General features: G+C 57.3%; 2 protein-coding genes across 2 annotated transcripts; one reads left to right on the top strand and one right to left on the bottom strand.

Annotated features, from left to right (window-relative positions):
* The first annotated feature begins 14,969 nt into the window (after positions 1-14,969).
* On the top strand, positions 14,970-81,612 carry SARDH (sarcosine dehydrogenase). Its single transcript, XM_058524426.1, is given in 21 exon segments — positions 14,970-15,330; positions 16,501-16,679; positions 18,158-18,337; positions 19,082-19,205; positions 19,404-19,504; positions 28,158-28,262; positions 29,476-29,605; positions 34,056-34,142; positions 34,398-34,488; positions 38,025-38,166; positions 40,991-41,074; positions 43,640-43,753; positions 49,469-49,607; positions 51,178-51,291; positions 54,942-55,089; positions 59,225-59,318; positions 74,247-74,372; positions 74,374-74,410; positions 74,891-75,059; positions 77,603-77,738; positions 80,321-81,612. Coding segments are annotated over 21 exon segments (2,772 nt in total). The 5' UTR covers positions 14,970-14,984; the 3' UTR covers positions 80,447-81,612.
* A 6,954-nt stretch (positions 81,613-88,566) lies between these two features.
* Positions 88,567-109,624, bottom strand: DBH (dopamine beta-hydroxylase). The gene is made up of 12 exons (XM_058524796.1): positions 109,307-109,624; positions 106,734-106,880; positions 104,878-105,135; positions 103,744-103,920; positions 102,996-103,098; positions 98,624-98,790; positions 95,187-95,330; positions 94,721-94,759; positions 94,119-94,178; positions 90,290-90,417; positions 89,648-89,807; positions 88,567-88,698 (listed from the first exon to the last, which is right to left on the bottom strand). Exons 1-12 carry the CDS (start codon positions 109,622-109,624, stop codon positions 88,567-88,569), a joined length of 1,833 nt encoding a protein of 610 aa, XP_058380779.1.
* Between the last annotated feature and the right edge of the window lie 18,805 nt (positions 109,625-128,429).

The raw sequence follows: 128,429 nt of genomic DNA, 5'->3' as shown, positions 1-128,429 counted from the left end.
GTCCAGACAGAAAGGGTGGGAAGCCCCAGACCTGTGTGTGGACGGGGGTGGAGGCCCGGCAGGGAGGAGGGCCTGCTGAGGTTACCCCGGGACACTGGGCAGCAGATCGGAGCCGAGTGCTCCCGGTCCCTGAGGGCTGGCTGCCTGCGGGTCGCGCAGGGGACACCGAGGCATCACAGCCCTTAGTTCTGACAACTTCGGATGCCCCTCGGGCAGGCCGATGTGGAGGTCGCCGTGTGCTCCCTGGATGAAGGATGGAAACAACCCACTTTCTGTAGGTGGAAACTGAGGCGTAGACATGGCACATGACTTCTCCAAGGTCACACCTGAGCCTTGTCCAGCTTGGCCTGACCCCAAAGCCTCAGCAGGCTGCAGCCCGTCTTGGGTCACTCCTGGGTCTCCCACACTGCCCCCCACAGACTGGACCTTGACCTGGGCCTCTTCCCCATTCTGACTGCCAGGAGGGAGACCCAATGGGCCAGGTGAAAACGCCCCTCTTTCAGGAGCTTCCAGCCCTGGGCTCGCTCCTCAGGCTGAACTTCCAGGTCTTCCTGACGTCCAGGCTGGACTCCGTTTGCCTGCAAAGGTGGTCTCCCCTACACTGTGGGCACCACAACCCAGTCCGGGGAAGGGACCCCTTCACAAAGGCCAACACAGCCCTCCTCACTCAACCCTCCCTGCTCCACCCCGGCCTGTGCCCGTCCAAAAGCCAAACCACACACGTGTCCCTCAGCCCCCAGAGAGGGTTGTAAGCGCAGGTGGAGGGCCGCCCTGGACAGCTGCCCAGCATCTCTGCACTGGCCCCAGGCTCCCCGTCCCTCTGCCTCCTCCGGGGTCACTTCTCTTCTGTGGCCTGGGTGGACGGTTGCCTGGACGACACTTGGTGTGAGCTGGTGGCCAGTGGGGATGGACGGCAGGTGTGGGGAAGCTCCTCCCTCGTCCCCTTCAGCGCATTCTAGGCCATTCCCTCACAGCCTGCATTGGCTTGCTTGTGCTGCCGTAACATCATACCATACACCGGGCGGCTTAAACTACGGAAATCTATTTTCCCACGGTTCTGGAGGCCAGAAGTGCAAGATGCAGGTGTCTCCCAAGGCCTCTCCTGGCTTGCAGACGGCCGCCTTCTTGCCGCGTCCTCACGTGGGTTTCCTCTGTGCACGCATCCCTGGTGTCCCTCTTTTCAGGAAGACACCAGTCCTATTGGATTGGGGCCCCCTGTGACCTCATCTAACCTCGCTCATCTCTGTAAAGGCCGTCTCCAAATACAGTCACATTCTGGAGATGAGGATGTGGACATCTGTGAGGGGCCATTGTTCTGCCTACAGCAGTAGGTTAGATACTCTGACCAGTCCTCCTGATAAAAATAACAAAGGCAATGAAAAAATATTTCTAATTTCGTCAATGAGCTGGTAATCAAGAAGAAACCCATAGATTCCAGAAGCTCAGTGAAGGCGGGAGTCTAGAGAGAGAGGCTGGCTCTCTCCTTAGGGGCATTTGCCCAACTGAGTGAGCTGGAGCGCCAGTCTGTACAGCCTGGCTGGCCATGGGGGATGAAGACAAGGCCCAGGCATCCCCGCCACCCCGCCAGAGTCTCACATCTAATAGGCAAGCCCCTCTTTAAGACTGGGACCCCAAAGGATCTCACCCTAAATGTCAGGATGACTAGAAACACACCCCATCTCCGGCCACCATAACCACCATGGAAGGTTCTTTTACTGGTACCTCGACAATGGGTGGAAATTAAATGAAAACCTTCCCTGAGAATGCGTGTTGTGGACTGCATTGTGCCCCTTCCAAAAGATAGGCTGAAGTCCTGACCCCCAGTACCTGTGAATGTGACTTCATTTGGAAATAAGGTCTTTGCAGATGTGGTCACCTTAAGATGTGGTCATTAGGGTAGGCCCTAATCCAATATGACTGGTGTCCTTATAAAAAGGGGAAATTTGACACAGAGACAGACAGAGAGAGAGAATGCCATGTGAAGAGGGAGGCAGAGACCAAGGTGATGAGTCCACAAGCCAAGGACACCAAAGATGGCCAGCAGACCCCTAGAAGGTGGGGGAGAGTTGTGAACAGATTCTCCTCACAGCCCTTAGAAGGACCCAACCCTGCCGACACCTTGATCTTAGACTTCTGGCCTCCAGAGCTGTGAGAGAATAAATTCCTGTGGTTCGTGGTACTTTGTTACAGCGGCCCTGGGGAACTACTACCACGTGTAACTCTAATTTGGCACTTAAGAAGGTTGCAGACGGAATTTACACTTCCTGTGGGTCTGAAAGACTGGGAGCTGAGAATTTAAAGTAAGATCCCGGGTTGTTGATACTCCTGGGTGCCCAGAAAAAGGAGATGCAAATCATCTCTGGGAGAATCCTCGTTCAATTTCAGCCTCAAATACTCCCCTGAGGGAGAGTTCCAAGAAATACACACTCACTGTCCAAAAGCACAGATCACACAGGCAACAAAATGCTTCTGCACAGAGGCGACAAAAACCACGGGCTGCAGAATCAGATCCACAAAAATAGTACAAAATAAGTACACTTAAAGATAGACTGAAAGGGATTAGGAATGTGTGTAATGAGAAAGAAACTATGAAGAATAACCAAGCCAGTTAGACAAAGCATCAAACAGAACTTTTGGAACTGCAAGATGTGAGTTGGAATGCCAGACAGCTGGGCTCAGGCTGGACGCCACAGCCTCACAGGGTGTGGGTCAAGGAGGAAGCACAGTAGGAGATGTTTGCAAGGCCAGCATGGAGGCCAGAGCTGCTGCAGGACACTCAGTGTGTTTGCATTCCAGAGAATGACACAGTCACCCACACCCCATGACTCCACTTTCTCATAGTGTGAGCATGGGGAAACAGCCTTGTCAGGGGGAGGAGCACAAGATTACTTGGGCTCCAGTTCCTTATGGGAGTTGTCTGGGAATGCCTACCGCCCTGCCCTTGGAGGTCTCGTGGTGTAGGGGAAGCTGTAGCCCCTTCTGCTGAACAGAGTGGAGTTACCGGTCCCATGGAAAGCTGCATTTTGGTGCAATCTCTCTGTCTGAGAGAAAGGAGAAGCCCCTTGGTGTTTCATTGTCCATGCAACCCACAGTGGGCTCTCTGGGCCATTTTCAAACAGTCCTTTTCACCAAAGAAATGTAAATCACAATGGGTGGGTTTAATGTCATATTAGACACCGTCAGAGAAAGAATTAGCGAACTGGGAAATAGTTCTGATAATATCACTGACAATGCAGAGATTAAATGAAGATGGAGAGGGAACAAGAAGGTCCAAAATACATCTAATCCAGGCAAATTCCTGAAGGAGAGGAAATAGCGAAAGGAGGAGAGGCAGTATTTGAAGGGATACTGGCTGGCCATCTTCCAGAGCTGGTAAAAGTCACCAGTGCAGAGATTCAAGAACCCAAAGAATCCAAAGAAGGGTAAATAAAAGGGAACACAAGTCCGGAACCATCACAGTGAGGCTGCAGGACAAAACTGAAGACAGAAAGGTCTTAGAAACAGAAGAGAGAACAGAAAGGTTAGGTCTAATAAAATGGCAACTGTACAGTGACCTTACAGCAGCAGTGATGGGATCCAGAAGACAGTGGAATAACATCTTCTAAGTGTCAACCTAGAATTCCACCCCCCAAATGTATATTTCAAAAACAAGGACAATATAAAGGCATTTTAAGGCAAAAACAAAAATAAACAAAATGGAAAGTTTAACTTCACAAACCTTCGCTGAAGGATTTTCTATAGGAAGTTCTAAAGGTGCTTCAGACCAAGGGAAAATGGTACACGTGTGGATGTATCAAAACAAACACTGACAGTAAAAAATAATAGTAGGATACTATCTGATTGAAAACAAGATGGGATTCATATACATGACAGCAATATCCTAAATGTCGGGGAAGGAGTGATCTGCATTGAAGTGTTCCTGGGCCCACACACTTAGTTGTTTGGAGGGAAGGGAAAGATATAACTTTGATAACTGTATTAGCTTTCTATGCTGGTAACAAGTCACCATTAAAACAACACACATTTATTACCTCACAGTTTCTATAGGTCAGAGCACAGCTTAGCCGGCTCCTCTGCTCAGGGTCTCCCAAGGCTGCAGTCAAGGTGTCAGTGGGCTGTGTTCTCATCTGGAGACTTAATGAGGGAAGGGTCCACTCCCACACTCATTTAGGGTGTTGGCAGGATTTATTTCCTTGCAGTTGTTTGAGTGAGGGCCCTGGCTTCTTGAGAGCAAGGGCTGCTCTCAGCTCCCTTCCACCCACAGTTCCTTGGACATGGTCCTCACACAGTGTGGCAGCTCACTTCTTCATGGCCCATGGGAGAATCTCTCTCTTCAGTCCACTGGGATGAAGTCTTATATAACAAAACGTGATCCAGGGAGAGATGTCCATCACCTTTGTCATAGGTCTTGCCTGCCCTCCAGAGGAGGGGCTATACATGGCTCCATCCCCCATGGTAACTTAAGTATCCCTATTAAAATTCCTAGGGTAACATTAAAAGATTAGAAAAAGAATATATAACTAATAAACTAGTAGAAGAAAAAAGTGGAATGAGAATATGGAAGAAGGAAAGAAAAGAAAAAAGAAATAGAAAGGATAGGACAAATGGAGAATACAAAATAATATGGTATAAATAAATATAACTATATCAGTAATTTCGATAAATGTAAATAGACTGAATATGGCAATCAAAAGAAATAAATTTAAAAAAATAAAGCAATTAAAAGACGGGATTTTTAAAATCAAACTCTTTGTATATGTGTGTTTTACAAAAGATACCTCTAAAATATAAGGTATAAAAAAGTTGAAAGTGAAAGGATGGAAAATGATATTCCAAAAGAAAACTGATGAGGCTGTATTAATTTCACACCAAATGGTTTTTGAAGCAAAAAAAAAAAAAAAAAAAATCAAAGCATCACCAGTTAAAAAGACTTACTACATAATAATAAAGTTTTTATTTATTAGAAAGCTGTCACAGTTTTAAACTTGTATGCTCTTTATAACATAAACTCAAAATACATAAAGCAAAATTGATGGAAGTATAAGAACTAGACAGACCCACCATCGCAGGTGAGAGGTTTTAACACAACTCTCTGTCTTATAATCAAAGGGTCAAGCAGACCAAAAAAATAAATAAAAAAATAAAGATAGAGAGTAGAGTAACATAAGTAGCAACTGTGTATGCAGAACACTGTGACCTCTTGCGGGAATACACATCCTCTGCATGGAAATTTACCTCATGCTGGGCCACAAAGCCGGTCTCAATGAATTTCAAATCATTTAAATCATATAGACTAAGTTCTCTCATCACAATGAGTTAAGTTAGAAATAAATAATAAAAAATACACAAGAAACTTCCGTATGTTTGTACGTTAAGAAACATAGTTCTAGATAATTAATAATCAAAAAATAAATTATAATAGAATTGTAAAATATTTCAAATTTATTTTGAAATTGTAAATAATAAAAATGCTCTGGGGGTGGCCCCATGGCCTACTGGTGAAGTTTGGTGTGCTGCGCTTTGGTGGCCTGGGTTCTCGGGTTTGGACCCCAGGCTCAGACCTACACCACTCATCAGCCGTGCTGTGGTGGTGACCCACACACGACATAGAGGAAGACTGGCAACAGATGTTAGCTCAGGGCTAATCTTCCTCAACAGAGAAAGAAAAAAAATGCTTCATAACAAAACCTGTAGAATACTGCTAAAACTGAACTTGAGCCAAAATTGGCGACCTGGAGAGCTTGCATTACAAAAGCAAAGGACTGGAGGTGGGCTTTCCTTTCAGACTAGTCCTCCTTTCCCACGGGAACAAAACACTGATTCCTTGAACAAAAGTTTTATGTCTCTATTAAGCGTTTTCAAATTATCTACTTAAAATGTAAAGTTTCCAAGTAGAAATTAAAACTGTATTAAATGTGCACAAATTACAGGGTTTTTAAATTGCAGCTCCCATTCAGACGGCTCTGTCCTGCTGTGGCTCCTTCCCACTGCGGGGGGTGGCGGTGGGGAGCTCATTGACCCCAGTCTCCCTCTCACGATAAGACTTTACGTTTGTGGGTTAAACTTAGACTTTGTTCTTTAGTCCCAGGTTGATGTATTTATTTTCCTTAATGGTTTAGTTTTGATCCTTTACTTTCCCTAGAGAAAGAAAGCCCGCACGTGCTCATGTGGGCCCGCATGTGATCTGTGTGGCAGCTTGCTTCATCTGGATTCCCTCTGGAAGATTATTACACATCCTGACACCTACGTGCTGTCAGGGCCATAATGCAGATGGATGTGCCAAGACCCCCGACCCTAGTTCTTGGAGGTCCACAAGAATGCCTGACGGGCAGCCTGTAAGGCAAGAGATGGTTATTTCTCACTCACCTAACAGTCTGGGGAGTGACCCAGGGCCAGGATTGGGCTCACAGTGTCAGGGACCTAGGTCTTCCTGGGTTTTGGGTCTCCTGTGTGTGGCTTCCCAAGTTCGCCTCATGGTCCAAGATGGGGCTTCAGCTCCAGCCCCTGAATCCACATTCCAGCCAACAGGAAGGCGAAGGCAGGGAAGGGGCATGACCCCTCTCTTTAAGGATACCTTCTGGAAGTTTCAGTCACCACCTCCATTGACCATAACTTGGTTATATGGCCACACCTGGCCGCAAAGGAGGCTGGGAAACGTAGTCTTTATTCTGGGTCGATTACCATAGCAGATGGAGGAAAGGATGCGGTGGGGGTGGGGAGGTGAATGGCACCCACTGCCACACAGACCAGATGGATTCAAGGGGTCTGCCGGCAAAGAGAGGTGGCCAGTCCCCCTCAAGGTGTGTCTCGGTGAGGGATAACCTCGATTCACGTGAGGAATGCGTGGAACAGTGAGCTTTCTAGAACTTCACGTCCCAGCCTGCTTCTAACCTGAAGAGCACTCTGCTTGGATAATCCCCAGTTCATTCACAGGAGCAGGCTGCCCCTTCATCTGATTAGATCCCAGCTCACACGGGGGAACGTCCACGCTAGGGGAGGGAGCAGCTTTCTACTGCAACTCCCCAAGGACGTTTGGTTATTTTATTTCTTAGAAGGAACAACCTCTCGCTGACACCACTTGTAAACCTGAGTCTTACCCACACACGCGCCTGCGTGCGTTTCCCTTCCCTCTTTAGCGGGTTCAGCACGTTCAGCAGGATGGAGACGGGCAGCCCGGCCGGTGAAAGGCTCTGGTTTGCTGAGCCCTGCTCTGCTCTGCAGCTCTGCTGAGAAGCTGTCATCGCCAGCTGTGAAAGATCACAGCTCCGTGTCACACTCTTCACCAGGAATGTGCTGGACACGACTGAGACGCCATGTCACAGGGATATTGATAGCAGAGCGATGGAAAAAGATATGCCAGGGAAACTGTCAGAGAAAGCGCCTAGAAGCTTATCCAGACCAGACAGGACACATGGGAGGTGGAAAGCACTGTCACATGTGGAGACAGTGGCGCACTCCGACCAGCTGGCGCCAGCTCACAAGAGCCGACTGTGTGTGTCTCTTCCCACCTCCGTGCTCTGTGACGTCCCTCACGCTAGGGCTTGAAATTGGCCCTGGTGGGAGTATTTACACCACAGAAATGGGCCAACACTCCGAACAAAGTATCCTCCCCACCTCTCAAGCTCCCCACTGGATAAAGAGGTTCGTTATTTCATGATAAAAAGGGACAAGTAAACAATAAGCTATAACAATCCCAGAGCTTAATCCACTTCACAGCACAGCCTCAAATATATATAAAATAAAAACAGACAGAATTATGGGGAGAAATGGACACATTCCCAGTCTAGAGGGGGCGTCCCACACTCCTCTCTCAGAGACCAAGACGGAGCCGACAGCAGTCTCTAAGGAAGCTCCCTGCTGGGGAGTGTTCCGTGTGGTCTGTGGAACAGCGGGAGAGCCAGGCTGAGCCCAGACTGTCAGTGCCCGTGGACGTCCACCTCCCTGCAAGTCCCCTCTGGGATCAGGCTCTGTTCCCCCAGGGTGTAGTGCTCATATGTGGCCACCAGGGGGCGATGTGTCCTGCAGAGGCCCAGGCTCCTGGGGGCCGACTGCCTGGGGGTGACCAGCCCGGCACCCACCATGGGCTGCTGCCCTCACCTAAGCATTCAGAGCCCGGGCCACAGACAGCCCTGCATAGTAGTAACCTGCGTTCACTGCAAGCCCCACAGCCCCCTGGCTGCCCAGTCACACTAGGGGTCTGGTCGGGGGGCAGCTCCTGCCCCTGGAGCCGAAGAGAGGGCAGCCCTGGGGGTCCCTGTCAGGGGTCAGAAAAGCAACCTCCCAGAGGCCAGCTGGGAATGTGAAGGGCAAAGTGGCGGGGTGAGGACTGTGACCAGCTGGACGCAACTGGCCCCTCTCAGTGCGTCTGGCAGGGGTGTGGGCCCAGAGGGCCAGCGTGCCCCGGCTTTTCAAGAGAAGCTTGGGAATCTGGGTTTTTAAGGAAACCTGTAGAGCACAGCCTGGATCACGTGGGGTGTCTCTCCCCCACCCCCACCCCAGGCGGCCGGCGTGGGACCTGGAGGGTTTGGCTGACTGGGCCAGGGTCTGGCTGGTACTTGTGGGGTCTTAGCCCCAGGCCCAGCCCCAGCCACCAGCTTTTCTCCGTGCTTCCTCCCGACACCGTCAATGAGGAGAGGGGACCTGCGCCTGAGTGCCTCCACGAGAGGAAGTTCTTCCGAAGCCCCGTCTGTCTCCCGGCTGGACGGTGGCGGAGACTGCAGCTGTGGGCGAGGTGCCCAGGATGGCCACACACGGCACCGGGCCGGCCCCGCATGGGCTCAGCCACGGGGAGCAGCCAGTTCCATCCCCCACGTTTGTTTCACTTACAAATAATGTTGGGAACACCACGGAGTGAGGCGGGAGCTCCCGGACCTGGGTTTCTGCATTCTGGGCCTGAGGGGCCTGGCACGAAGCTGCCCACACGCGCTGTGTGTGTGCCGGGGTGGAGGGCACTTCAGCTCCCTAATCCTGGGAACGGCTTGCCGGGGTGCCACAGCCCCCAGCCCTGTCCGCCTGCGCTTGCAGTGTGGGGTCAGGGGAGGGCGTGCCTACCCGCCTCTCGGGAAGAACCACCACTTACCCAAGAATAAAACACTCTGTCTTCATGAAAGCATGGGGGTAGTTGATGTATTTTAGGGCTTTTTTTATGGGTCTTATTGGAAAAATAAAATCTTGGCAGTGTAAATCCTGCCTTCAAAAGTTATTCTGGAAACTTTCCTGGTCCGTGAATTGCTCAGGCCTGGCACCCCTTGGCTGTGTCCTGCCTCAGTTTTCTCATCTCTACAATGGACAGCAGTGTTTCTCTCTCCTCTGAGATGACTTACATGAGTGCTCAGCACACTGCCTGCCCCCCGCCCCATCCTGTAGGTGCTCCAGGCCCCGCTGAGAGGCGACTGGGGCCAGGTCCTGGGGGTGGCTGGGCCCACCTTCCTCTGGGTCAGGTGTTGGCAGGTGTTGTGTGTTACTTAGTGTCCCTCTTCCACAGGGCCACAAGCAGAGCTCCATGGAGGGGCCTCGTCCCCCAGCCCCGTCACCCTGTTCCACCCTGGACTTCTGCCCAGTCGCAGGGCCCCCTGCCAAAGCCTCCCTCTGTCCTGGAAGCCTGGCCAGCAGGTGGGGGCGGAGGGCTGGCCGGGGCCTGTGGAGAGGGCCAGCCCAGGCAAGAAGGAGTCATCTCAGTGCTGGCCCGGGTGCATCCAGGCCATGCAGGCTGGGGACAAGTCTGGCAGTGGAGGCCTGGAGGCAGGGGGAGGGTTGCAGGCCTGGGGGCAGCCCCTCGCCCCCGTGAGTCGACTGTGACTTCCATTTGCACCGCGGTTTTCTTCAAAGTGTGCTAAAGGTAGACAGTAATGATACATAGGGAGATTTACAAACGTCCCTGGAACTGACACAGCAGGGGGTGTCATCCCCGCTTCCCAGATGGGGACACCGAGGCTGGGCAGAGGAGACGAGCCCAAGACGGTACAGCAGGTCGGCAGCAGGACCCTGTCTCAGCATCCCGGGCTGTGCCGTCTGGCCCACGGGGGAGACAGGGTGGCCCGTCCACCTCTCCTGGACCCCAGACGCTGACCCTCTGCCAGGCCCGGTCCTCCAGCCACCACCCCTTGTCCAAAGTCCAGCGTGACGGCATTGCCTGCTTGGTTTTAGTGCAGGCTCAGGAGGGGTCTGGGCTGCAGTGACGCTGTGCCCCTCGCCCGGGCACTCCACGTCTAGGGCTCTCAGGAGGACGTGGCCATGCTCCTTCCTTGCCGTCTCTGACCCGTCCTTCACCCTGCCAAGCGAGTGCAGCCCTGCCTCGGGCTGCAGGGCCAGGCCCACCATCCACTGAGTGACCAGGCGGGTGTCCTCTCTGCCCTAGACTCCCACACTGCTCCAGGGAAACCTTGTACTGGAGGGGCCAGCCTTCCTCCAGGGGACCCCGGGGAGGGAGTGATGGTCTCTGTCCCCTGGTGGGAACTGAGAATGGAGGCAGCACATGGCAGGCCAGTGCCCAGGCCACCTCCTCTGAGAAGCCCTCCTGGATTCCTGCTGGAAGGAAGGCCAGCTTGCTCAGGAGCGCCCCATCACAGCCAGCCTCGTGGCTACCTCGCCCCTCCCTTCTTCCTGGACCCTGAGCCCCTCGAGGGCAGGGACTGGGTCTTAGTTGTCTCTGGGTCTCCCAGCAGTGCTTTGCATACAGTAGGTGCTCAGTCAATGTAGAGGACAGACAAACTGGCAGCAAGACAGTCGGACAGCCTCAGAGCGACAAGAACACAATTGTTTGATCAGTATTAATCACGTCAGTATTGCTGCTATGATTCCTCCATTTCAGCAGCATTGCTGTACTCTTGGCTAATTTATTTATTTATTTATTTTGTGAGGAAGATCAGCCCTGAGCTAACATCCACGCCAATCCTCCTCCTTTTTTTCCTCTTTTTCTTCCCAAAGCCCCAGTAGATAGTTGTATGTCATAGCTCCACATCCTTCTAGTTGCTGTATGTGGGACGCCGCCTCAGTGTGGCTGGACAAGTGGTGTCAGTGCGCAACCAGGATCCGAACCCGGGCCGCCAGTAGGGGAGCGCGCGTATGCAACCACTAAGCCACGGGGCCGGCCCTTCTTGGCTAATTTAAACGCACTTCCTTTGATCCCGCGGGACGAGGTCCTGTTCTATGTGAGCACCTATCCCGATTCTTTTTGCATCCAGAGGTATATGCACTTCTTTCCGGGTCTCCTCTGGACGTCTCCTCTGGGCCTCTTCTTCTGCCTGGCTGTGGACAAAATGCCCTAGACCCAGGGTCACACTCAGCCTTCCGGTCTGGCCCCCGCACTGGCTTGCTGTGTGGCCCAAGGCAAGCTGGCTCCCCTCTCTGGGCCCGGTGCCCCCAACAGTCAAATCGAGGCAGGCATCCCTGCCCCGGGGAGCTGGATGGGGGCAGTGGGAAAGCCAGGAGGCTCAGGGGCGTCACGCCAGGTGACAGAGGGATCCGGGAGTTCTGGAGGGCAGGACGCAGACGGCTCGGGACCACGGACCCTGGGGGCCAACCCAGACGTTCTGACCTGCCTCCTAAGGGAGTGAGCACCCCTCCCCGGGGGTAAGCAAGCTGAGGCTGCTCAGGCAGGTCCGTGCTGAGGCCCTGGATCACCTCACCGGGCAGCCGCAGAAGGCGGCGGGTCCTGGCACAACGCTGCTGCTTAGCCAGCACTTTCTGCCCGCCGGCCTGTGCCAAGCTGCTTTGGGCATGTGGAGCGCCCACGGGCATGGGCAGGCAGCCTATAACCTCTGTTTAGAGATAATGAAGGGAGGTCATTGCCCTGTCACCCAGGGTTAACGGGCTTCAGGGCTCACAGCCCGCTCTGCTGCCCTCAGAGCTGCCCGCTGGGCTACTGCCCGGGCCTGGCGCCCAGAGGCGGGCAGCGGTGGGCGGTGCACCCTGCCCGGGTGGTGGGCGGCGACTGGGGCTGGCCCAGCGGCCAGGGGCGGGGGCAGGGGCGGCCCAGGTTCCGGCTCAGCCACTGCTGGGGAAGGAAGGAGGTGACGGCAGGGCCGCAGCCAGGGGCCCAGGCGCTGGCAGGCCTGTAGGGCCGAGAGGTGCTGCGGCCGCTGGAGGTACACCCCTGGGGAGCGGCAGGGCCCGGGCCCTCCCCTGGGGGCGGGGTTGGGACTGGCCGGAGCTGCAGCGACGGTTGGGCTGGGTGGGTGGGACCGAGGGTCCCTGTGTGGGTGGCGGGGGCCTGGGCACCCTCTCTGCCGTCCTCACCTGGTGAAGGCTCTGCCCAGAGCTTTCCTGGATCAACCCCCCTTCACCCTACAGCCTGTGGGGGGGCTCCTCTGGGCTCCCCGCTTTACAGCTCAGTGTCTGTTGCTGCTCCAGCCCCCACTTCTCTGTCGGACCCCAAGTCCTGGGCTGTCCTGCGCCCTCACCCCTGGCCACGAACGGGCCCCCTGCTGATTTGGGGGTGGGACAGGGCGGGAGGGGGCAGGAGAGCAGGTTAATGGTGAAGCAGCTGCTTCTGGCGGGCGGGCGGGAGGGGGCACGTGGCAGCGTCCCGGGCCAGCGGCGTTGGCGTTGGCGCAGCAGGAGGAGGAAGGAGGCCGGGCCAGAGGCGGAGCAGGTGTGCTGGGCAGCACAGCACGGGGCAAGGGGCAGATGCCCGGCCTTGACCGTGTCCGGCAACCACGTGATGCTGACTTTCCACCAGTAGGACGCCACTCTTGGGGGCTCCAGGAAGATTAAGGAACTTCAAGGACGGAAGGTAAGTACAGACACGAGCTGGGGGTGCACCTCCCCGTGCCCAGGGCCAGCTCTGTGGGCAGAAGGCAGATGGGCTGTCAGCCCGCGGGGCAACGGGCGACGGAGGGGACTGAGACGCCCTGCCCCTACCTCCAGCCCCCCACTCCCGAAGCCTCTGAAGTCACGGCTCCCTGCTCCCTCTCTGCACCCACTCCCTAGGAGGGGCGCCGTGGTGGGCCGGGCAGCCCTGACCAGCCTGAGAGCGGGGCCCCTCACGCCACCCCCCGCAGGTATGGCAGTGGGTCCCCTGCCACCTCCTCTCCCCAAACCAGGCCCTGGGACGTCTGCGGACCAACCCGGGTGGGCAGGAGGGGCAGGAGACCTGCAGGCTGCGGCTACGCACAGGCCTGGCCTTGAGCCCTAGCTCAGCCACGTAGTGGCCCTGTGGCCTTGGTCTCCTTAGCTGGGCTCTGCAGGCCTCAATCTCCTCCCTGTGAAGTGGGGACCGCAGTCACCCTGACTTCCATGCATTTCAAGATTGTGGAATGGGTGTGTGTGCCACGAGCTGGGTGTGTGGTGCACACTTGGACATGGAGGCTGACTTTCCTAATTAATTAGTTAATTGATTATCAATCATGACTCTTAGTGTAGATGGCACTGCCCACCTCAGGTCACAGCCAGAGCCCTCTCACTCCCTGCTGATCCCAGGAGGGGGCCCAGGAGGGTCCCCTGAAGCGTCCTTTCCTTCCCATGTTCCTCCCACCCCCAGGGAGATGCCTCTCTGGCACCTTCTCTCTTAAAAGGCTGGCTCCCTGTCACGTTCTGATTATAATTATGATTTTCTGGTGGGGAGGTCTGGGAGGGCTTCCTGAAGGAGGAGGGATGAGAGGTGAGCCCTGAAGGCCACTGGGAGGAGGCTAAGGAGGAGGAGGCAGAAGGAAGGGAGGTGGTTCTCCAGCCTCTAAGCCCCTACCCTGGATCCTGAGACGGCCGAGGGAGGGCGAGGCCTGGACCACATGGCACCGCTGTTCTCACCTGGTGCCTTGGGGCCAACGAGGCAGAAACAACTTCTGTCTGGGGTCCAGACAGGAGTTCCCCAGGGAGGGTTGGTGTCCCTGTCTCAGGGCTGCCTGCCAGCCGTCCTATGGCACCTGCTCTGCCTGCACACCACCTGCCCCTCCTCCCCCCCACCGTCTGTGTCCAGTGACTCCATCCCCTCACCACAGCCACCGCCCCCGTGCTGCCTGGGGGCTGCCGCCTCCCTCCGTCTCCCCTTCCCCCGGGTCCCATCACCACCCAGACCTGCAGGACACGGGGGCCCCCACCCTCTGGAAGTGTCTTGAGCCCTGATGGGGCTCTCAAGGCCGCAGGACAGGCCCCTCCCTGTTCCAGCCTCCCCTCATCCTCTCAGGTCGTCTCTCTGGGTCCCGTGTTCCCGTGAGACCCAAGCTCCTTCCTGTCCTCGGTTCTCAGGTCTCTCCCAGGGGCTCTCCCCCTCTCCCGCACTGGGTAACCCCGCTTTCCCCCGTCTCATTTCAGCCCCACCTCCCCTTGTGGCCCGACACCCCCCATAGAGCTCCTGTGCTCTGTCACAGCCCCGTTCTCTGTCCGTGTTGGTTCACACACTGGCCCCCGTACACGGAGGGCAGGGAGAGACGGAAGAAAGAGGCAGAGCCCTCCAGATGGGTCCGTGCAGGTGTAATAAGCAAGGGAACTTACACAACATGGCTTGTCTTGGGCGCTGCAAGACGAGTAGATCTCCACACTCGCCCGCCAGAACCTTAAAGTTTATACAGAGACCTTACCTGGGTTCAGCCACGTCCATCGTCCAGATGGTCTCAACAACACTTTACTCTCTTGAGCCTGCGTCCTTGGAACAGCTCCCACTGTGGGAACGGTGGGCAGAGCGTACATTCCATGGATGGGGACGGGGTGAGGAGCCTCTGATTGCCGGGCTCCAACTCCTGGATCAGCTGGTGGTCTCGTCCTCCCGATGACCCCCTCCAACAGCCCGCTCCCTGGGCTGGCCCGACCTCCTGCCTCCCACATGGTCTCCCCGGGCCCAGCCAGAGCCTGACGTGTGCGAGGCCCTCAGTGAGCATGCGCTGGACGAATGCATGGGCACACATGTGCCGTGGGGAGACGGCAGGAGGTGGGCCTGGAGGGTAACAGCGTGGGGGGCAGTCTCTTGGGGTCTAACGTGGCACAGCCCCCATGTACCTGCTCTGCACCCCAGGCAGCCCTGACTCTCTCCCCAGCTCCCTGCCGTGCTGATGCCTGGAGTCCGCATGGCCTCGCTGAGCCAAGCCCTGCGTGTAGTGGCCACACACGCTCGCCGGAGCCCAGCCCAGGGCCTGGGGCCACGCCCCCTGACCAGCGGGGCTGGCCCCACGGCTGAGAAGAGCGTGCCGTACCAGCGGACCCTGAAAGAGGCACAGGGCCCCTCGGCGGAGGCCCAAGGCCCCACCCGGCCTCTGCCCAGCACAGCCAACGTGGTGGTCATCGGTGGGGGCAGCTTGGGCTGCCAGACCCTGTACCACCTGGCCAAGCTGGGTGTGAGCGGGGCGGTGCTGCTGGAGAGGGCGCGACTGACCTCCGGGACCACCTGGCACACAGCAGGTAGGGGTGGGGTGCAGGTGGGGGCCAGGAGGGGCTGGACTCTGCAAGGGGTCAGTTCTGGGTGGACAACCACAGACCTGTTAGAGGCAGCTGAGCTGGAGGAGGAAGGACATGGAGAAAAGATGTGGGGTCAGTCTGAAGGTGGACAGATTGGGGGCCCCTGCTTGCCCCCCGAGTCTCTGAGGAGCTGTGGTGGGGAGGAGGCAGCAGATGCCGCCGGTGGGACCCCGGAGGGCAAAGCTGAGCCCAGAGCTGGGAGTCCAGGCAGCCGTCTGTCAAAGAGCAGAAGCCCCTTCCGGGGACAGAGCCACCAGGGATGAGGGCGGCCCCGGGCGTAGAGGGTGGACAGGGAAGGGGCCAGCTGGGGTGATGCCGAGGGCATCCTGTGTCTTCCATGGGCACCAGATGTGTCCACGATTCTCATCCTCCTAACTAACCAGTGGGCATGTATTAAGCACCTACTGTGTACAAGTCTCCAGGGCAGCCAACCTTCTGCCTTAACCCTGGGATACGTTGGTCAGTTTCTGTGGGGTAAGCACTCCCACTGGCCAATATCCCGGTGCCAGCAAAAGGTTGCTGAGTGTGGAGCAGGGAAGGGGTCCAGGCATCACATGTGTTGAGAGCTGACACAGCCGGCCCCGCACACCACTGCCTCCGCCTTCCCACGGCCCGTCGCAGCTGGGCCCGCACGGCCTTGCCCTCAACGTCACTCCAGCCTGACCCCTGGCCTCCTGCTCCGCAGATCTGTGCTGAGGGAGCGGCTATGTTGGTGAAGAGCCTGCATTTGGGCTTGTCAGTCCTGGGTCGGGGTCCCGGCCCTGTCACGACCTGCTCTGGGATCTTGGTCACGGAACCATTTGGTGCCACCTTAATTTCACTGTAAAACAATCATGCCCACCTCCTAGGGCTGCTCTGTCACCTTGAGACAGGCTCAGTCCAGGGCTTGGTGCACAGTAGGTGCTCAATAAATGGGAGCCTTTGATATGGTCACTCCCTGAGCTGCCCAAGGGCCTGGAAGCCCTTCCTAAAACTCAGCTTTGACCCTGTCATGTCCTGCTCATCAACCTCCCGGGGTCCCCACGGCCTGCAGAGAAAGACCCGGACCCACTGCCTGATATTCGGCGGCCCCGGCCTGCTGGGGACTGATAACGTCCCGCCCCTCCCCGCCAGGCCTGCTGTGGCAGCTGCGGCCCAGCGACGTGGAGCTGGAGCTTCTGGCCCACACGAGGCGCGTGGTGAGCCGTGACCTGGAGGAGGAGACCGGGCTGCACACGGGCTGGATCCAGAATGGGGGCCTGTTCATCGCGTCCAACCGGCAGCGTCTGGACGAGTACAAGAGGCTCATGTCGGTGGGTGTCCCCTGCCAGGGCAGGGGGGCTCAGGTTGTGGCTGTGCCCCTTGCCAGCGTGGGGGCTCATGTCAGTGGGTGCGCTCCCTGCTGGTGGGGGTAGAGCAGCATGGTGCACGGAAGGAGCCCCGACAGATCTGGGTTCAGACCCTGGGGCTGCCCTTGCCGTCTCAGCCACCTGGGACAGGTGACTTTGCCCCTCTGAGCCTCGGCATTCTCACCTTTAAAATGGGACTGTATTGCCGAGCCCAGTGTGCAAGCCTCGGAGGCAGGAGAGTCCCACTAACCGGGAGTTACTATCATCATCACGGGTGCTGCTCACGGGACAGTGGGTAAGTAGTGAAATTCACTAACCAGGAGGCAATGACCACCGTTCTCCTGACCCCACCGACAGGGCTTAGGGAACAGAGTTGTGGGGGCGAGGCAGAAAGCCTTACGCTGTGGAAGGCCCTGTACCGGGGAGGGGGTGTTGGTTCCTAATCCAGGGCAGCCAGGCCTGGACCCCAAATTCCAGGGCGTGGGTGAGACAGGCCCCTCCAGCAATTCATCTCTTATTGAGCACCGACTGAATACTCACTCAGGGCTCACGGAGCAGAGCCGGCTGTGTGGCTAGCACCGGCTCATTGTCGCTGAGTCCCCTGGGGGCCCAGGCCGGAAGCAGGGGCAGCCGGCTTCAGTAGAATGCCCTGGGTCTCTGGGGTTAGGAGATGGCCCCATTCCGCCTCGTCCTCTCCCTGCCCCCTTCTTCCTCCTCCCCCTTGGCTCACTCACCAGCTGGGTAAAGGCTCCATACGAAGCCTCCGGCCCCAACCTTTAGCTCAAGTTCCCCTGGGGCGTAAAGTCTCTGCCACTTTCCATTCACAGTTTGCAGACTGAGAATCTGATTGGCTCAGCTCATCTCCAGTTGGGCGGAGCCTGTCCTGAGGCGCATGCCTGGGGACGCTTGATTGGCTGCCCTTGGGCCTATCAAATGTGATGGGGGTGTGGTCTGGCACAGGAGCCTGGGACCTGGACCTGGCTGGTCTCTAGGGAGCTGGTCTGACCTCGGAACCTGATCCTCAAGCCCAAGATATTAGACCTGTGGGGGTTATTTTTATTTATTTTATATAGTAAGGCCTTGTGTGCCACAGACTGGTCCAAGCTCTTTAGGGGTATCAGGGCATAAGGTAATAGGTCATAAGCCATTATTACCCCCCTTCACGCAGGGTCCGTAAGCAGCTTACCCCAGGTCACGTGGCTAGTGTCAGAGATGGATCAGGAAGGTGAGGGCCCCAGAGCCTGCTTCTGCCCCTTGCATCGAGCTCCTTATCCTTATGAGAAGCCTGCTCAAGGGACACAGGCTTCTGGGGCGTGGTGGCCAGCTAAGGCTTCCTGAGGAGGCAGAGTCGAAGCTGACCCTTGGAGGCCCAGTTGGGGAGGACAGTGGCCGGAGGAGGTCTGACCCCCGAGGACTCAGTTACTTTCTTCTGGGTCCCCTAGTTAGGCAAGGCCTACGGCGTGGAGTCCCATGTGCTGAGCCCGGCGGAGACCAAGGCACTGTACCCGCTGATGAATGTGGACGACCTCTATGGGACCCTGTACGTGCCGCAGGATGGGACCATGGATCCCGCCGGCACCTGCACCACCCTCACCAGGGCCGCCACTGCCCGGGGAGCACAGGTACCGCTGGCCGCCGGCCCTGGGTCCCCTGCTGCCAGCCCACCCCTCTTGCCTAAGAGCCCCAAGAGCAGAAGGTGAGAGGACAGGCGCCCTTCTCTCTGCTGTGTGACCTTGGGCCGGGCAGGACTCTCTGAGCCTGCTGACAGGCTCCTGCAAAGGAGGCTGGGCCTCGGCTCCATCCACGGATGTCGGCTCTCCTTCCTTCCCTGAGATTCGGGCCTGCTGGACTAGCGCATCCTCCCAGAATCTCTTCTTGTCATTTTTGTCTTCTTTTGTCTCAAATACACTCATAGCTGTAGAAAAAATTAAGAAAGACAAATAAGCAAAAAAGAAGAAATGAAAATCACCAGGAAGTAGGCAGTGATGACATTTTAGTTTTACTCCAAATATTTCTCGATGAAGGTGTGTATGGGGACAAAACAGAGGGGAACTGTACTGTGTGACCTCTTTACCAAGGAGCTGACCGTAAAGATCTGTTAGTCACACGAGGCTTGCTTTGGTTTTTTTAAGTCACTTTGTGAAAAAGAGCCATTGTATCTGGGGACGGGTGGACAGGTTGTCCAAGTCGTGGAAGCTGCGGATTTAGTGTCCGGCGCTGTGGTCACCCCATTTCCCGGATGTGTCACGTGAAGGCTGCCCTAGCAGAAGCAGAGGTCCCAGGCCCCGCCCGGACCGGGGTGTGAGAGGGTGGGTGTCAGCGCCCTCAGAGCCCGCCCAGCTCTGTTCAGCTCCTCTCGCTCCCAGGTCATCGAGAACTGCCCGGTGACCGGCATCCGTGTGCGGACAGACGACTTTGGGGTGCGGCGGGTGGCAGCTGTGGAGACGGAGCACGGCTCCATCCAGACGCCCTGTGTGGTCAACTGTGCAGGTGAGAGTGGTGTTTCTCCTGGCTCCTGAGTGGCCACGCTGGCTGCTCCGTAAACCTGGCCTTTCTCTGGGGTGGGGGCCCGGGTGTGACCTGGGGGAGTCGCTGCCAGGGTGGACAGGCAGAGGCGCCCTGTGCCCACCTGGCTGGCAGCCCCCACTGGGTGCCCACAGAGCTGAGCTGTCCATGCTCTGCCTGCAGGAGTATGGGCGGACGCTGTGGGCCGGATGGCAGGAGTCAAGGTCCCGCTGGTGGCCATGCACCATGCCTACGTCGTCACCGAGCGCATCGAGGGGATCCAGGTAAGCGGACGGCCCCAGATGCTGTGTCAGGCTGTGGGAGCCTGGCTGTGGGTGGCACAGGGACCTGGCTCTTACAGGTGGCATGACCCTCGTGGGCTCCCTCACCACCCTGAGCCTCAGTCACCTCATCTGTGAAATGGGCATCACACACTGGGTGTCTCAGGGGGTGTGAGGATTAAACGAGGTGGTGAGGTGTAACCCTGACGCCCTCGGCCTTCAGGGCACAGCTTCTCACTGACGCCCAGACCGCAGTCCAAGCCTGTCCTGTGTGGCGCAGCCAGTCCTGCTTTTTGCCGTGTTCTGTGCCCCAGGCATTTCAGGGAACCCCCGAATGTTTGCATGTTCCCCAGTATGCCCTGGGTGCCAGTCTCGGAGGACACTGATTCTGGCCCTGAGAACCTCCTGGGAGTCTTGGAAACGCCTCTGCCAAGGGAGGTGGGGGGCCGGGCTGCACCTGCCGGCGCCCGGGCTGTGCACCTCCTGCCCTCGCTCCTCTCCTCCCCTTATCTCCTCTCTCCTGCGGTGGCGGCTGGTAGCTCCTTGCCACCTTGTCATGGAGCACTCCTTTCTCCCTCCCTTCCTTCATCCCTCCCTCCGTCCATCATTCAACCATCCCTTCCTCACCCCTCCATCTATCCATCCTTTCCTTTTCCCATTTACCCTTTTTCCCTCCACCATCTGCCCCTTCCTCGATCTCTCCCCCGCCGTCTGTTCATCCCTCCATCTCTCCATCATACCCTCTACCATTTCATCTCTCCCTTCACCCGTTCCTCCATCCTCCATCCGTTTATTAATCCATCTATCCACCACCCCACCTAACCCTCCCTCCCCTACCTCTCTCTCCATCAAACATTGACTGGGTAAGCTCTGTGTCCAGGTCCTATTCTGGAAACTGGGCCTATAACAGAGAAAACGACCTGGTTCTTGTCTGGATGAGCTGGGGGAGGGTACTGACAAGTGAATATGCTTATTTATTCCAGAACAGGCTGACAAGGGCTCTGCAAGGCGAGCACAGGGGCTATAGGGACTCCTTGCCCATGGACCAGGGGAGGCTCCTGGTGGAGGCCATGTCGGAGGATCTTCTGAAGGATCAGAGGAGTGGCAGGGAAGGGGTGACGTGGAGAAGGGGGGTGCACAGAGCCGGCAGCTGGGGACCTGCGAGCAGTTGAGAGGAGGTCAGAGGGGTGGAGGGGGGAGAGTGAGACCAGACTGCCCTTGTCTAGGGTCAGGCCCCAGCAAAGAGGGTCCTGGGAGCCTCGTCCTTAATTGGCTTCCCTGTGGTCACTGGGGACGTGTGAGGCTGGCCTCTAGGTGGACCGCAGTGGTGGAGGGGGCGGGAAGCTGGGGCAGAGGCCGGGATCCCCACCCGCTCCTGCCCCTCCCCCTTAACACAGGGCGTTCCCCATTCGTGGATGAGTTTAATGTGACCCAGCACACGCCTCCTGAGGGCTGCCATGTGCCCGTGCTGGGTGGGGTGCTGGGGAATGGAGAGAAATCACACTGCTGTTGGCGGGAGGAGTCGTGGCCCTGGTTCTGTGGGGAGAGCCCCCGCGTGGCCACCAGGGGTCGCCCTAAGGCCGCAGTGGGCTCAGCAGGGCTGGGAAAGCTGGGGACAGGCTTGGGGGCAGGGCAGGGGCTGCATCTTGGGGGTGGCTGCGGGGAGGCTGACTCCAGGGCGCCCACAGATTCTCCATGCTCTGATTCCCCCTAAGGCCTGACTGAGGCGTCTTTCAGGGAAGAAGCAGCGCAGGGTCGGCCAGGGCCCCCCTCCGTGAGTGCACGGTCAGAGCCAGGCTGGGGTCGTCCACGTTATTCACAAACACGCCCCCACCCAGGCGCCCGCTGTGCCTTTGGGAGCTCGAGGCTGCTCTGGTGCCCCAGGAAAGGGCCAGCAGCCCCAGAGCTCTGAGACCCTTTGTAGGAGAAGAGAGGAGATCTGGGGCTGGGGGCAAAGTTCCACATGCTCCCCTGCACCCCCTTGGCCGTGTGCCGGGAGTCGGGGCACTGGCCCTTCCTGAGGCTGCACCTGCGCAGTCTGAGTCTGGGAGAGGAGCGGGCCTCTGACCCTGACCTGACCCCTTGGTGGGTCAGAGAGCAAGCTCCTTCATGCCACGGCAGGTCTCGTGGTCAGGGGCTCTGGAGCGTGCACTGGGAGGCCCCTGACGCCTGGGCCCATTCTGGGGGCACATGCTCCTGCCCGCCCCGTCCACGTCTGCTCAGGAAGGTCCCTGGGTTTGGCAGCCTTGCCCTACAGGACACCATCTGCCCAGACCTGGGCCTCACAGCGTCAGGGGCCTGTGTAGCCAGCTGAACCAAGAGCTCTTCATCCTCCTGACCGTGGGCAGAGGGCTGTGCTGCCCCAGGGGCCCCCATTTCTGAGGAGCTGTCCCAGTCCAGGGTCCTAGCTGAGCGCTGCCCCCAGCTCCTCTGTGACCTCTGGGCCCGGCTCTGTGTCCTTCAGAAGCAGTGAGCCTGAGTGCTCTCTGATGCTCTGGCATTCCCACCACCCCCTGCTGACTTTTACAGAAGCTGCTCTGCCAGGTCACAGAGCACTGAGTAAGAGCCCAGCCTTGGGATCTGCATCCTGACTCCTCCATTACCCAGCCCAGGCCAGTCAGGGTGCCACTCTGAGCCTCAGTTTCCTTTTCTGCTGGGTAATAATTGTACCTACACATAGGGCTGTGCTGAGGGAGGCACCAAGTGATGGAGCTAAAGGGCTGAGCATGGTGCTGGTTAGGTGGTGGATGTGGTGAGGATGTCCCTGATCAAGGGGCATGGGGTGGTCCAGCCAGCTGGTGCTTTGGAGGAAGAGACCAGGGAAGGCTGGAGCCACAGGAAGCCTTCCTGGAGTAAGTGGCCAACAGGATTTGGAGTGAGGGGAGGGCAGGAGAAGCTGATGGAAGGGAATGGGCTGAGGTTGGGAGGCAGGGGCATCAGTGGGACTGGGGTCATACCTGCAGCGTGGGCCGCTGCATGGAGAGGGCAGGCAGGGTCCCCCGTGGATGCCTTGGGGCTGAGCTGAGCCCGTGCTGGGCACTCCGAGGCAGCCGGGGCCCTCCAAGGGCAGGGAGATGGGGACCCTGATCCTGCTGGAACAAGGGTCAGGGCTTCCCCGGCCACCAGGTGTCCCCACCGCCCCGCTCTATGGAGCTCCGGGGTCGGTTTGTTTTGTTTTTAGAGCAGCAGCGACGATGGAGGTAATGACGGCACTGTTATTACTTCTGAAGGGCTCAGTTACTGAGAACTGACAGCAGCCCCTCAGCGCACACGTTCTCATTCCAGTTCTGCGGAGGAGCAGGACAACCAGGGGACGGGAGGAGGAGGGAGGGGCGTCTGCCGGAGCGTCCCTTTTGGTCTCTGCATGTCCTCAAAGATGGGGCCAAGGGGTCGCATCCGATGTATCTGTCTCCAGGATAGACGTGACGGGTAAAGAAGAGAGGGTTGAGAGAGGCAGTTCCTCCAGGGCTGGGGAACCACAGAGGAGGTGAGCCCTCCCCACTCCGGCTTGCTTTCCAAAATGATTTTGTTTTGTTTATTTGTTTATTGGTTAAATCAGTAGTCAGCGTTTGCAATATAATGACTATGTAAATATTGTTCACTCCTGAGCAAATAGTGTCTAACTTTTTGTGTTTCCTGGAGTTATTAATAGTTTTTTTCCAGTTGCTCAGTTTTCTATGTAACTGTCACTAATCTACCTACCTATCCATCACCTATCACCTGTCTACTTATCTATCTATCTATCTGTCTATCTATCTATCTATCTATCTATCTATCTATCTGTCTATCATCTATCTAATATTATCTTCATCCCCAAAACCCCATACCCATTATCAGTCACTCTCCACTTCCCACCCCACCCCCAGCCTCAGACAATCACAAATCTGGATTTTTCTATTCTGAACACTTAATAAAATGGAAATAAAAAGACAAGAGGCCATTGTGGCCTCTTGTGTCTGGCTTCTTTCACTCAACATGATGTTTTCAAAGTTCATCTATGTGGTACGTGTATCAGAATTTCATTCCTTTTTATGGCTGAATGATATTCTATTGTATACCACATTTTTTTTAATTCATTCATCTGTTGGTGAACATTTGAGCGTTCCCACTTTTTGGCTATAATACCACAGTGAACGTTCATGTACAAGTTTTTGCATGGGCACGTTTTCGCTTCTCTTGGATAGATACCATAGAGTGGAATTGCTGGGTCACATGGTAAATCTGTGTTTAACTTTCTGAGGAACTGTCAGGCCGTTTTCCAAAGCAGCCGCGTCGTTTGCCTTCCCACCAGCAGTGTGTGAGCGTTCTGACTTCTCCACATGCTCATCAGCACTCGTTATTGTCTGTCTCTTTGATTCTAGCCATCCTAGTGGGTGTGCAGTGGTAGCTCGTAGTTTAGAGTTGCATTTACCTGATGACTAATGACACTGAGCTCTCTTCATGTGCTTATTGGCCATTTGTGTATCCTCTTTACAGAAATGTCTATTCAGAGACTTTACTCATTTTTTTTTTTTTTTTTTTTTTTTGTGAGGAGATCAGCCCTGAGCTAACATCCGCCAATCCTCCTCTTTTTTTGCTGAGGAAGACGGCCCTGGGCTAACATCGGTGCCTATCTTCCTCCACTTTATATGGGACGCCGCCACAGCATGGCTTACCAAGCAGTACTTCGGTGCGCGCCCGGGATCCGAACCAGCGAACCCCGGGCCGCCGCAGCGGAGCGCGCGCACTTAACCGCTTGCGCCACCGGGCCGGCCCCGAGACTTTACTCATTTTTAAATTGAGTTATTTGTCTTTTTTTTTTTCGGTGAGGAAGATTGTCCCTGAGCTAACATCCGTGCCCATCTTCCTCTATTTTGTATGTGGGACGCCACCACAGCATGGCTTGACAAGCGGTGTGTAGGTCCACACCCGGGATCCGAACCTGTGAACCCAGGGCACTGAAGCTGAGTGCATGAGTTTAACCACTAGGTCACTGGGCTGGCCCTGGGTTGTTTGTCTTTTTGTTGAGTTATGAGTTCTTGATGCATTCTCGATACAAGTCCCTTATCAGATACATGATTTGCAAATGTTTTCTCCCATTCTGTGGGTTGTCTTTTCACTTTTTTAATGATATTTTTGGTAGCACAAAAGTTCTTAATTTTGATGAAGTACAACTTACAGATTTTTTCTTTTGTCCCCTGTGTTTATGGTGTCATATTTAAGAAGGTGTTTCCTAACCCAGGGCCACAAAGATTTACTTCCATATTTTCTTCTAAGAATTTTTTTTTTTTGCGAGGAAGATCAGCCCTGAGCTAACATCCATGCTAATCCTCTTTTTTTTTTTGCTGAGGAAGACCGGCTCTGAGCTAACATCTATTGCCAATCCTCCTCCTTTTTTTTCCCCAAAGCCCCAATAGATAGTTGTATGTCATAGTTGCACATCCTTCTAGTTGCTGTATGTGGGATGCGGCCTCAGCATGGCCGGAGAAGCGGTGCATCGGTGCGCGCCTGGGATCCGAACCTGGGCCGCCAGTAGCGGAGTGCGCGCACTTAACTGCTAAGCCATGGGGCTGGCCCCTCTTCTAAGAGTTTTATAGTTTCAGCTCTTATGCTTCAGTCTGTGATCCACTTTGGTTAAGTTTTGTGTATGACGGGAGGAAGGGGTCCAGCTTCATTCTCTTGCACGTGGAGGTCCAGTTGCCCAGCACCATTTGTTGATTATTCTTTCCCCCATTGAGCACCCTTGTGGAAAATCAATTGACCACAAACGTGAGGGTTTGTTTCTGGAATCTCAGTTCTACTTTGTTGATCTGTATCTCTATCTTTAAATTGTACCCCTGTCTTGATTACAGGAGCTTTGTAGTAAGTTTTGAAATCAGGAAATGTGAGTCCTCCATCTTTGTTCTTCTTTTTCAAGATTGTTTTGAATATTCTGGATCCCTTGCACTCTGTATGAATTTTAGGATCAGCTTGTCAATTTCTGCCAAGAAGCCAGCTGAGGTTTTGACGGAGATTGTGTTGAGTCTGTAGATCAGTTTGGTGGGTGTATTGCCACCTTAACAACAGTAAGTCTTCATTTCATAAACATGGAATGTTTTTCCATTAATTTCTTTCAAAAATATTTTCTAGTTTTTAGAGTACAAGTTTTGCACTTCTTTTGTTAAATTTATTCATAAGTATTTTATTATTTTTGATGATATTGTAAATGAAATTATTTTCTGAATTTCATTTTTCAATTGTTCATTGTTAGTGTATAGAAATACAATAAGCTTTTTGTATGTTTGTTGTATATTGACGTTGTATCCTGCAACCTTGTTGAACTATTTTATTAGTTCTAATAGTTTTTTAGGGGGTTCTTCAGGATTTTCTGTATGCAAGATCATGTCATCTGCAAATAGAGATGATTTTACTTATTCTTTGCCAATCTGGATGCTTTTTATTACTTTTTCTTGCCTAACTGCTGCTGTAGCCAGGACGTCCGGCACAATGGTGAGTAGATGTGGTAAGAGTGGACGTCATTTCCTTGTTCATGATCTTAGGGAGAAAGCCACCATTAAGTGTGCGTTAGCTGTGGGTTTTCCTTAGATGCCTTTTATCAGGAAGTTCCCTTCTGTTCCTAGATTGTTGAGTGTTTTTATCATGAAAGGTTTTGGATTCCATCTAATGCTTTTTCTGCTTCTATTGAAATTACTAGTGGTTTTCATCTTCACTTTCTTGATATGGTGTATTACACAGACTGATTTTCAGATATTAAACCAACCTTGCATTCCTGGGATAAATCCCACTTGTTCATGGTATAGAATCCCTTTCATATGTTGTTTGATTCATTTTGCTAGTATTTTTTTGAGGATATTTGCGTCTATATTCATAACTGTCGCATTTTTTTCCCTGAGCGTTTCTACAGATCTGTCAAACACCCATCAATAATGTTTTCTGCATCCTTATACACAGCAGAGAAATCACATGAAATCTGTGAGTCTCATTCCCTCCCCTGGAGGATTCCTCTGCTGGCTTCTGATCTTCTGCATTTTGGACTGATTGCCTCTTGGCTGTTACCCTGGGACCTCCTTCACCCCTCTTCTGTTTGGATCTGCTGCTCCCTGGATCCATGGCATGTTCTCTGTAGCTTACTGAGAAGAGGGACATGGGAAGTAGATGTTCTTGTGTCCATGAGTGTCTGAAAAACTCTTTATTATTTCCTTACACTTGCTTGATGGATTCACTGGGTCTAGAATTCTGCATCTAAAATCATTGTCCATCAGAACTTTGAAGAGTTTGCTCCAGGTCTTCCAGCCTCCAGGGCTGCTGCTCCTTCATTTGGGACCCACCTGTTCACCTGTTGTTCTGATGTTTCACCCCAACGTGGCCTCAGAGCAGGCCTGGTCCATTCACAGGGCTCGGCGGGCACTCGTGGGCCCTTCAATACAGAGATTCACAATCTTCAGTCTGAGAGATGGTCTTGGATTATGGCTCTGACATTCCATCTGCTCTATTTTCTCTGTTTTCTCCTTCTGGAACCCTGTAAGGTGGGTGTTGGACCTTTAGGATTGCCCTCTGATTTTCCTATTTTTTCCTGTACTGATTTCCATTTCCTCATCTTTTTTAGCCTAATATCTGGAAGATAGTCTTGGCCTTATCGATCCTTCTGTTGCATTTTTAGTTTTGATGATCATATCTCATTTAAAGACATCTTTCTTGGTCTGGAGTTGTTCCTTTTCCGCGGCACCTTGTTTTATGGACCCAATCTCCTCACGTCTCTGCAGTCCTCGTGGAGGTGTCGTTTCTAAGAGGGAGTTTCCTGGAGGATTGAGCAGGGAGGACAGGAGAGCCTCTGGTAGGGGGTTGAGGGACGAGCCATCCTCTTTGGTGAGGGACCCTGGTATCAGTACCTGGAGCCTCCCATGGGCCACTCACTGTCCCCACAGAAGTCTCCAATCTGCTGTCGAGAGGGGTGGCAGCCCATTCCTCGCCTCCCCCGAGCCTGGAGCCTCTGGGGATGCACTTCTCCAGGCAGAGCTCGGGGATCCTGCAGGGCAGGGCCGGGCCTGGGCTGCACGTGGTGGGGATGGTGGGGTTCTGGGGGCAACTGCTTTGAAGAGCCCCCAGCCCATCTTTCTGTTCACATACACTCTCTCACACTCACTCACACACATGTGCACACACACACACACACGCATACACATTCACACCCCTCCCATCACCCCCTGCAGCAGGGCCTGGGGTTGCCACAGGCTCGACCTCTGCAGATTGGAGGGGACGGAGGGTGACAAACTAGCCTGCCTTGTTCAGTCTCCCTCCCTGAAACCTGAGCTAGGGCCCAGCCCTCCTCCAGCCCCTGCCCCCCAGTGTGGGTTGAGATCTCCCCTGTCCATGGCTGTCTCTCCCCTGTTCTCATATCTTTGTGGGTTATAGCTTTTCTTCCCTCCCTCCCTCTCTCCTCCGTTCTTCCTCCTCCTTCCACTTTTGCTGCTCTTGTATGGGGTTTGGGGAAGGAGAGACTTGAATGGGGGTGGTTCGTCCACTATGTGACCTGAGGCCCCAGGTCCACTCTGTCCTCAGGGTCCTACAATAAGGAGGAGGTGCCATGGGCCTCCTGTGGGCCTGGGACCACTGGTGGAGGCACTGGGCCCACCACCCAGCCTGGTTAATGCTGCGGCCTCTCTGCTTTGCCCTCTAGAACATGCCCAACGTCCGCGACCACGACGCCTCGGTCTACCTCCGCCTCCAAGGAGATGCCTTGTCTGTGGGCGGCTATGAGGCCAACCCCATCTTCTGGGAGGAGGTGAGTCACTGAGGGAGCGAGGGAGGGGGTTTGGGGCTGCATCTCAGTGTGGGGAAGCCTTCCAGAGGGCCCACCCCCCTGAAGCTCCTTGGGTGCACACCGAGAAATGGCAGGTGCCCCAGCCCCACAATTGTCAAACCCACTTTCCTCTGACCCCTGAAGGACCTGGCACACAGGTCGATTCAGACCTGGGCATGTGGAGGGCTTGCCTCAAAACATCAATTGTTAGAGGCTGCGAATGTGTAAAATAATGATCTTAGAAGATCATGAAATCTTTTAAGTCCTCTGTCCGTTAGCAGATGGTCCTCTGCCCTCCCGCAGCCCCTGCGGCTGCAGCAGCATCTTCCCCCCACTTGGGCTGCTCTTCTGGCAGCTTCTGGGGTCGAGCGTGTGTGTGGGCCACCCTTGCTCCTATATTCACGCATTTAGTCCACAAATTGAAAGACTAAATGACTACTTGGGCCAGATACTATTTTATTTTCTGGGGAAAGAGAGAGACTAAGAGAAAAGTTCTTGTCCCAGGAGGCCTGTATTTTGGTGGGGAGACATAGAATAAACAAACAAAGATGTAAGTAAAGAAGTTTTGGTTGGTGATCTGTGCACTGAATGAAGTTAGCAGGTTAAGGTGAAGCCTGGGAAGACTGGAGTGGAAGGAGGCCTTTCCGACTGTGGTCAGACAGGGTTCCCTGGGGAGGGGACATCTGAGCAGAGCCCTGTAGAGAGCTAGGTGGGCGAGGAGCTGCCCCAGGTGGAGGTGGAGGCCGCGAGGTCAGATCAAGGTTTCCCTTCTCGAAGAACTGTAGGAAGATCAGCTGGCCTTGGGTCAGTGGTAGGCGTGGGCAGGACCGGCTCAGGTAGGGGTTTATGGGCCACAGAGAGTCATGGGGAGCCATGGGAGACTTGAGAGCAAAAGAGGGTGTGATCTGATTTGAGAGACCAGGTTGAAGGAGGATGGAGAAGCAGGGTGACCAGGTAGAGGCCATGGCAACAGTCAAGGGCAGAGCAGGTGGGGCCAGGCCTGGGCAGAGAAGGGAGACAGACAGGCCCCACTGATGGGTTGATGATGGGGAGACACACTGAGGCGACCTGAGGGGCACCAGCCTGGCCCCGTCACTCACCCAGCTCCGGGAGGCTGGCTAGGCCCCTGCTTGACCCAGCTCGGCTCCCGTTGGGCAGCTGTCATGGGACACGAGCCCCCGCCCTGCCTCCCCAGGTGTCGGACAAGTTTGCCTTCGGCCTCTTCGACCTCGACTGGGACGTGTTCAGCCAGCACATTGAAGGGGCCGTCAACCGGGTCCCTGTGCTGGAGAAGACGGGGGTCAAGTCCACAGTCTGTGGCCCGGGTGAGTGGGGAGGCCTGGAAGCTGGGGGTGGGTGTCCTTGGGTCCCTCTGCTGGACTCCTGAGGCTGGCCTGTGCCAGGCTGTCCCCACGCTCTCGTGACATCGTTCCCGCAGCCCTGGGTATCTGCGCTGCTTTTACTCATCTCTGCAGGCAGGAGACCTGAGCTTGGCGAGAGCAGAAATTTGCCCATGGGCACACGGCCGGGCTTTTTTCCACCCCAGTGTGAGCCCCTCCTGATGTCCCAGCCTGGGGCTCTTAATCCCCACTCGACCCCTCCCTGGGACTTGGTCTTGTTGTCTATAAAATGGGATGATGAGCCCCACCCAGCGCTTGGGAGGCTGATCGAGGAGAGGACCTTTCCTGACACCATTCCCACAGGGCTGGAGCCCCCCAGTGCCAAGTCTGGCCTCAGCTCCCACTCTCCTGCTTTCCAGAGGGCTCTGTCCTGGCTGGGACCCCAGGCCATTGGCCTCACCCCCTGCTCTCTGGCCTCGGCATCCAGCAAAGGCAGGGCCAGACACCTGCTCAGCGTGGAAAAGCCCTGAACCCTGCCCCTCATCTCTGGCCTCTGGGAGAGCTGATCCGAAGGAGGCTGGGACAGAAGGGGAGGCTATGAACAAAGGTCTCAAGTGCCTGCCGTGGGGTCTGCATAGCACAGCCCCAACACCCACCCTGCTGGCTGGTGCTCACCCGAGCTGTGCCCCAGGCTGGGAGGCTCGGACCCACAGAGCTGAAGAGTTTGGCCGAGGCCAGCAGCTCATTCCCGCAGGACCCGCCAGCCGGCCGGGCTTTGGGAGCTCAAAGATGATGTGACAGATTCCCGCACGAGCAACTCACAGCTCAGCGGGGAGAGAAGGCCACTCAGTAACACGATGCCTGGGACAGAGCCGTCCTGGGGGTGCCCAGGGAGCCAAGGGACCCCAGGGCGCGTGAGGCTGATGCAGGCTGAGTGGGTTGTCTGAGCTGGGTCTCAAAGGCTGTGTGCAGGTGGAGAAGATTCCAGAATAAGATTCCAGGCCAGGTGCAAGGCGGGCAGGCGCGTGGTGTGCAGGAGCCCGCACAGCGTCCACTCAGTTCCTCCGACTCGGCTGAGTGCCTGCCCGCTGTCCGGTGCCTGCCCCGGGCCGAGTGCGTGAGGAGCTGGGCAGGGCTGCTGTTAGAGGCTGGGCGGGGCTCACGGGCGGTACCCTGAGGCGGTGGGCTCCAGACCAGGGGAGGCAACCTGTTCCAGGTGAGGGCGCAGGTGGGTGGGGCTGCTGGCCCCGGGTCCTGGCCAAGGGTGGTCTCTGGGTGGTGGGAGGGCTCCCGCTGGCGCCGGAGCCACATGTTTACAGCTGAGGGACTCGGAGTGAGGTTGGCCCAGAAGCTACCAGGTACCCAGCATCATCTGCCTTTCCCTCCACGCTAACCGGCACCTCCGCTGTGCAGAGGCAGACGCGCCGTCTGGCGGGCAGACCAGGGTGCTGAGTCTGCTATAGCCCAGCGGGGCAGGTGCCCTGACGGGAAGGACAGGGGTGGTGGGTGCAGGGTGGGCCGCCCAGAGGAGGGACAGCCTCACCAAGCCCTTAAGGGTAAGTGGGCGCTGTGTAGGGCTGCAGGATGAGTGTCAGGGCAGGGAGAGCAGGCCGCCTCCCATCGCGGTTCCAGCAGAATCACACGGGATCCCCCTTCCTTCCTGGCACACACAGGATCTCTTTAATCCTCAACAAAGGAAGGAAGTGCGTAGGGGGAACCTTGCCTGTTTCAGGGCTGTGGAGGGAGGTTCAGGAGATACAGCCTTGCCCAAAGAGGAAACTTTGTATCTGAGGCTGAGTTGGAGCCCAGCTGGGCCTTGATTGGCGGCGTGGCCCAGGTTGGTGAGCCCCCTTGGGCCTGGATGTCCTCCTCTGTGAAATGGGCGCACTTGTCAGCAGAGCGGAGTGAGGGTGAGGAGCCGCAGGGGAGGTGCAGGGCATGGCCCAGCCAGCAAACAATGGTGAGCCCCGTGAGCAGAAGAGGACGGCCAGAGGCCAGTGGGTAAAGCAGGCTCCACAGGTCACGCAGGGAGCGAAGGCAGGCCAGGACAAGAGAGGGGAAGGGTCCCGACGCGCAGGGGGCTGTGGCCTGCCGGGGCGTCCAGCCCTCTCTGTCCTGGCACACTTGGTGTCTACACAGCCGCCGGCCCGGGCTGCTTCAATCTGTTCGGCTCCTAGGGAAGCCTTGGATGAGAGGCGCGGCTTCCCCAGAAGAGGTAGATGGGGACACTGGCCAGCCGCAGTGGGCAGGATGGGAGTGAGCGCACTCCAGCACAGGGCTCGGGTGTGGGGTGCGGGTGATGACTTACTGCCCCCCGCGGCTTCCCCGGGCCTGTGTGGACTGGCAGTGAGAAGCACAGGCCTGGAACGACCCCAGGGGCAGGAATAACCTGGGAGGGTTCTCATTTTAATTGGACTTGGGGGTCATCACTCCCAGGAAGCCCCGTGGGAGGGGATGTGCGTGTGAGGACATCTTGTGCTGGTTTCCTGGCTGTGAGCGAGGTTTCGTGGGAAAATCAACATTTCTCTGTGCTGGGGAGGACAGGCCCGGCCAATGGCCTTTGGCCTCCAGAGCAGAGCAGGGAAGTCCCAGGCCCCCTTGACTTCGGGGCAGCTGGGGGTGAGCAGAGCTCTCATTCCAGGGTCAGGAGGGCCCTGTCTGCGCTGCCGGGAGGTCCCGTGCATCCTGCATCCTCGCGTTGCTCAGTCTTGAGTCATTTGTCAAACATCCAAGAGACCCTTGTCCCTCAGAACTCTCCTCCATCTGACTCTCCCCTCAGATTCCCTGTGAGGCTGTTCAGAACGTCCCGCCCGCCTGCCCGGGGCCTGGAGACACTTCCTGAGCCCCCAAACTGTCATTGGGCCGTCCCCGCACATAACCGAAGCCTCCCCTCCCCTTTCCTGGCAGGGTGGCTCCACCTTCTCCGAGCCACCCTGGCCTCTCCCCCGGTCACCTTGATGCCCTCCCGGCCTCCTCCCTTGCCCCTTACAGCCCGGTCACTGCACACGGCCCCAGGGAAGCTCTGACACTTATCACACGGCGTCTCTCCCCTCTCAGGCCTCTGCAGGAGAATCACTGTGGCTTCCAAGGCCCTCACCGCAGGCCCTGCCCTCCTCTCTGACCTGCCTCCTCCAGCCTCCCCTGCAGCCACTTTTCTGCCTTCCGGGGTACCTGGCAGCTTGGAAACTTCCCCCAGATGCCCCGGGGCTGGCGGCCTCCTTCCGCTCAGATGCTGAGGGTCAGAGACCAGGGTCCGGCCCGGTACCGCAGGGAGCAGGACCCAGCTTGTTACCAGCCCACACGCAGGATAAGAGCTCGGGCGGGCAGCCAGGCAGCCCTGACCAGTGGTCCCGGGTCCGTGGGTCACTAGCAGGGTGACCAGGGATAAATGAAGCCCCAGGCCATGCAGCGTCTTCATCTGCCACCGGGTAACGATGGTGCCGGCCAGAAAGGGTTGTTAGGAGCAGCCAGCACCCCAGGCGCTCGTGACCCCTTGTCCCAACGTAGTTTCTTCCCAGACTCTCTTTTTTGCTTGCTTGCCTCCTTACTCTCTGTCTCCTTCGCTCTCCCGTCAGCTCCCAGAGTGGGGACTCGTCTTATTCAGAGCTGCCTTCTCAGGCCAAGCCCTGGGCACAGACAGGTGGGCTGCAAATATCTGTAGACAGACTAACTCACAGCCCTGTGAAGTAAGAACCATGATCCCAATTTTACAGATGAGGAAACTGAGGCTCAGAGAGGTGAACTGACTTGCCCAAGGTCACACAGCTAGGAAGGGGTAAAGCAGGGTTGGAACCCAGGACTGTGGCTACAAAGTCCAGCTATTTATAATTATGCCCAAGCGTCCCTCTCCCTTCGCGTCCTGACCTCTGCCCGTGGCATGCTTGCAGCAGACAGCAGTGGGAGGCTTGGTCCCCTCTCCCAAAGAACTATGATCATTTATTCATTCAACAAACATTGATGAAGCACGTACTGTTTGCTGGGCTGTGTACTAGGTCTCGGGACACAGCAGTGTGCAAAGCCCAGTCCCTGCTCTCAAGGTCCTCGTGTCCAGGGAGTGAGAGTGAGGAGTCACGGCAATGACACAGCAGGAAGACAGTGCAGTGATGGGGGCCACATGCTGTGGTGGGGGCTCAGGGAAAGGCCCCTCATCGCAGGAGAGTGGCGATAGCCACGAGACAAACCAGGGCCCCACAAGGCAGAACCCCATTCAGGTTGGGTAGTTCTGGCAGTACATGCCAAGGAGCTCAGCGGAAAGTGGCAGGAGCAATCAGGGAGGCTCCCTGGAGGAAGTGGCCTTGAGCTGGGTCTTGAGGATGGAGAGGGTCTGGATGAAGGAAGCACCTGAAGACCCCTGCCTCAATTTCTGCCTCTCGGGAGACCCCGCCCCAGGTGCTTGTGGCGTGGAGGGAGCTTCAGGCCACCGCTTCCGTTTCAGAGTCATTCACACCAGACCACAAGCCCCTGATGGGGGAGGCGCCCGAACTCCGAGGATTCTTCCTGGGCTGTGGCTTCAACAGTGCAGGTGAGTGAGTGAGGTGGCCAGCTCAGCCTCTCCAGTTCTCCCTCGGACGGGGGCTGGCCCATGAGCACTGGGCCCCTGACCGGGGTGGAGACAGGACAGGCCTGCAGGGAGGGGCTGAGGTCCCCTTAGGTGGCACGCCCCCCGTGTGAGATCCGGGGTTTGGGGAGTGAGGCTGCCTGTGGAGACAGGAGGGGCACAGAACTGAGGGGAGGGGCTCCGGGGGCGGCCTGCAGACTTGCGCCTCCACCCCTGCAGGAATGATGCTGGGCGGTGGCTGTGGGCAGGAGCTGGCCCACTGGATCGTCCACGGGCGCCCGGAGAAGGACATGTATGGCTACGACATCAGGCAAGCGCGCGCCGGAACCCATGGGCGGGAGCGCTGCTCACCCACTGCCCCAGGACCTGGCGGGTGGGGAAAATAGAGAGGGCTTTTAAGAAAGGAGCCTGCTCTGAAATCCAGAGGGCTTCTTGGAAGAGGCAGCAGCAAGGGAAGAAAGGGAGGAAGGCTGCCAGCTGGGGTGGGGCTGCAGGGTGCCTGGGTTTGGCAGATCCATGGCCCTTCACAGTTTCCAGGATCTCTTGTCCTGGTGTCCTAGCTGACCCGCCAGACAACTCCAGGATCAGCAGTGGAGTCTCATCATCCCACTTTGCAGATGGGGAGACTGAGGTCTGGGGAGCAAGAGGACCTGCACAGGCTGCCCGGGGCATAGGGCTGGGCCGGGATAATTAGCAGTATGTGTGCAGTGGCTGGGACCCAGCAGCCTTGAGTGGAGATGTCAGTCGCATCATTCAATTACGGGGTGGCGGGAATAAGTCAGACTCAGTGCCGGGCAGTTTCCCCACCATAACCCAGGGATGGTGACGTGTGTGCCGTGAACGTTGGCGGGGCAGTGACCACGTCTGTGCAGGTGAGACGCTTGGCACCAGGCGTGCACACAGAAACGCCAAATAAACCTGAGCTGAGGGCGCTGACGTCAGAGCTTCGAGGCCTCCCAGTGCCCCTCAGCCTTCTGCGAATGGGGCCAGTGACAAAGGCAATCCCAGGCAGGGTCCGCAGGGTGGGTGTGGGTGGGGCCGGGGTCTTGTCCCCAGGCGGCAGTTCTGTGGCTGGGCCTCAGCCTGTGCACAGCGGGCGACACTGCCTCTGAGTGTTCAGCCCGCTCTGCGGTTTCTGCCCCTGGCACAGGAGACCTCAGCTGCTCGGTATGGCTGGAGGTGGTGGGGGGTGGAGGGGGTGCTGGTTCAGCCCAGTGTGCCCCTGCAGTGTGCCCCCACTCCTCTGCAGACTCATCCCTTCCTGGCCTGATGAGGACGTTATTCCTACCGCAGGGATGACTGGCCCCCACAGAGACAGACAGACAGTGAGATCCCCCGACTGCCGCCCCCTCTGTGGTGCCTGGCACAGTGTGGTCTGCTCTGTGGCTGCCTCAGAGCCCATCTGGGTCTGCGCCCACTCGCTCTCCCAAGAGAGGAATGTTCCAGAAATGATAAAGCTGCAAGGGGCCTCGAGGATGGACCAGTCCACACCCCTCCCGCTAGAAGCAGCAAAAAGGAGGTGTCAGAGTGGGCGGGGCTGTCTGCCGTGCCCGGCCTCCCTCGGGCTGAGGGCTTCAGCACTGGAATCAGACCGACCGGGTCTCACACCTGGCCACACCCGGTGCCTCCCAGTGCCGCAGTGTCCACAACTGCAAATGGGGCCGACACGCCTGCCCACCCCTGGGCTGTGGAAGGCTGCGTGGGGCGGGGCGGCGCGTCCTGCGATCGGCAGCAGCCTTGGCTCTCCGGCTGGCGGAGCCCCTGCCCTGTTGGGATGGGTCTGGGCCTCCCTCTGTCGGCCGCCCGCCTTCTCTCGCACACTGAGACACAGCGGGAGCACTTTGTGGGCTGGGCTGTGGCTGGGGGACAGAGCTCCCACCTCTGTCCCGGACTGGGCTGGGGCCCTGGGGTTGGGAGGCAGAGGGTACAGGGAGGGAAACTGTGAGATCCGGTCTGCCCGGCCTTCTGGCCCACGCAGTGCACCCAGAAGACGGCCGGATAATCGCATCCCAGGCCGGAGCGGTCCCTGACGTGGGACTTCCATATCCACCCAGCCGCCCCCCACCCCACCTCACCCCCGACTGGCCGACTACCACCACCAGGACCAGCTGCTGGCACCCGGCACCCGGGGGCTTTCAGCACCGATGACATGTTCTGCCTGCCCGGGGCCTGAGCCAGGGGATGGGGGCGAGATGCAGACGCTGCAAGAGAGAGGCGGAGCGAGGAAATGAGGGGGCTGCGTCAGGGAGTCACCACAAGGCCGAGCAAAGAGAGGGGACAGAGAAAGAGCCAGCGCCAAAATGTAGCTTTCCTGTGTCCAGTTTCTCCTGACGTGTCATCCTGCCCATAAAGCTCAGGAGGTCAGAACAGGAAGGCGGCCTTGCTGTGCCATTGCCTCCTCTTACACGCGAGAGGGCGGCTCAGTGAGGGAGGCGCCTGCAGGGGGCAGTCAGGGCCCCGGGCCAGGTCCAGGACGCGTCTGAACCCTGGGCTCATGTGAGGCTCCCAGGCCGACCTGGCACCAGGTGGCCTCCAGGCCACGGCCGCTGCCTCCTGCATGGCATGGGTGGCGAAGCAGGCTTGGCCTCCCCTTGGAAACCCACAGGGGTTCCCAGTCACCCCAGCCCCACCACCTATTAGCTGTGTGGCCCTCGGCCAGTTCCTCCTCCTCTCTGAGCCTTGGTTGCTCCATCTGTGAAATGGGAATGGCGGTCTAACCTCTCCGCATGTGAAACACATTTGAGGCTCCTGTGTATGGACGTAGGCAGGGCTGCGAGTGTGGGCCGTTAGTTTTAGGAAAAGTCCCCGGAGTCCCGGTAAGTAGGGGAGGACATAGCTGGTGGGGAGGCCGGCCCTGGAGGATAAGTGAGGGGCCAGCAGGTGGAGAGTGAAGCTGGGGACAGACGGGGAGGCCGGGATGAGCTGGGGGTCTGAGAGGAGGGCTGTGCACAGGCGGGGCTGCAGGCCCGGCGGCTCACTGCCGTGCACAGTCGGGCCCCGCAGCTGAGGAGACCAGACGGAAATGCTGTTGGGCGGCTCCAGCTGCTCTGACCACACGAGGGCGGGAGGAGGGGGCCTGGGAGATGGGTGCTGGGGCCTCTTAGCTCAGCAAGAATAGTGGGTGGCCCGCCGGGTTGGAGCTGGATACCACAGGGGTTGAAGTGGCTCTACGCAGTGTCCCAGCTCCAAGGGGACAGCCCTGCAACTGTCCTGATCACACCGTCCTCCGGAGCAGGGCTCCCAGACACACCTGGGATTTCTCCCAGAGTCTCCGCACACCTGGGGTCCCGGGCCTGCCTCAGAGATGGGGCCCAGCTTCAGAATCACAGGCTCTGAGGGGGCCTGACCTGAGAGGCGTCCCCGGCACCCCTTTGCCTCCCCACTGAGGGGGCACAGAGGAGAAAGGGGCATCCTGTCACATCTGCTGACCCTAAACTCTAAAGACCCTTCACATGAACTTCCGCCGGATCACTGGGCTTCTGGACCCCTCTCGGGGGCCCGCTCAGGCCTGGGTGTGCGGAGGCACCTGGGATCCACATGTGGTGATGGGACAGAGGGTGATGAGGGGAACCTGAGCCCAGTGCCCTGGTCGGGATGAGAAGCACGCTTGCCCCTGAGCACCGTCCCAGCCCGAGGCCCTGTGCCCGCGGTGTTCGCTCACTGCCCCCGACAGCTGGGGCGGGGGTGCAGGGGCTCACCAAGGTCTGGGGGCTGCCCGAGCCCCACGGTGGGAGCCTGCAGAGCCAGGAGCCCCTCCTGATGCCCGTGCCCCGGGGATGAGGGTCTGGTTTTGCCCGGGGTCCGTGGCCGGCCCCTCCCTCACGGGGAGCCCCTCCGTCTGCACAGGCGCTTCCACAGCTCGCTCACGGCCCACCGCCGCTGGATTCGCGAGCGCAGCCACGAGTCCTACGCCAAGAATTACTCCGTGGTCTTCCCCCACGACGAGCCCCTGGCGGGGCGCAACATGAGGAGAGACCCCCTGCACGAGGTACCGTGACCTGACGGCGCCTGCGCTATGCCAGCGGTGGTCACTCTCGGGTAGTCCAGGGTCTTGGGGCGACGAGAGTGCATGTGGTACCCCAGCTGCAGGGCAGGTGAGGGGATGGGGCGGCTCATGCATTCCCAGCTGCTTACCAACAGAACGTGCTCAGAGCACACGCCTGGGAATCTTGCCTGACTGCTGAGAGCAGGGGCTCTGAGTGGCATGTACATGGGCAGGTGTGGGCAGCTGCGTATCAGAGGGGGGCGCAGCAGACAGTGGCATGAGGGGGAGATGTGCTCCTGCTTGTGCAGCCTGCTTGGGATATCTTTGCTCCTTGGTGAGCTTCTACTTAAATGATGAAACCCACTGTCAGGTGCCCTTCCCTGAGGCCTGCCCCTCTGTACCCTCTCAGGCCCTGGACAACCCAGGTGCCTTACCTGTGCTCCCAGCCCATCTCCAGCCCCTCCCTGCACCCTCCATCTCATCTTGTGCTGCACGTTTTGCTTATCTGTCTGCGAGGACCCTGCAAACAGGAGCTGTGCCCTGGTCCCTCTGGTTCCTGAGCACTGAGCACAGAGCCTGACTGTTTTTTTTTTTTTTTTTTGTAAGGAGATCAGCCCTATGCTAACATATGCCAATCCTCCTCTTTTTGCTGAGGAAGACTGGCTCTGGGCTAATATCCGTGCCCATCTTCCTCCACTTTATATGGGACGCCGCCACAGCAGGGCTTGACAAGCAGTGTGTCAGTGCGCGCCCGGGATCCGAACCAGCGAACCCCAGGTCGCCCCAGTGGAGCGCATGCTCTTAACCGCTTGCGCCACCAGGCGGGCCCTCAGAGCCCGACTCTTAACAGATGCTCAGGGAATGTTTGTGGAATGGGTGGACGGGGGAGGAGGCAGGAGGGCAGGCTCAGGGAGGAGGGTGCATTTAAGCTGAAGAAGGAGGCTCCTTCACCTGGGCCACCAGTGCCTGGACCCCAGAGGGACCTGGTGTCCACTGCACCTCTCGAGGATGGAGGCTGGAAGACCTCAGTGGTTCCGGGGCTGTCCTGCCCCTCAGCCTGGCTTAGCGGGCCTGCTAGGACCTCAGGCCACACGTGAGCTCAGGCTCTCCGCAGTGGTCCCGACACTGGTCCCAACACTGGTCCCGACGGCTCAGCAGCCTCCCCAACAAACGTAGGGCTTGCTGGACTGGCGAGTGGAGTAGATGGGCTCAGACACGTTCCTCACAAGGGCACAGTTCCACCCGAGGGAGACACGACAGGGCGGCGGCACCCCCTGCCCCTGAGGAGAAATCTGCACTCCCCCCCCACTTCTCTTCCTCTTAACACCCTTCTGGGGTCGCTCCCCAGCCAGTGACGTGTGTTCTGTTAAATAGAGGAGCCTGCGCCCCGGTTTCCCTCCTTGGAGAGGTGACTCGTCCCCGGTCCATGTGTCTCCATCACTCATTGGGGGGGATGTATCCGGGTGTCACGGTTGGCAGTGTGACCTCGTCTGCTTCCCCTCCCCCTCGGGGTCCTAGTGGTCCACAGGAGGCAGCAGACACAGCCTGTCCCGGCCCGCGGGCACCCTTCGGTCCTGGCACTTGCCTGCCCTGCCACGCTCAGCCTGGGGCTCTGGGCCCGTTGCCGCTTGGATGGGGTTGCCTGTGGACACAGGGCCCTTCCCAACCTGAGAGTGGAGATACTTTTTTCCTTTAAACCAAATTTATTTTCAAAGAAATCTGCCACTATATTACTTTATTGCATCCACTATACTTTTTTACTGTGGTAAAATACACAAAACGTAAAATTTGCCATTTTAAAAGCGTTTTAAATCATACGATTCAGGAGGATTAAGTACATTCTCTATGCTGTACAGCCATCACCACTATCTAGTTCCGGAACATTTTCATCATCCCAAAAGGAAAGCTTCTACCTGTTAAGCAATAGCTCCCCATTTTCCCTCCCCCCAGCCTAGAAAAGCCACTGACCTACTTTCTCTCCCTATGGATTTGCCTATTCTGGACTTTTCACATCAGTGGAATCGGACACTATGGGACCTTTTGTGTCTGGCTTCTTCCCCTTAGTGTGTTGGTTTTGAGGTTTATCTGTGTTGTGGCAGGTGTCAGAATTCCATTCCTGTTTAGGGCTGGACAGTGTTCCCTTGTATGGACATCCACATTTATCGGTTTGTCAGTCGATGGGCACGTGGGCCGTTTCCACCCCTTGGCTATTGGGAATCATGCTGCTGTGAACACGCGTGTACGTGGACTGTGGGAGTCCCCGTTTCCATTTCTCGTGGGTACACACCTAGGAGCGGCATTGCTGGGTCATGTGGTGTACGGTCTGCTTGGGCCGACACAACAAAACACCACTAACTGGGGGGCCGAAACAACAGAAATTCATTCTCACAGTCTGGAGGCTGGGAGATGCGGATCACGGCACCAGCTGACGGGTTCCTGGTGAGGAACCTGGCGTCCGGGCGACCGCCTTCTTGCTGTGCCCCACGTGGCAGAGAGAGCCCCTCTCCATGTAGGGATTCGGGCCCCACCTTTACAACCTCATTTCACCCCAATCCCCTCCTCACAGGCCCCATCTCCAAGTACAGTCACACTGGGGAACAGGGCTTCAGTGTAGGAATGGGGGGATGCCATTCAGTCCAGAAGGTAATTGTACAGATGGGGATTCTGGGGGCCCTGGGGGGGAGCTGAAGCCTGGGCTTGGGACCTGGTTCTGAGTGCGAGGACCTCTCTGCCTTCTGCCCCCTGGGGTATAGAGTGGGGGATTTGGTCACTCTCTGCTCTGCATGGGCATGTGTGGCCCAGCATGAAGGATGCTTGTCCCCCCCAGGAGCTCCTTGCTCAAGGCTGCGTGTTCCAGGAGCGGCATGGCTGGGAGCGACCGGGATGGTTTAACCCCCGAGGTGCAGCTCCGGTGAGTAGGCCCCCAGCGGCCACGCCACCCTCTGCCCCCACCCACTTCTCCCCGCTCCCCAAACCCAACACCAGAGGTGGCTGCCCATCCTGCTGTCATCAGCGCACGTCGAGGCTGACTGGGCCACGGGGCGGGTGAGTCATTTTGCTCTTGGGGAGGCTGAGCCCCCGGCGATCTGTCCGTGCATGTGGGTGGCCGCCTCTGCAGATGTCCCCGTGGGAGTCACTCACCACCCACGGCAGCCAGGCCCTCCACGGCCCCAGTGAGCCCGGGGCCCCTGGGAAGCCGGTGTTCCACGGTGAGGGGGCTGTGCACAGACGCCCCCAGTGTGCAGAAGAAATTAGAGCATCTTCTCATAATTGTGTTCATATATTTTTGGCAATTGCAACTGTTGTTTTGTGTTAGTAGAAGGATTTAGCACAAAATTATGCATCCCATGTGTTAGTTGGTGAGTGGGGATTTCACAGCCTCCTGGCCTCTGGGGGCCCTCCTGGGGGCTCCTCCCCACCCAGTGCCTCCCAGGCATTCAGGTCCTCAGAGAGAAGAATCAACCCTCCTGCTGTGGCGCCCTCGGCTGGGGCCTCTGGAGCAGGAGATGCGATGCTTCAAGCCCACCAGGGCGGTAGTATTTGATCCAGACTTGGACACATTCCCCGTTGTGTATTTCACTGGTCCACTTCCATCAACCCATCTCCATAGCAACCCGCTCCCAAGGCGAGTTCTGGGGCATCTTTAGGGGAGATGGGAGCCAAAGCTCTACGGGCCAGTGGCCTCTGCTCCTCTGGGGTCTGCAGGGAGGAGGGGCCTCGGCAGACGGTGTCCTGGAGCGGCTCCCCGCAGAGCCCCTGAGTTCCAGCCCAGTCAGCCCTAGAAGCCCCTCTCCCCGAGTCTGTGGGCCAGGAGAGGAGACTGGAGCGGGAATTGGGAACACATCCCGGGTCCCGGGATGGGGGGCTTTGCAGCCCCACCTGGGAGCCATCCTGATAGTCCAGAGCACGGGGTGACTAGAGGTCCCCAAATCTCTGACGCCTGGCCCGGCTGCAGCAGGCAGGGTGTCCCTGCTGGGGCCTCAGGGGCCGGTGGAGCTGTGCCTGGCCGGGCCAGGGAGCTGACTCTGCAGAGATGCCAGCAAAGGCCCCTCCCTGGTGCCAGGGCTTGAGCTGAGGCTCAGTGGAGCAGAGGCCCGACCCAGGCAGAATGTCATGCTCACTGGCCCGTCCCTGTGGACAGAGACTGGGTGGGGCTGGCCGTGCTGGGAGGTGGGAGTTGACTGGCTTGCTCACAGCATTCCACGCTGCCAGCGGAGTTAGGAGGGAGGAGGGAAGGGGGTGCTGGGTTGTGAGGGTTTCAGAGAACAGCTGGCAGAGCGCAGGACAGGCCAAGGCGAGTGGAGGCTGAGGTCACCCCTCTGGGGCCCACCCGCACAGGTTCATGGCAGGCTCTGTCCGGAACTCGTCAGTGACCTGGGGCAAGATTTAATCTCTCTGTGCCTCAGTTTCTTATCTGTAGAAAGGATCTCCCTCCTTAGGGCCGTGAGGCTCTTTGTGCAGGACCTGGCCTAGTGCAGGACTTGGTCCCAGATCGCCATGGCAACAGCATCGGCAGCGGGTGCTGTGGCCATCCCACCCCCAGCTCCGTCACCGTCTTCCTCATCCAGCCTCCTTCCTCACCTCCGTCATCCTCCTCCTCAGGGAGCCTCCTCCCTCACCTCCGTCACCCTCTTCCTCACCCAGCCTCCTTCCTCCCCTCCGTCACCCTCTTCCTCACCCAGCATCCTTCCTCACCTCCGTCACCCTCTTCCTCACCCAGCCTCCTTCCTCACCTCCGTCACCCTCTTCCTCACCTAGCCTCCTTCCTCCCCTCCGTCACCCTCTTCCTCACCCAGCCTCCTTCCTCTCCTCTGTCACCCTCTTCCTCACCCAGCATCCTTCCTCCCCTCTGTCACCCTCTTCCTCACCAAGCCTCCTTCCTCACCTCCATCACCCTCTTCCTCACCCAGCCTCCTTCCTCCCCTCTGTCACCCTCTTCCTCACCCAGCCTCCTTCCTCACCTCTGCCATCCTGTTCCTCATGGAGCCTCCTTCCTCACCTCCGTCACCCTCTTCCTGGTGACGGAGTAAGCCTGGTCCCTGGGCCTCATGCCACTGCCTTGCATTGACTTGGAAGCCCTGACGGTGGCCCCGAGTTCCCTGTGGACCCGCCCCTGCCTCCCCTTCAGCCCTGTGTCTCCCCACCTTGAGTTCACTCTATTTCTTCCCCATCCTCCTGTGCCCCCGACCTGCTCGGCCCACCTCTCCACTGGCTCTCAGGCCCACCACCACCACGGGCATAAAGGTGTCATTTGTGCCACTGTGGATGCAATGTGTGACCCCCCACCCCACGCCCAGCCTCGTGCACAGCACAGCCGCTGGAGGGAAGCTGGGTGCGGGCGGGGCCAGGTCTGTCTTGTCCTCCTTCCTCTTTGCGGGGCCCAGCTCAGTGTCTGCCAAGCATCAGGCCCCACGCTGTGTTTGTGTAGAGAGGAGGGGAGGGAGGGCGGCCGGTGATGCCCACGCCTGCTTCCCAGGTCCTCCATTACGACTACTACGGGGCTTATGGGAACACGGCGCACGAGGACGACGCCTACAGCAGGCTGCTGGGCGATGAGTACACCTTCGACTTCCCGCCCCACCATGATGTGGTAAGGAGCCCAGTCCCCTGCTGGAAGAGAAAGTGGGGCTCCCTGGGGCTGGCCCTCGGGGCCCTGCAGAGGCCCTGCCCCCGTCTCTGCCGGCTCCCTATTCACCTCTGTTTTTGGCTGACTCAGTTTTGAGGAGGAATCAGGTGATATTTTGCTCTACTCCTCTTCTCCCTGGTCTGTGCCAAGACTTTGCCAGCAGTCGGGCCTGACGGTACTATTATTGCTCGAGGCGGCGGGGCTGGGGGGCAGATAGGCTTGGTTCTGGCTGTGTGGCTTCAGGCCACAGCCTTCACCTCTCTGAGCTTCTGTTCCCTCCTGCCCTCGGAGCTGTTCTGGGGCCTGTGTGAGATTTTGTGAGGGACCAGTTCCTTCTTCAGGGGCCAGCATGGTGGGCTCCGGCCTGAGCTCTCACAGAGTAGGTCCAGGACAAGTAGATTCAAGATGGGCCCCTCTGGGTGACGAGCAGAGGAGACCCCAGCCGAGGGAGGGTCTGTGGTCTGGGGCCTGCTCACTGCCCCTCTTGCTCCAGAAGTGGAGTGTCTGATGTGGGAGCAGAGCTGAGGCCTCAGCCTGGGGGTCCCCGGAGACCAGGGCAGCCTGCGGAGCATCTGTGACGGGGTCCCGGGCCTCTGGGGAAGGCACCAACCAGCATCCTGGGCGTGCCACCTGTGAGACACGCAGGCCCCGCACTCAGAAGCGCCCTGGCTGGGTTTAACACTCTGCTGTCACGCCTTGAAGCGCTTCGTGCTCTTTGAACAAGGGCCCACAGTTTCATTTTGCACTGAGCCTCACAAATTCTGCAGCCGGTCCCAAAGGGAAGGAACCGTTAACTCCCACGATTTCCCCCAAATCTGGCTCTAGCGGTATAGTGTCTGTTAAAGGCGCTGGAGGAGGGGGCTTCTGAGATGGAGGCAGGAGGCGTGCACATCCCAAAGCTGGGAGCGCAGGCCCATCCCAGCACCCCAGTCCCCGGGGCCTGCCTCTCTCGGGGGCGTGAGTGGGGCCCCGTCTGGCACCTCCGCACGGCGGCTTCTAAGGCCTGTGGGATGTTCTGGCCCTCGAGGATGTGGGAACTCGCTGGGGATGCCAACTTGGCTTCGTGGCTTCCTCCAGCCTCCGAAAACACGCCTGCATGGTCCCAAAGCATGAAACACACGCTTGTTCTCAGCGCTGGCAACTTCCCCAGCCTGGGGCATGACAGGCAGCCCAGGAAGCTGTTTGGGGTTTTGTCGGAAGCCCCAGCAGCCTGAGAGAAGGTGCTGCAGTGCCCGACTGTGGGGGGGTCGCGTAGGAGCTCCATAAGGGTGGTGGGGCGGGGAGCATGGTGGGGCAGCCGCAGCTGGGAGTTGCACAGACTCAGCGGGGTGCTGTTTAACAACCAGCTTTCGGTTGGGGGGGGCGGCTCTGATTCGTGGCACTGGCCAGTTTCCCCTGTGTAAATACTCTGACCACCTACCCACCTGACCCGCCCACCTGCCATCACTGAGTGCGGGGTTGGGAATAGATGCACTGCCACCTCTCATGGTCGGTGCCCCGCGGGACAGACCTGGCTGAATGGATGGCTGTGCCATTTTGCACCTGTCTAACCCTGAGCAGATGGTTTACTGTCCCTGGGCTCAGGGGGCACTGGAGCACCAGGTTGCCAACAGCAGTCATCTCGTGCGGTGGTGGCATAGGGGCTGTGGGGTGGGAGGAGAGGGCACAGGCTCCTGACACGCGGTGAGTGCTCAGCAAGGGGTAGCTTTGCTGTTACAATTTTTTTCAGTAATAACGGTGGGGTTGGTACATGTGCTCAGCAGATGTGTTTAGAGCAAAGATGGACTGGCACTGGGAGAGAAAACCAAGCAGGAAAAACGAGTGGATAATAGAAGACCCTGAAAACCCGGTCAGGGAATTTGTACACCGTGGGGAGGGAAATGAGGAGAGATGGTGTGTTCTTTATTCTTAAAACAGCTTTATTGAGATGAGATGTGATTCCCTTACCAAACAATCCCTCCATTTAAAGTACACAACTCAATGCTTTTTAGTAAGTTTGCGGGGTTGTGCAAGCATCACCATAATCTAGGACATTTTCGTCTCCCCCAAAAGAAACCCTACACCCATTAGCAGTCACTCCCCATTCCCCCACCCCCACCCCAGCCCCACCCTCAGGCAACCACTAATCTTTTCTGTCTCTGTGGATTTACTCGGTGGATATTCCACATAAATGGAATCATAGAATGTGTGGTTCTTTGTGTCTGGCTTCTTTGACTTAGCGTAACGTTCTCAAGGTCCATCCGTGTTGTGGGATGAGTCAGTACTTCTTACTTTTTATTCTGAACAGTCGTCCCTTATATGGATATACCACATTCTATTTATCCCTTCATCCGTTGGTGGACATTTGAGTGGTTTGCACTTTTTGGCTGTTACGGATCATGCTGCTATGATCATGTGTGTACAGGTTTCTGTGTGGACGTGTTTTCATTTCTCACGGGCGTACGTCTAGGAGTGCCGTTGCTGGGTCCCATGGTAACTCTCTGTTGACATTTTGAGGAACGGCCAACTGTTTTCCAAAGTGGCTGCACCACTTTACCTTCCACCAGCAGTGTCTCCACTCCTCCATTGAGGCTCCAATGTCTCCACACCCTCACCGACACTTGTTATTGTCTGCTCTGATTCTAGCCGTCCTAGTGGGTACGAGGTGGTATCTCACTGTAGTTTTCTGTTGCATTTCCCTAATGACAAATATGTTGAGCATCTTTTCATGTGTTTATTGGCCATTTGTGTATCTTCTTTGGAGAAATGTCTCTTCAGATCCTTTGCTCATTTTTAAATTGGGTTATTTGTCTTTTTATTGAGTTATGAGTTCTTCATATATTCTGGATACAAGTCTTTTATCAGATCTATGATTTGCAAATGCTCCTCCCATTCTGTAGGTTGTCTTTTCACTTTTTTGATGGCGTTGTTGCCCATTCTACATCCTTTGGCCATTGTTGGCCATCATTTTTGGCCGTCCAAAAAAGATCCTAATTTTGATGAATTACAACTTACATATTTTTTCTTTTGTCCCCTGAGTTTGTGGTGTCACTTTTAAGAAGGTGTTTCCTAACCAAGGCCACAAAGGTTTACTCTCATATTTTCTTCTAAGAATTTTATAGTTTCAGCTCTTATGCTTCAGTCTGTGATCCATTTTGATTAAGTTTTGTGTATGACGGGAGGAAGGGGTCCAGCTTCATTCTCTTGCACGTGGAGGTCCAGTTGCCTAGCACCACTTGTTGATTATTCTTTCCCCCATTGAGTTGTCTGGCACCCTTGTGGAAAATCAATTGACCACAAATGTGAGGGTTTATTTCTGGAATCTCAGTTCTACTTTGTTGATCTGTATCTCTATCTTTACATTGTACCCCTGTCTTTATTACGGGAACTTTGTAGTAAGTTTTGAAATCAGGAAATGTGAGTCCTCCATCTTTGTTCTTCTTTTTCAAGATTGTTTTGAATATTCTGGGTCCCTTGCATCTCTGTAAGAATTTTAGGATCAGCTTGTCAATTTCTGCCAAGAAGCCAGCTGAGGTTTTGACGGAGATTGTGTTGAGTCTGTAGATCAGTTTGGGGGGGTATTATTGCCTTAACAGCAGTAAGTCTTCATTTCATAAACGTGGAATGTCTTTCCATTAATTTGTTTCAAAAATATTTTCTAGTTTTTAGAGTACAGGTTTTGCACTTCGTTAAATTTATTCATAAGCACTTTTTAATTCGCTTTGATGGTGTAAGTGGAATAATTTTCTAAATTTCACTTTTGCTTGTTCGTTGCTGGTGTATAGAAATACAGCATCTTTTTGTTTGTCTGTTGTATATTGACCTTGTATCCTGCAACCCTGTTGAACTATTTTATTAGTTCTAATAGTTTTTTAGGGGGGTTCCTCAGGATTTTCTATGTGCAAAGTCTTGTCATCTGCAAATAGAGACAGTTTTACTTCTCCTCCATCTGGATGCCTTTTGTTTCTCCTTCTTGCCTCACTGCTGCCCGGCCAGGACCTCCAGCGCCGTGTTGAGTAGAAGCAGCAGAGCAGACAGCCCTGTCTTCTCCCTGAACTTAGGGGGCAACATTCAGTCTTTCTCCATTAAGTGTACTGTCAGCTGTGGGACTCTTGCACCTGCCCTCTATCAGCTTGAGGGAGTTCCCTTTTATTCCTTGTTTACTTGGAGTTTTTACACGAACAGGTGTTGGATTTTGTCAGATACTTTTTCTGCGTCTGTGAGATGACCCTGTGGGTTTGACCTTTCTCCTATTGATGGTGCATCACATCGATTGATTTGGGGCGTTACACCAGCCTCCCACTCCTGGGGTGAATCCCACTTGATCATGGTGGGTTATTCTTTCTATATGTTGTTGGTTTTGGTTTGCTAGTGTTTTGTTGAGGTTTTTGTATCTATATTCGTGAGGGATATTGGTCTGCACTTTCTCATGAGGTTTTGTCTGGTTTTGGCGTCAGGGTCATGCTGGCCTCATGGAATGAGTTGGGAAGTGGTTCCTACTCATTTTTTTGGAAGAGTCCGTGTAGAATTGGTATTAGTTCTTCTTCGAATGTTTCATAAAATTCACCAGTGAAGCCATCTGGGCCTGGGCTTTTCTTTGTGGGGAACGTTAAATTACTAATTCAATCCCTTTTTTGTTATCGATTTATTCAGATTTTCTATTCTTCTTCAGTAATTTGTGTCTTTCTAGAAATTTGCCCGTTTCATGTCTAACTTGTTGGTGTAATTGTCCACAGCATTCCCTATGACTCTTTCTCTTTCCATGAGGGGGAGTGACGTCCCCACGTTCATTCCTGATTTTAGTACGTCCAGTCCTCTCTCTTTTCCCTTGCTGAGTCCAGCGAAAGGTTTGCCAATTCTGTTCATTTTTTCAAAGAACCAACTTTAATTTTGCTGAATTTTCTCAATCTTTCTATTCTCTATTTCATTTATTTCCATTCTAATTGTTTTTATTTCTTTCCTTCTGCTTGCTTTGTGTTTAATTTGCTCTTCTTTTCTAGTTTCTCAAAGTGGAAAGTTAGGTTATTGATTCGAGATCTCCTTTTCTGATAGTCACGCGTCTCTTAACGACGGGGACACATTCTGAGAAATGCATCATTGGGCGATTTCGTCACTGTGTGACAATCGTAGAGTGTACTACAGATACGTGGATGGTACAGCCTCCCACACACCTAGGCTACATGGTAGCAATCTTACGGAACCACCGTCGTATATGTGGTCCGTCATTGACCGAAATGTCTCAAGTGGCACACGACCGTCCGGGCATGTTCAGGCATCAAGCCTCCTGAGAACGCTCTTCAGCCTCATCCCATCTTTTTTCCACGTTGTGCCTTCACGGTCACTCATCTCAAAGTATTTCTTAATGCCCCTCGTGGTTTTTTCTTTGACCCCCTGGTAATTTAGGAGTGTGTTGTTTAATTTCACCCATTTGTGAATTTTCCAATTTTCCTTCTGCTATTGGTTTCTGATTTAGTTCCACTGTAGTTCAAGAACATACTTTGTATGATTTTAATTCTTTTGAATTTATTGAGTCTGGCTTTATGGCCTGTGATCTACCCTAGAGATTGTTACTTGTGCTCAAGAAGGCTGTCACGGTGGGGGCGCTCAGCAGGTGTGCCCAGAGAGCCCCAGAGCCCACATTCTAGGGGAGGAGCACATCTCAGAGCCCCCGTGGCATCGCACCTCCCTGGGTCCTTACAGATCAAGAAGGAGTGTCTGGCCTGCAGAGGGGCCGCTGCTGTGTTCAACATGTCCTACTTTGGGAAGTTCTACCTGGTGGGCTTGGACGCAAGGAAGGCTGCCGACTGGCTCTTCTCTGCTGATGTCAGCCGACCCCCAGGTACGGAGCCAGGGCGGGCCATGCTCCTCTCCTGCTTCAGCCCCAGGCAGGACTCCCTGGGCCCAGCCCAGGCCCTGAGATGAGGTGGCAGGACGACCTTGTCTCCTCCAGCACATAGGTCTTCCAGCACATGGCTCTGCCCCTCGGCCTGGCCCTGGGCCCCTGCCCTCATCGCCAAGCCCCAGGCCCTAGGGCTGCACGACCATCCCTCATCCCTCCCTCCACACTGCCTGTTCCTCCTCCCTCCTCCCTTTCCTCTTACTTTGTTCCAGAAAGGATTCAAGGCAGCAGGCCCTCAGAAAATGTCTCCTGGGCCTGGGGAACCCATCCACTCACCCCACAGGGATTTGCTCCCCAAATAGGGTTTCCAGAACTAAATAAAAATACAGGATGCTCAGTTAATTTGATTTCAGATGAGGAAAGAACAATTTTTGGTATAAGTACGTCTCATGCAATGTTTGGGATAGTCATCTTTTTTATTACCCACCCACCCACCATCTCACTCACCCGTCCACCCACCCGAAAACTCACCCATCCCCATCTGTATACATTCCCTAGGGCTGCCCTAACAAAGTACCATGATCTAGGTGGATTTAAACAAACTCACTGTTCTGGAGGCTAGGAGTCTGAAATCAAGGTGTCAGCAGGGTGGCGCTCCCCCTGAGAGTCTGGGCAGACTACTCTCCCAGCAGCTGCTGGTGGCTCAGTCCTTGGTGTCTCTTGGCTCCAGCCACACCATGCTAATCTCCGCCTCTGTTGTCACACAGCCTTCTCCCTGCATTTTCCTCTTCCTATAAAGACACTAGTCATACTGGATTAGGCCCACCCAACGACCTCATCTTCACATGATTATATCTTCAAAGACCCTATGTCCAAACAAGGTCATATTCACTGCAGGTTAGGACTTCAACATACCTTTTTTGGGGATACAATTCAACCCATAACACCATCTATCCAGCCAACCAACCACCTCGCCTACCCACTTACACATGCACCTCCTGCTCACCCTCGTTAACCTTCCCGTTCATCCACCCCCACCCGTTCATCCTTCCACCACGCATCTACCCCCACCCATCCCCTCCTCCCGCCCACCCATCTCCCCATCCGTCTGCTCCCCCTTTCGTCCATTCCCCCTCTGCCCCCGCCCTCCCCTCCCCACTCCATCCATCTCCCATCCCCATATTCATTTATTCAACAGACATTCACGGAGCTTCTGCTGTGCCAGGCCTGTGGCTAGGCGCCCCAAAGTGAATGAGACGAGAGTCCTGCCCCTACAATCTTCTCGGGGTGCTGGTGGGGGCTGGGAGGAGTCAAGGTCGCGGCATTTCAAGAGGAAAGAAGCTTCCCTCCTGGTCTTTCCTCCTCCGAGGATGGCAGTGCTGGGTGACCTCCCATCTCTCTCTGGGTCACTCAGTCTGAGCTGAGGGCCTTTTGAAGTCACGCCCACTAGGGCGCCCTGCCAAGTGATTGTCCACACCTGTGTGTGTTACCCTGTGCTGAGGGGCCGCGCCCGCTGAGCGGCTCACAGACACTGGGGCCGGCACAGACCTGGGTCCTCCTCCTGCCCCAGGCTCGACAGTGTACACCTGCATGCTGAACCACCGTGGGGGCACTGAAAGCGACCTGACCGTCAGCCGCCTGGCCCCCGGCGCCCAGGCCTCCCCTCTGGCCCCCGCCTTTGAAGGTAAGAGAGGCCCCCAAGGGCACAGCGATGCTGGGTCTGCAGCCCTGCTCTGGGGCCCTGCAGCCGTGGACAGCAGGATGGCCCAGGAGGGGCTGCGAGTGCTGCTCTGTAATTACCTACTGTGCCCGCCGAGGTCGGGCCTGCGAGATTAGAGGTCTTGGTCCAGGCGGCGATGCGGGAGCTCTGAGTGCTCAGTGATTATGTCTCTGAACCTGTCCACACCGTGGCGTTGCCGAGCGGCCACAGCGTGGGCGGGCTCGGCTTGCCTGCCCGGAACTGAGTGAGCCGAGAATAAGGCCATACCTCCCTCTTGGAGGAGTCAGCTCCTTCCTGCCGCAGACATCTATGCTGAATTGGCGGTCTCAGTTCCCGTGTAACTCCCAGTCTCAGGCCGGGGCAGGTCCTCAGAAGGAATCAAGCTCAGTGCCTAAGCTAACACCTGGCTTGCCCTCTGCAGTCCCTCCGCCTGTGCTTGCATGCCCCCAGTGATGGGCAGCTCAGTACCCGTGTTCCTTGTTTGCACGGCCCTGACTGCTGCACTGAGCCGTATCTGCCTTCTGTCCCTTCAACTCCCCGATCCTACTCCTTGGTTCACACAGAGCAACCTAGTCTCCAGTCCTGTAACCCGTCTCTTTAGGGAGGAAAGATGGCTGAGCTTCACAGAGAGTGGGAAGCATTCTCTTTCTCCAGGAAGGGACCTCTGAGAGACCGGATTTGCAGAGGAGAAAGGTGTGCACTCTTCCGCTGTCTGTGCTGCCGAACTGCGCCATCCGGGGGGAAAGAGCAGTCAGCCGAAGTGCTCAGCCAATTCAGAAAACCTGGCAGCCCCCACTCGGGCCTGGCTCTGTGCTGCTGGAAATCTAGCTGCGTCCTCAGTGGGATGCATCAGGGTCCCCAGAGCTCCCGCCTGGGCACTGGGAGAGGGAGGTGGGGTGAGAAGGAGGGGCTCATTAGTTAATCAGACCACCCTCCAAGAATTCAGCAACAGCTCTGGAGCCCCTGCCGCGTGTCAGGCTCAGACTGTGGCATCGGGACACAGCAAGGAACCAAACAGAGAAGGTTCTGGCCCGTGCAGAGCTTCTCTCTCCGTGGGGCGGGCAAGGGGGTGGGATAAGTTTGCTTCACTGCCTACAGGGTCCTTTGGGATTGCTTCAGGGTCTGAGGGCTGGTGGGGACTCCTGGGCCTCTGGAATGGCTGCTGAAAACAGTGTCATGAGAGTAGCACTGGCCAGCGGGAGGCTGATGGTGGAGGCAAGGCTGTGAGCGTGGGTGAGGGCCTTACTGGGGGCATGGAGAACTTGGGGTAGGTGGGCTTCCCGGAGGAGGTGATGTTTGAGCTGGTTCCTGGAAGGCGAGGAGGAGTGGCTCAGGTCCCGAGAGGCAGCAGCGAGTTTGAGGACCCGGATGAGGGTGTGCACAGGCCCCGGGGCAGAGCCATACTCATCAGAACCAAGTGTCCAGTGAGCGGGCAGGGGCTGTGGGGCAGGCTCCTGCGGGTCTTGGAAAAGCTTCTGGACAATCCTGGGCGTTGTGAGGGCAAGGGCGTGAGGTGGTGGGACTGGGCATTCAGACCGTGACTGGAGGATGTGACTGGAGGCTGGGGGCAGGAAGGGGACAGGCCAGAGATGCTGTGGCCAGGCTGGGCTACGGCCATGGGCCTGGAGAGAAGGGGCAGAGAGGCCTTTGGGATTCGGGAGTGAGGGAGAGATGGGAGCTGTGGGTGACCCCGGGGTCTGGCCATTTGTCAAGAAGTGCTTCTAGCTCTGGTGGTCAAGGAGGGCTTCCTGGAGGCTGAGGCCTTTGAGTTGGGTCTGGAAGGACAGGCAGGACTGGGGGAGCAGAAGAGCAGAGCACATGGGGTGACAAGGTCAGAACGTCTCAGGGCTCACCTGGACGGGGCAGGAGGGAGACTGCAGCCCCTGCTGGGATCTCAACTGGGATGCCGGTGGGCGGCAAGGCCAGAGGCTCTTTCTGCCCTTTCCCAGCTGGTGCTGATGGAACCCTGGGTTTGCACGAGAAGAGGGTCCTTAGCTCTGAGCTTCCAGGCAGGGCTGCATGCCCATCCCAGCCCCAGGACCTCCCATCTCCTCCTCCCAGGGAGGAGCAGAGGCCCTGTGCCCCCTCCATCCCCAGTTCTCTGCCACAAGCTGCTCCCTCTCTTGCCGTAGAAAGAAAGTGAGGTGCGTCTCTTTTTCAGTTAGTAGGTGGCTGCACCTATTATCACGATGACATGTTGTTCCACTGCTGTGGGGGAGCTTCCGGGGGGGGGAGACCTGGGGGCGGGCACCTAGGCAGGGTTCTCTGGCCTCTGAAGCCGCCTCTCCTGCCTGTGCCCCCTGGCTCCGCACAGAGTGGGGCTGAGGGCTGGAGCTGGGCCTGCCCAGGCCGGTGCGCCGAGAGAAGCAGCCCTCAGGTGGGACCAGACCCTCTGGGAAGGGGGCTGAGCATCTGAGTGTATAACCATCCCTGTGCCCGGTTCTCCATCCCTCCCTTGGGCTGGGCTCCTGTGCCCCGTAGTTCTTTAAATCTTCCCAGCAGCCCTGTGAGGGGTCCAGTCTCATTCCCATTGTACAGATGGAGAAACCGGGGTCGGCAGGTCAAGGGATTCCCTGGGTACCATGGCTCCTAGGCAGGAAGCCCTGCAGGAATTAGGAAGGAAGGAAGGAAGGAGGCAGGATGGGGAGGGCAGGAGCAGAGACAGCGGGGACGAAGGAAGCCCCCACCTCCTGCCTCCCCTGGCCCCTCCCAGGTAGCCCCCACAAATCGCGGGGGGAGTGATCAGTGAGGGTCTGCCCACCCCGGGGCTGAATCCCACAGGGTCCCTGCAGATGAGGTACATCAGCCCCAAATTGCAGGTGAGATTGTGCAGGCTCCAGAGGCTGTGTGACAGGTCCAGGGCCACGCAGCTGTCCGAAGTCCCCATGGCAGTGGCTCTCCCAAGATGCTGGGCCAAGTGGGCTGCCCTTTGTTCCCTGGGGGCAGCATGACCCAGTGGGTCACCCAGTGGGTGCTCCACAGGCCTTGGACTTAGAGCTGGACAGAGTTCGATCTTCTCCCACCATGTGACCTCTCTGAACCTTAGTCTCCTTTTCTGAAACCTGGGGGTGGTGACAAGTGTCACCATCCTGGGGAGATCACGCTGGTATTGCATGTAAATACCCGGCCCAGCGCCTGGTCCCAGCAAGTCCTGATATGGCCAAGGTGGGGAACCTGGAGGCCAGGGGCTGTGGGAATATGGAGTGAAATGGGAGCTGTGAGGACGCTGAGGCTCAGAGAGGAGTTGACACTTGTCCAAGGTGGCCCAGCCCTGGCGGCTGAGGTGGGACACAGAATCTCCCTGTGGTGTGGTGGCGCTGGGAGCTCTTCCCTTTCCTGGATCAGGAACATTTTGAAATGTGGGTGACAGCCTCAGAGTCTCCCAGGAGAGTGCCCCCTTGACACGTGCAGCCCTCGGGGGTCCACACCCCAGGACCGCTTTTTGTCTTGCACTGTGAGAATCCAGGGCCCCTCTGGATGTCGCTATGCTCTGACTTTCACGGTTCATTTTTGAGGCAAGAGCCTTGTTTACTCAGCCCGGAGGCCTCGGGCCACCCCGCCTCCTCCCCCCCTCCCGCTGCAATCCCGCTCTAAGTCTGATGCTCCTCTTCCAGGGGACGGCTACTACCTGGCCGTGGGCGGGGCTGTGGCCCAGCACAACTGGTCACACATCACCACGGTGCTGCAGGACCAGAAGTTCCGGTGCCGGCTCCTCGACAGCTCCGAGGACCTGGGCATGATTAGCATCCAGGGCCCAGCCAGGTGAGGACGGGACAGGGAGCCAAGCCCCTGGGCACACCTTGGCACACCTGGGCACACCTGGGACCTGGAGCCTAATCCATCCAACTGGGATCCTGGGGGCAGAACCACTTACTGGTCCAGCGTGGGACGTTCTGGTGAACCCAGAGATGCCACGCTGGATAAGTCACTTTCAAAGCACTAGAATGCAGGAAAGCCCTTCCTATGAGAATCAGACCGAACCTTACCTGAATCAATATCTGAGGATTCAGGGCTCACGGAGGGGCCCATGTGGGGGTGTCTCTGGATCGTTGACACAATCTAGGAACTACGTACACCATCTCTAAGTGGGCAGAGCCAGGCCGGGGCTCTACCTGCTCCCTGGGCTGAGAATAATACCCCACAGAGAGGTCACCAGCTCCTCCCTAAATACCTCCAAGGACTAGGTCTGTGGGTGGATCATTCACTCGTTCATTCATCCTGTAAGTATTTACTGAGCTGTGTTCCCACCACGAGGAATCACAGCCTGGAAGTCCTCAGACGCTAGCTTGTGTGTGGAGCCACAGGAGGGTCTTAGGCAAAGGGGCACCTGAGCAGGCGTGTGCTTTGGAAAGATCCCTCTGGCTGGGCTTCGGAGAAGAGCCTAGGGGTGGGGGACAAGGGAGGAAGAGAAATCGTGTGAGCAGCCACCGACCGGGCGCCTGTGATTGCCAAGCCCTGTGCCAACATCTCCTCCAATCCTGATCATAGCCCTTTGAGGTGGTTGTAATTGTTCTTGTTCTTACTGGGGTGGAAGCTGAGGCACAGAGAGGTAGAGATATTTGCCCGGGGTCACACAGCTAGCAAGTGCCAGGGCTGATGGGAATGGGCACCCCCCACAGCCCCGAGCCCTCGGAAAGCTGCACACCTTGAGCATCTACGCAATGGTGCACCTGCTGTGGGCGCTCCGGCACTCACACGTCAGGCGGCCTCCACAGTCCTCTGCCAGACTGGAGCGGCACGGGGAAGAGTCAGGGGAGGAGGGAGAACGTGTAGAAGGGAAGATGTATTCCCGAAAGACTATGGGATCGGCGGCCCTGAGGCAGCGGGAGGGAGAGAGAGTGGGCGGATGAGCCTCTAGTCAAGCTGCGTGCTTTGACGAAGCACGGCTCTGGCCGGGGGACACCCTGTTAGCCTGGCCGTCTTGCTAGGATCCGAGGTCTCGCTGGGATCCCCAGTCAGTGTGCTCACACCCTGCCACCCTCCATTTTCCCAGGTCCCTCAGAGCTGGCCAAGCCAGCGGCTCCCCAGCTGGGTCCTAGACTGGCCGACCTCGCTGCCCAGGCTGAGCTGTGACCGTCTTTGTGGGGGCACCGACTGGCTCAGGGGCGCGCGGCAGACGCGCAGTATGTGCTTGCTGAACAAGTGAATAGTTCGTTGGCTGAGTTGGTTCCGTGCTCTAACCATCAAGGGTGTGACTCCAGGCTGCCCACGAAAACCAACATCTATTAAGGGGACATTTGGGCAAAGCCCTGGAGGACATGAGGCTCAGGCCTTGGAGCTCTTCAAGGGACAGTGTTTCAGGCAGAGGAAGCAGCGGGTGCAGCGCCTGTGCGTCTGAGGAAGAGCAGGGAGGCCAGGGCGGGGGAGAGGTGCTCAGCGGGCGGCGGAGTGAGAGCCTGAGGGCCAGAGGCTGTGCCTCTGGTTGAGGGGACTGAGCAGAAGAGGGACACGCTTAGACCTGGGCTTTAACCGGGTCTCTGATGCTGGGCCGGGCGTAGGAGGCCGGCAGGTGTGTGAGGAGCCTCGGGGCTAAGCCAAGCAGGGACTTGGAGGAGGGAGTGGGAGCTGTCCGGGTGGTCAATGGGCTGAGCGGACGAGGACCGAGGACTGACCGTTGGGTTTGGCCACTCAGGGGCTCCTGTGGAGTTGACGAGAGTCTCCCAAGGGAGGGCTGGTGAGACTGTGTTGGGGAAGGAGGGGAGGAGAGGAAGGAGATGTGTGGAGAGGAGCAGGGATGGTGGCTGGAGGGGAGGGGTCTTGGGGCTCCGCGAATAATGCGTGGAACATGCCTGCCCCACGCCTGGCCCAGAGGAAGCCCCGATACCGTGGGGGTGGTTTTCATTTCTCCCCTGGGTGAGCCCGACCTCCTCATCTCTCGGGTGAATGGGAGTGAGGGTCCTGGCTGTCCAAGGTCGAGGCCTGGCCTCGGAAGCCTAGGCTATATTGCCATGGCGACCTTGGACAGGGAGTGGGCTATTTTTAGTGTGGAGGAGGCAGATGGGGAGGGGAGCGAGGGGGCGCCAGACGGACTGATCAAGGCACAGCCCCGGGAGACAGGCCAGCCTCTTCCAGCCTCATTAGAAGCTGCTCCAGGTGGGAGGCGAGTGATGGCTGCCAGGAGAGGAAGAAGCTCTCCTCCTCCTGGTAATTTCTTAACTTTCTCCTCCAAAGTGCCCTCTCTCTTTCAAAAATAACCCTAAGTTTCTTGTATGAATAACAGTGTTACCAGCACCACCGATAAGGGGTAAACTTTCTGAGTTGTTACGTGGCAAGTGTTTAGCACAGCATCTGGACCACGGGAGATGCTCTATGACCTGCTGTCCAATAGAACTCTCTGGAAACATTCCATAATTGGGTGGTCTGATACGGTAGCCGCTAAGCCGTATGTGGGCACTGAGCCCGTGAAATGTGGCTGGTGAGACTGAAGTTTGGATGTTAATTAACTTAAACTCGAGTGGCCGCATGTGGCTGGCAGGGACAGTGTTGTCAGTGCAGAAGTGAGTGATCACTGTGTTAATTATTAATGCCACACAGCTTGGCGTGTGCTGTCTCACTGGTTCCTCACAAGGGCCCTGTGAGGTGGCATCTCTGTCCCTGAGTATGACGGGCCTGAGGCTAGATGGGGTGAGGGGGTGAGCAGAGGAGCTGGGACTTGATCTTGGGTCTCTGGCTGGGAGCTGTGCCCTCCAGCACCAGCTGCTGCCTCCCTCGGGGAGGGGTGGCCTCCTGCACCCCAGACATGGGCCGGAGCAAGAGGTTCCCTTGGCACTGCTGAGCCCTCCAGGCTCCTTCCCCTGCTCTGGCCCAGCCACCCCCAGGGCCACAGAGAGGACGTGCTCCTTGAGGACGGGATATGGGTTCTCTGCGGGCTGGCACTGCGTGGGTGTGGGCAGGTGTTATATAAGTCTCTTGGCTGACTGCAGCACGCTAGGCACCTCGGGCCGGTGTGGGCTGGCAGCTCCAGGCCCCGTGGGGGTGGGGATTATGGTGGGCAGCATTTCCAGGCAGTGGCCACCCTGCAGCCCCAGCACCCACTGGGACCCCTGTGGGGCAGAAGTGGAGGGCCATCTCCTGCCAATGGGGAGCTCTCCCTGCAGTGCGAAGCCAGCCGTTCTCAATCAGTCCTCTTTACCCAGGGCCCTCTCTGTGCCAGGCACGTCGGGATAGGGGCCCTGTTGGCATGGACCTCTTGGTTTAGTGGGGGCACAACCAGTGTGGGGGCGCCCTGGCGGGGGACACCAAACCCAGACTGAAGGAGTCAGGGAGGGCTTCCTGGAGGATGTGACAGCAGATCCAAGACCGGAAGGATGACTCAGGGTTCAACAGGGACAGGGACCTGGGTGGGAATGTGGAGGGTGCAGGAGGTGTGAACCAAGCCGGAGGGAGGCAGAAGGGCAAGGTGCCCAGGAAGTGAAGGTTTCCGTGGACACTGTGAGGTCTTGGGCAACCCCTCCAGCATGAGAGCCGACTGTGCTGGGCGTGCGGTGTGGGCAGGAGAGAAGCGCCTGCCACCCTTGGGGGCTCATACGCCTGCCCGCTGGCCTGGGGGATTGGGAGGCGTTAGATAGTTAGATCACTGCCCGGGCCCTGTTGGCCCATCTGAAGAGGAGAGCACTGTGGGGCCGCTTCTGTGAGTCTGGTCTCCACCCGGGCTCGGCTGCTCCTGTCACCACTCCCCCTGAAGGTTGCTTTCTCATCTGACCGTGTTTTTGGCGTGTGTTTGTCTTGGTGCGCTTATATTAATACCATGTTCGCTGTCGGTCTGCCCCCTGAGGACAGGGACCTGTCCCGCTCACTGCTGCATCCCCAGTGCCTTCCCGGCCCAGGGCCTGCACCCAGGAGCGCTGGGCAAGTGTTTGTGGACTGACTGACAGACCGACTTTGTTCTTGCTTGCAGCCGGGCCATTCTCCAGGAGGTGCTCGACGCAGACCTGAGCAACGACGCCTTCCCTTTCTCCACCCACAAGCTGGTGAGAGCCGCCGGGCACCTGGTAGGTACCAGCTGGCCACCGTCCCCTGGGCTGTGGGTGGCAGCAGTGTGCTGCAAGGTAACGCACCCGGGGCTGGGACTTGGGAGCCCGAGTGTTCTTGGGCAAGTCTGTTGGCCTCCCTGGGCCTCTGTCCCTCACTGTGAGGTGGGGGCCAGATGGTCCTGCCCCCGGGCTGTTAGAACCGAGGAAGAGCAGCGGGTCCAAGTCGGGTACCACCCGTGCTCCGGCCGGAGCCTGGCATGCGCTGGGGCCACCCCGAGCTTCTGCAGGGGCCGGCCTCAGCCTCGGCCTGCACAGCTGCCCAGTGCTCCCCTCCTCAGAGGCACAGGGCACACCCTCCCAAGTCAGGGTAACACGTTGTTTCCTTTGCCTCCTTGGAAACAAGGCTGGGGACAGCCAAGCAATTCCGCTGCCCCGGCGGGTCTTCTGTCCTCTGAGGAGGCGCTCGTCCTCCGGATGTGTCCTCCCTGCCCCTCTTCGCTGGCGTCACAGCTCGGGGGCGCTGCTCGAGGGGGGCACTGGCAGTCCCCAGGGAGCATCCTCCCACCCCGACCCCAGCTCCAGAAAGTCCTGGTCCCGGGACCCGAAGCTCCCGAGACCACAGACCGTGTCGGGGCTGCATCGACCAGCTTCCTCAGGGGCCTGGGGCCGGGGCCGGGGTCCAGCTCTGGTCTGCACACCGCTTTCCTGGGCCCCAGGGTCCTTGCTGGAAATAAGCATCACAATCTCCGCTCTGACGGCCCGGGGCCGCGGGGAAGCAGGAGGTAACGTAATTTCAGCCGCTGTTAGCTGAGGGCTCGCCAGTGCCGGGCCCTGTTCTCGTTTCCTCCTCACAACAGAGCGGAAGCTTCTACCACAGGGCGGCTCAGCCTTGGCATATGCACATTTCGGAACAGATGTTCTGTGTGGGGGGCCGTCCTGGGCTGGGCAGGATGTTCAGCAGCATCCCTGGCCTCCACCCACTCGATGCCCGGAGCACCCTCAGTTGTGACATCCAAAAATGGGTCCGGGCATGACCCAGTGTCCCCAGGGGGCAGAATGGCTGTTAGCGGGGGTGGCAGTCATGCTGGCTGCAGTCACCGCCAGGCCCTTTGACAGCTGTGGTGTAGGAACTGTTACCTCGTAGGACACGTGTTCCCAGTTGAGCTCAGAGAGGTTGGTGGACCGCCCGAGCCCCCAGCTAATGAAACAAAAAATGCATAAACACGGACGTGGCCGTGAGGGGGGTGAGGGCGGACGGACAGCCAGATCTGGGGGCACCTGCCCCTCTTCTACATCCTACGTGTCCATCTGGGGTTTTGGTGGGGAGAGCGATCCTGGCCTCAGAGGGCCTGGAGGTCAGGAAGAATCTGGGTCCTGTTAGCAAATAAACAACGTTGCTCTGTCGTCAGTGGGAGGAGGCTGCCAGAGAAGCTGAGACAAAGGCAGCGTTGCAGAGCTCGGGAGCGCTGGCCGGGCTCTGCTCCCGCCTGTGATCTCTGGAGGCCGTGCTGGGGGGCAGGAAGCTGGGGGAATGTCTCCGTCTAGCTTGCTTCCTGCCTCCTGGGTGCAAAGCTGCCTGCCGAGACCAGAGAGGGTGCGTGCTTTGAGAGAGAGGCACAGCTCTACCCCAGGCCACAGTGGGGCGGTATCCAGTCTGCCCCGACTGTGGCTCAGGCCCCCTCGGCCCCGCAGGGGTCCATGCAGCGTCCAGCCTTGTCTGGGGCTGGGTTCTGATTTGTGAAGGGAGAGGGAGAGCTGTGAGCTTGGCATCTGCTCAGCCGTGTGTGGTTCGCAGGGGAGAAGACCAGGTGGGAAGACTTCCCCTCCCAGCCCACGGCCGCTCCAAAGCCACCTGGGACTTGTTCTTGGACAGGGGGTTCCAGCTGTCTCCCCACCCCTGGGGGCCGGCCCTGGCTGCCTCCCCAGGCCTAGCCTGTGGCTCTCTGGCCGTACCTTGGCCTGCGGGGCCCGGGAGCCCGGCTGGGCCAGGTCTGGGGCTGGGGGAAGCAGAGGCCAGGCTTCCAGGATGAATCCCTCCCTGGGGTAACAGGCGGGCCAGGCCAGGTGGGGGCGCCATGGATGCCGGGTTGGGAATGGGGTGTAGGACACTGCGGGCTGCCCCTCCTCTCTGTCTCCCCTGGAACTGGCTCACGGCTTGTGTCAAAAAGTATTTTATTGCTCTATAAACGAAGGCTCATGACTGTTTCCAGCCCTAACCGTGCAGCATGGGGGTGAGAGTGGGGGGCCGGGGTGCAGACCTCACTTCCAGCCTGACCCCTCAGGCGCCACCCTTGACCTCTCTGGGCCCTCCCTTTCGTGACCCCAGTGTGGGGATGGGAGGTCGTGAAGCAGATTCTGCTGGCTGGAAGCTCGCCCGCGGCAGGGTCTGGCTGAAGAGGTGACGGGCTTCAGTAGTTCACTGTAAATATCGGGGACATTTGTAAAATAAGAACACGTAAGTGAAACCCCTCTAACTCCGCCCGAGAGGAAGCCAGGTGAACAGTCAGCATATTTCCTTCCAGCTTCTGTCCCTCACCTCCGTCTACAGATTTTACAAAAGAGCAGGATTGTCCCACACGTGGTTTGCACACGTGGCGTTATTCTCTTACGACGTTGTGATAGTTTTCTTGTTCCTTTAAATAGCCTCTGAGAACCACTTGGAGCGTCCGTGTCATCCTCTCATGACTCCATGAGCAGTGTGGACATTGCGTTTGGGCCATTTCTTCCCCTTGTACGGCCCTGGGATGAGTTTCCTTTGATGATGCTCCTGTATGACTGATTATTGAGCTAAGACAGGTTCCTCAGAACCGGGACCCAGAGACAGCGGTGTCCCGGGTACACGGTCCCTGCCTTCCGGGTCATTCCGTGGTGTGTTCTTGCCCGTCATTTGGTATTTTCTGCTCCTCCCCATGCCCAGTGCTGTTCTGGGCCTTTAGGAGAGCTTTCCAAGCCAGTCCCTGCCTGCGGGAACTTGACACCATCAGCTCATATCTGGCCAATTTGGATTCTCAGCTGAGTTCTCAGTTTAGCATTTTATCCTAACCTGAAGGATCTGTTCCCAATGCTGAGCTTCTGCCCCCTCCCACCCTTCCCTCCACAGTCCCCCTTCCCCACTGCAAGCCTGGCTCTAGAATTAATCTTGGACATGTTGGCCTGGAGCCCGTCGGATGCTGGGCATTGAGACGGACGCAGGGGCTCTGGGATGGAAGATGCTGCCCCCACCTGCTAGGAGCCTATAGCCTAGTTGAGACTGGGGGTCAGGAAAGAACCTGCAGCCACAGCCCAGCCTGAGTCGGAGAGAGGCCTGGGCGCTGAGTGGCGGCCACTCCCCAAGACGCTGGCATGGAAGTGAGGAGGGTCCCATGAACGTGCTCGTTCGTTTGGCCCGTGCTGTGAGGGGCCTCTGCCCTAGGACTGCCCCCAGGTGGACAGTGGTGAGCCAGGGGCTTAAAGCAGCTGGCCCTGAGCTCCCGCATCCCCTCCCTACCACCTCAGCCAGCATCCCACCCCTTTCCCCACGGGGGCCCTATCCCCCTGCCTCCTGGCCCCCTCGGCAGGACTAGAGGAACAGATGCCCTGGGGTGGCCAGCAGAGACTTCTTCCCACAGCCTCAGCCAGAAACTTATCCCATGGGTCCCCCGAGGCCACAAAGGCAGCCAGCGCCAACGGCCAGGGGGTCGCTGGCTGACTCTTAGAGGGGCCAGCCAATCTCAGAACACACGGATTTAATGTCATCAGCTGGTCCTGCGGGGTCATTGACGGGCTTGTGTCCTTGGACACTGTGGGGCCCATCAGGCGCAGGTCCTTAACTGTCTTCATTTGGAAACTGACTCGACACCTGGCAGAGGGTAGCAGCATCAGGCCTCTCTCATCCCCACTGCTCCTCCCTGCCGCTCTCGGGGGCAGCCTGGCGGGGCCGGAGGTCACGTCCATGCAGGTTACTGCTCTGTGGCCTGCTGGGGGGCCCCTGTCCTGCTCTCAGGGGGCTCAGAGTCCCTGGGTGGCCAGGTGGGCCCAGCTCCCGTGAGCTGTGGGAGATGAGCGCCAGAGAAGTCAAGAGACGAGATTGTGGTGGGACGGTGCCTGGCCGGGGCCCCAGGCGCACGGAATCCTGCTGCAGCCGCCCGCCTTCTCCTGAGGACTGCGGAGGTGAGGGCAAAACAGCAAAGATTCTGGCTCCTTGGTGTTGATGTTCCGGGTTTTACTGACCTCACAGTGGCCCAGGCCACATGTCCCCAGACGGTCCAAGCCTGGGATACAATGACCCCCCTTTCACTGGCCAGCAAGAGGCGTGGGGGAGGCAGCCGCCAGCAGGACTTCAGGCTGTGGGAGCGGGGCTGGCTGCAGCCCTGGGCCCCCGCCCGAGGTGGCCTCACAGGCAGGTGGGGAGGTGGGAGCCGGCTCAGCACAGAACCCACGGGCTCTGGAGCAGAGTCACCCCAGTGCTCAACAGAGCTGGGAGCCCGTAGGCCTGGCTTCTAGTCCCACCCAGCCTTTTGTGGGACCACCACTCCAGGCCTCAGTTTCCCATCCATAGCACAAAGACTAGACAATGTCTAAAATCCTTTCTGGGCAGCCCTGTCCGTCTGTCCAGACATCCTGAATTGTCTCCGAGTCCAGGGGGAATTCATATTCTCCTAAATAATATCTTGTGCTGGCTTCCACGTGTGTTGACGCCATGTCCCTCAGCATGAAGAGATGCTGGGGCCGGAGAGCGGGCTGGGCCAAATATTTATGGGAGATCGCTGGAGTCCAGCCACCCTGTCCCAGATGCAGGACAGGAATGTGTGTGCCTGTGGGGTTGGCGAGGCCTCCTGCTCGCAGTGCACGGAGTGATGAGGACCAGAGCCTGGAACTGCAGCCCGGGCCCAAGAGTGGGCGAGGACCCTGCTGCTGCCCTCGGTGACCCACGCTCACAGCAAACAGATGGGTGGGCAACCCCAGCTGAGCGGTGTCCCCAGCTGAGCGGTGTTGTTGTTTTGTAATAATTCTCTGAGATGCTTGGACCAGCCCCAGACTCCCGGGATCCTTGCATTCCTAGAGGAGGAACAGGGGGCGGGGAAGAGGTCCCCTTGGCGGCCAACTGACCAGATGTCCTTGCCTCCCACATTGTTGGCCTCAGAGCCGGCGAGGTTCCTAGTGGGAAGTGCTCTCCTGGCCTGGTTACCGGGGGAGACACGGTGTTCCCGGCGCCTCGGCCGAGGACGGGGCCCCCTCTGGAAAGCAGCAGGCGCCGGGCTGAAAGCTCATTGTGGGGCACAGTGATAAAGTGATTTGCTTCTGAAAATTAATTTCGGGTCAAAAGGAAATTGAATTTCTTTTCCTGATGGCGTGGCGTCCTTGCCGTGGCACCGTCAGGGCTGGATTAGTTCCGGAGGGAACGTTCTCCCACCTGCACGTGTGACACAGACAGTCAGGCTCCGGTCGCGGGAGGCCCAGAACTCACAGAGCCTGCGTTTGCCAATTGGGTTTCAGCCGCCGCCTGAAAAGTCGCTTTGCACAGCCTGTGCAAAACGCTGCGGCCCTAGAGAGCTGGGGGCCATGAGGGCTTCTGTGGATGTAGCTCAGACAGACGTGGTGACCACGGCCACTGTTCAAGGTGTCTCGTGGGGGACAGTGACGTCTTCTGGCTGTGACAGTGTAAGGACAGGTGTGGCTGGAGTGAGGTTGGGGGGCTCTGAAGGATCCTGGGGTGTGCGCTTCAGAGATCTACAGGGAGTGCTGGGTGCTCTGACTCTGCAGCCCCCTGCCATGGTCTGGGGGTGCAGACAGGGTCTTTCTGGAGGATGATCCTTGGCTTTTATCAGTGGCTTGAAATCTGCAGCTTCAGACGCGCCCGGCCGAGGATGTGTACATCCTCACAGGAGCGTCGGGGGTGGGGGTCTGTGGCTGACCCAGCACTCCCGTGGGCTGGAGGAGGAGCCCTGAGGATTGGGCAGTTTCTGCAGAGCTTGTTAGATCCTCAGAGAGGGTCAAGTTTGTGAAGTGTGGTTTGAGCATCATACCTCTTATTTATTCTGATTCTTGGAAAATTGGTTTTCAGTCACTGTCACCAGAACCACCACCGTCACCACACTCTAGCCTTCTGGGCCAGCCCGCTAGGAGAGGTGGGGCACTCCGTAGCAGAATGTTTTTAGAATCAAGGGTGTCTTGGGAGTGTCCAGAGGGTTTGAAAAATGAAGATTCTCCCAACCTCTCTCCACCTTGCTTCTTCCCTCTCCAGTGGGTTCAGACTCTCCGCCAGGACCTGCCCTGGAGGAAGTTCTGTGGGATGCTGCAGGTCCCCAAGGGTGAGAGGATTCTCCCCTCTGCCTGTCCCCTGTTTCATTCAGGCCACTAGGGTGACCACTGAGTCAGTCAGCAGGGGAAGCTTCGGGAGGCCCCTCCCTGCCCTGGGCCCGGCACCGTGTCCCCATCCTAGGCAGACTCCAGTGCAGCAGGCTCGGCCCTATCCGCCCAGCGAGGGCCCAGGCCCCTGCAGAGGGCTGCACATGCTCTGATCTCTGCCCATCCTCTGCCACCGGGGCCCCTGGGATCCTCGTCTATTTGAGGGGTGACTGAGTTTGGAGGGTGCGCCTGGTGTCGGGAGGGCTGTTACACAACCCAACGCCCAGGAAACTTGTAAAACCTCCCTGAGCTAATATGATCTGAAAAGGTCGGATGTGCCGGCTGACGTCTGTGGGTGCAGCCACTCGAGCCCTCTTGTGATATTTACCCGGAAAGGTGCACTCCGGGCTTGTTCTGATGATGCATGTGCCCAGAGCATTCCACAGTAGCGACATGGCCTCCTGCCTGGGACGTCTGGGTGGCCTCAGAGGCTGGGACTCAGCACCTCCCTGGATTCGAGTCGTCTCCAGGGAAAGCTGGTGGGAAGTTCAGCCATGCGCCAAGCATGGAATCAAGCCCCCCATCCGCATTTTACTGACACCTGAGCATGTCCCCTCCCACCCAAGAATATTCGATGAGTCAGTCTGGGGCCGGGAGCGTGGTCCTATGGTGTTAGGACAGGAGACACGTGGCTGAGCCCTTGCTCTGCCACTTGGTAGTTGCAAGGCCTCCTCTGAGTGTGCGGGACCGCACTGTGTGTCACCTCTCAAGAGCTGACCACTGAATCTGTAGGAAAATGAGCCTGAAATCAGCCACGGTGGGAGTATTCACACTACAGAAAGTGGTAAATGCTACAGAACAACCCCCCCCCCCGCCCCCACGAATTGTCTGTCAAACATTTTCTAGGACGTCCCTGGGCCTCTGGCAAGTGCCTTGACCTCCCTGAGTCCTAGTTTCCTTATCTGTAAAATGGGTGTGCTGGTAGCACCTACCTCTCTAACAGCAAGCACCCTGCCTGGGTCTTTACGGCAATGACTTTGCTGAGTGCTCCCATGAGCCCTGTGAGGGACGTGCTATTACCACCCAGGGTTTGCAGAAGCAGACTCAGAGGGAGTCCAGTCGCCAGGGATGCAACATTGGGACTTAGATTTAAACCGAGTAGGTGAGGGGCCCGCCCCGTAGCTTAGCGGTTAGGTGCTCGCGCTCCGCTGCTGGCGGCCCGGGTTCGGATCCTGGGTGCGCACCGACACACCGCTTCTCCGGCCATGCTGAGGCCGCGTCCCACATACAGCAACTAGCAGGAAGTGCAGCTATGACATACAACTATCTACTGGGGCTTTGGGGGAAAAAAATAATAAATAAAATTTAAAAAAAATAAAAAAAAATAATCCGAGTAGGTGTGCGTCGTCCTAAGCCACATTCTAGGCCACTGTGGCGCCTGCTCCGGCGAGTGTCTGGCCCCTCACCTGCCCTGCATCAGCTGTGAGTGCCAGGAGGGCTGGGCAGCATCCTTGGTATTGTGGAGGGTCCAGAGCCTGGGAGAGTGCCGGGGCCCCGTGGGATGTTTGAGCACGGGTGTTTGTGGAATGGGTGGCTAGAAGCTTCGTCTTGCCTGAGTTTGCCACTTCTGTGTGGGGCAAGCGACCTTGTGCAGAACGAGTGAACATTACTGACCACCTACTGTGCGCAGAGCCCTGGGCTGGGAGCTCGGAGGCATTAGCCATGTCTCGGGTTCCAGGTTCCAACCTTGCCCTCATAGGGCAGAGAAGGCTGAGTCCGCTGCGGTGGAGGCTGCCTAGGACGGGGACACGGTGCCAGGCCCAGGGCGGGGAGGGGCCTCCCGCAGCTTGCCCTGCTGACCAACTCGGTGGTCACCTTAGTGGCCTGAATGAAACAGGGGACAGGCAGAGGGGGGGATCCTCTCTCTCTTGAGAGGTGTCTGCAGCTCCCGCAGAATCCCTCCAGGGCAGGTCCTGGTGGAGGGTCTGAAGCCCAGAACCTTCCAAAAGGAGAGGGTCCTTGGGCCAACTTGGGATGGAAAAGAACTGTGACAGTGGTGACAACATTCACCTACGTGTGGAGACCTGGTGGGTCTGTGCTCTCCGAGTGTGATGTCTTTTCACAGAGGGGTCCTCTAGGGTCCCCATTCTCCGGTCCAGGAGCCTGAGCCTCCAAGAGGGCCACAGCTGGCAGGTGGCTCCTGCTGGCTTCAGGAGTGATTCCTTCCTCTCTGGGACAAACTGGCCAGAACAGCACTGGCCACTGGAAAGATGGGCACTGGCCAAGCCCTGTTGATTCCTGAGTCGTCACCCTGGCTGGGCCAAGCAGAAGAGGCCGTCAGCCCCCAGCAGCACACAGAGCCAGCGGGCTGCCTCACAAAAGGCCCAGCGCCAGCCATTCATCTGCGGAGCTAAATCTGTCTGCTGATAACAGGATGCTTATGGCCAGGGAGCCACGTGACCAGATTCAGCCGTCCTCCTTAGCTCCACTCTCGGTGGGCTTGGTCGCCAAGCACCCATTTCCAGACTGGACGCAGAGTCGGCCCTGCCTCGGTCAGCCTCACTCCCAGGGTGACCTCCACCTGGCCGAGGCTCTGCTCAGGGTTCACCCTGGATCTGCAGGTCGAAGTGGCGGTCCATTCTCGGGGTGCTGGGTGCTCTGTCTACCTCTTTGCTGGAGTACATCCTCGAAAAGTTTTTCACCAAGAACTGTGAGTGATAAGCTCTGGTTTTCTGAAAAATCGTCATTTCTCCCTCCCTCTCAAAGGGTATGGATTTTTAGGCTGATAGATGTGTTGAAGGCTCTGCTTCAAAGATACTGTTCTAAGTCGAGCAGCATCTGTTGTTGCCAGTAAGTCACCTGGAGTCAGCTGAGTGGCTTTTGCCGATCATCTCCCTCTCTCTCTGTCTCCTCCCTGTCTCTCAGTCTCTCTGTCTCTGTCTGTCTCTCTCGCTCCCTGCTCACCTCTCTCTCTCTCTGATGTCTGCTCTTACCTCCACGTTTTCTCAGCAGGAATTTGCTTTTATCTATCCTGCTCGGTGCTCCTTGTGCTTCTGCAGTCTGAGGGCTCATGACTGGCCCCCTTCAATTCTGGAAAATTCACTGCCATTATCTTTTCAGAGATTGTCCTTTCCATAGCCTCTCTAGAATCTCCTTAAACTTCTGTTGCACACAGGTGGGGCTTCCCACCTAGGCTCCTTGTCTCAGATCTGCTCCCCTGGACTTTCCCTCCCTGTGTTGGGGTCCTGGGTTTGGGTCTCCTGCCTCTCTCCCTCACTCCTGGCGCCCAGAGCATCAGGAAAGTGCAAATTACTCAGGCCCTCTGGGCTTTGGTGCCCATCTAGGAAGAAAAGAATGTTTTGTTTTTACCATCTTAACCATTTTTTTGTGTGTGTAAGGAAGATCAGCCCTGAGCTAACATCCGTGCTAATCCTCCTCTTTTTGCTGAGAAAGACCAGCTCTGAGCTAACATCTATTGCCAATCCTCCTCTTTTTTTTTCCCCAAAGCCCCAGTAGATAGTTGTATGTCATAGTTGTACATCCTTCTCATTGCTGAATGTGGGATGCGGCCTCAGCATGGCCAGAGAAGTGGTGTGTCAGTGCGTGCTCAGGATCCGAACCCGGGCCGCCAATAGCAGAGCGTGCACACTTAACCGCTAAGCCACGGGGCCGGCCCCCCATCTTAACCATTTTTAAGCATATAGTTCAGTAGTGTTAACTACATTCACATTGTGGTGCAACAGATCTCCAGAAAATTTTCATCTTGCAAAATTGAAACTCAATATTCATTAAATACCTCCCATACCCCCTCCTCCCCCAGCTCCTGGCAACCCCGTCTACTTTCTGTTTCTATGGATTTGACTACATTACATATGGAAGTGGAATCATCTGGGATTTGTCTTTTTGGGACTGGCTTGTTTTGCTAAGCGTATTGTCCTCAAGGTTCCTCCCTGTTGTAGCATGTGACAGAATTTCCTTCCTTTTTAAGGCCGAAGAATATTTCATTGTATAGATAGACCACATTTTGTTTATCTGTTCATCTGTCGATGGACACTTGGGTTGCTTCCACCTCTTGTCTATTGTGAATAGTGCTGCTGTGAAGATGGCTGTGCAAATATCTATCTGAGATCTTTAATTCTTTTGGATATATTCCCAAAAGTGGGACTGCTGGTCATATGGTAATTCTATTTTTAATTTTTCGAGGAACCATCATACTGTTTTCCTTAACAGTTGCACCATTTTACATTTCCACCAGCTGTGCCCGAGGGTTCCAATTTCTCCACCTCCTCACCAACACCGGCTATTTTCTGTTTTGCTTTTCTTTTTTTTTAATTCGTATCAGTATATTATGGATAAGATGGCGACATCTGAGGTTTCCTTGTTTTTTTTTTTTTTCTTTTTTTCCCACTGAAAAACAATATAAATTTACTAGTCATTTAGGAGCTTTGTTTTCCATAGTAGCCACCCCAATGTGTGTGTGAAGTCATATCTCATTGTGGTTTTGATTTGCGTTTCTCTAATGATTAGTGATATTGCCCATCTTTTCACGTTTGTTAGCCATTTGTATCTCGTCTTTGGAGAAATGCGTATTCAAGTTCTTTATTGATTTCTTAATCAGGTTATTTGTTTTGTTGTTGTTGAGTTGTAGGAGTTCTTTATATACGTGGATATTAACTGCTTATCAGACATACACTTTGTAAATATCTTCTCCCATTCTGTAGGTCACCTTTTTACTGCTGATTGTGTCCTTCAAGGCCCATAAGTTTTTGTGTTGGCTCTAGTCCCATTTGACCATCTTTCATTTTTGTTGCCTGTGCCTTTGCTGTCATATCCGAGAAATCATTGCCAAGTCCAACGTCATGAAGCTTTTCCTCTATGTTTTCTTCCAGGAGTTTTACAGGTTTAGGTCTTACACTTAGGTCTCTATTCCACTTTGAGTTAACGTTTGTATATGGTGTAAGATAAGGGTCCAACTTCATTCTTTGCCTGTGGACATTCACTTTGTCCAATTTGTTGTTATTTGTTGAAGAGACTGTCCTTTCCCCGTTGAATGGTCTTGGCGGCCTAGTTGAAGGTCACTTGACCACACACATGAGGGTTTATTTCTGGGCTCTCTTTCCTATTCCATTGGTTTATTTGTCTGACTTTATGCCACTGCCACACTGTTTTGATTATTGTAGCTTTGTAGTAAATTTTGAAATCAGGAAGTGTGAGTCTTCTGGCCTTGTTCTTCTTTTTCAAGATTGTTTTGGCTATTCGGGGTCTCTTGAGATTCCATACGTACATGAGGGTGGGTTTTTCTATTTCCGCAAAAAATGTGATCGGGATTTTGATGGGGCTTGCATTGGATCTGTAGGTCACTTTGGGTAGTATTGGGGTCTTAAGGATTTTAAGTCTTCCAATCCATAAACACGGGATGTTTTCCCACTTATTTGTACCTTCTTTCGTTTCTTTCTGCAATGTTTTATAGTCTTCAATGTATAAGTCTTTCACCTCCATGGCTGGGTTTATCCTTAAGTATTTCCTTCTTTTTGATGCCATTGTACACAGAATTTTTTTAAAGATTTCCTTTTTAGATTGTTTGTTGTTTGGCTATAGAAATGCAGTGATTTTTGTGTGTTGATTTTGCGTCCTGCAGTGTTGCTGAATTTGTTTATTAGTTCCAACAGTATTTTAGGGAGTCTTTAGGGGGAGGGAAAGGTTGAAGCCAAACCTGGCTAAGGCCCTTTCTGACTACCTTCCACGATTCTGTGACTCTGTCCACAGCCAGTGCTTCCCACAGGAGTGCAGAGCTCTGCTTTGTGGGGGGTTTGCCTCAGTTTGGGGCCTGCACTTAAAGTCCATCCCAGCCAACATTGACCGGCAGGTGACTGGATACCAGGCACTGCTTTTCACGAACTTGGTGCTCACAAGCACTAGCTCAGCCCATTTATCAGGTGGAAGCACTGAGGGTGGGAGAGGCAGGGAGTTGCTGGGAAGTGCTGGTGCTGCCCACGCCACCCGAGTCTGGCTGACCTAGAGCCCATGTCCCAGTCCTCCCCACTCTTAGTTCTTCTCCTACATTACGTGTCCCCGCTCAGAAGGAATGAGGGCTCTCCCAACTCCACTGCCTCAGTGCAGAAAAATTCAAGATGTCTAGAGAACTAGTGGTTCTGTAAACTTAGAAAGACACCTGGAATTCCCCAAACTCTTGCCCTCATTTTGCTAGAAACCAGAGGCCCGTCCGCCCCTGTTTCTCTCCTTCGTCCTGGATGTGTTGATTCAGCCCTGCCGTGGGCCGGGCCTGTGCACAGCGGTACAGTGAGGGCCCGACTCAGCCAGCCCCCGGCCTTGCTGGGCTCCTGGGACCTGGGGACGGGGCTGGGATAGCTCCATTCCACCCTGGAATTCAAGTGGAGCCTGCGGTCAACCCTTGCACTTAGCTGGGGGCATGTGTGTCTGACTCGGACCCTCAATCCTGGACTGTTAATGGATGAGCTTTAAAAATGATTTTTCCTGGTTCAAAATGAGCTTGGCTTTGAGCCCCAAGCTCCTCCATAGGCTGTCTAAAATTAGAACCCTGTTGACAAGGCAGTCTTTGTCAGGGGCCTACAGCTTGCACCAGGGAAACAGGGAAATGTCAGCAGTACATTTTCTGTGTCAATTTTGAGTTTTTTGAGAGGCCCGAGCAAACAGCAACTCAGAGCAAATTTGCGTCGTTTCAAAAGCTTTTGGAATCCAGCCCCTCGGTGCGGGGTGATTAGAATGTCAGATTTATAAGGAGCTGGTTCCGTGGTGGGGAGAACACCCTCCTGCCTCTTTCTGCTCAGACATTATCCCTGTGAGAGCTGCACCAGGCAGACCTTTGAGCTCAGAGCAGTAATGGGACGGGCTCCTTAATTCCTGAGCTCTGTGACTTGACGCGCTGTTGATGTCCCTTTTGTGATCTGGACAGTCCCAGGGCCAAGCACTCAGGCTTTACGCATGGCGACGCTATGGTTTCAAGGGCTTGCCTGGAGGCCAGGGAGCAGGCGCCAGTTGCTGGGTGTGTAAATCACATGCAACCAAGCCTCTGCAGGAAGAGGCACATTCTACCAGGCCGGGCGGCACTCCTTGCCTGTGGTGGCCTCCATGCAGCTGCTGGCCTGGTACACAGAGGTGCAGCGCACCCAGGGACCCGCTGAACCCGTCAGAGCTGCGTGTGCTCCAGCCAGGCAGGGCGCCTCTGCAGCTCATTTCTGCATCCTCGCCTGGACGTTGGTCCCACCACCGCGTGGGGCCATGAAGGGGTTCGAGGACGTAATGTACGTGAAGAGCTAAGCCCACGGACACTCCATAAACAGCACTGTCATTTCCATGGGGTTTGAGGACCCACAGTCCCTTTCCTGGACTCTGGGACCCAGCTCTCACGCAAGTGGCTTTCATAATCAGCTGTCCGCAGCCGGGGGATAAGGCCTTTCTCTCCCGTCCCCCTGGCACGCGGGCTCTGTCCCTGCACCTTTGCTCCTGCTCCTCCGGTCACCATGGCAGACTCCTCTCAACCTGCCAGCCGGTCCGTCCCTCCCAGGCAGGGTCCTTCCTTCCAGGCACTGTGCCCACCCGGAGCGTGGTTGCCGCAGGACTGGCTTATGCTGAGTCCTTCTAAGACTCGAGTCCTGGGTTGGCAGAGGCTGTCTGTCTTCAGATCCCAGCACCTGGCCGAGGCTGAGCAGGTGGGGAGCGATCGGAACGCTCACTCGGGGCCCAGCTGCTTCCCCTCTCGACGCCCCGACTCCGCCAGGTGCAGCCGTGGCGACTGTGAGTTATGCCGCTGGCTTCCCGTCAACTCCCCACTGACTCACCCAGAGCGTCTTAAAACTGACAAGGCCCGGCGCCTCACCCCATTTGCAGACGAGGAAGCGAGGTCAGTGGGAGGCTAAGAGGCTTGCCCAAGGTCACTGCAGTGACTGAATGGTGGACCCCCAAAGAGACATCTCTGTCCTCACCCCAGAACCTGTGAGTGGGACCTTGGAAACAGAGTCTTTGCAGATGAAATTAAGGTAGGGTCTTGAGATGAGATCGTCCTGGATTAGGGTGGGCTCTACATCCGAGGCCAAGTGTCCTGATAAGAGAGGAGAGAAGGGAAGGCAGCCGCAGAGCCCGTGTGACGGAGCAGAGACTGGAGTGGTGTGGCCACCAGCCCAGGACTGCCTGGGGCCCCCAAAAGCAGGAAGAGGCAGGAAGGCTCCTCCCTAGAGCCCTCAGAGGAAGCAGCTGCCTGACACCTTGATTCTGGACTTCGGGCCTCCAGAACTGGGAGAGAATTCACTTCTGCTGTTTTAATGCACCTGGTTTGTGGTACTTTGTGATGGCGGCCCCAGGACACTCCTATAGTCACTGAAAAGAAGAGCTGAGGCCTGGGAACCGCGTGTCTACCTTTTCTCTCTCCCAACTTTGACACCCCTTCCTTTTAAAGATTTCCAGAGTGTTCCTGAGGACTTGCCTTGGGAGACTCCATTTCTTGGTGGCCAGCCGGCCCGGGCCCAGGGCCAGCTGATAATAATGATGACGGTAGGAACTGTCCACCAATAGGGGGCCATTGGGCCTTGACCTCAGTCGTCTAGGCTCAGCTGGTGTCTGAGCTGTGCCCTGTCCCCCCAGGTCCGGGCCATGAGGCTGTCCTTCGTGGGGGAGCTGGGCTGGGAGCTGCACATCCCAGGGCCGTCCTGCGTGCCCGTGTACCAGGCCGTGATGGCAGCGGGGACCAAGCACGGCCTTGTCAACGCGGGGGTACCGGGCCATCGACTCTCTGAGCATCGAGAAAGGTGTGTGCAGGGTCTGGAGGGCGCTGGTGGGCAGAGAAGCTGTGTCCCCCATGTCCATCACCTGTGCTTCTCCTGTCCCAGTACACTTCTGCTTCCCCCACATTGTCCAGTCCCCAGACCCCTCACTGCCCACGCAGGCCGGGGACGGTGCTGGCATCCGACACTCGGAGGGAGAGGTGGGGGTTTGCCCAGCGGAATTTAGACCAGTGCCTAAGTTTCCCTGAAAAAGTTGAAGAACATCAGAGTGGAAGGGGCCTATCGTGCTGCCTGGCCCCTTCACAAGCCCCCTCCCCAACACCCCCGCCTGATGGTGCAGAGGAGGGAATGCAGATGGGATGGTTGGGCTCGGGGGCTCACCCAGAGGAAGATGCCCTGCAGTGGAGGATGCCCCTCCCCGCAACTGGCCCAGGCACGAAGCAGCTCTGAGGGTGGGGTAGTCCCCCGCTGCTGGGCACTGACTCTGTGGTCTCCCCTCCCCAGGCTACCGGCACTGGCACTCTGACCTGCGGCCGGATGACAGCCCCCTGGAGGCGGGCTTGGCCTTCACCTGCAAGCTCAAGTCCGCCGTCCGCTTCCTGGGCCGTGAGGCCCTGGAGAAGCAGCGGGCCGAGGGCCTCTGCCGGCGCCTGGTCTGCTTCACCGTGGACGAGTGAGTGTCCCGTGCTCCTGGGCCCATTGGAGGTGACTGTCCGCAGCTGAAGCAGGCAGCGCCTCCTGGTTCCTCTCGTCAGCCGCTGGGCACTGACTCTTCCCACGGCCAGGCCCCTGTCCCAGAACTCACACCACAGCCCCGTTACAGATGTGGAGACCGAGGCCCGGGAGAGGCGGAGCTGGGCTCCAGGCCAGGCCTGAGCCCGAAGCTGAGGCTGCGGACTCAAACCCCTCCAGGGCCGGGCGGGGGGCACACCCAGGTCAGCAGGGCCCGTGGGGACGTGGAGAGGGCACACCATCCTCAAACGCAGATTTTCAAAGAGAAGCACAGCCCAGCCAAGCCCCTTCTCTGTGGGTGGATCCGGGCCAAGGGCCTTAGGTGGGGGAGCCCTTCCTATGAGCTGGTTTCCAGTCACTGCGACCTTCCCGTGTGTTCCGGTTACATCCCCCCGATGGCCGGGCTGGGATATGGTCTGGGGAAGGGCCAGGCTGGGGCCATCATCCCCACTTAGAAATGGAGACCACGGGTGCCCAGGGATGGGGGCCTCATGCCCAGTCACATGGCCGAGGTGGAAGGAGAGCCCTGTCGGGGATCCGACTCCTTCTGTTCCTCCAAGGGGCGGCTTTGAGCACGTCGCTGTCATGTCCCTGGAGCCAGGCCCACCTTGTCCCTGGATTCCAGGCACCTGGATTCCGCTGGGCCGAGTCACTGTCAGATGACACTGCAGGCGTGAGCGCGGCCGTGGCTTCCACAGGAACCCGAGTAGCAACGGCCTCCAGGGCTGCCGGTGGCTCTGGGCTTTGTTGATTCGGAGCTGACAGTCAGCCACAAACGGTGCCACTTCTCCCAGATTTCTGGAGCCTTCAGACGAAGCGTCAAGAGTGACAGGGGACGGGAGGGGAGAGTGAGCAGAGCTGGGGCTTGCCGTCATCCTGCGGCCTCTGTCTGGGCTCCTGTCAGGCTGCCTCTCCACATGGCTGCTGGGCCATCTCCCGGGAGCGGCTCAGCTCTAGTTTAGGGCGCAGGGGCTGGGAGGGCCGACAGGGCCCCTGGCAGACAGAGCGGGTGTCCGCAGCCCCTCTGCCGCCCGGCCTCCAGGAAGCGCCTGTGGTCTGGCTCTAAGAGCAGCCTCGGACAGCGCAGGGCCCAGCCCAGCCCACCCTGCTCAGGTGATCTCTGCAAAGCCCACCAGTGTCGCAGCCTGGGCGTCCCAGTCCTGAGAGACACGGCCAGGGTGCCGGCTGTGTTGTCACAGAGAACTGCTGCTGATTTGCTCTGGGGCCCTGGGGGAGGCGGGCGGCCTCCCTGAGCGTGTTTCGTCACATGGAGATGGCACTGCCTCTGTAGGACTGGGATGAGACCAGAGGACACAGGACATGTTTACAAAACCTCCCTCCATCCCACCCGCATCCACGGGACAGGTGGGGCCCAGACCGTTTCACTCCAGGCCATGGAACCCCACACACCGTCCAGGCTCTTTCACACTGTAGGATTCACACAATTCCAGTTACCAGACCAGCCCCCACCATGCCCGGCTACCCCCAGCACAGCCCTGTCACCCACCCCTCAGGGGCCCTGAGGCCAGGGAGGCGCTTGCTGCCCTGTTTTGTGCAGCGTCCCCAGCACCCAGCACAGTACTTTGTGCCCAACAGGCCCTTGATAAACACCACCAATGAAGTGTCAAGAGAGACAGGTTTGCAAAGATTTGCACCAAAACATTCCCAGTGTGGCCGGCCCTGTGGCTTAGTGGTTAAGTGCGCGAGCTCCGCTACTAGTGGCCCGGTTTCGGATCCTGGGCGCGCACTGACGCACCGCTTCTCCGGCCATGCTGAGGCCGTGTCCCACGTACAGCAACTAGAAAGATGTGCAGCTATGACGTACAACTATCTACTGGGGCTTTGGGGAAAAAAAAGGAGGAGGATTGGCAATAGATGTTAGCTCAGAGCTGGTCTTCCTCAGCAAAAAGAGGAGGATTAGCATGGATGTTAGCTCAGGGCTGATCTTCCTCACAAAAAAAAAAAAAACATTACCAGTCACCTCTGGTGCTGGCACCTCTGTGATTGAAGTTCAATCTTTTCTTTGTTTTCTGTTTTGAATTTTCAAAAATTCAGTCTTACAGTGAGCATTTGTACCTAACGTGTAACAAAGAAAAGTGCTTTTAATAAATTACACATATACTGTAAAAGAAGAAGAATCAACAGAGCAGAACAAGCCGCATGGTGTAATGTTGTAAACCATTCAGAAGTCAAGTGGAAAAGAAATCTGAAGACAGGCCTTTTCCAAACATACATACGGGCCTGTCTGTACAGACATAGACGTCAGATCCTGGGTGGGGTGTTCTCTGCACTTTCATTTATTTGCTCAGACCTGTGCCCCGGCGTCCCCAGGCGGGCCGGGCTCTGGGAGTCAGCGAGGGCTCAGGGATGGAGCCCGGGGTCTGGCGGGCACGCTCCAGCTTCCCTTTCTCTCCGCCAGGCCAGAGCGCAGGTGTTCCCCTCTGGGGACTCTGGGGTCCCAGCTGTCTCTATTGCTTCTTACAGAAAAGTGCCCATGTTCGGCCTCGAGGCCATCTGGAGAAACGGCCAAGTGGTGGGCCACGTCCGGAGGGCCGACTTCGGGTTCACCATCGATAAGACCCTTGCCTACGGCTACATCCGGGACCCCAGCGGCGGGCCGGTGAGTCCGTTCCCCAGCACTGCCCGGGGGAGCCCCAGTTTCTCTCCAGGCTCCGCACCAGTACCCGTCACCGCCCCCCGAGTGTGCTGGGCGTGGGGACAGGAACACAATGCGGCAACTGACAAATGGGCCGTGTCTCCGGGCAGAGTCGGCAGCTGTTTCTATGTTTTCCTTCTGAAAGGATCTGACTTTGGAAGCTCCAGGCTTCTATTGATCAGAAACAGGCTCTGGGCCGGGGCTGACACCCTCTGCTCCCTGGAGCCAAAGACCAAACCTCCAGCTGCTGCCCATCCTGTGCCCGGGGCTGGACTCCAGGGTGGGCAGAGGCCGGACTCGAATCCTCCCAAGACCCACATTCCTCCTCTCCCTGCCTCCTCTCCTTCCTCACCCCAGACACGCCCCAAGCGGGGCCCATGTGCATGCACACGGTTGTGTGCACACGTGAGAGTACGCATGTCTAGCACACACGTGCGTGCACACACATGCATACATGCACGCAGACACACATGCACACACACAGGCACATTTCGGGAGCTTGGCAATGAGACAGAAGGGGCAGCGTGTTCCGAGTGGAGAAAATCTAAACATTTTACCCAAACAACCATTTATAAACTCAAATCATCTCCCACCGACCACAAATGCCTTCCTCCATATTGGCGGGGGAGGGGGCGCAGAGAAAGGGGCTGCAGGGGCTCTCAACACAGTGAGGGGTCTCCATGCTTATGCAGCGACGGGCTGGTCACAGAGGGCGTCGTGTGGTGTGGGTGGGTGGTGAGAGGTGAATGAAGAAGAGGGGCTCATGGTCGCTCCCAGCACCTTTGTGTCTTCGCCTGCTTGTTTCCCTGGAGTCCTGCACCAGCCTGGAGTCAGCTGAGAGGCTGAGGCCCCAAGAGGCTCTGACCGTGGGGGCTGGGATGCCCCTTCAGCTGGGCCTGGCTCCAGAGCTTTCCAGCTGACAGTCTTGGAGGACCCTGGGCTGCCTCTCCCCATCTCCCCACACTGAGTCTCCACTGGAAGAGTGCTTGGGAGGAGCAGCCAGGAGGAGGCGGGAGGGAGGGCGTCAGACCAGCCCAGGCAGGGGTGCAGGGGACATGCTGGACCTGCTGTGTAGGCCCCAGGGGGAAAGAGCACAGTGGCTGCCACCCTCGGCCTACAGCAAGTCCTGGGGAGTGGGGGTCTGCACCCTGCGGTGGACTGGGAGGCTCAGGACACAGGCTTGGCACCAACAGCCTCAGGGCTCTGCTCTTGACTGGCTCCATGACCCTGCCCTTGTGCAGGGACAGACTTCCACCTGCCTCACACGGCCGTCGTACAAATCGCCCCTCAGAGTGGGGACTTAATATGCAGCAATTGTGATGACGAGGCTGCCACGCTGGTGGTGACATTGGGCAGTGACAAAGGACCTTCTGTGACACCCCCAGACACGGAGCCCTGGGTCCTGGCTGAAGCCCCGTGTTCACCTGCGCTGGGTGAGGGTGGTGCAGGCCCAGCGACCTCTTCTTTCGGAGAATGGTACTCTCCTCCATCGGGGACGGGTTTGTAACTAAGGTCACCGAGGAAGGAGAGCTTACCACTGCCCGACAGGTAGCCCGGGCTACTCAGGGATGACCAGTGGAGGGTGGGGCCGGCTCAGGCTCGCTTGTGACTGTGTCCACCTCTTCCCAGCTCCTCCGTCAGGGATGTCCAGAGTATTTACACCATAGGAAGGGGCAGGTGCTACACATCAGGACTGCCCCATCCCAGCCCCCCGGAGAGCTGGCTGTTAAACATTTGCCAGCACGCCAGTGGGATAGCCCAGATTCCTTTATAAGGTTAAGAACCTGCCCCTTGAAAGGAAAGGCTGTGGAGGTAGGAGCAGAATTTGGGGTCTCCTGGGGGTTTCTTAGCAAGGACCACGAGTTGGCTCTGAGTTATCCACTCCTTCAGACCTCTGAAGGCACCAGCAGCCTGTGCCACCTGCCCGTGGGCTGGTGGGGGCGGCTCAGAGCTTTAAGCCCCATGGTGCCACCACGGCTCAGAAGCCTGGTCTAGAAGCTGATCACTCCCAATGCTGCAGTCACACAGAAGCCTTATTTTTCATTTTTTTCATCCAGTCCTGAGTTGCCAGGAGAGAGGGGTCCTCTGACTCCCAGAGCCGAGCCCTGAGACACCTTCCTCGTGGGCCAGCCCTGGGCATAATCCCTGCACGGGGAGAACAGGGTACCCCAGCGGGGCCACCCGGCTCTGCTCTGCTTGCAGCTGCTGTGCATACCCAGGGTCAGGCCGTGTTTCTGTTCCTGCTGTTTCCCAGGGACCTGGAGTTACTGGGGCGGGAGGCGTGCCATCCTGTGGGAGAGGTCTCACTGGCTGCCAGACCTTGGCTCTGCTGGACCCCAGTGCTCCAGTCCGACTCAGAGGCACAGGGGTCACGGCATCTGCCTGCTTGGGCAGCTCCTCGGTTCAGAGAAGGCCCTCGGCACGTGACGGGTTTGCCCACAGGGGAGGAAGCGAGGCCAAGACCTCGCTTCTGAGAAGCAGGTAGGTGTGGGCCCAGCACCCACCGATAATGAGCGAGCCGTGTCCCCTTCCTCTTCTGCTCCCAGGTCTCGCTGGACTTCGTGAAGAGCGGGGACTATGCCCTGGAGAGGATGGGGGTGACCTACCCTGCCCGCGCTCACCTGAAGTCTCCCTTCGACCCTGACAACAAGAGGGTGAAGGGAATCTACTGACGGGGCCCGCAGGGTGGGGCCTCAGCTGCTCAGGAGCCGCCCCACGCCCTCGATTCCCGCGGGGCTGCTCCGCCCTGGGCCCCAGGACCTGGGCCCCGACCTAGGGTCCTCCCTGCCCTCAGGCCAGGCCTCCCAGCCCCCAAACAGATGCGGACAGGGAGAGTGGAAAGAGGACCCAGTGGCCCGGCACTGACTGACCAAAGGGTGGTCTCTAGTCCACCCCCACGCCCAAAACACAAACCTGTAACGTCCTGGGCTCAGGGACCCCGGCTTGCGGCCCTGAGAAGGTGCTTGGTAAACACTTGGTTGGCCCAGAGTAAAAGCCGGGAGGCAAGAGCTTTACCCAGTGTTCCCAGCCGCCTGGCTGGTGGGCTGCCAGGACCCTGCTGGAGAGTGCTGTAATGCAGTCCCGATTAGTGCTGTCTGCCCCACCTCTCGGTTCTTCACGGGAAAGCCTTCTGAGATGGGGAGCAGAGTGGGGTGCCCTCCCTCACCCATGCAGATGCCCTATCTCCTGCCTCAGTTTCCCCTAGAGCCCCTCGCTCACTAGGTCTGGAGAAGAAGGGCGTGAGGCGATTAAGAACCTGACGGAATCCTCCTGCCTGGATGGCCTTTGACATCGCCATTTGCTTGGCACACAGCTCCTGCCCTTGTCTCCCTCCTCTTCCGGCCCCCAAGGGAGGGACCGTGTACAGGGCCTTGAAAGGGGGTGACTCCCCTGCGCCCCTCCCTTCGCTGGCTCTTCAGAACTCTCTAACGGCCCCAGGTGACCCTGCCTCCCTGCCCGGCTTGGGTGTCTGTCCACCCTGCCCACGTGCCCCGGTCCCTCCCTCTTCGCTTCGCCCCCCACCCCAGCTCATGCCAGCAGGATTTCTTTGCCCACTGTGCAGCCCAGGGGGGCCAGGCAGCCCCCCCAAAACTGCACCTCGTGGTCGTGCCCAGACAGGCCCGCCCTCTGGGGAGCAGAAGGTGGTAGGCGCTGGGGGCACAGAGTTCCCGCAGACGCTCGCAAGAAGCAGTGGGGTGATTGGAGTGCAGGCAATCCTTGGGGGGGCCCTGGCTGCTTCCAGAGGCTTACACCCTGCGGCCCGGCTGTGGACGGAGCTGGAACAGGTCAGGCTAATAAAGTTGAAGCCGTGGGAGGATGTTCAGGTTTCAGATGACCTATGGAGAGCTGTTTGGCCCCCTGGCCAGACCACAGGCTGGGGAGCGGCGCCTCTGGCTTTCGCACGCCTCGGGCCCAAGGAATACCTGCGGCCCCCCTGCTCGGGGGGGACTGGCTCCTACAGAAGAGGCCTAGGGGAAGCCCAGGGGGCCCTGGGGGGCCTGACGAGGAGAGAGGAGGGGAGCGTCTTCGCCGATGGCCTGGCTCGCTTCCCCCGGCTCTGTGGTTTGGCCACAGATCCCTGGATGGGGCCCCTGGACGTGTTGATTCCACAGCCTGTCCTTGTCGGGGGGCTAAGGATGAGGGGAGGTTGGACCCAGGTCCCAGTCTGACTCCTTCCTCTGGGGCTGAGCTCAGAAACAGAAACTGTCACATGCGTCCTTCCCGTTCGTGCGTCTGGAGAGGGCACCGGGTCACGACGTGAGAGAGGCCGTTGTGAGCCGCCTCCCGAGCTGACCTGCTTGATCCCGCTGGCTGCAGTAAGGTCCAAGCAGAGTCCTGGCCCTGAGAATGTGGCTTGGGCCACTTAGGGATGACATCACCCTCCCCTGGGAACACGTCCCATGCCCGTGACCCTGGGCAGTCGTCCCCTACCCTAATCTAGAGATACCTGTTGCTGCATCCATTTTTGAAGGTTTTCTTGGACAAAATGAGCACCAGGGCCCTCACGGTGGCTCTGAGTATGGCCTGTCAGGAATTCTGGGTGGCGCTTGGCTGGACGTCCCAGCCCTAGCAGTCCCTAGAGCTCAGAGGCCCCTGGAAGGGCGCAGTGGTGCCCCTGCTGAGGGCAGATGGCAGGGCCCTTCTTACCCAACTCTCCTGCTAGCTCCTGTCCGTCAGCCTGAGCAGGCGGCTGAGGCTGCCTGCACCTGGGCCGGTAGAGGCCGCACGGGTCCCAGATCCCTGCACCCAGCAAGGGCGTTTGCATCAGAGCGGCCAGCACTCTGGCAGACAGAGGGTCTCCTCTCCATGTCGTAAGCAGGGAGGAACCAGCTGGCAGGGATGAGGTGCCCATCTCCCAGAGAGGACCAAGGACCTGGCAGTGGAATGCCCAGGTGCCTCCCAGCTCCCTCACCTCCCAGACGCCTCCCCTGCGTGGAGCCGACACAAGGCCCACCTCCCTCCAACATAGTTGATGGAAGTGGCAATGATAGCATTTATCAAAGCAGAGGTGCTAGGGGCAGACTTAAGTGATTGTGGACAACCCACCCATCACGTGCTAAGGTCCTGGGGTGGCCCTGACCTGTCACATGACCTGGGCAGTGTCTCCTGGGCTTCAGCTACCCCATCTGCAAAAGGGGTTCGGGGGCACAGCCCTCATGCACCCTCACTCTGCCTCAGCTTGGGGATGCCTCCACTGGAGCTCCTGCCTGCCGAAGACCCTCTGCGCTCCCACGGAGGTGCCTTCCAGCCTGGGTGGGGCCCGAGTGCTCATCTCATCTTTACCCCATGGGGCGAGGCCAGAGGCCTTGCCAGAGGACAGCCAGCGGGGTCCTGCCCGTGTCTCTATTGGAGAGGTGAGCAGCTGAGCCCTCTGGCTCCGGGTCCCTCAGAAGTGAGTATGGAGAGGGCCCACCAGGCGGGAGCCCTGGGACCCTGGCAAGGCCCTCCCTCCTCCAAGGGTCCTCACCCAGCTGCATGAGCGGGGAGCGTGGGGCCTCCTGTGGGCCACGGGGAGGAGCAGACGCTGGTGGCCGTGAAGGGCTTAGCAGAGCACGGCCTCTGTGAGCCCGGTGCATTCACCGGGGCACTGTCATGTCCAGACACGCAGCAGCCTGCATCTTCCAGCCCCTGGGGAAGGGAGGCTGCCAGGCCGCCTGCCTCATCTCCTCCCTGCACAGCCCAGCTGCTGGCCTGACAGCTGTTCCTGGGGGCTCGCGGCCGTGCTGGGAGGCCTCAGAACATGAGCCGGATCCCCTCTCGGCTTTATCCTTCGGCCTCCCCAGATCAATGGCTTAAAGCCCGAGGCCCGGCATGTGAATATGCTACCCTCCAAACGCGGGGCTAACTCAGGACCCCACGCCCACCTCGGGCTCCGCAGGCCACGCCATGAGACGGGTGATGGCCCCTCTGGCTGTCCCCACTGGCCTGGGCTCTGCAGGGACTGGCTCCTCCTGCGGTGAGCGCTCCAGGCATCTCCTAGCAACTGCCACCGCAGGCAGTATTTAACCGCATCCTCCCATCCCTCTGACCCCCCCACCCCCACCCCGTCTCCTTCCCTCCTCTCCCTTCCTCCTCCTCCTCCCGCCTCCAGAAGAGCAGGTGCCTTTCAGATGAGGAAGGGGCCCAGGGCAAAGCTTTGATTTCCGCCTGGGGAGAGGGACAGAAGGCGAAGGCCCCACACAGAGGCAAGCACTTGGGTGCAGGACAAGGGGTGGGAAGATGGAATGCGCCCACCGCTGGACGTCGGGGTCACAAAGTCAGGCCTCTGGCCCACTGGCTGAGTTCTGCAGGATGAGTCCTGGTGTGGAAGGCTGTGTGAGGATGTCCCTCATCTTCTCTCACGTTCTAGAATTTGCCAGCAAGTCTCATTGGCTCTCCCTTCCAGGTGTGTCCCGAGTCTGACCCGGTCTCTGCACCCCCATTGCTGCTTCTCTGGTCCACGTCACCACACTTGCCCCTGGTTACTGCACTGCCTCCGTTGGCCTCTGCCTCCCCATCGCAGCCTCTCTCACCTCCCACGTCTCCTCCCGCTGCCCCCACCCCCACTCTGCTCAGCCACGCCCGCCTCCTCACCATTCCTCAAACACATCAGGTTCACCCCTACCTCAGGGCCTTTGCACAGCTGGTCTCTCTGCCAGAAGGTCCTCCCCCAGATACCCATGGGACTCAGTTCCTCATCTCCTTCAGGATTTTAACTAATGTCACTTCCTCAGCCAGGCTGTCCCTGACAGCCACTCCGCACACCCCATGCCCCCCTTCTGATCTACTTAGCCCTCTCCATATTGCGTGTTCTCCTCCCTGTCTGCTGTCTGTCTGTCTCCCTCACTGGAATGTAGCCCCATGAGGTGGCACATTTTGCTCACAGTTCTGTCCCCAGGGCCTGCAATAGGGCCTGGTCCATAGTTGGCACTGGATGAGTATTTCAGACCGGACGAAGGAATGGGGCTTGGGGGAAGTGCGACCCGGGAGCAGAGGGACTGGGGGACAGTGGGGCCAACTTGGGGGCAGTTGTGATGGTCCTAGGTCCATCCTGGGTCCAGACCTCCTCTGTTTACGAGCAACTGTGTTTGAGGGCAGCTTCTAGACCCCACTTAAATCGGGTTCTCGAGGGGGCCCATGATCCAGCCCCTCTGAAGCTCAGAAGCACGGCGTGAGGGCCTCCTGGTGCTAGTCTAGAATCTTCCACTGAAGGCTCCCCAAGTCCCTGTTAGGAATCTTCCACAAAAACAGAAGTTTATGGCCTGGGATTCACGGGGCTCAGCGGGCTGCCTTCTGTCCAAGAAGCTCCTGAAACCTCAGGGGAGTGTGGAGCGTGCACACGAGGGTGGGCGGGCGTGTGGGAGGGAAGCTAGAGAGACAGCAGAAAACAGATCAGTGCGTGTCCCTGGGAGACTGCTGGCGGTTTCCAGTGCATTTTAGAAGGGCCTGAGGGGACTAACTAGGGCGCTTGGAGATAATGAGAAGAATGTTTTGAGCCGCAGTGGAGCAGAGAACGTGGGAGCACCCAGGGACCCCTGGGGCTCAGTTTCCCCATCTGCACAGCAGGATGGGGGTGGGGGCTGGGGACTGAGACGTCCTATGACAATCGGGAGAATCCAGGCCTTTCCCCCTGGGCACTGGGAGGCCTATGGGGTATTTCTGGTGGTCACAATGGGGGGCGCTGCTGATGATTTGTGCTGGGGCCCGGGAGTCTTCTGAAGCAGGAGGGACGATGCTTAGCCACAAAGATGTCCTGCCAAAAGACCCCCGTGGAAAACCCCCGCACCCCTGCCATGGTCCAGCTGCTCTCTCCAGAGCTGGCCAGAGCCAGGGCCGCGGCAGCCCGGCAGGGAGAGGCACAGAGCTCTGAGGGTGTGTGCCCCCCACCCCTTTGCAGCTCGGCTAAGCTGGCGCTGTCTGGGACCATGGCCCCCAGGGCAACACGGCCCCGTAGAACTGTCTGCGATGATGGACATGCTCTCCCATCTGCACTGTCCCGTACAGTAGCCAAGGGCCACTGTCCATAGTGAGCATTTGAAATGTGGCAGGTGTGACCGAGACCCCAAAGGTTTCATTTTATATCATTTTAATTCATTTAAAATTAAGCTTAAATAGCCATATGAGGCTAAAGGCTACTGGACAGCACAGCCCCAGAGCATGCTGGGATCGGCTCAGGCAGACCCGTCTGCTCCAGCTGGAGCCTGCAGCCTGGAATCACCCCCACTTCTCCACCCCCGGCCCTCTCAACACTGGTCCTGCGTGAGCACACCTCGACCTGGGACTCTGAGCACCTCACAGCTGACGGGTCGTGTCACCCTAGCAGCCCCCACCCCGGAGAGGGTGGGGAACCTTCTCCTCAGGGGGCAGATGGGGAGATGGAGACCCAGAGAGGGAAAGCAAGTTGCCCAGGGCCACACAGCAGAGGGAGGAATGGGAACCCGGGCTGCTAGACCCTCGCCTCGCTCTTCCCACCACTCCAGTCCTTCAGAAGATGAGTGAGCCTCGACAGTCACTAGAAGGGCTTGGCCAAGGTAGCCCCTTGCCCTGGCGGGCTGTCTTCAGGTAATAAAGCCCTTCCCACAAGGGTCCTTGCTTCATCCTCACAGGGGCCTGGGACTCTGCCTGTGTCCTAAATAAGGAAACGGAGGTTGAGAGCCCCGACGGCCGTCAGACCGGGGCCACCGCTGGGCTCCACGGCTCTCTGGGTGACCTTGGCACCCAACTTGAGATCTCTAAGCCTCAGTTTCCCCATCTGTCAATGGGAGCAGAAACAGCCCGTGTGTCGTAGGTGTGCTGGAAGTGTTAGCACGGAACCAGTGTGCACACTGTGGCAACTATTATCAATGACACTGGACTCAGTCATCCGGGTGGGGTGCTGTCGGAGCCAGGCGCCAGGGCGGGGCGGGGAACAGGCTGTGGTCTTGTAGGAGAGCCCATCAGGCTGCCCCCAGGAGGAAGAGGATGACCAGCCTGAGAGCAGCAGAGTGAGTGTTGTGTGTGTGGGGGGGCTGTCACTGTGGGTGGTAGAAGGTTCGGGAACTGGCTGTGATTTCCCACTAATCCTCCGGAGGGGGACCCAGGGCAAGGCATTTCTCCTCTGTGAACCTCTGTTCCCTCGTCGGAGAGACTGGAATGCCACAGGTGCCTCCCGGGTGTTTGGGGATCAAGGCGAGGGCAGTGGCCAGCAAGGAAGGGCTCGGCGGGTGTGGGGCAGGCTTGCCCGAGGCCTGCGGGTCTACCTCACGTCCCCGTCCAGAGCTCGGAGCTGACCAGGACCCCTGTCCGGGCTGGCAGTCGGGCAGGATCAGAGGGACCGGGTCCTCTTGGGCCATACGATCAAGGCCAGAGGCTGGGCATGCTTCAGGCCTGCCCCTTGCGGGGAGGGGCCTCTTCTCCACCTGTCACCTGAGGCCATAAAGATGATGAAGGGCCTGTCCGCGCTCCAGCCTCTGTCGGGCCCTGGCATTTCACAGCCATCACGCCCTGAGACTTATGGCGCGGGAAGCCGTGATTTACACGCCGCAGTGCAGAGCGTCCGGGCCTGTTTATTCCTGTCTGTAATGAAGTGGCTCACAAACTGAGAAGCAGCCGCTTAGCTGACGTCTGCTGGAGGGTAAGGGGGACTCGGAGGCCCATCCATCACCCTCTCTCCCCTAGAGGCTGCGCAGCGTTTTGCTGAATTGGCTGAACGCAGCCTCATCTGTTACTCCCTGCAGAACCATCAGAGAGCTGCACTTGCCTTACATGGGAGGCAGCTTGGAGGGGAGGATGGTGGAGACCGGCTGGGGAAGCGTGGGGCACGTCGCCGTTGCACCATGGGGCAGAGCACTGGCTCGGGGAGGAGGTTCAGACAAGGCTCTCTCTCGGGGGAGCAACACCACCCTGCATTAGCTTTCCCTGTGCGCCGGCCCACGTGTGGGCTTCATCATCTCATCAACCTGCACAGCACTGGCCCCATTCTACAGATGAGAAAACCGAAGGTGAGGGAGGTGAAACGGTTTGCCCAAGTCACACCCTGACCGAGAGGTGGAACTGGGCTTCTAACGGGTCTGATTCCAGAGCCAGGATGGTCTACTGACCACTCGTTCCACTGTGGAGAGAAGCAATCTGGGCTAATATTTCCACTTCCCCAAGGAGCTGGCACCCAATTCCTGTCTGGATCTTTGCCGTCTCGTCTTTGGTAGTGGTGAGAGTTGTTGTTAGGTTTCCCCTTAGGTGGGCGAAAATATCTATTTACCCTGCAATGGAGCAATTTCCCCAGGCACGTCTCTAACTAGCTAAGTGGCTTGTCCTGCCTCCGTCGCAGGGAAGACGCCCACTGTGACAAACGAGCCGCTCTGCTGGGAAATGTTTAAGTAGCACTCGCACCCGCCACACACCAACACAAACCGCCATCAACAGGGGCTGGGGACGTGGGCTGTCTCGGGTGAGTCTGCCCCGCAGCCAGGCGTGGCTCATTCCCAGGAGGACCGGCCCCTCCCAGCGAGACGGACAGGGCTTTCTGGGCACTGGACTCTAGACCACCGAGGCGGGTTATCCTCACTCTGCATCAAAAGGGTGTGGAGAGGGTCTTGGTCTGCCCAGTCCTGGGTGGGTCAACGGGGAGCTCGCACGGGATCCTCTTAGCCATGCAAGGAGTCCCTGAGGCGAGGATGCTGGAATGGACCATGGTCCCAGGCAGGGGTTTGGCCAGCCCCTTCTTCCTGGGCACACAGAGCTGTTGCATGGGGGTCTTCACAAAGTGAGGGTGCACAGAGCTGGCGTGAGTCCACAGGGATGGCATGGAGGGGGCAGCGAGGAAATGGCCCCCCACTCAACCTTTGCCTCCACCAATGCTGACGACGGTGGGGCCAGTGGGGCTCTGACCCCGGCTAGCTGGGCACTGAGGAGTGGGCTCTTCCAGCTTGGAGATGATCTCGGGCAGGGGCTGTAGATTCCATTCACCCTGCAAGGAAGGAGCCAGGAGGTGAACTGAGGCTGGAGGCGTGAGATGGGACACCACCTCCCCAGCCACTTTTCCCAACAAGCTGTTGGGTTCTTGCCTTCAAACTCACCTTGTCTCAAACCAAACTTACCCTTCCGCCCCAGGTGGCTACTTGGGGTCCTCACCTGAGAGTTCCTGGGCCCCCACCTCCCTGCCCACCCTCACTTCAATCACCACCCAAATGAAGCAACCAGTGCTCCCGGCGCAGGCTGAGTTTTTAGCCATTTCTCCCCGGCAAGGCTGCATCAAAGGCCACGTTTTCAACCACTTCAGATGTCCACCCCACACCACCCTCAGACGGGCCGGTGTCAGCCCTGCCCTGGGTGTGGGGAATGTTTGATTTAGTAATGAACCCAGCTCCCAGATGCTTCCAGGAACTCTGCCTCCCAGATCTGCAGGCTGAGAGCCTTCGCTGCCTAAGTCAGCAGCGGCCCTGGCCTCACAGGCAGCTCGCTGGGGGACAAATGAGAGACCTCTGAACCCCGGGGGTCTCAGATAAGGAGGCGAAGCCAGCCCGCGCTTCAGACCAGCTGCTTTCTCACCGCCCCGCTCCCCGCGCTTTATTTTAGGCTCTGGGGGCGGGTGCTGGCGCCTGCTCCCACCACCGAGATTAGTTCCCATTGTGATGGCGCCCGGGAGGGGGCAGCGCCTTCTGCTGCCACTATCTGCTTCTCCCTCCGCAGGCCGTCTGTCTGTCTGTCTGGGCCTGTCTGTCACCACCTGATTTCTCTAACCGTTTCGTGGGAGGGCTTCTTGCCAGCACCCGGGAGTGGGGCCCTGTCACCCCATGAGGGGGTCCTACGCGGGGGTCCTCCGCAGGGCCCAGGGCACAGAGGGGGGCAGCTGCAGGACTCGCTGCCAGGCGTCGGAGAGGGGTGAGGGGACACACCCGGTGGGTGGGAGGGCGCACCTGGAAGCGCACGGCCGAGGACTTGTTGCAGTGCATGGAGATGGGGGCGAAGCTGTACAGGGCCCCCAGCACCTGGCGGCTGAAGGAGTTCCAGGGAACAGCCGCAAACTGCTCAGGGACGGAGGCCTGAGGGCAGGTGCAGACTTCCTCAGCGTTGAACCTGGTGGAGAAGGGACAGCCGGTCCGGGATGGGCAGGGAACTGATGCTTCCCTGCAGACGTGGTGGGGTCCCCAGAGTGGCCTTCAGGCCGCCTCCTCCCCAGCCCTGCTGCCCCCAACGACGTCCTAACATGCTATGTTGGCCCTGCCTCCACGCCAGCGATGGCTAATGGGCTTCATCTCTCGTGCCACCTTGGGTGGGTTGGGAATGGCTCCTCCAGGGCTGGCCTGAGGGGGCTTCTCAGACCAAGTCCAGCTCAGCAGGAAATGAGTGTGGGGATTGATTAGTGATGCCTGCCACAGGCACCTTAAGGGGCAATGGAGGTACAGTCGCCACACCCATGCTCACCCTGCTCTGAGAACTTAGCCTGGCTTCCTCATTTCCCCCGGCTGCCTACCAGGGCACGGGGGTCTCTGTGTTCGGGTTCCCCTGCCATGCCTAGGGTCAGAGAGCACAGTAGGCACCCTCTGAGGCACCATCACCTGTTCACAAGGTGGAAATACTTCTGCAGGAAGCCGGGGTCCACAGCGCTCTTGCAGAGCTCGAGCTGCGTCTGGGGGTAGTAGTGCACGTAGTTGACACACATCTCCTCCAGGATGCCGAAGCCGCCCTGCAAGATGGAGGAGATGCCATCAGCATCGCGCTGCCCTCTCCAGTGCTGTTGTCGGCTCACTGCGCTTCCGTGTGGTCACTGCATTCATGCATTCATTCATTCATTCATTCATTGAGCGGTGCTAGGCAGTGTCCTGAAGGAGCCCAGTCCCTGCCCTCTTGGATCTCTCCCCCTTGACAGGAGGGAGATGACAGATGAGTCAGGCAAACAGGGCTCAGGTGGCGACGAGTGTGAGGAAGAGAAGAACCAGAGGGAAGCAGACCGGGCGTTAGTGGGCCCACTTCATGGATACACAAACTGAGTCCCAGATTGCGTAGTGGCAAGGCCTGAGGGGACACGGCCTCCAGACCTGGGCCGGGAGCTATCCTCTCGGCCTCCGGGGAGGGCCTGGAGAGGGAGGGCTGCAGACCCCGCACCATCCACCAGTCATTTCTGGAACTTGGCTCTGAGAGGACCAGGGGCTCCAGAAGGGGAGACGGTGACCAGAGGTGACCAGAGGCCGTTATGAAGTCTCTCAGGGCAACCCTGTGGCTCTGTTGTTGTGTGGGAGTGGGCAGAGCAGGGTTCTCCGAGTCCTCGTCCACTGTCAGCTTTAAGCCCCTGGAGGGGTCCCTGCTTTCTGAGCTGGTGAGGGTGGAGCCCAGCCTGGGGGGGGGGAGGGGGAGGAGGAGGAGGAGGAGGAGGGGGATGCACGCGAGCGCGCAAGTGTGTGTGTGTGTGTGGAGGAGCCGGGCTGGAGAGAGCAGAGCTGGGGAGTGAACAGCCGTCTCAGAGCCCAGCAGGGCCGGTGGGGTGGGGTGCGGCCCCAGGCCCACCTCTGTCTGGCCTCCAGCTCTCAGCTCTTTGTGATGTGGGTCTGGGGATTTTAGCTGGCAGTGGGAATGTCTGAGAGAAGAAAGGCATTTGCTACTTTGTGGCAGAACAGAAGGACTGTGAAAAGCCCAGCTGGGGCTCACCTCAGTGCCCCTGTCCCAATGTAGGTAGAAAAAGGAAATTCCCTGTAAGCAGATCTGTCTGGCTCCCCGGAGCGGCACCTTCTGGGCAGGGCTTTACCTGTGTTGTTCCCGCACTTCCCAAGGCCCCAGGGGACCAACCTCAGCTTTTGTCACCTGTCCCGTCCTGGCCTCAGAATGAATTCCCATGCCTCCTACTGCTCTGCCTCTTAGACATCAAAAGAGAATGCTGACCTGTGCAGGCTCTGCTCTCAGAAGCCCTCCCTTTGTCCCCACCTGCGGATGGGAGTCGCATTTCAAAGGCCGCTGTCTCGGATCAGCCGGTACGGGGTTGTCAGAGCATGGGAAGCCCCATCTGCTGTTGGCAGCTGCCCAGCTGCCCTCTTCCTTGATCCTGCCTGGTGTTGTGATGTAGCCACCAAGACCGACCGGAGGGCGCAGGTCGGCCTGGGCGCCTACACAGGGTGGGGGTCTGAGATGTCAGGGGTGCTCACCAGGCCTGGCCTTCACAGAGGTAGCACTGGGTGGGGGTCAGCCTGGGGGGCTCCCCTTCACTGTTTGCTGATGGGATGTCCGGTAAGTCCCTCCCCCTCCTGCGGCCCCAGTGGCCTCACCTGGAGAATGGGGAGATGCTGTGGTCCTGCCTGGAGCCTTACTCACGCATAAGGAGCTCTCTGCCAAGAGGCGGCACGTGTGGGGTTGGCCCCTGGACCAGCCCCGCTCCCTGCTAGCCGGGTGCCCTTGGCTGTCTCACCTCACTGTTTCCTGGTGGCACCTGCCTCACAGCGTCCTGCAGAGGCTTGGAGTGCGGACAGGATGAGTTATTAGCTCAGCGCCAAGCCCTCCATGTGGGGGAAGCATTCCACGTTAGCGGCTGTTGTAATTATAGCCCAAGCCTCTCCTCGAGATACCATAAAGGGGGGGCTGTGTGCCTGGAAAGCTCTCCTGCCCCCCGATTTTGTGACCATGGACCCAGAGCAGTTGTCACCCCAAATCCAGAGGGAGGGAGGAAGCGAGTGGAAAGAGCTTTGCAGGCACACAGCCCTGGGTTAAATCCCAGCTCAGCCCACTAGTGATCAGCTGTGTGACCTCCAGCAAGTTTCTTCCCTCTCTGAGCCTCTGTTGCTCACCTGTGAAAATACAAAGATTCCTACCTTGGAGACTGGTGTGAAAGCTAAATGAGAGGTGGAAACAACTCAAAGGTCCATCAACAGGTGATGGATAAACAAGTGTGGTCCATCCGTACACTGGAATGTTATCAGCCATAAAAAGGAATGAAGCACCGACGTGCACCAACATGGATGAACCTCGAAAACATGATGCTGAGTGAAAGAAGCGGGTCACAAAAAGTCACAGGTTACGTAATTCCATTTATCTGAAAGTCCAGAAGAGGTAGTCCACAGGGACGGAAGGTAGATCAGGGGTTGCTTAGGGCTGTGAGGAGGGAGGAAGTGGAGGGGGGATGGCTAAAGGATCCGGGGCTTGTTTTGGAGTGCTGAAATGTTCTGGAAGTGACTGGGGATGGGGGCACGGATCTGTGCATATATTAAAAGTCATCGAATTGCACACTTTAAATGGGTGAATTGTGTGCTATGTGAATTATCTCGCAATAAAGCTGTTGGAAAAAAACTAAATGAGACTGAGAGCAGGAATTTGATAAACTTCAGTTGAATGAAAACGCAGAGCTGAGCAGTGCTACAGACCAGAGTCTCAGGGGGCGGGGGGCAGCCTGGGTCCACTCAGAACCTCATGATTCACAGGCTGTTTACTGGGAGCCACAGTGATCAAGGGGACAACCAGCAGGATCTAGGAGCAGGGAGTCAGTTGCCCGGGACAGGTGTGGTTTGAGCCTGTTGACTGGGCACAGTTATTAATAGCATCGCCTGTCACTCGCAGAAGAGCCCCAGCTGGATGGTACCTTGTGTGGCCGCCCATCTGTTGGTGCCTGCACAACTAGCCTGGAAAACAGTCTTTCCCGGACAGATCCTCCTCCCCGGCTGTCCACAGTCCAGCCCAATGAATCCGTGTGGCGTCCCTGCAGAGCAGGGTCAACCGTGCATTACACAGGACTGTCGGCAATAAAGCCCAGACGGAAACAGCGTAGAGATGAGGGTTTCTGTAGCCGCTTTCTTTTTGCTGATTAACAGTTTGTTAGACAGGCCACTGCAAGTGTGGCACCTAAAGTCCGGGGATGTTCTCTGTCCTCTGGGCTGTCCTGCACGCCACCCCCCTGCCTGGAGCCCTCACTTACCTTCCTCCACCCCCAGCTCCACCTGGTTTTTGGCTTTTATCATGACTTTGCTTGCTGCCTGCACAGGTGTTGCAGGCTGTCTCCCAGGCTGACTGTGCTCCAGGGGACGGGGTCAACCTCAGGCCCTTCTCCCAGCGTCGGCACACGGGTGCCGACACGGGTTTATCTGAGTGGCTCTCCGACTCAGGCAGGGGAGCTTGTTAAACACAGATGGCTGGGTGGCGCCACCCGCATTCCAACTCAGGGGTCGGAGTGGAGCCCTGAGTCTGTGTTTCTACCAAGTTCCCAGGGGATGCTGACACTGCTGGTCCGGGGACCCCACCCTGAGACCGCTGGCCTGTGGAGTGAATGAGGGAGGGCACCCCGCCCTCCAGCAACCTATGCTCTAGGGGAGGAGTGAAGACTTGTCCTCGAGAAAGTGCAGAGAGTCCCCGGAGGGATGCCCAGGCCGCGCCTGCTCAACGGCAGGCAGCAGGGAGCGGTCAGGTACTCACCACGGTGGGCAGCTTCCTGTCCTCTGTGTTGTATGTGCAGGAGGTGATGAGCACGTCCCCCTGGGGAGCCAAGCCACGGACACCCGTCAGCGCCTGCCCACCTGGGGAGAACAGGTGCACTGGGCCCATCCCCACGTGTGACGGAGCCACAGCGCCCGCCAGGCACTAAGTCATCAACCGGCTCCCGAGGACCCAGCAGTGGCCCCTGGGTGAAGGTGCTTGTGCGGGCTGGTTGGTCGTGTCCCAGCCTGAGGGTGAACTTGGGCAAGCCCCTACCAGGCCTGGGATTCCCCTTCGGCATGGTCAGTGGGCCCACCGGCGACATTCGTGCCCTCATCTCTCCCTAAAGCTCTGGGGGTATGTGGTAGGCTGATAAGGTGGGTGGACGCACGTCACCCTGAGAGCTGTCTAGTCCTGTCCTCTGAGGCCTCTCTGTGACGTCCTGGAGAGTCTCACCAGGGGACGGCCCTGGCCCCTGCCCTGCGTGGACGTGGTTTCGGAAGACCCTCACATGGCCTCTGCTCTCCCCCATCGCTGTCTCTCTCCCCTCTGGGGATGGCACTCCCAGCATCCCGGCCTCCCGTCCCCGACTGGGCACTCACCGGGTGCACAGACACAACCTTCTTCAACATGCGGATCTCCTGGGGGGGTAGAGCGGAGGGAAGGGGGAGACATGAGAGAGCATCCAACCCCCAGCCACCTTCCCTGAAACCCCCTGGGGGTGTCCACTGGTCCCAGCCCTTCTGGGGGAGCCAAGACTGGCTAAGTTAGGCCTCTGGCCAGGAAGGGATTAGAACAAGAAGGTGGTTAACCAAGACGGATGTTACCATCAGACTGCCCGGGTCCCCAAATCCCGCCATTGGCCACATGCCAGAATCTACCACCAGTGTCCCTCCCTTAGATCAAGAGAGAAAGGGCTGGATGCTATGCGCTCCTCAGGGGTCTGGGCCTGGCCCAGGAGAAGAAACCCAGAACAAGGGTGTTTCTATGGTCATCAGGAGAGAGAAGATCAAACAGGCCCACAGCCGTGCCCTGGGCAGGCCCTGGCGGGGCGGGGCGGGTCCCTACCTGGAAGTGAGGGCTGTAGTGGTCATCCCTGTTCACAATCTCCCTCTCCCGGCCGTCCCGGGCCAGCACGGTGACCACCTTCCTGCCTGTCAGGTGCGTGTGGAGCTGGGAGGCGAAGATGTGGATCCCCGAGGGAGGCAGGGCCTGTGGGGCAGGGGCACCAGGGTCAGGGCTGACCAGGTGGGGGACCCTGACGACTGCCCTTTGGTGGTTCCCAGCACTGACCACGGGCCACAGCACAGCGATGCTGAGTTTGCTTCCCGAGAACGTTTGTGTTGCCAGGGCCTCGTCTTTCTCACTGATCAGTCAAATCCCCCATCAGAAAACTTAGCGGGGAATGGGCTGCCCTAAGAGAGATGTCACTGTAAGAGCCCAGGTCTTCCCGAGCAGCAGCCCGGGCCCGGAGCCCCAGAGGCTCACTCGGGTATGGACTGCTTCCCTCTGGTCCTCTCTCGAGCCCCCTCAGGCGGATCAGTTCATCCTGCCTTCGTTCGACAGACTTTAAGGCAAGCCCCCCATGTGCCATGGTGAGCGCAACGTGGCCTCCTTGCTCTGCAGGCCCACGTCTGGTGGACCACAAATGATGGCCGTCCTGTCCAGCCCCTGCCACCCTCATGCACCGGCAGGCCCTTCGGCTGCCCTGCAGCTGCCGTCGCCTCACCTGCACGGCCCCAGGCAGCCTTCACCCTGGAATACAGGCTGTCACCGTCACCCTGTATTCCAGCCACAGCACTGCCCATCGGAGCTGTCGGCCAGCAACATGGAGAGATGGGCCAGCCCTCCCTTTACCATCAGAGCATGAGGGAATTTTCCAGAGAATGGACGTTTTCCCCAACCTGATGTTAACTCTGTTTGGATAGAACATTTCCTAAAATGGATTACACCTGTCAAGTGTCTTCTTCACAAAATGGATTACACCTGTCAAGTGTCTTCTTCACAACTCATCGTCTCCCTGACCACACACCACCTGCTCTGCTCCATTTCATCCACACTGCCGGCAGCTCACTGCCGGCCAGGGAGTCCCTGGCCCATCGCCCCGTCGCCGAGTGACCCCAGACCACTGTGCTCTCTGCAAGTCTCTGACTTCCGCCTTTTCTCCACCAGCTGCTGCCCCTGCCCTTGTCGTTATCGATAACTTTTGGCCCCCTTGAGGACTGGGAAACCTTATGGCCACATTTGTGACGACTGGGGCTGGGCCTGCTAACACACGGGGTCCTGGGTCTCGCCCCTCTAGCCCCCAGAGGCTGACCACTGGCCCAGAGATGCTAGTGTCTGATGGGGGAGGGGTATGCGCCATCCTGGGGCCTACGGTCCAAGACACTACACTTTTTCTTGGCTTGTCTGTTTGGACAAGATGTGCAGACCACGCCAAACCTCTGACTGCAGAATTCATGCCCTTTGGTGATCTGCTTACAGAGATGCAAGACCGAACACCATGGGAGTCCCTTCAGTGAGTATTCCACATACATGGGATTTTCAAAGAGCGCACGGTTTGAAGGAGAGGAAGAGCAAATTGAGTTCTTTTCATTTCATCGCTCTGAAGCATTTGGAGACTGCCGGACAAGGCAGGTCTGACCTCCAGGCGGGCGAGAGGCGTTCTCAAGTTCAGCAGGTCAGAGTGACCTGGGTCCTGGCAACCGGCAGCACGTGCTGCTTGGTGCGGGGCCTCTCTTCCCAGTGAGCCCCGAGGAGGTGACTCCCAGCCCCAGCCCGAGGCCACGGAGCCTTTCACACGGCTTTGCCAGCTTTGGGGACACGGGGGACAATGCCAGCTGCTGGGTGTGGTGACGATTTCTTGGCCCTGGCCTCAGACCCAGGGAGTTGATCTTCTGCAGGAGCAAGCGTGCCCTGCACAGGCCGACAGCTCTGTCTCTCTGCAGCCCCAGGAAGACTTTGCTTGCCTAACGGTCAGAAGACTGGGGAGCTCGGGGAGCCCGCATGAGGAACAAACCCCAGCGAATCCACTCGCTGGAGAAGGAAATGCACCGTAACTGCATCACGAAGCGAGCTTCAGCGTTAGAAGTCAGTCAGGCCCATATGGGACCCCTCACTCCGAAGCTGCTGGCACCGAGACCCCGGCAGCCTCTGTCTCCTCATCCGGGAAGTGGGGGTGTTAACTGCACCTTGCGGGTCACTGCGAGAAGCAAAGGTGTGGACAGGAGGAAGTGCTCACAACATTCACAACCGGCGGTGCGATGATGTCCGTAAGATAAAAGGAACTCCCAGAAACCCACAGTGGGACCAACAACCAGCCCACTGGAAAAACCGACAGAGGTTGTGAGCAGACTTTCACAGAAAAGAACAAATGGCCCAGAGACAGTGAAAAGATCCTCGAGCTTGGGCCGGCCCCATGGCCTACTGTTTAAGTTCGAGCCCTCTGCTTTGGGGGCCCAGATTTGCGGGTTGGTATCCCGGGGGCAGACATACACCACTCATCAGCCATGCTATGTTGGCGTCCCGTGTACAAAATAGAGGAAGGTGGGCACAGATGTCAGCTCAGGGCTAGTCTTCCTCAAGCAAAAAGAGGAGGATTGGCAACAGATGTTAGCTCAGAGCGAATCTTCCTCAGCACACAGAAAAAAAGATCTTGGAGCTCTGCAAATCGTCAGGGAAATTCAAACTGACCACAGCGAAATATTTTCCTCCCAAGTGATTGAGAAAATACTGATAATATGGTGGGTCGGGAAGTCAGGGGAAGTGGGCAACCTCGGGTCTGTGTGTGGGAGGAAGGATGGGAATGGGCTTTCTGGAGGCATTTTTCGAGATTCCTTCAAATTAAAGGTCAGGTGCTCTGTGCACAGCAATTTCACTTCTAGAAATCTACCTTCCCATAAGTGAGAAGTTAACAGCAGCCTGGACACTGGTGACAAGGGGACAGTTCAACACAGGCCCGACTGGGTGAGGCAAGTGGGCACCGAGGGCGCAGAATGTGGGGGTCACTTCCGCTCCTCTGGAAGCTGGGTTCCCACTGTTTGCTCCAAATCTAAGGCTGACCCGTGCTCCACCCGCCCTGGCACAGCCCGGAGAACCCGTGCTCACTTGCATTTTGCGCCCTGGGTCCCTCGCTGGCCTCACCTGGTCCCGCCCGGGAGAAGCCCCCAGTGAAAATCACGCTGCGTGATGCTGGGCAGCAGTTAAAAGGGAAGTCACGGGACAAATGTTTACCATTCGGTTTGTTTTCAAACACAAAACAAAACTCTGTCTTTCCATCCCATACGAGGGCACGTAGAAGTATATAGGAGAGAAAGTGAAAGTGTATTTGAAAATGCGGCATGTGGAGGTGCTGGCACGCACTGTGACTAAGTGGGAGCCACGGTTACGAGCTCTGCAGGGTGGGGGGACTAAAGCCACTCATGCCCTCCCTCGTTGGCTGCCACCCACAGGACCTTGGTGGGGGAACCGGACAGCGCCGGCCCAGCCCAGGCCCAGCCACTCACCAGCTGGGTGCACTTGTCCGTGCAGTAGCCGGTGAGGACGAAGGCCTTCTCCTGAGGGGGGATGGCCATCACGGGCGTGTACACCAGGCCCAGCTCCATGATGCCCGCGTCGAAGCGCCGCAGCGTGGCCGTGTAGTAGAGTCGGATGCCCGAGGAGTCGCGGCGGCCTGGGAGAGGGCAGGACGGAGGTGAGCGGCAGCCCCACAGCTCCCCCGCCGTCCCCTCAGACTGACACCCAGCGGCCCTCAGCCGGGGGGCGGTGCCCGTCACCCCACACTGCTCCCAATTGCGGTGTGTGCCAAGGGCTTTTGTCCCCACACCTGTTTACACCGGGCAGGTCTATTGCAAGGATCAATTATCTCGCACCATGTAATACCTCCATGGAAAGAAAGAGCCATTGTTTCTGTGAAAACCGAGTTGCACGCTGCGGGACGACCTGATAAAGGCAGGTAACGAAAACCCGAAAACCCGCTGTGGAATCACGTGGGGTGAGATGCCTGGAGCAGATCTGGGAAGCTTACAAACACCTCGGGTGGCTTTGCAAGTGCTCTGATGATCTTCCTCCACGTTCAAAGGGATCTAAGCTGGAATCAGCCCACAGGATGACCTGTAGGCATGGTTTGGGCAGAGAGGAGGGCATGGAACTCCAGCCGCCAACCCGTCCAGCAGAGGAGCCTCGGGCCCATGTCAGAGATGGGCAAGTGAGGGCGCACCTGTGTGTGGACGTTGACAAGAAGCGTTGACGGTACCTCCTTCTGACGGCTTCCCTCTTTGCTCCTTTGACTATTGCCCTGCAGGAACGAGGCAGACCCAGGACATGCGTCTACTGAGTAGACATCTCAGGGAAAACCGGAGCAGGAGGTGGACCCCTGGAGCAGGGCCAGCATTAAGGGTTTAGCCCCCTGGCTCACGCCCGGCCCCAGGCCACACTTGGTCAACACTGTGCTGTGTGCTCTCAGACAAGTCACTGTCCCTCTCTGGGCCTCTCGGGGTGCACAGGCAAGGGCTTCTTCCAAAGGAGAATTCGGTGCTTCTGCCTGCCGCCGTCCAGCCACGCCTGCCGCCTCTTCTTGCGGCTGGCCGATTGGAGAGTCCCGAAGCTCCCTGGGCAGGCGTCCCAGCGGTCATACAATGGTCAGCAGTCCGGGGGTGCAGGCACCCACAGGCTAAGCCACACAACCGTGTGATCTTTGGTAGCCCCAACCCTGCCCCACCCCTGCCTGGAATCAGTCAGTGACGAGGCCTTGAGCACCTCGGGGCGGAGGACTGGGCTGGTCCCACAGGAGAGACGAGGGGCTGGACATGGCCCAACCCCTCGGAATGTAGCGTAGAGCTGGGAGACGGGCAGGGGAGCCCGTGTCACTGAAGAGTCATCCTCCCAAATTTACAGAAGAGGAAACTGAGGCCTGAGCTGAAGACCCCGCCCAAGATCGCAGGTCTGGGAAGCAGCAGAGCTGGGATGGGAGCCCAGGGCGCTGTCCGGGAACTTGGCTGTCTCCCCGCTCATTTGGTCCCAGGTGGAGCCAAGGGCGCCCCCTCTCACCTCTGCCTCCCTCCCTCCTCCTCCATGCTCCCCCTGCACTGTCCAAACCCAGCTCTATGTCTCCGGGCTGATTATATCAGAGGATAATAATAAAAAGGGAGACGTGGTTGGTTAAAACTCAGTTGGGGATGAAATAATGAAATAATTGTGGAATTTTGATATTTATGGAAAAGCGGCCCATCTCCAGATTTGTGAAGTGACAGGAGCATCCTTATATTTGGCAAAGGATCCATAAATACAACCAGATAATCAGGAAGAGACAGACTTCCCGGATGCTTAAGGAGTTTTCAAAAATCCATTTGCTTTCAGGTTTTAAATGAGCAATAAATCCTGTATCATGCTAAGGTCCTGGCTGACTTATGCCCCTCTCTGTGCACACTGTAGATAATTTCAACGGCGGCAGAAAGTATTAGTTATGCCGCCAGGAAGAAAGTCGCTCGCAGCCCACATTCGGTTGGGAGCGTTACGTGGGGGAGCTTTCCCAGCCTCGGAACAGCTGTGGGAGGTGAGCAAACACAGCAGGGGGCATGGTCACCCACCTAGGGTCACCCAGCTGGGAAGGGACAGGCTGACACCCAGCCTGGAGCTGGTGTTCTTATCTCAGGCTATTTCCGCCCCTCACTTACACAAGTAAAAATATGTCTTTTTCTTTTTTTTTTTTTTGTGAGGAGGACTAGCCCTGAGCTAACATCCGATGCCAATCCTCCCCTTTTCTCTTGAGGAATATTGGCCCTGGGCTAACATCCGTGCCCAGCCTCCTCTACTTTATACGGGACGCCGCCACAGCATGGCTTAGCAAGCGGTGTGTCAGTGCGCGCCCGGGATCCAAACCCGTGAACCCCGGGCCGCCACAGCGGAGTGCGTGCATTTAACCACTGTGCCACTGGGCCGGCCCTCTTTTTTTTTTTTTTAAGAGAGAATGAGAAGAAGACAAATACGTGGCTATACAGTGGAAGATGCTGGTGCAACAGACAGAGGGAAATATTTTCAGTTCCTGATACAACATCAACTGGCATGGCCATCCTAAAGACCGACTCTGGCTGTGCACCTTCAGGCACAGGGTGATCCAGCAGACCCCACTATCTGCCCCCAGCTGGCTTTCCCATCCCCTACTCTGCAGCCAGACGGGACCGCCCATGTTCCCGGGACATGGTCTCCATTCACCACCTCCTCATCTGTGCACAGACGATTCCCTCGATCTGGAATGCGACACCTGGCAGCTTACGCTGTGAGAATTCTCCTCGTCCTCCAAGGCCCAGGTCATATGCCGCCAGGAAGACACCCAGACCACATGGATCCTCCTCTTATGCTTTCTTGCACTTTGCTTGTGTTTCCCTCCTAAAGGCCTGGCTGCTTCCTGCCAGTGTGTGTGTGTGTGTATGTGTGTGCGCAGGTGTGAGTGTGGGTCTTCTCTGCCTTCCAGAATTCTCTGAGGGCATGGATGGGTCGTGCTCATCTCGAGTCTCCCCTCCGAGCCTGGAACAACGTCGCCTGAGCGTCCTTCAGTACATACTGACGAGTGAAGAGCCTGCATCTGCATTTCTTAGGCCGTGGGTACCGCGCAGGGAAAACAGGAGGTCAACTGGAGGGGTCCTCGCCCCTGCCCAGCCCTTCTGAGCTGACCGGACGCTCAAACGCATGCCCAGATCCTTTCCCTGGGCACTCCGCGCCACTCCGGGGGGTTGGTTAGAGAGGCCCTGTGAGCAAGCCGCGTGTGCTGTCCCCGACACAGAACACGTGGATAGGAAACCCCATCACACACTCACACTCACCGCAGGAACGTAGTCTGTTGTGAAGTGTCTGGAGAAGCAGGTGGGAAGCTCAGAGCCGGAAAAGCCCCCAACTGAGCCAGGGCTCTTCCCTTGCTGAGGACAGTCCCGGGGGCAGTGCCTGCCCGTGGTCAGGCCACCGGAGCATGGGTTCTGGGCAGGGACCACACTGGCTCTGCAATGCCCTGCCTCCTGCCACCTGCCAGGTGCCCTGTCCCGGCCCCGCCTGTTCTGGGGAGAGCAGAGGCACTGCGCGGTGGTGCTGGCGGGTTACCCTGTCGGGGATGGGCAGGCGGGATGAGGGGCAGCTACTGGTCTGAGCAGCCTCAGAGAAGTCAGACTTCCCAGGAAACGGCACATGGGACACTGCTCTGGCCAGAGGCCTCTCCCTGCTGCCCTTGAACCCACTGGTTAGCATGCCCTAACACTAGCTTTCTGCTCTGGCTGGTGCTGCAAAGCGAGGGAGGAGTGTGAGGGGGGGCTGCATTTACTCAGAGGGGTCCGCCACCTCTGTGATTCTTCATAGCTTTGGAGTCAGACCAGCCTTGCCTGGTTCCAGCGTGGGCTCAGCCATCGCAGGGCTGCGAGACCCGGGCCCTGCAGATGGCCCGGGCCCAGACCCCTGGCCCCGCCTGCCCACTTCACGGCCCCGCTGGGGTCCCTTCACCACTGGACCTTAATTTCCTCATCTGCCAAATGGGCGTGCAAGGTACCTCCACCTGCCTTTCCCGGGGGTGGCGCCTGGGACAGTGCCACGTTGACGGCAGTGGGTGTTTACGAGGAAGACGGGAGAAGGTGCTGAGCCCCTGCTGTCCGGGGTGCAGCAAGGAGCCAGCCCGGGGCACCCACCGCAGTGGTGGGAGACGGAGAGTGAAGGAGAGACACGAGAGGGACACGCTCCGCGAGGGGTGGTAGAACAAGGAGGCGAGACTTTGGAGAGGGGGGTCCAGTGCTGAACAGACCCCCAGTTATCTTCCTGGCTCGACATGGCCGAGGCCAAGGGTTTCGGAGGAGAGGACGGAGGCAGGGACGGAAAAGCCACACGCTCAGAGCTCCCTACCTTTTATCTTCAGCGGGTTGTGGTAGTGAACTTCCAGGCGGAGGAATCTGGAGGAGCCGGCACCCCCGAAAGCAAGGCCAGCTTCCTCCGGGTAGTAGAAGGCCTGAGGGGCGGGGGAAGGAGGGGTGTCAGGCGTTAGGTGCCGCACCCCAGGCAGACAGACTGGTGTGTCACCAGGGGCGTCCCAGACGGGGTCAGAGCGAGCCCACCCAACTGTCGGGGCCTGAGTTGCTGTGGGTGGTGTTGGTGGGGCAGCCAAATTAGAATGACGCCCTCTGGCTGACGGGCAGCTCATTACCAGCCCCCACGGATGTCAGGGCGTGAGGGGAGCTGGTGTCCCCAGGCAAGCCCACCGCCCAAGCCCCTTGCACAGCCCCGCCCGGCCCTCCTCTGGGTGGGTGGAGGAAGCCCACGAAAACCCCCCGGATGCAGCCCATGGAGGCCACATCAACCAGCCCTGCCACCAGCTGGCCCCAGGACCACCCTGTGCACAAAGCCCCCAAGTCCAGGGGGGAAACGAGGTCGATACCCAAGGGGAACATAAGCTCATGGGGCTTCTGCATTTTTATAGAACTGACAAAGGCTGGACGAAGCCTTCGTGGCTCAGAAGAAGTGGAGTTTAGACAACGCACAGGCGAGGGGGCTGCTCGGGGCACGGGCCTCTCTGGCGGCCTCGTGAGCACCCTCTGGACCCCTGGGGCCTCTCAGAGAGGCGGGGGACGGGGGAGAGGGGCGGCGGGGCACGCACCTGGGCGCCCAGGGCCCAGGCGGCCAGCACGTGACGGCAGTAGTTGAGGCGGTCTGGCTTCATCTTGGAGTCGCAGGGCCCGCTGAACTGGGGGAAGCTCTCGAACTGGGCGGCGCACTGGAAGACCTCCATGTGGTGCACCAGGGCCTCGTTGCCCTTGGTGACGACAGGCTCGTACTGCGGGGCGGGAGACAGGCGCTGAGCCCGGGCCGGGGACACCCACCCACCAGCCTGCTCACACCCGTGGGGGGCTCTGGCCCAGCAGCCCCCTTCCATGGGCCTCTGCTTGCCCATCTGTAAAATGGGAGGGTGGAGCGAGGCCATTTCCAGGGGCGCTTCTGGGGCTCGGGGTTTTGAGGGTGGAGCAACCAACCTGGAACCAGGCAGAATCTGCCAGAAGCCCATGACGAGCTCCAGAGCGAAGGAATGGGGGACCCAGGCAAGTCATTTCCTGATAAGGTGGGGACAGGAAGGCAGCTGTCCTCATGCGGACATGGTAGTGGATGGACAAGGACACAGAGGCTGTCCAAGGCTGAGCCTGATCCCAGGGGCCCAGGCGCAGCCATGAGTCAGGCTGGCCACTTCCTGCTGTGTGACCCTGGGGCTCTCACACAACCTCTCTGGGCTGCACTTCCTTGCTGGAAACAGATGATAATACCTAGCACTGCGTGCAGACTATTGTGGTGACGGAGTGGGTGATCCACCTCGCCTTCCCATAGGGCCAGGCAAATACTGGACATTCAACAGCTATTGTCGTTTCTGTTGTGTCTCCCCGTGGGCGTTTAGAGCTACAGAGTTCTGAGTTGAGTTGTTTTTTGTGAAGGGGGAGGTGGCCTGACAGAGAGACAGACAGCCGATCCAGGCCAGGGGAAGACACAGAAATCAAGACATCAGTTGCCTTTGGCCCAGGCTGGGCAGCGGGGGCACAGAGGCCCTGGGAGGGTGGTGAGCGAGCAGGGCGATGGGGGTCAGAGCGTGTGTGTGGCCCAGCTGGAGTTCAGGCAGTAAGAGGACACCTGGTTCAAGCAGGACCACGGACAGCTCTCGACGACAGGGACAGCTCTCCGCAGGCCTCTGAGGCGCTGGGCGGAAAGCAGAGCTGGACGAGGACCTGGGTCCCAGACCCCTACGTACCATGACGATGTGGTGCCGGGGGAAGCCCTCCGGAAGCTCCGTGATGTAGCACCAGTACGTGGTCTCCTGGCCGGGGATCAGCACATCGGGGGCGCGGACCTCCATGGTGCGCATGTCCGAGGGCAGGGCCGGGATGGAGATGTTGGGCTTCAGCAGCTGTACCCTCTGCAGCCCTGTCTGCACGCCCGAGGTGTTGATGGCCTCCAGCGACCAGAACGGCTCCTCCAGGATCCCGTACACCAGGTGGACGGTGCCATCCTGCAACCGAGACAGGGCCCGGTCTCTCACACACTCAGACCCCCAGAGTTGGGCTCCTTGATAACTGGGGCCTGCCAGGTCCCTGCCCACCCTTGCCTGGCAGGTGACAAGCCTGGTTCTCATCTCTGTGAAGGAAGGGATCTTTGCGGCTACACATGGACCCAGCTAGGATTAAATCCCAGGCCCACTGCACCCAGAGCCCGCCATTTGCGACAGGCATCAAATACACTGTCTTTCTAAATACCTTCTATCTCCTTTCATTTCGCGTCCATTCAGCTGGGGAATACTGGGCCCCCGCTGTGAGCCAGGGCCAGCTGGTCCATCTGTGGCATTTGTTCCCTCTACCACCCCCAAGGGCATTGGGGACAAAGTGTGGGTCATCTCCTCTGGTCCAGTCAATAGCTGAGCCTGAGGAGTCAACACCTCTATGAAGTGAAAAAAGTCAAACTGAGGTTTCTCGACAGTGACAATGAACTCGTAGAGCTGTGCTGTCTGATACAGCGGCCACCAGCCCTATGGGGGTTGGACAATGCAGATGTAGAAAGTTCTAGCCAGTGCTGAGCTAGAGGTTGCAGACAGACTCAAGGGGGCAGGGGGCTGGGGCTGGCTCTCGCACGTGCGGCGGTGAATGTAAACTCGCATCCATGTGTGGGATGTGGCACTGTCAATGCCTTCCGTGGTTCCTGTGTGTTCATATTTGTGGTGGGCGGCTAATTTGTGCTCTGAGTTTCTGGCCACATAAACCTGAGGACCCCGCGAGCTGTTGTCCGCAGAGGGCGTCTCAGAGCCCCTGCCCTTGCCTCACCCTTGGGGAGGTGGGCCAGGACGGCAAGGACTCAGATGGCCTGCTGGAAGGACACCTCTTCCGGCGCCAGCTCTGCCCCCACATGCCATGAGCCTCTGGACAAGTCCTTCCCCTCCTGGGCCTCAGTTTCTTCCTCTGGCACACTGCCAGCCGTGTCACTGCCATGCCGTAAAGATTACACAAGAGGACTGATGTCAAAGTGCGCGAGAAAGTTAAAAGGATTTTGTCTTCAAGGGCAAGGTGGGTTGTTTCTCTCTATCTGGAGGTTTGGAGCACGTGACAAGGCTAAGGATTTTTTGGATCTGTTGTGGCCATGAACTCCTAGACAGAGCTGGGCGGCCCTTACGGATCATCTAGTTCCCTTCCTCACTTTACAGATGGGTAAACTGAGGCCCAGAGGAGGAAGGGACTTGCCCAGAGCTTCACAGCAAGTTGGCAACAGGGCCAGGTTGGGAAGCCAGGTCTCCTGGGCTCTTTCCAGAATTCCACCTGAAGATGATCACCAGGAGGAGAGAGACACTCAGGAGCAAGATCCCCCAATCCCAGTGTGAGAGGCTTCAGGGCAAGACCTGCGTCTAGAAACCTGTCGGCTTCGTGCCCACCAAGAGGACTTCCTGGAGGGAGCAGAGGCTGACAGCAGAGTCAGTCTCTCCCCGACGGCTGTGTCCCCACCTGCCACCTCTGGGATCCCTCCTCGGCTTTATCTGTGCGTGACTGGCCCAGGGACACAGCCCCAGCATGGGCAGTGGTCCACGCACCCCGCGATCTCCCGGGTACTCGGGCTACCACCCACCTCGATGAGGTAATCCTTGGGGTCACAGGTGCTGAAGGGCCTCTTGAAGAGGAGGGATAGGCCTTCCGGGGTCCTCTGTGCCCGCAGCAGCTGGTAATCCTGCTGGGAGTCCAGGTGGATCTGCCCCTTCTGGTCACTCCAGGCATCCTGCAGAGACACGTGTGGGCTCTGAGCACAAGGGCCAAGCCGGACGGCCAGAGGTCAAGGTTGGCATCCCACAGTGGGCTCATGGGACACACCTAGGGGAGCTGGGGGCTGCTGGGCCTCCCTCGCTGTGGATCCCAGGGGTTCTGCCCAGGGCTGGGGGTTCACTCCCCATTTCCGTGTCTGCCTGGAGACAGTATAAGTCCACTCGCTTCCTCTGCAGCCTTGAACCAGGGCTCGCCAGTGCCCACCAGGACTCACGGGTACTGACTGGCCGTGCAGATTCCCAGACCTCTGAGTGCGACCCAGGGGTCTGTATTGCTAAGAAGCTGCCGCAATTGGCAACAGGGGCCTTTACAAATACTGTTCCCATTGGTCTGTGGAGGGAGGGGTCGTGACAGCCCACGGAGCCTTGGAGAGGGGAGACACGGAGACAGGGCTGCAGTGGGGTAGGTGAGCGAGAAACCCAGTGCCCGCCCTGCACTTGCACATCCCCGAGAGTGAGCACTGCCTTGAACACCAGGCATTCTGCTTGCCTCCTCCTCGTCCCAGCTTTGCTTGGAGAGGGTAAACTGAGGCCCGGGAGGAGACAGACCTGCTGCATTTTCCCAGGATGTTAGTGGGTGGCAGATGTGGCCCGATCCCTGCCCTCCCCTACCCCAGCTGCTTTCCCCCGCTGGCTCTGAGGCTCAGTGACCTGGGGGCTCCAGGCTAGTGCAGGGAAAGGAGTCCACCCGGGGAGGCGGCTGGGAGGGAAGGGCCCCCGCAGGCAGGCCTGAGGTCCCACTCGGGAGCACCACTCATCCCTGGCCTTAGAATTTTTTTAACCCTGCACGCAGGGCTAAAGCATGTTTTCTTAATTTTCTTGAGAAAAAGGAAACCTGCAAAAGATTTTGCAAAGTTTTCCCTAGAGAAAAACACAACACTGAGCTCCTGCTGGGGGACACTGAGATCTGCAGAGGGACTAATTTTAAACAGCAGCAGAAAGTTAGCTTGTGATCCTTCAGCTGGAAATCTAGAATGTATTTGTTGAACATATTGCTAAAGGGGGAAAAAGAAGTCTGACATTTGTTTGCACAGGAATTTGTTGTGCAAATTAATCTCGCAGCCCGCGGGAGGGTGAGCTAATCCCCCTGATTCAGGGGCTCAGCTGCTCCCCCGGAACGGCTCACCACCGGGGCTGCCCCAGGTCCTTCTCGGCCGTGACGCCCTGAGCCACTGACCGTCCTTGTGTGCAGGAGGCAGGCAGCCCAGGGGCCAGAGCTGGGCCCCAACCAGGAGGCTCCACACGTCCTACGGGGTGGCCCCGCAAATGGCTCCAGCCTGCAGCCTCCAGCCTCCCCTGTGAAATGGGCACAGCGCCTGCCCTCAGAGCTGTGGGGGGATTGGATGGAGGACAGTCAGGATCCAGACATATCAGCCATCAGCAGCTCATGTGAACTCACACAACCCGAAAACGGGGAGCGGGATCATTCTCCCCACTCCTCAGATGAGGACGCCGAGGCCGGGAGCGGGGAGCTGGCTGCACCAGTCAGACTCTCCTCTCCTGACTTCTGGCTCGGAACTCCTGCCGCGCTCCCCACTTAACCGGAGTAAAAGCCCCTCCACTCACAGATCAGGAAAGCACCTCCTGACTTAAGACAACTGTTTTAACCTCCTGCGTCTGTTTTCGTGGAAAGAGTTGAGTTTTGTCCCCAGAGAGGCCCTGGTGGCCAGGCCCATCTGGGGAGGGGGCGGGAGGGCGGGGCAGCTGGGCTCCCCCCAGGAACCTCCCTTCAGCGTGTCGAGGGCCCCAAAGCCTCTGTAGTTGGAAGGGAAACTTCCCGCTTTCTCCGCCCTTTACGGCAAGAACAGGGGTACACGCTGAAGGCAGGAGTCAAGAGCACGCCTTCAGTGTCGCGCTTAGCTCTGTGGGTTTGTTCTCCCCACCGGGGTTTGGGGAGGGGGGTGGTCGGCACCTGCTCAATCCCCGTGTGTGCAAGCACTAGGTCTGTGCGTCCTGGGCAGTGGGTGTGCACGCCAGGTGCTCGTGGGTGTGCACACCAGATGCTGGGCTTGGGCACGTGCAACCAGTAGGCCCACGTGGAGGGTGTGGGTGCACTGTCTGTGCGAGTTGGGGACGTGGGGTCTGCCCTCACGGGGGTGGGGCGGGTGGAGCAGCGTGTGTCTACGTGGTGTGTCTGTCCTTCTGATGTGGTTACACTCTGGGCACACTGGGTTCTGGGGCGTGCAGTCGAGGACCATGGAAGGCATCTATTTCCCATTTTATCCTCAAATTGGCGTCCCTGAGACGTCTGAGCTTGGGACACAAGCTAAGATCAGAGTAAACGCAGAGAGGAGAGAGAAAGACTTCTTTGCTGGGTCAAGGAGGGTCAGTGTAGGATGAAGCCAGCTGGGGTCAGGAGCGCTGGGGCGGGGGAAAGACTTACCCCAAAATAGGCGCTGTCTCCGTCGGTCCAGAGCACGACCAGGTCAGCGTTCTCCAGCTCACCACGGTCAGACATCCCAAACAGGACCCCGGCCTTGAGGTCCCGCACCAGGAGCTGGAAGTGAACGGTCTCCTGCACGTAGCTGACGTTCCAGGAGAGCTCCAGGGTGCCCTCGGGGTCCAGGGGGATGTGGTAGGGGAAGGGGCTCTCGGGGGGTGCTGAGCCCTGCAGGGCGGCCACCAGGATGACCAGGAAGACGGCCACCGCTGTGCCGTACATGGAGGCCGCCTCGCGCACGCTGGGGCTGGGGACCTGCATGGCTGGGTGAGACTGGCCGCCCCACCTGGCCATTTATGTCCGGGCCCTCCAGGGGGTGGGTCCAGGCTGCCCCGGTAATCATATTTGTCTGGTGGGGAATTCAATTGTCCCGCTGACCCTCCCACCAGCCCCTGCCCCGGGCAAACGCTTTGCCTCCCTGCTCTCGTAATTGGCACTAATGACACATGGACATCATCAGTGGGAATTGGAGCAGACTGGCTGACCATGTTCCCTCTGAATCGTCTCAGAAGAGCTGTCCGGAAAGCGGCTTCTCCCTGTAGCCAAAAGGCCTTTCAGATGCCCTCAGCCAGGCACCGGGCTGACCACCAGGCGGGCTGTCTGGTCCTGTCTCCGCACTGCTGACGGATAAGCCCTGTGCCACCCCATCCACGGATGGGCAGACTGAGGCCCCGAGGTCATTTCTGGGGTGACCAGTGAGTAATGAGACCTCGCTGTTGTGGGCCTGGCCCAGGGAGCCGTTCCTCCAATGCTGGAGGGCAGACCAGTTCCAAACTAAGAACAAAAGATGAGCCCCAAATAGCCCTGTGTTTAGACACTCTCTCCGCGGCCTGCTGTGCCCACTCTGTCTCCTCCATTTCTCCACAGGCTCCAGCTGGCACAGCGGCTGCTCCAGAAAGAGTGGGTGCTCTGCTGGGGGGCGGGGGCAGACAGCACTGCGTGTGCTGCTGGGGGGGCAGGCTGTGGGTGCGTCTCTGGGGAGCAGACTTCACGATACCTTGCTGAGGGGTAGACTGCAGGGCACGCCGCTGGGGGTACAGAGTTTGTGGAAAGGGGTGTGAGTGACAGGCCTGCTTTTCTGTCTCCAAACCAATGACGTCCTCCAGCCTAGAGCGGACCCAGCCTGAATTTCAACACTCCCAGGGCAGTCGGCCTATTGCACTGATTCTCCCACACCCACCACAAGGCCTTTGCACAGACCCGTTTCTCCCACACCCACCACATGGCCTTTGCATAAGCCCTGCGAGCCTTGTGTGTCAGTCTCACTGCACCCCAGCTCACTGCCGTCCTCTGTGCAGAGTGGACTCGACTTGTGCTGCCACCTCCAGGAAGTTCTCCCTGATCACCCTCTCTACTCTGAACTTGGGCCCCTACCCCCCAGGCACGTGACTTCCTTCCTTCCTACCTTCTTCCTCCTTCTGTTCCTCCTCTCTTTGGAGAAACCAAGAAGCCAACCATAGGAACATGTTGATGTCACCAGCAGGCCCCCGAATTTAAGTCCTCAAATATCTGCACGGGCCAGCCCTGAGCAGGCCACGCCGGGCTCTGGTTTTGCTCTGAACTCTGCTCCTTAGGAAGGAACGACTGTGTCTTTGCATGAAGATAAAGTCTGGAGAGAGTTCCAGCCCTCCCAGGCCCTGGCGGGAGGTGCTCTCTGCCTCACAGCGGCCAGGCCGTCCTGCAAAGCCAAACTGGGCAGAAGAAAGAAAGACGTAACAAAAGGCCCGGGGACCCCCCAACTGTGCACAGAGGGGCACCTTCACCCCAACTCACAGGCCCAGGCCGACGAGAGCCAAGTGCAGAAACCACTGGGTTATGGGGAACGCCACAGTCATGGAACTGACTCCAAAACCGCTGTTCTCTATGGGGCGGGGCTTTCTGCCCAGTCCACCACTGGGTCTGGGGAGTGGGAGGCAGTGAGGCCTGGGAGCCAGGGCCCAGGACTGGGGTCCGGAGCCCTGGGACGGAGCGTCAGCCCTGACTGTGACCTCGGGCAGCTCAGCAAACCTCCGGCCTCCCTCCCTCCCCGGATGCGGTGGATCCGCAGTGGCTTGGAGCGCCCAGGAGCCAAGGCCTGTGCGGCTCTTAGCAAACAGCAGAGTGCTGTGTGCGCGTGTTTGTTTCTAACAGGATTCAGAAGACATTCTCTTTCTCCAGCTCAGAACTGGGCTGGAAGGCCAGCCTTCCTCTCGCATCTGACAAAACCGATCCAGCTGATTTCAGAAATAATAATTACCAAGTACTAGTAATTAACAGCAGTTGGGAGGCATGTCCATACCCCACCCTTCACCTGCTTTGTTTATTTCACTCCCACCAGCCTTGGGGGTCGGGTCTGTGACTGTCCTCAGCCTCAGAGAGGGTAAGCAACGTGCTTGAGGTCAAGGACCCCAAAGCACACTCTTAGCCAGGGGGGCTGTGCTCAGAGGCAGCCAAGGTCAGGGAGATTCCACTGGAGACAGGAGGAAGGGACGGATGCACCGATGAGAAAAGCAGCCAGCCAGAAAAGCTGGGAGGCTCCGGGCTCAGGCCGGGGGTGGGAGGGAGCTGGTCCAATCAGACAGCCTCTGCCGCGATGTGCCATTCCTTGCATTAATGGATTTTTAAAAACGAGCAATCTGACCCGGAGGTAAGGAAGCAGTGCTCAGCTGTCCGGCCCTGACCTGGGGCGGGGTGGGGGGGGGGCAGGAGGATGGGACATGGACACCTGCCTGCCCCAGGCGCCCTCTGGATGCAAGCCTGGGCTGGCCAGGCCTCCTTCGTGTGCCCTGGGGGTGGGGGTAGGGGGGCGCTCTGCCCTCTGCTCTCACCCTCCCCAGCTCCAGTGTTCCGGGTGCCATTTGCCCTCCAAAGGTGGGGGTGGGCTGGGGGTGGCACCCGGGGCGTCACCGCCGCCCTGTCAGGACGTAAAGGCTGTTCCCTGCTCAGCGCCCAGCTCTCCTCCAAGGCGCTGATCTCCTTTGGAACCAGTTTCAGTGTTTCAACAAGCCCCTTGCTTTTCCGCGTCGCTCTGACGCTGTCACTGTGCCTGCTGTAATCCCCCATTGCCTCTGCCACGTGAGGCTGGCTCCCGCTGGCTTTCTGATGCCTGCGTTGGAGCAAGTGGGGGCACTGAAGCCGGATCAGGGCCCTGAGCCAGACGGGCCAGGCCACTCCCCAGGGACAACAGGGCGGCTGCAGCCAGTGTCCCTCGGCCTAGGGAGCTCCTCACGGCAGGAAAAATCCAGCAATCTAGCTGGTAGAACCACGGAAACCGGGCTGAGGGGGGCTGCCTGGGGCTGCTGGGAGACCGAGGCCCACCTCCAGGTGACACATCTCCCTGGGGCAGCTCCCTCCCGTGTCCCTCTGTCATTCTGAGCATGATCGGTTGTGATGTGAGGTTTAAGAAGCACGCCCTTCTTAAGTAACGCGCCTCCGCCCAGCGGTTCTCCCAGAGCACGAGGCCGCGCCCTCTTTCCCATGTCTGCTGGTAAACGCAGGCAGCCCTGAGGTGAGGAACACACACCAAGGCTTGAGATGCCCAGGGCCCAGGGCACTGAGTGGGGCGGCCACAGCATGAGGGCTGGAGGCACACAGCTGCCCAGAACACCCCGGGCCATCTCAGCTCCTCCCTGCCCCCCCACTCCCTTCCTGGCTGCTGGGCCAGAGCCCCCACTGGCCCCCGAGCTCTGTCCCAAGGATGAGAGGATGCTGACTCCAGGAGGGGCTGGTCATGTGGGCCTGGGGGTGACGCTCCTATGGGAACCTGCTTAGCAGACTCAGGGCCCGTGGCAGGACCCAGGAGCACCCCTGCCCGACCTGGAGAAGGCTGGCTGCCAGGCCTCCACTGTCATGGACCACAGGGGCCTGGGCATGGCACGTGCCTTCTCTGGCCTCAGTCTCTTTTGTAGAATGTGTCAGTGAGAGGGGGATGAAGGAGGGGGGGCCCAGGAATTCACCAGGCCTGCCCCTAGCCACACGCTCACTCCACACAGACCCCTCTAACAAGTGGGTGTGGAGGTGGCTACACACACTCGGGGCTGAGGCCTGCAGGGCCCTTGAGGAATTTCACCGGGAAAACATCCTCCGGGTCCTGATCTCTGTTTCCTCTGTAAAGATGAGGAAACATCCTCTTTCCTGGGTTTGGGGAGCCTGGGAGGAGGTGTGAGTGCCCCATTTGTGTGTCTTTAGCTTTTTCCAGGGGACCACTGCCAGAAGAGTGGCCGGTCCTCAGGCGGTAGCCCCAGACCACACCGCAGCCCAGAAGGGCCCAGAGCCCTGATGCTTCCAGGCTGGATGACCAGGACGGACTGCTCTGAACCTCGCTTTCCTCATCTGTAGGATAGGAACAGCGCCCAGTGGGTGAGCGCTCGGTGACCGGTGCTGAGACTCAGCCATGACATTGGCAGGGGGCCTGGGCCCGGCCAATGAGCTGTGGCCAGCTCTGACTGCTGCTTCCAGGACGTGAGGCTGCCCCTCCCGCCTCCATTGGCCTGTGCCCACCCCTACATGAAGCCATGACTCATCCATGTCGACAAGCTCAGTCACCTCAGACGAGAGCCAACACATCGCCAGAAATGCGGCCACCCACTGTTGGCCCAGAGTTGGCCGGTCGGGTCAGGCGACAGCTGTCACACTGCTGTGGTCTGGGTCCCGAGTCCCGCGATGCCCCTCTGCTCGGGCCCAGCCCACCTGGCTCCGACAGTGATGCCTGTGCTGGATGTTCTCGAACCTTGAGCCCGCTCAGAGTCCCCACGGAGACCCTGACCACCACCATCACACAGATGATGACCCCGAGACCAGAGACACTTAGCAAGAGGCAAGGCCACAGGCAGAGGGTGGTCAGCCTGGAAGAGAGAGATTGCTGGAATCCAGGGACCCTGGAGGAGAGGGACAGGAAGGGATGGGCCTTCCTGAGCCTCTGTGGCAGCCCCATGCGGGCCCTGCCCACCCACATGATGGCCTCGGCAAGCCAGCCAACAAGCAGGGGCCGCCTTGGCTGCCTGGCCAAGCGGTGGGCGCTTCTTGGATGACTGGCCCTCAGACTCCAGCTCAGAGCTCACGGGCTGCACCGCCCCACATCCCTCAAGCTTGGGGCTGCCACACCCCACGTGACACCAACAATCCCTGCCAGCTGCTGCAGAGCACCATGGATCAGGCTGGTGCCTGCCTCTGACTTGCCCCCACTCCTTAAGTCTCAGCCAAGAAAAGGTGCCCTGGCCCCAAGGTCATAGTAGCCCCCAGCCCAACCCCACCCCCCATGCCCACTTTGGTGCCGGGCAGATTTGGAGATCAGATCTGAGAGACGCTGCGGGGCGGTGCCTGGCAGGCTCTGTGCAGGTCCCACCGGCCTCAGCGCAGAACAACATCTGAGGCCCCTCTCGGGGCGCAGACTACTCAGAGCAGCTGCACCGCATCCCAGGGTGCTGGGGGCACGGCCAGGGGAGCCTGTGCCTTGACGTTTAGATCATCGTCACCTGCAGGGACGTGGTCCCTGGGCCTGTGGGAGTGACAGAGGTGGGAAGAGGCAGGGGCCCACGCCTTAACCTCTCGGTACCTCATTTCCTTGTCTTGTGGGGGGACGGTGGTGGAAGCACCCTCATAGGCGGGCTGGGGGGCGGGGACAGCGCTTGAGCTCAGTCAGGGCTCGTCAGTGCTGCTCTCTGTTGTTATTAAAGTGCAAACGCGCGAAATATGTGACACGGAGGGTAAAGTCCCCAGAATCCCGCCCTCAAAAAATAAGCACTATTAACAGCTCAGTGCATAGTCTTTCAAGATTTCTTTTCACTATTTAAAATATTTTTCTACATTTTGTCCATTATTTAATATTTATTTGTTTATTGTCTTTATTACATAACATAAAGTTGACTATCTTAACCATTTTCAAGCGCACAGTTCAGTGGCATTAAGCACACTCTCATTGTTGTACCATCATCCCCACCATCCATCCACAGAACTCTCTCATCATCCCAAACTGAAACTCTGTCCCCATGAAACGCTCACCCCCATCCTCTCCCCCAGCCCCTGGCACCACCATCCACTTCCTGTCTCCATGGGTTTGACTCCTCTAGGGCCCCCGCATGAGTGGGATCACTTTGTTCCTCTGGGTCTGGCTTATTTCACTGAGCATCTTGTCTAGGTTCATCCATGTGGTAGCAGGTGTCAGGATTTCTTCCTTTTTAAGGCTGCATAATATTTCATTGTGTGGCTGGACCACCTCTTATTTATCCACCATCTGTCGATGGACATTCAGCTCTTGTGCATATGTTACTATGAACGTTGATGTACGAATATCTGCTCAAGTCTCTGTTTTCAGTTTGTCTTTCAGTCTATACCCAGAAGCGGAATTGCTGGATCATATGATAGTTCTATGTTTATTTCTCAAGGAACCATCACTATTTTCTTAAATGGCCTAGTGCAGCCTGTTTCCCCACAGGCCTTTCCCCTTCCATGCCCAGCACTACTGCGCTCCTTGGGATAACTCTCAATATCCCATCATATGACTCTGTTCTAATTTACTTAACCAGCTCCATGTTGGTAAATATTTGCATTGTTGGCTTTTTAATTTAAACTAGTAGTAGCAGTGGTGCAACTATGTTCATGCATGTACATATATGTTCATGCGTGTACATATCCTTGTGTACCTATGCCTGTGGTTCCTTAGGATAAATCCCTAGAAGTGGAACGGTGGGGCCAAAGGCAGGTGGGCTTCCTTATTGAAGTTACTCCCAAGTTTCAACAGGCCTTCGGCAAGGAGAACCTTCAGCCACTGGCTCCTCTGCCACCCACTAAAGGCAAAACCGCCTCCCTGGAACAAATCGTTTCTTACAGGTAAGTAGGTTTCCACCTTGTTGATGGGCCAAATGCGCTATTGGACCGGGCAGCCGCCCTCCAGCTACAATCAGATGCATCACAGACATGAACGCAAATTCAATAAAGCCCAGGGCTCGCCTTCTGCTTTTCAAAGATGAGACTTTGGAAACGAGCAGGTCTGCGTGCCCGGGGGCCTCTGACATTCACGCGGTAGGAAGGGGGCAGTGATCTGCACACCCTGATCCAATTGTCCAACCGCTGATCAAGTTATGGAGAGACTTGCCCAACGATGCACTGGGGAAAAGGCGAATGAAAACGACCAGGGCAGAGACGAGCCGCCGCACGTAGGAGGCGAGGAGGTGGCGTGAGCCACAGCAGGTGCCGATGAGTACGTGTTTCTGAGTGGCACTTGGTCCATATCTAGAGGGACAGGATGTCTTGGTAGGGCTGGCTTTGGGCTGAGTGTCACTGCCAAAGGGCTGTGTCATCCCTGGACAACAGGTCTGCATCTGAAATCCCCTGGCATGGTGGGACCACTGAGGTCATTGTGTGCTCCACTCCAGGGGCCTGTCGAGGAGCACACCTCCTGAGTCCCTGGTGCCAATCTCCTTGTCTGGTCTGCTTGATCTTATCATCCCCGAGGCTGAGCTCCTGTGTTGCCTTTGACACTATCACAGCACAGAGGTGGGTCTTCTAAACCAAAACAGCAACCACCTTCCCCACACTTGGACAAAGAGAAGCTTCAGGATGCACCTTGGGGGGCAAAGGGGAACCCCAGGTAAGCTGGCCTCTCCGTTGGGGAGTAGATGTCACCATCCTGGGCTCAGAGAAAAGCCCTGGAAGTCATCAATTACTTTTGTGGTTTTGGCATTTTGATTATTTCAGTTGCGTGGTCTCAGATCCAAATTTTATTCTCAATTCAAAAGCATCATCCAACATGAAGGGATATTGCAGCCTCTCGGCCGCTGGTGCTCCCTGCACAGGGCATGCCGGTGCCCCACCGGCCCTGGAGAGGGGGCTATCGGGTGTCCAGGGCAAACTGCTCCTCCCGGTGTGTTTACTAACACTCTGAGGCTTCAGTCAAATGGGAAACTAAGCATCTTCCCCCCAAAAAACCTACCAAGTGTCAGAAAGACAATTTTAAAAGAAAAAAAATCATAGCAGAATTGGTTCAAAACGATGAAAAAAGAGTCTTTGGGGAATCAGAATTCTGTAGGAATCACAGAAAGACACAAAGAAACAAAACTGGAGGAAACCACATCCCAAAAGCTGCTCAGAGAGGACTGTCACAGAAGCCACTGGAGGCCCCACATCCAGAGCCATGGAGCTAAGGGGCGAGACAACGATCAGGGTGGTTCCTTGAGATTCAAGCCGGGAGTGGTCACCACAGCAGGACAGTGCCAGGGAACCACCGACCTCAGTGAAAGATAGGGACCCCCAATCCAAGGGAGCAATTTCCCCCGCCCCCCGCCGGGATGCACGGACCTCCCTGTCTTCTGCCAGAAGCTTGGAAGCAGACGCAGCAGCAGCGGACAGATGAACAGGGAGTCTAATGCAGACATAGGCTCACTGCCCACATGACCAAGCTTGGGAGGAAGAGAGACCCGGGAAAAGAGAGCCATCATCTCAGGAACAGAAACTCCATCACCCAGGGAAGCAGCGTTGACTGAGTCAACAGAAGGAGACTTTAAAAGAAGTATAATTACTATCTTCAGAGAGATAAGAGGGGTTATCGTATTCATGAAGCAAGAATGGGCTTTTATACAAAGGAACTAATTAGAGATCTTAGAAATTTAAAATAGACAGACTGAAACATCTGCAGAGCAAATTAGCGAGCTGGAAGATCAGGCCAGGCACTACTCGAGGAATTCACCCTAAAGGGCAAAGTGATGGAAAAGACAGGCAAAGTGGGGGAGCTGGGGGTGGCCAGGTGCCCAGAGCACCTAATGGATGCTCCCAAAGTGGAGTAGCCAGGACCGAGGGAAGAAAATGACCAAATGACCCAGAGCCACAGAAAGACATCCCTCTTAGTCTCAAAGAACTCACCAGGTGCCGAGAAGAGCAAGTGACCACACACAATTCTAGACACGTGGTGGCATGTCTCCAGATCTCCAGAAACAGTGAAGATAATGATGCTCCCAGAGAGAGAGCAAGAGAGAATGAGAGAGCAAGCACTTGAGAGCAAAAGCGAGAATGGGGGGGGGGGGGCGGGGGGAGAGGGAGAGAGGGAGGGAGAGGGAGAGGGAGAGAGAACTACCTGTGGAGGAATATGATCCACGTCAGTCTTCTTAACAGCAACACAAAATGACAGGAGACATCTCTCCTGCAAAGTTGTGAAAGATGTTATTAAATCTATCATTCCAAACCCAGCATTTTGGTTTGAGGGCAAAATAAAAACATTCAAACATGCAAGAGATTTTACCACCACTCCCCTTTCTGAAAGAATTACCCAAAGGTATATTCTAACATGACAAAAATCTTAACCCAAGAAAGAGGAAGACAAGGGACGAAAGAAAGGATGGGGAGATACAACCTAGTGGACCGTAGAGTGAAGTCTGGGTAATTTTGTTGCTGTGAGGAATGGGATCTATTGTCGTCTTTGTGTTATGAAATATTTCAAACATAAGAGAAATATAGAGAATGATACTACAAATATTCATGTGCTCACCACCCAGATCTTCCATATGTTTATTAGGTCATATTTGCTTTATTTTTAAAAAATAAATAGATATCACAGGTTCAATTAAGCCCCCTTTGTACCTCTCCTCAAATTAAATCCATTTTTCATCATATATCTAATTGGGTTATGGTAATGAGGACAAAAACATTGATTTTTTAAAATGTTTATTTTGTATCTGGCCAACTTGCTAAACTCGTAATTGTCCTAATAAATCTTCCTTGAGTTCGCTTGGATTTACCGAGTGGAATTTCCCCAGCGTCAGCGAGCAGTCACAGTCAGCCTCTTCTCGTTCAACATCTGTGTCTTTACGCCCGTTTCTGTCGTGCGGATGTGCCGGGCCTCCCTGGCCACGGGGGACACGGTAGTGCGGGGTGCACAGCTCGGCTTGTCCCTGAGCACTTCCTGTGTCCCCGCACGCAGGAGGCCTGCTATAGACTGTCACTAAATACACTCTAATAGGCCAGCAAGCGTCTCTCCATCTCTTTTCAGTCAGCAATAGGTGCTGACGGGTTAGCTGCTATTTCAGCATCTATTAAGATGATCCTACGGTTTCCCTGTCTTTCTGATAATGCAGAGCCACGGTTCTCAAACATTTTGGCTTAGGAACCCTTTCACCTCCTAAAAACTACTGAAGACTCTAAAGAGCTTATGTAAAGAACACTATAAAGTTTTCCTGAGTGATAAAAAAAGAAAGCCTAAACAAAGATAAAAACCAGGTTCGTTGATGGGAAGATACTGTAACATTGTAAAGACAACACTCTCTCGTATTGATTCTAATAAACGCGCATTTCACATTTGAACATCGCTGAGACGAGATATACTTTACAATCAAGGGCATATCACAGCTTAACTGGTAGTGTTTTTTTTTCCCTTCCTAGTAGTAAAAGCAATAATGATTTTTCTTTTTTTTGTGTGAGGAAGAATAGACCTGAGCTAACATCCAATGCCAATCCTCCTCTTTTTGCTGAGGAAAATTGGCCCTGGATTAACATTCGTGCCCATCTTCCTCCACTTTATATGGGACGCCGCCACAGCATGGCTTGACAAGCAGTGCGTCAGCGCGCGCCTGGGATCCGAACTTGCGAACCCTCGGGCTGCTGCAGCGGAGAACGCACACTTAACCGCTGCACCACCAGGCCGGTCCCTGATTTTTCATAGAAGAGATGATGTCTGATTTAACGTGTGCTTTACCTACCTCAGCTCATTTATTTTTTACAGCAACCCTACGAGCAGTATTGGTGTTATTATTGTCCCATTTACAGGTGAAGAAGCGGAGGCACAGAGAAGTCAGGCAACCGGTCCAAGGGCACACAGCCAAGGGAGGGGCAGAGCTGGGACTTGAACCCACGCCACCTGGTCCTGGAGTCTCTGCCACTCTGCTCTTCGTCTCCAGATGTCGAGCTTCTTCAAATTAGTCTGTGATTCAATCCAATCTTAATGGAAACCCCCAATGGATTCCCAACCTCGCAAGTGAATGATACAGATCATTCAGAAGAGAAATGAGAACATTTTGACAGCAAGATAAAAGAACATGGACAGGCATCTGGCCCGTCTAGATAACAATGGTTCCGCAGAGCAGTAAAAGTCGTGTCTGTCACATGTTGGGGAAGGGACAGGCACGTAGATCGACAGGACAGCCAAAGGTCCGGAACCAGACCCCCGCATATATGAGATGTGATTTGTGATTGAATGCGATTTTCACTTCAACAGGGAACAGGTGACTACTGGCTCTTCACATGTCAAAAGAAAATAAAAACAACAATAGGTAAACCTCCAGCTCCTATCCACAAAAATCCTAGATGGGTTAAAAACTAAACATAAAAATCAAAATTACATAAACAGTAAGGAAAATATTGTCTACCTTTATCAGCCTCCCAGAAGCCCTGAAGGAAAAGCCCATCAGATCTACCCCATGAAAACTGTCAGCTCCAGCAGGGGGACAGACCCGAAACCAAGGTGAAGAGAGACACCAGCCTGGGAGGAAATATTTGCAACCCATAACACAGAGGAAGGATTCATATCCTGCATATATAAAGAGCATCTACAGATCAATATGAAGACACAAAGACAGGAATGGAAAAAGATATGAGCAGATGTATGAAAGGATTCTTGACCTCACCAGCAGGCAGGCAAAGGCAAAGTCAGCCAATGAGGTATATACAGCCATTTCTTCCATGAACAAATCAGAAGAAACTGTACAGATTAATGACATCCAGTATTGGTGAGGATGTGGGAAGACGGTCCTTGTCCAGCCTGGCTGGGAGGAGAGCACATCAGGCTGGGTCCCAGAGGGAAAACAACAGGTCATTCAGATTAGAATGCTCTAGGAGGGTTTAATAAAGGGGCTTTCACGAAGAAGTGGGCAAGGTGAGGAAAGCCACAAGGTGAAAGGCAGTACCCAGGTGTTGTTCCCACTGGAAGGCCTGAAGTGGGGAGGCCCCAGAAGGAGAGAGCTGGGTCAGAGGAGCTGGGACGTGACATGGAGAGATACAACCCCACTGACGTGGCCCTGCAGAGAGAGGGCCAGGCGTATAAACGCCTTGCCTGACCTCTCTCCCCTCTGGCCTCCACGTCCCCCGCTGTGGGAGCCGCCATTGGCCATGCCCGGGAGGCAGAGCAGCCTGTCACTGACGTTCACATGGGAAGCAGCCACCGTTCTCTTTCTCACCCACTCTCATGGGTCACATGTAAAGGGGGCCTGGGCGGGGGGTCCTCAGTGCCAGCTTTCAGGGGAGGGAACAGACATTCAGCCCAAGCAAGGCTCACTCTAGCCAGAGCCCCAACACCTGGCCCACGGGGTGGGAGCCCCCGGAGAGGGTCCCCAATTGAGGGACAGGCTTGGTGGCAGCAGATTGCATGTCTCAGCTCCTTCGAGGGGGAAACGGAGGTCTCACAAATGTGACAGGGTCTCAGAGCATGCGAAGCCGCCGTGTGAAACACAAGCCACCGTTCTATGTGTCTTGTGGCGATGGAACTACCCCAAACTCTCATCAAAACAGAACAGAGCAAAATCCAATGGGTTGTGCAGTGGAGGGGGCGCAGGCATCGGGAGGGCTACGGTGCTGGGTGTAATTATAGTTCCATGACAGGGACAGTGGCCCAGGGGTCCCTTCCCACACGCGGGAGCCACAGCGCACCCCAGGCTTTGAGAAGGGGGACGTGGAGGGTGCGGTGGAGGCAGGAACTGCCAACAGACAGAACTCACTCCCCCAGACAAGATTGTCCCCCCTGTAATGTGCGTCCCTCATTTCGGGGTGACCATGAGTCAGTGAGGAGACCCAGGCTGGTGATGGAGGGCACGGGGAGGGCAGGCTCCATGGCTGGCCCTTCCCCTCCCTGTCGCGTTTGCTGCTGCAATTCTGAGAGCAGATCGATGGCGTAGAGACTGGCCTGGGCCGGGAGCTGGCGCATCGATTGGCCCTGGTTTGGAGGTGCAGGGCCGCCCCGGTTCAGCGCCGCATGCTAATGAGTCTCCAGATGTTCTCCCCAAAGCCTCAGGCACCCGCTGCTCCCTGCCCCCAGCCTCAGGGAGCCAGAGCGTTGCCAAGGGAAAGGCGGAGAATGCAAACGCCTTTCCATAGCCCAGCGGAGGAGGGGAAGCCTGCAGGCGGGGCTGTGAAGGGTATACCCAAGTCCACGGAGTGGTCAGTGGGCGAGGCTGTAGTCAGGGGGCTAAGGATGGAATGCCAGCCCTCCTCCAGGCTCCATCAGAGGCAGAGAGGCCGTCTGGCCAAAGCTCCCCTGCTCACCCACCCAGGTTGGGTGAAGCCAGCAGGACTGGGGCTCCTGAGATCAGCAGCCAGGCCCCAGGCCGGAACCCCGGGAGGAAGGGGTGGGAGTTGGTGCCCTTGCTGCCAGGATGGCCACAGCCTTTTCCTCCAGCTCCTGCTCACAGAGCGTCGGTGCTGGGTCGGGCCTAGCCTAGCCCAGGCAAGCCGAGGATCACCTCACCCTCACCCTGCAAGGTCAGCAGACCTGCGTGGCTCAGAACCGCACATGGGGAAACTGAGGCTTGAGAAGGTGAGTGAGGGGCCTGCGTTCACCCACCTAGTAAGCAGGGGGCCAGGATCCAGCCCCGTTCTGTCCACCTCCAAGTGCTTGTCTTCCCACCACGCTGCCCCAGGGCAGTGGGGGGCTTTGCTGTGTGGCCACCACCCGATCTACATACCCAGGGCCAAATTCTGGAGCAGCCCAGACCTCGAATCGGACCCTGGGGTCAGCACAGAGGAGGCTGCAGCCAATCCCTGTGATCACCAACTCTGAGAGGGTGAAGGAGGCTGGGCCTGTCCTGTTTACCTCTGTATCCCAGGACCCACCACCGTGTCTGCACACAGTAGGTGCTCCATAAATGAGTCAGTCTGACTCAGCCCCTAGGCTTAAGGCACTCATGCTCAAATAGAGTCAAACAATTGCAAAAAAAGGTGATGTTAGAATTTTGATCAAAGTGTTATGTGAGCACAGAAGGGTTGAGGACGTCCACCCTCTTGGTGTCCTGGAGGCTGTAGCATTCAAGCTGGGCCTTGTAGGGTGCATAGGAGTTCATCAGATGGTCATGGGTAGAAAGAGCATCTCTGGCAGAGGGACCAGCACAGGCAAAGGCAGTGAGGCTCGAGAGTAAACAGTGCTCTGTGAATGGCCAATCGTGGCGTGTGGCCGGGCTGAAGGCCTGGAGAGGGATGGAGGGGCTGATCTGCACTGACAGCTGAAGTTGGCCTCCAGCCGGGAGGCGAAGGGGAGCAGACAGGGGGTTCCTGCAGGGAAGGGGCTCCCTGGTGTCTGAGCTGTGAGAGAGCTCCAGACGAGTATGGGATAGACTTGGGGGTAGGATCTGCTTAGGGGTCTTGCAGTGGCCCCAGTGTCCCCAGGGCAGATGGGTTGAGACAGGCTCTGCCTTTCCTCTCTAGGGAGCCTGGTGGGGGGAGGGCCTCTGGGCCAGGAGTCACCCCAAGCTCATTAAGTCTGTACCCTGGCCAGTCACTTGCTCCTCACTGCCTCGTTTCCTCATCAGCCCGACAGGAAGAATCATGCTGGCCAGTGTCTCAGGGTGGGGCATCGGGAGCAGAAGGAAGCTGTGCTCTGGCCACCCCTAGTCTGGGTGGCTGAAAATCTAGGGCCAGCACAGAGCCTCAGGCAAATGCTTTCTCGTGCAAAGGTCTTTCATTCATTCAACAAACAGCTGCTGTGGCTGGTGGAAGATGGCAGAGAACAAGAGCGACAAAGCTCTGCCCTCATAAATCTCCCATCCCAGTGCAGAGAGTGAACAAGCCAACAGTGAGATAGTGCCCAGGAATCAGGGCCATGAAGAAAGTGAACAGGCGCTGGACAGAGAGGAACGGGGCAGGAGAGGCTGAGGATGAAATTCGTCCTCTAGGCTTCTTTGGTGGGTTACAAAAGTGCCATGCGTATCTCCCCATTTTACCGTGTGGAGACTGACTGGGACAGCAGGGGTGATTTACTTGAGCACACACTCATAGGTGACGCTCTTTAGGCTGCACCAGGCCACCCAGATGGGTGGGAGAGGAAGCGGCAGGGCTAGGGCAGGAGGGAGCCTGGGCATCCCCCAGATGCCCACACCTCACCCCTGCACCTCCCAGGCCGATCACTGGCCTCGTCCTTGGTCTGCCATCCTCGTCTCTGCTTCCCCACATCTATCCCTGCTGCTCCCCCCTTTCTCTCTTCCCGCACCCTCCCTCTTCCTCGCCCCGATCCAAATCCGTCATCATCAGCCAGGGCACCGGGGGCTGGTGGCAGTGATGGATTCTGACAGGAGAGCAGGGCCGAGTCCATGTGCTCAGTCTCTGTGCCCAGAGAAGGTCACCCTCTGGAGGGCCTTGGGCAGCAGAATGGCACACAGCATCTTCTCAAAGACTGTCCCGAGGGAAGGCACTGCTCTCTCTCTGTTCCAACCTCACACAGCATCTTGCCATTGGGTCACGATGTTTGCAAGTGTCAGTCACAGTGGGCATTCCGTCTTGATCCTTTTGTTAAAATGAACAGCATGCAGCATCCTCCGCCAGCCTGTGCTAACAGGAGCAGACAGGTTATGGGCAGCTCACTTTAGTTTTAGGTTCGCACAGCCCAGACAGGCACACTCTTATTTTGATCTCCTGTTTTCGAGCAGGCTAGGCTGAGGGCAGCAGAGGCCAGGCTCATTGAGGACTTCGGAGTCAGATGGGTCCTGGCCACAGCGCGGCCTCAGGTAGGCCATCCACTTTCTCCAAATCTCAGGTTCTTCACTGTAAAATGGGTAAAAGAGGAGAACAGTTCCTGTCTCACAGGGCTGTCAGGAGCACCAGAGGGTAATAAGGCCTCCGTGAATGGTAGGGACCACAGTACAGTGCTGGGTCCAGCTCCACCCCACTCAGGGGCTCTGTCTCGTCAGCATCGGCAACCTCTCCCGCCTCTGAGCTCCCGGATGACAGGGGCTTTCGCCTCTGTCTCTGTACCCAGAGTGGGTGGCACGTGAATGAGTGAATGAATGAATGCACTACCTGGATTAGCTCAAGCTGGGGGAAGTGGTTAGACAGGGGAAGTGGTTTGCCCGGGAAAGTGAAGATCAAATCACGAGAGCTCTGGTGAACGCGTCTCTGGAGTAATAAATCCCTGAGATGGAGGTAACCATGAATCACCCCTCCACCCCCAGCCTTGGCAGGACTTGTCAGGATGAACTGTGATTCACACAAGGAGCCCTGAGGGACCCTTGACTGATTCCGAGCACCTCACTCAGCTCTGTCTCCTCCTCATCCATCATCCTTGAAGATTCCTAAAGAATGCACATATCAAGCTTGCTGTCACAACGTTTTAAAATGTTGCAGTAATTAAAAACCATCAGTAATTTCTGTTCAAACACACAAGGCTGTCTTTTCAAGCTGGGGCAATGGAAACACTGCACATGCCAAGTGTGTGCCGGAATGCTCACGTGCACACCCACATGCCCGCCCACTCCAGGCCCCGTGCACGCTTGGTTGTCTAACCCTGTCACTCTTGCTCTCTCTTGCACACTTTGATGCCTTGTTATTCTCCTGGTCACGTCTAAATGACGCCCAATCCCAGGCCCTTGATCTAGGACGTGAGCACACTCTGCCTAGCCAACATCACAAAATAATCGCTGTGTCATGGCGTTGCCCATCTCTCAAGATTTAAAAAAAATTCACCCCATTCTCCAAATGGTCCTGACCTGGACAGATGATTTGGAATTGGGTAGACACAGGTTTAGTGACATAGATGGACCCACCACGGGACCCATTCAATCCATGGCAAAACCTCACAGGAATTCAGAGTGGGAAAAGAAAACAATTCAATGACCAAACAGAGGTTAATTTAGTAATTGCCCAAAGGCACGGGCAATTTCCATCAGTACATTCTGGTGGAAACGGCAGCCTCTTCAGTCCTTTGGCCCAGTGCCCACTTGGGAACAGAAGAACTTCGAAGACTCAACATGGGGCCCATTTTCATGCCCTGAGATCCACTGGGCAGCTGGAATGGAGGCGGGGGATGGCGGCACCCACTCTGAACGCCCATCAGGGGCCCCTTCTGAAATCTCATGGATTTCCCAGACTGGAAGGGTTTCCCCCGGGCCAGCTCGTCTCTGCTGTGAGTGGATGGCCAGCCGCTGTTTGGACTCGTCTGGAGATGGTGAACTCACCCCCTCCTGAAGGTTCCCAGAAAGAGAATCGGAAAGGCTCTCCGCCATTGCTTTCTAGATCCTGGCAGAAACTTTACTCCTCGAGGACTTTGCTCATCTCTCTCTCAGCAGATGCGAGTCGGGTCAGAAACAGCAGCTGGGTACATACCCTTCACTCCCAAGAGCTTGATTCACTGTATCTGAAGTTCTGTGGCTGTGTATGGCGTGTGGCTGTGATTAGAAGGTTGAGATCCCTACATCATTACTATTATTTTTCCCTCTACGTCAAGTTAGTGGGCACATGCACTTGCAGAGCCCTGGAGAGAAACAGACGCTGGTCGAAACATGGCCCCTCCCCTATAGGCTACCCACACCTGCCCCCAAGAAACATGTGGACATAAAGGTACAGCATCAGGCTGATCTTACAAAAGCCCCATTCTGCCTCAGTGGAAAATGAACGCTTGTGAACCGCCACGCACGCTCCTGTATGTTGGGGTTTTTTCCACCAGCTTGGGCATCTGTTGGTTTGAGTCATGTCTGTGAAGCTCTGCGTTGTGGAAAGATGCTGAGGATGGGGACGTCATAGCCACCGTAGCCTGAAGTCGCCACGCAACTGAAAAGCATATTGTAGTGGAAAGAACAGCAGTTGGGCAGCGCACCGCGGTTCCTCCCACCCCCAGCCTGTTTGGCCAACCTGTGAGAACTGTGTGTGGCTCCAATCCTGTTTTGCAGGCACCAGGAGAACGTGCTATTTAAGGAAACCTGATGGGGAATTGTTTCTATAAAGTCAGGCCAGTGACTCCTCATTTTCCCCCCTATTTTTATTTTTGGAAATGGGGTTTTGCTTAAAATCAGGCCATGCTTTGGTCACACAGAGAACGAGTTTGGTGGTGACCATTGGGCATGGTCATTCAAATGAAATCCGTTCAGTGCAGCCACCTCTTTGCTGGCTGTGTGACCACGGGTAAGCACTTCACCCCTCTGTTACCATCTATGAAGTGAGGCTAAGAGGGGCACCTACCCTACTTTGTGGGGAATATTCAGTCCTGGTTTAAATCAAATGGGCTCGGATTGCATCAGCACGAGCACCGGGAGCCCACCACTCAGCGCAGCACGGGAAAGAAACCGGTGCTTCACGAGGTCCGGAGCTCCGGAGCCTGAGCGGGCTCCAGAGTCTGCAGCTGCCCAGACCCACAGCGGCGAGATCCTGCAGGGTGTGAATGAAAAGTAGACGGGGGAGAACTGGAGGGCCACAGAGCTGGATGTGAAGATAGGCTTTGGCAGTGATGCTCCTTTTAAAATTCTGGGCACACATTTTCCAGGATCTAAGCAATCCTGAAATTAAAAAACCAAGTTGCTCAGTTGTTATAATGGGGATTTTGACTGAAAATGTTGATTTAAAGGATTCCTACGCCAACTCCTAGGGCATGGATTGTCTGGCTGGTTTGTGTCTCTCTCCTGGCTCTCTCTCTCTCTGTCTCCTTATATGGAATTTCTATTAATGTTTGCATCATTTTTCCTAGGTTGGGGACAACGTGGAAAATCTGGAAGGAGGGTGTTGGGAGCACATGTCCGGGAGTCAGTCCAGCTCAACTCCAGTCTGCTGCTCTTAAGCCTAAAATCTTCACCTGCAAACTTGGGATAACAGCAGTGTCTATCTCAGGGGACTGTTGAGAGGGCTAAGTGAGACGACGTAGGCAAAGTGTTTAGCCTTGTGTCTGGAGCGCATGAAGCACATAATGAGTGATGTTTATCACGAGATAAGTGCCTGGTGGAAGCAGGTACTGCGCACAGTTAATTAATGAATCAAACACAGCCACTGGTCCCTTAGGAAACGAGGCAGGTGACGTTTAATGATCCTGCTTGGAAGGGACAGAGATGCTCACAGGGGCAGGCACCGGCTCTTCCAGTTAGTTAAGAAGAACGAGGTACTTGTCTGGTTTGTTATAAGGAAACTGTCCAGGTTCAAAATG

Source organism: Diceros bicornis, chromosome 28 (assembly GCF_020826845.1).
Source record: "Diceros bicornis minor isolate mBicDic1 chromosome 28, mDicBic1.mat.cur, whole genome shotgun sequence".
Lineage (NCBI taxonomy): Eukaryota > Metazoa > Chordata > Mammalia > Perissodactyla > Rhinocerotidae > Diceros > Diceros bicornis.
This window is presented reverse-complemented; position numbering and strand designations above follow the sequence as displayed.

What these genes read in the sequence shown, in the direction of transcription:
- DBH (XM_058524796.1), bottom strand. Translation starts at nt 109,624, where the DNA reads ATGCAGGTCCCCAGCCCCAGCGTGCGCGAGGCGGCCTCCATGTACGGC. An exon ending in CCCGGCACCACATCGTCATG is followed by an intron (nt 103,921 to 104,877) that starts GTACGTAGGGGT and finishes CCCGCCCCGCAG; the next exon opens with TACGAGCCTGTCGTCACCAA. An exon ending in CCTGGGCCCTGGGCGCCCAG is followed by an intron (nt 103,099 to 103,743) that starts GTGCGTGCCCCG and finishes CCCGCCCCTCAG; the next exon opens with GCCTTCTACTACCCGGAGGA.